Genomic DNA, 115,309 nt, shown 5'->3' on the forward strand with positions numbered 1-115,309 from the left:
TTTGATGTTTCCGACGCGTTCACACACCTTGCAAACAGTTAGTTTTTAGTCTACAGTCAACAACAACATTGAGAAGAATGAGAGCACAAAATGTGTTGACAGAGCATGATAATCACAAGTAAGGAGTTGCAGCAATAAAAGTTGCCCTGTATGAAGGCGGTCTTAATAATACGCAATAAGTGCTTCCAAATAAATGAGGTTGATGCCGACATTTTTTCCAGAGCTGCCAACATATGGTTTTTTATGGACTACTTTGGTCAAAGGCAAATATCTCCGCAAGTATTTGTCTGATTAGCCTGAAAGTTGGACACAGTATTAAGGAAGAATTATGCTTTAGATGAATATAAAAAAAAACCGAATTCGCTGTGTTGAAAATAAATCCATTTGACGATGCAAATTAATTTCATTCCTGGATAATAGGCCCTTTTTGTAACAAGCCTTAAGTTAAACTTAAAATGACAATACAAAACAGAGATATCATTTTTTTTATTATAATCTGGTAGATAATCTCATGGCATTCATTTCTTGCAAATGATATCCGGCATATGTCGGCCGCGGCAACGAGTGCCATGCAGCGTGGCTAACTATCTATTTTTCCAAAAATGTTAAGCTTTATAGCTCGGTTACTCCGCGATAAAAGTCTTACTTTTATAGGGAGGCACATGGTGTGTAAGTGCTTTCAATACAGCATTGTGCTGAGCAAACGAAACAATGGCCAATAACCAAACATCGCGACTTATTGTGGTGAGAGTAGCATACTTACAGGCGAGATCATTGATTATCACAGCTCGCTTAAATATAGGATTTAAAAATAACCAAAAAGCGCATCACTAACGCATAAAATTAACATCTTTATAACACAAAAGTCTACTTATAAATATGTATGTAGGGTAATATTTTTAATTTTAATTTTTTCCTTGTTTTTTAGCCGGATATCACCGCGTTGAACTACTGTAGGCCTGTTGTCGAACTTTTCAACTGACAAGCACTCCAATGCACATAAATAGCATACACATTTATTAAACTATTCTAATAAACATGTACTGTACGAGTATATAAATTGCTAATTGCAATTTAACAGCACTCACATCGAATCATAACACACAGTGGGACAAATGGGCGAAAAATGAAATTTATCGAGAAAAAGCAATGGATTGAATTTTATTGAGACTTTTATGATAACAGCATTTAAGCCAAAGTTATTGGCACCTGAATTCAAAAAAAAGTAAAAATAATATAATAATTATAATATTATATTTCAAAAAAGTAATACAGTAAATTTAAATATGTAGTTCACAAATCGGAAAATTGTAGGAAAATATTATTGTACAAAATATATTTCAACAATTTAAATTTTTTGCCCAAAGGTGCTAGAGTAATAAAGAATAATAATAATAAACTAAGTAACTTACACTTTTTTTGTAGTTTGGCTGAGCTCCTTCTCCTATTTGTGGTGCGCGACTCGATGTTGTTCCACAAACTGTAGAAATCGTAAAGTTTTATTCCACCTTCGAGCGGCAGATGGGTTTTTATGACGAGCTTTTTCATGGCAGAAATACACCGGGAGGCTTGTCATTGCTTGCTAGAGAGCCGACCGCAGTTAGAAACAACTTTATTTGTATCATTTGGTGTTTCGTGCCAGGAATTTCGAGCTCGTGCGCTACCGAGTGCAAGACTCGCATCAACCCACTGCGGTTGCCATTCGAATACTAAACAAAAAAATCTATTCGCTCTTTCTTCGCACTCGAGCCACTGTCGCATACAGCACACCAATATACGCACGCACAAAGTCCCCAGAACAACATAATCCATGCGGCATCGCTTTTTGCACATCATAATTATCATTTGTTTGATCTATGTATTCAAGTAAATCAATGATTTCAATTGATTGTACGCCAATCAATCAACAGATTTATGAAATTCTATTGATGAGAACTTACTATACAGCGGCCAATACCAGTTGTTGCTAGTTTATTTTCTAATATGTAAATTTCACATAGAAAAATCTTTATTTCTTATTTTTACTTTTTTTTGTTAGATTCTTTTCTATTGGTAACAAAAATCATGTAAATCCAACTTTCAAACTTCATGCAAAGATTAGCACTTTCTTTAAATAAAAACAAAAAAAGAAAATGTCTCGCATTCGTTATACGGCGAAATTAGAAGGAACAAAAAAGATAATAGAACGCAGTGCAATTTTTCAGCAACTTCAAGCTTGCAATTTATAAAGATAATAATAAACTATAAAACTGCATGCCTAAAATCTTTCTAGCAATTCTAATTAAAAATTGTGAAATTGGAATGAAAAGTTTGCAGAATTTTTCTAACTTTTGCATAGAATTTTAAAATTTGATTTATATGGTTTTTGTTAGACAATGAGCTTTAATTCTATTTACTTATTTATTTATTTAAGCCTACTTCATTTACAGACTATTGACAAGCCTCCACTTAAACAATGAGAATTAATGTAACACTAAAAAAATTCTTCCGAAGTAAATGCATTTTTACAGATTGCATTTGAGAAGACATTCAGTTCTCTTAAAGCTTTAAAAATTGCAGCATTGAAACGGTGGAGAGAATTCAGCAGATGTGGTCAACATCAGACTGTCAACCGGCTCACAGCGATTTTGAAAGGATCAGCTGATTTTCTGCCGTAAAAGACGAGGTGACAGCGAGTTGTTCACCACAAAACTGAGATTATATACAAGAATGATAGAAAGAAGATTGCGCCCATCAGAGCTTACGTGACGTCACGTTTGCTGAGTTGTGCAGTATTGCCAACCATTTGCTCTTCGCAATAAATTTAGTGCTTTTTTATACCGAAAATGCGAAAATTTTGAAGTTTCGTGTTTGTTTCTTTTTTTTAATTTAAAGCTACCGAAACTTTAGGTTAAAAAACAAACTATATTATTAAACAAAAAAAGGTTAAAAAAGGTCACTCTGAGAAGATTTTAGTGCTAATGAAAATTAGTTGGTTTTTATAAAATTTGATATTTTGAAAGTGTGAATTTAATTTTTGGCTCCATTTAAGGTTATGCAAAAATACTAAATGCCCCTCTCTCAACTCTTCTTAAGATTGAAAACCTTTTTACACATTTTAAAAAGCCTTTGAATTTATTGAATGCGAATTAAAACCATAGAGGTGTAATCGTTTCTTCCGGTCATCAATCCTTAGTGAGACAAAGGCATCAAGAGCTGCATTCATAGTAAAAATAAGCAGCGAAATACTACTGAAGAAACTATAACGCCATTTTTACAAAAAGAGTACCTTATCTAGTTACATAACTTCAAATATAGCAAAAAAGTCGTTCCCTTAACAAAAGAGTCTCGCTTAAAAAAAAACTCATAAATTAAATTGTACATAAGCATAACACATTTATTTAAGAAAACGCACATTTTAAAGACAATTTGTCACGCATACAAAGTTCTTTACGTGATTCAATAAAAATGTGTTGGGTTATTTTCTTTGAATGGGCATTTTAGTGCGTTTTTATATCCAAAGCTAGGCAACACTGCAGTAGCGAGAGAGAGATTTGACTGCCGAAAGCAGAAGAACACCAACAACACCTGCAATCGCAGGCAATGCCACCAGATGTTAAAACTAAGTAAAGCTAAATAAAACTGAGTGAATTATTTAAATAATTATTAAAAAATGTATATTTTACAAAATTATAAACATGACATTTTAATTAGAACAGCTAGAAAAATGTCATAAAGAAAGAACTAAAACTCCGAGACAAAAAATAATAAAAGTAACAAAAAAAAATGATAAATCAAGTTACGAAAATCGTAATCTGGCCATACTGGAGCTAAAATCACGTAACTAGTTGTCAAATTCGCTGAGCGCAAAGTAACGGGACCACAATAGGCGCCACCTCATTATTCTTTCAATCATGGATTATATATAATGTATAAGAAAAACTACATACAGCAATTACTCATGTTACCTCGTAGCCGTCTGAGCAACAACTGATTGCGAGAGCGTAAGAATCGAATGTCCTATGGCGTGGTAGTCGAAGTTAGTCTTACAATTTTGCTTCGGATGGCTAAACCTTGCTACCTGTCATCCCTGCCATCCTTGAGCATTAATAGCATAACTTTTATTTCCGACTTATTTCTAGAAAAAAAGGAAGAAGAAAATGCCAATCAATCATTCCCTTAGTAGTACCTAAGATAAGGACAATAAGAGGGAGAGAATAGTTTTTCTTCAATTTTAGGATTTTAAGTTGATTAGCTAATATCTGTCACTATACAATGGGATTGGGTCCACAAAATTCAGAATTCGTAAAGTGAACAGCTTTTGTATTTGAATATGGCAATCAAAATTACAAAAACAAGAAAAAAATAAATAAATAATTGGTGCTTACATCCTTTTTGGGTGTTCGGCCGAGGAGCTTTTTCATGGCAGAAATAAACTCGGAGGTTTACTATTGCCTGCCAAGGGGCGACCGCTATTAGAAAAAAATGTTTCGTTTCGCTGTTTCGTGCACTGAGATTCAAACCCTTGAACCTCCAAATGGTAGTCACGCCCCTTCGGCTTCGTATACCAAAAAAAGGTATCTAAATGAAGTTCACATATTCAAACCAGAATCGAACTAGAGACGTATGCAAGAGTTTCAGGGAGAATAGATAGATACTGTACTCGGCGCGCGTTGCTACGCCAACAACTTAAATAAATTTAAGAAAAATAACTTTAAAGAAAAATCAGTACACAAATATTCAAATCATTCTAAACCGTTTTATTGATTTTGTTTATTTCGAAAAAATCGGTTGAACAGGGCAGAAGTTCCTTCTCTGCAGCGCCACCTGGTGGCGAGTGGCAGCAATGAGCATATTCTACAAACCTTCTCCGTGGAGAAATACATATATACCATATACATACCAGGACATACAGACAAACATTCATTTTTATATATAAAAGAAGATATATTATAAAATGTAAGAATTTGAGATTTAAAGCAAATAAAATGGTAAAATAAGAAATTAAATAAAAGTTCAAGTAATAAATGCTCTGATCCACCTCAAATTCTCGTCCTTCACGTTTACCCCTCCTGGTCTGTTCTGCACGATGGTCTTCTACCGAATACCACAAGAAGATCATTAAAACCACTAAAATGGCGAATGAAAGCTATTAGAGCAGAGGGGGTATTCCAATGGAGTATTGGTGCAATTGACTTAGAAATTAAAACTTTGTGTTGAAAATAGCACCCAAGTCGGAGATTTGAATGAGATCTCCGACTTGGGTGCGACGAGAGCTGTCAATAGAATAGGAAGTGGCGATAGGGGAACGAAATGTTGAGGAAGAAACATGGAAACAGGAGGCAGTTTTTAAGTCACCACAAAGCAACGTTTGGACCTTAATCGAATCGGAAAGCCTACGAATAGTTGAAACGATTTTTTAGTCGTTCCCATAAAAAGGAAATTTGAATATGTAAAGCTTTTGCAATGCCATTAAGAAAGAGTAAGAGACCCAAAATATACAATGAAAGATCGCAGCGGTAAGCAGATATGCAGCGAAAGTGGGCTTGAAAATCAATATTAGGAAGGCAAAGATGTTGTGCGTCAGCACTGCGGAGCGCCAACCTTTTAAATAAACGGCACTAAGTTCGAAGTAGTAAACGAATTTTGCTATATCAGAAGCGTCATCAACATAAATGGCGGCTCAGCAGGCGACATTTAAAGCCGAATATTGAAGGGTCTCGCTGTGTTTGGTCTTTTGGACAAAGTGTAAAGTAATATACAGACCATCAAACACTTGGAGGCGACTAGTGGTAGCAGAAGCGCTACAAGCTGGTCGCACCTGGGGACAAATTAAATTCTTAGATTTGAATAAATCGAATTTTAACTTGTTTATTGAGACCCTTTGTTCCACCCAAAACCCAAAATACTATCGTGGAGAATACCAGGCGAACCCACAAAAGAATATGAGAAAATATTATCACCAAAGACTCGAAAGAAGATACACGATTTTATCCAAGGTTGAACAGTTGAATGAAAACCCCGACTAGCTACTTTGGACATCAAGTGTGAGTGACTAACTTTGTCAATTACCTTAGAAAAATCGGTATAGACGGTGTTAACTTGCAGATGACCCTTAAGGGCAGACGTGCAAAACTCAGAAAGAAATAGCAAGATTAGTGACAATGAACGTACCAGTCATGAAGCCATGCTGGTTGTTAGAAATTAGACGCTTGACTGAAACATACACCCTTTGCTTGGCTATGTATTAGACTTATTTGGCTTCTCGATCACAGCGGTATAGAGGGAAACTGTTGGGCTCATGGGTTGGTTAGACAAGTGATCATGGAGACAGTTGCATCGGAAAATGAGAAGATTGGGGTTCCCTTGCGAACCTGTGGTTTGCTCCTGGTAAGATGGGCCGTGCGTCAACTCGGCGAATGCTGGGCTAATGCAGTGAGACTTCGGATTGCTTCAAGTCTTTTCTGCAGAAGGTGTTTGGAGGACGAGGTGGAATCATCTCAGCACCTTCTTGTCAGCTGTCCTGCTCTCGCGGGCAAAGATTTAGACATTTGGGTTCTCATTTTCTCGCTACACTTGCGGCTATTGTAGGTTAGTTTAGGTTATACCGGCGAGGCCACGCAGAGACCGTTTTGGTCCATAGCGACACCAGATCAAAGTCCTATTTAGCGAAAATATGCATCATATGAATTTTAGGAGTCACTCGAGCTCCAGTTCAGGGATAGGTTCTAGCCTTTCAGAGCTGTAAGCACCCAGGTAGCATAGTCTAGTTTTCGAGAGAGCCGGGCAGAAGCATAGAAGATGGTCCAAGGTTTCTCTTGTCCCCGGCCTTGTGCGACTTTGTAGCTTTACGCTGTTAATACGAACGTAAATCGCCACTGTTGGTCGTCATCCTCTAATCTAAGCCCCCTTCTTCCTTTTGTTCACCTATCTAGGTCCTTTCCACTCTCCCCCTGTATGGTATCACAACGAATTTTAAGTATTTGTCCAAGTGGGCCTCTCCCAAAGGCAGCCATAACTTTGGCTACGTATTCAAATAGTTTAGAAACAGTCGAACAGTCTTTTTTGAAAACAGGTGTAATAAAGATAGCTTTCCAAGCATCGATAAACACACCCGTTTCCAAAGATCTATTAAACACGATAAGTAACATGAGTGAATAAACCAAGCCGAAACAATTTAAAAAAATGAAGGATGATGAACCATTAACATCGGTTTGCGTAGTCGCCTTACTGGGCAGAATACCATCCAGCACATCATCAAGCGCCGAAGAAAGCAATCTAAAATTAATAGTAGAAGTGGCTGCAGAGATAAAATCTTCAAGAGGTTCAGATGACGAAACGAAGTAAGAATTGAAGAAATAAGCTTAAAATCAAATTCACAGATCAATACTCGTTTATTAAATTAATTTTGAATTACCGGTTAACTTCCGGCTCAGTATTTTTATGCAATACGAGTACAATTCAAAAGTTAATAATTTTTGATGGCCAGATAGTTCTGCCGCGTAGTATACATATATACATATTTACATTCACTCACATTTGTACATACATATGTTATACAAGTACAGATACACACGTACCGAAACACGAAAGCAAACAACAGCAATGAGAGAGTACCGATATCAGACTACAGATAACACAGTTTCCACAAAGGATACTTCGAATGCTGATCGTTGATTTTATATGATTATTAATTTTGTTAATTTTTTTCATTTAGGTTTCATATTTCTTCACATTAATGTCAATCTGACGTTTACGTCGCCTTTCGCTGGTGTAATAGTAAAGGTTTTCATTGCAGTCATCCGATCCCGGGATGGGTTGATAGATGAGATTCTTACAGCCGGGATTTCCAAGCACATTGTGTTGATAGATGGCGCTAAGTGGAGGGAGAAGGAAACATGTTGGAAGTGTGTTTTAATACATAAAATAAGAAATAAATAGTAAAAAGCAATTGAGTGCGGATTTGGAAGCATCTCAATCATACGCTAAAAAGTTTTTTTATTAAAACTTAAAGAATTAAGGAGCATAAAATAGAATTAAATATATTTTTCTATGCTTTCTTCTTATTTTTTCATTTTATATGCTTCAATTGCTAAATTAATTTCATTTAAGGGGTAAGGGGTAGTCAACATTTTCAAAAAATTGGATTTTTTTTGCATTTCTTTAAAGTATAATATCTTAAAAATATTGTGTGAAAATTTGAAGTGAATCCGAGAAATACTTTTCGAGTTATTCAACAATCAAGGAGTTATTTTTCTTTGTGTTGGACTAAAAAATCGAAAATTTGTGTATGGCATATTCTAAAAGTACATCATCTTAAAAATATAAATTCAAAAAATCATGAACATCGAAGCACTAGCACGAGAGTTACAGACCGTGGAAGCGCGCAAATTATCCATAAATGAAGTGCACGCAAAACTTTAGACGCGATTATCTCGAAGTCGTGTTTTTTGAGAATTACCGTCGCGGTGAAAACTATTTGACCGATTTGCATAAACTTTTTTTAATTATTTGAAGTAACAACCTCGTGAATCTGAACGGTTCACTTTTTATAAATATTTGCATAGTTCGCTGGAATTAATTTTTTGTTTTAATTTTTCAACCCCTCAAAAATCGTTTGTTTTTTTGGTGGAAAGCGGTTTTCATATCGAGAAACGGCGTTTCGGGGAAGGGGCGATATCAACAATAAATAATAACATTTTTTAAAATAAAAACTCCAAAACGTATTCTTCGAGAGTTACCCTTCAGTATGAATAAAAGTTCTAAAACATATTTAAAAAAATTATGACAATCGTCCATTTTTTCGGGCTCACAAGGTATGTAGCCCCTTAACAAAGGGTGCTCGGATGCTCCGGAGCGTTCGAAAGTAAGTAGCTAGCAGCAGCAAAACGTTAAATGCGTTTTTCTCAAAACTATGTTTTTTGAACTCGTGATAACTGTAACTTAACAATCGCTTGATAGATTTCAATAAAATTTATACTGCTTAAAAAACTCATGCCTGATCGAGGCATTTTTTTTTGAAAAATTGCGATTTTCTTTTAACAATTTATTGTCGGTTTTTTTCTCGAAAATCAATTTTGGAAATTTTTATTAAGTTTGAAAAAAAAAACTTCGATTAGGTACAATATATTCTAATTTCTCTTGACCGATTAATTTTAGATGAATCTCCAAGGACGTGTGATGATCACCGCGAGGAACTTCTGGAGAAACGGGCTTCACACAAACAACGATCACTTTTACAATTATTATTTTTTTTTTTTAATTTTGGTAAAGTCAAGCCGAAACATGCTGTATTAGTGCTATGATTTTGTTCTTGTAAAATAAAGCAATTGACTAGCAAAAAAAATTATTAAAATTCATCATTTGCGCTGTGTTTTAAGCTTTTATTTAATGTTTTCTTTAATACTAAAGATTTGTGGCATGTACTAAAAAGTGTTCGCTTATGAGAGGTGTTCGCTTAAGAGAAGTGTCCGTAAGGAGAGCGTACACTGTATATTATAAATATATATACATTTTTGTTTACATATGTTTCTAATACTTTTATAATTATTTTTTTATGTATTTCCGTAATTTATTTAATGTGTTTTCAGCTTAATGAATTTCGCTTTTATTTTCTTCTGGTTTATTATTATTTTGTTTCCACCTTTTTACATAATTATTTTTTATTATTTTGTTTTATAAAATTTAAAATTTTTGTATTTATTTACTTCTATTCTATTTTTATTTATAATTTGTTGTATTTTAATTATCTGATTGTAATTCATTACTTTTCCAATTTTCAAAACAAAAAAAAAAAAACAAAAAAAAAAAAAATTATCTGATTAAAATTTATTTTAATTTTGCCGAGAGCCTTAATTGCCAGTGCTCCTTGTAAAATTGCCCTTTTTATAATTATTTTGTGTAATTCATTACTTTTCCAATTTTCAAATAAAAAAAAATAAAATAAAATAAATGAATATATAAATATATAAATATATAAATAAAACTATTTTAATTTAACGCTTTTTTATTATACTTAATTTAATTTTATTTTTAATTAATTAATTTTATTTTACTTTATTTTGTTGTTTTTTTTTTATTTGAATTTCTTCTATTTTATAATATATTAATTTAATTTATTCTATTTTATTTTATTTCTTATTTTACTTTACCTCATTCTTTTCGTAAATAAAAAAAGATATATTTTGCATTTTTCATTTTGTTTTATTATGGTATATTTTATTCTATTTTTTATTTATATAGATTACTAATTTCTTTTATTTTATTTTACTTTAAAATTAAAGTATTTTATTTTGATTTATTCTATTTAAATTTCTTCTATTTTTTACAGTCAGTCTATTTTAATTTACAGTCAGTTTATTTTATACAATAAAAATTTAGGAAATAAATATGTTCTACAAAAAATATTTTATTTTAATTTATTTTGTTTTAATTTCTTTTATTTCATTTTATTCTCATTTTATTTTACCTTACTTTAGTTTATATTATTAATTTATTTTCGGCCGCCGTAGCCGAATGGGCTGGTCCGTGACTACCATTCGGACTTCACAGAGAGAACGTAGGTTCGAATCTCGGTGAAACGCCAAATTAAGAAAAGCATTTTTCTAATAGCGGTCGCCTGCTACATTGCCTGCCGAATGGCAAACCTCCGAGTGTATTTCTGCCATGGAAAAGCTCCTCATAAAAATATCTGCCGTTCGGAGTCGGCTTGAAACTGTAGGTCCCTCCATTTGTGGAACAACATCAAGACGCACACCACTAAAAGGAGGAGGAGCTCGATCAGACACCCAAAAAGGTTGTACACGCCAATTATATATACATAATTTATTTAGAAATAAGAATGTTTTGTTTTAATTAATTTACTTTATTTTATAGTAATTTAGTTTAATTTGTTTTGCTTTAATTAAATTTTGTCTATTGTGTTTAAAATTATTTTATTTTGTTTTATTTTATTAATTGTTTTATTTTATTCTTTACTTTACTTTTACTTGATTTTTTTATACATAAAAAAAATCTTATACTTGAATTTCTTTTATATAAGTTTATTAGTAAAATAAAAATATGTTATTTCAATTTGTTGTATTTTATTTTAATTTCTTCAATATTATTTTAGTTTAATTCAATTTATTTTGCTTTGCTTTTTATTGTTTTTAGTAAGTAAAAGAAGAAATAAAATTTAAGATTTTGGCGTGGGAATCTGAGTATTTACTAATGAACTTTCTCATTTCATACTTTGGTCTTCTTCTTGACTTCTGTAGTCTACATTTTTCTGTCACCTACAGTTTTATACAGAAATCTGGTAAGAATTTAAGATTTCGAAACCATTCAAATGTAAAGTACACTGTGTTGGATTTGAAAGGTATATACATATATGTAAGTGAAATCTTAGATACAACTCGCTGAAGAAGTGCTGCATCATTTTCTGTGAATTTTTTTTTTAATTTCATTAAGAAAAGAGATCAAGATTCCCCGACCAACAGTTCAGCAGTTACATATATCCGGCCAAGGATCATCACTTCATAAGTATTTCTAGAAAATGTATGGGCAATGCTCTACGCTATCACAACAACGAAAACAAACATTCGAGAGTGAGATTTAGACCACGTAATCTTAGCTCTTTTAAAATATCTTTGTTATTTTTCTCTAAGATTTGTAAATCAATAGTCAAGATAGCCAAATCCCGTTTGACAAAAATGCACTGTGTGAAAAATGCAACTCTTGACCTATTTCTGTTTATGACCACATACATACATTGTTTGCTTCAGGTTAGCAATCTCTTCTTCCATCCTTCCGATCTTCTCCTCCTGCTTCACCCGCAACATCTGACTACGGTCATTACTCTCCTCCAACAACTTTATCATATGCTCCTGACGTGACAATTCCATTTGCTTGTGACTCAACGTGTTGAAGAGATTATTGAATTCCTCCGATTTCGTACGCAACTCATTGTTCAGCTTTGGGAATTAAAAAGAAAGTTTCCTACAACAACTGGTATTGCTTTGGCGTCAGTAGACTCACCCATACCTCATTGATGGTAATATTCTTTTCACCAACATCGGCAAACATTTGATCAAGATGTATGCGCTGACTATTGTCATTCGTTTGCAAGGAGTTTATCAATTCGCTGCGCACCTCTAGCAGTTGTTGATCGCGGCGGATCTGTTCCTCCAGCTGTTCGATACTAAAGTGCGCTTTGCATAATTCAACTTTGAGTTTTTCGATTTCTCGATGTTTTTCGGCCTCGGACTGAAGTAATTTTTGGAACTGTATTTGGGAAAAGAAATCCTTAATAGATTTCTTTGGGAAAAGAAAGCGTGAAAGTGTGACCAAAACTCACCTCTTCCTGATTTTCCTTGGGCAATTCTGTGCTTTCTTCGGCATGTTTCTCGCGTTCCAACAATTCTCTGAGGTAAGCAAGCATATACGATATTAGAAAATATAACTTGGGGTTAGAGTACATTTAATGGCGATTAAAGGAAATTTTAATGCCTTTCAAAGTTACCACAAGGCGAAACTACTACAAGACGAAACCACGAGACTGCTTAACAAGTGTTCACGTGCAGTCAGCGAGACATACTCAATTTTCACACTATTCACACTCAATTAGTTTTATTTATGAGCCTTGAAACTTACCGATTACTTTCTTCCAGTTCACTGATCTTATCCCGTAACTTATCCATCTCCATAATTTTCTATTGAGTTCAAGCACGTGTTTAACATTGGAACATAAATATGTTTATCTCGTTTCCCTTTCTTACCTCCTGCAGTTTCTCAACCTGCTCCACAAACTCATGCTTCTCTTTTTCCGATGCGTCTATTTTTCCTTTCAACTTATTTATCTCCTTTTTGAGTTCTTTCTCATGGTGGGAATGTTCGACTTGTGTTTTCGTTTGGATTGCTTCTTCTATTGCCTTCTTAGACTTTTCGAGTTCAACTTCCAGTTTTTGTATGGTTTCGTTTTTCTCGTGTTTATCTTTCTTTTCGTGGTTCAATTGATTTTCAGAGTGTGCCAATTTCTTATTGAGAGCTTGAATACTAAGCAGGCGTGAAATGGTAAATAATTTAGCAATAAGAAAGGAATTAGAAAGTGTGAGCAAGAAACAAAATAAGTAGCCCAGTGCTCTGGAACTCAATAATAAAGATCTCAGATTATAGTTATGAAAGTATGGATGCATCGCATAACCCTTAGTTTCGAAACTAGCAAATTTATCTGTATTAGGTAGTTAAGAATACGAGTAAAGGAGTATTTTATCGGCTCGTTTATTAAATATCACTTTATCGGGTAACTGGAAAAATAGCCTTTTTAGGTGTTTGATCGAGCTTCTCCTTATTACAATTTCAAGTCGACTCCGAACAGCAGATATTTTTTTACAAGAAGTTTTTAATGGCAAACAATCACCCAAGCCACAAAAGTGAAGAAAATTATAGCACATACAAGGGTCGTTTGGGATAAACCATTTTTTTAATTTTTCGACACAGGCTTATACTCGTACACTTCGGACAACGCTGTGCTAGGTAGTTGATCTCTTCCGAATAGGATTTGTCCAAGTCTGAAAAAAAGCCATTCGTTTCCACAATCACCTCCTCACCTCTGAATAAAATATTTTTCACGTCATCCATGTTTTCGAATTAGGGAACAAACAGTAGTCCGACGGACCCAATGTAGCCAAGGCTGAAGAATAGGCGAAATGGGGTTGGAACCCCATTTCCACTCATTTCGCGACCACAAGGCGTGAGCTGGTGCATTGTCGTGATGGAAGCGGATAATCACTAGAGTTCCTCGATTCAAACGAATGCCAAACACAAAGAAATAGGCCGATCTGGCTGAAACTTGGGGTGTGTTCTTCCAAGAGATCCTCCTAACTAAACATAACTCCGATACGTGGTGGGTGTGCCATCTCTCTGACTTTGCACGAACTTTTCAAACGACCCTCGTAAATAAATGTAGTCTAACCTTCTGAGTGTGTAAGCTCTAGTAGACTAATTGTTTTCGACTCAAGCCGCCGCAGATTATTTCGAGTGCTAATTTTGCTTCTTTAGATCTGACAATGGGCATTGCGCCATTAAGCAGGAACATTATAATATTAGATGGAGAATATGGAAGAATACCTTTTTGGGCCAAATCTGCTTAGACATAGTAGTGAAATAACAGTGCGCTGATTGCTTTTTTCGGTCATGACGGGTTGAGATGGTTATGAACGCAACACCAAGTCCGCTATTCGCTATTGCAGATGAAAAGTTCAAGTTGCCTCGACTTAAAATTGACTAACGTAATAAGCTCTATATTTATGAATATACAGTTAAAAAAATCGTTAATTGGGTCTCCTATTATTTGTTGAGCTCCATGAGAGGCTAAGCAACCTCGAAAGCATTTAGGGATTTTGCTGAAAGAACAAGCTTACTTGTGTAAATGAATTTTGCCCATTCATGTAATGGATCGGGAACAACACTGGATACTGCCCCTTTTCATAGCCACTTTAAGTGGTAATTTTTTAAAGATACTCAAACAAATATTCAAATTCATGCACACTTACTTTTCCTTACAACTTTTCAGTTCCTCCTGCAGCTTCGCCTTCTCCGTTTGTTCGTGGGTGCATTCCTCTGTATTCTGTTGCAGTGTGGTCTTCAATTTATCATGTTGTTTCTCTAAATTACGCAGTTTTCGATTCATCTATATTTCATTGAGAAGCAATAAGAATAATTCAAAAAAAGCAAAAGAAAAAAGTAGGTTAAGTAAAAAGCCCCAAAACTTTGCGAACAAACCTCAGCGATTTGAGTTTCCCGCTTTGTTGCATCGGCTTCAGTTTTTTCCTTTAACTCTTTCTGCAAAGTCTCTATTTCATCAGTGTGTACAGCTTTCAATTCCGCTAACCGCTTATCGGCCATTTGTAAGGCTTTTTTGCCCTCCTAAGCGTAAGATCAAATAAAAGTGGGGGTTTATAAATTAAATGATTAATTAAAGTTGTGTAATGCGTATAATCCATCACCTGTATTTCTTTTTGCATTCTAACGATCTGCGTATCCATCTCGGTATCCCGGGCTTTGGCTAGCGAGTTCACGCATTCGAAGAGATCTTGCAATTTTTTGGTCTGTTCGGAAAGAGCGCATAACAGTTGTAGCACCGGACTCTTATGAGCTTTCACCTTCAAAGTTTTTGAAGGCAAAGCTTTCACCGCAGCTTATCTTACCTGCTCTTCTTCAAGCTTAGTACGCATTTCATCCAAATTCAGCGTACGCTCCGCTTCACTTAGGTTATCTATCAGGCACATAAGGCAACTGTTCACTGCGAAGCGCACTTTCTCTTTAAAATCATTTACAGAGTCCGTCGCTTTAATGTTACAGGATATTGAAATTAAAAACTATATGCTGATATCTATACGTGTATATGTAAATCAATTGCACCCGCGTTCACTTACGTAATTTCTTCGGCATCTTAATCACGTGATCGTCCTTCAGTACCAACTTATATTCGTCATTCTTAACCAAGGTTATGAATTTATAGTCCGCTTTTAGTTTGTCGGGTGAGCTGAGTTTTAGGGTCTCGAACTTTTGCATGAAGTCCGTTTGCATATCCTGCAACTTGCGTTGAAGACCCTCGAACACTTTCAGTTTATTATTCTCGACGACACGTTCACGGGCGCTCAGTACTTGCCCGCCTCCGGCGTCGTGATCACCAGCAGTTGAAGTAATTTTGGTGAGTTGTGGCAAGGCTACTTCACCTTTGCGTATATCGCAATTGCTGCGAGAGGAAATGGTGCTAGCTGAAAGTTGTAATGGTGCAGAAATTTGCAAAAAAAAAACTATTTTCTGTTTTTTCATACCACTTCTCTTCGAGATCCTAGCAGCCGCATTGCCACGCAATGTCGGCGTTTTTATATGTGGCGGCTTTAAATTCGTCGAAGTGTTCGCCTTGAAACTCATTTTGGACATGTTTGGTTCGAGTTTCTTGTTACCGCCCAATTCTTTGATGGTTAAGCTGATCTTGGAGGCGGATCGCATTTGTTGGCGCTGACCGAAGCGCGGTGTAGTTCCAGTCTTCGTGGTTGCATTTGTAGCCGTCTGGAAAAATTAAATATTCTTAATTCTAAAAACGATTCATTATCCTCAAATTATCGTACGTACAGTGCGTTTCATGGGGATTTTCGTTTGGACGTTGTTTTGCGCCGACGTCAACTAAATATGTAACGATAACAACAAAGAAAAATATACCCAAAAAAAAAAATAACGAAACGCTGATCAAATCAAAATTTGTTTCTAATTTGAACGAATTCAATAGAAAAGCATTCTTGTGTTAATTTTTTTTTTTTTTGATTTCGTTCGTACTCACAGTTTTTGACCGAACGTAGTGCGGTTTCGATTCATTACTGCTTTTGGGCGTTAGTGTAGGAGTATTGCTTGTGGTGGGAGCGATGGGAGCAATGGAACCACTCTCAACAGCTGAGTCCGTTGCTGAGGACGGCCTTTTAGATGGCTCGATCTTTTGCTTGAAAGTTTGCTCACCAGTTAATTTGGGTATGGATTTGGAAAGATCCTTACGACCAGGCGTTAATGGTGTCGATACTATTAAAATGTTTCAATACACATATAGTAATTCCACATATACTTATACAAGTTTTTTGCCATTGATTATTGTACACCTCTTGCCTTCCACCGTGCGCCTGCATGCACAGCTTGACACACTTACCGAGTTTGCTGGCACTGCCGGCACTATTTCTGTTTGGCGAAACATCCATTTTGCTAAATTTTATGCTTTTGAAATTTCTGGTCTTTTAAATAAGTTTCGCTTTTAATTTGGCTTAAGAAGAAATTAATTTAAAAAATACGCTTGCAAGAAAAAATTTTTTTGTATTGTAACAAAATATAATAAAAATTTTTCACTGACATACAATTGAATTTTATGCAAACGAATACTTTTGCTTTTAAATTAACAATAAAATATATTTTTTTAAGCCTTTTACAAGTGTTTGCGACCACATAAATTGGTTCGAAGTACTACTTTGAAGGAAGAAGGGGTGCTCAAAAGAGGAATTGCAAGCAGGATGGGCTCATCCACCAGTGTAAATTTATTAAAAAATCGAAAACCGAAAAATATCATATTGAGGCTCTTGAGACAACCACACGACCTGGCAACATTATCCGCCGCCCTAGCCACAAGGAGCGCTTTATAGGTGAAGGACTCTAAGCAACTGAATGACAATTTTGGAATAGTAGAACCAGTTCAACTTCTATCGAGTAGCAGCACTGTCATTCCATAAGTTCTCGAACTATCCTGAAGTTGATTGCTGCTCATTGACAAGAGAAGACGCTCATAATTTTGATATAAAGATAATCCATTTTGTATTTTACGAGGGTCGTTGGAAAAGTCCGTCCGAAACTAAAAACTACTTAATTGTTTGGGGTAAACTTTTTTTATTTTTGACATAGTCTCCTCTTAAGCTTACATACTTCATCCAACGCTGTTCTAGTTTGTTGATCTCTTCCGAATAGGATTTGTCCAAGTCTGAAAAATAACCATTCGTTTCTGCAGTCACCCACCGTTGAATAAAATCTTTTTCCCGCCAGCCATTTCTTCACATTGGGGAACAAATAGTAGTCCGAGAGATCCGAGGGAGCCAAGTCTGGAGAATGGTGGGAATGTGAAATGATTTGGAACCCTATTTTTATTAATTTTGTGAACACAACTCAGACGAGGTGCATTGTAGTGATGGAAAAGTAAAATTACCCGAATTTCTCGATTCAAACAAATGTCAAACACTAAGAAATACCAGTATATGGTATACCCCAATCTGGCTGAAACTTGATGTGTGTTCTTCTACTCAATTCTGATCTTTGTTGTCAAGTAGTGGCTATAATTGGCAATAATAAAGCTGTTCAGAGCTTAATCGAATATTTTGAGGTTGAGTCCCAGAGGAGGCTCTTGAAATGTACGAGGTAAAAGTATTGCGAAAGATTTTGGAATCCTTACACGTTGGCGATAGTGAATATAGCAGACGATGGAGCAATGAGCTGTATGAGCTTTACGGCGACATAGACTTAGTGGCTTCAGATGTTTCAGACAGGGTGACTAGCTGATGTTGGGAAAGATCGTGCGAGGCGCAGAACTTAATCACTCCGACGTAATATAAGAGCGTACAATTGCTGCCGCGCTGTTAGTTCTCCCTTTTTCAAACTGGATAGAGAAAGAAAGCGAATAGGTCTGGTGGTGAACGAGGACAAAATGAAGTGCGCTCTTACGTCAAACAAACAGTCGGCGCACTCGCGTGTCGGCACCCAAGTCACTGTTGACAGTTATGATTTCGAATACACCGAAGATAAAATTCAATGGAGAATCGCTCTTACCAACAACTGTTACTTTAGACTTAGTAGTAGTAAAATCCTCTCTCGACAAACAAAAATAGCACTTTATAGGACTCTCATTATTCCCATCCTACTGAATGGCGCAGAAGCTTGGCCGATGACAATTTCCGATGAGGGGTACCTTTGCACGATGGACGAAATAAACATAGTGCAGCGAGTGAAGATCCAGCGGTTTTGCGGGCTGGGTCATGTCCTATGAAGTGGATATAAACGATCCAGCTCTGAAAGTATTCGATGTGGTGCCTGCTAGTGCTAGGCGAAGAAGAGGAACGCTTCCCTTGCGTTGGAAAGATCTGGTAGAGAAGGACTTGGATTCACTTGGTGTGTTCAACTAGCGCCGGTTAGCACGAGAAGAGCTTTGTTAAACTCAGCCAAGCTCGCTTTAGTGGTTATCGCGCCTATAAAGAAGAGAGATACCAGAAAAGTTAATTTTGTTATTTAATAGCCTCACCTAGTACCTTTTATATTTCTATTCTTTTCACATCAAATAGCACGTCTTCCATTTATACTTAGTTTAAGCTGGATTTAATTGTAGGTAGAAGTGAACACCCTTAAATAGAGAGCAGCACTTAGTGCCTCATAGTAAATGTAAACAAAGCGAAAGCTCACACTTACCAAACGCTCGTCTATTCTCTGCTATTACATCCAACATTGAAAAAGAGAGACTCAGTGCATTGGTCTGCAGTCTATAAAAGGTGCAGAGAGATGGCAATTGGACATTATGATGAGCAAGGGTAGATGTACAGTATTTGCAATTCTACAGCGCTTTGAGGTGAATTCATTCATTCATTGGCCTAACCGAGCGTAAATGCCTTGTTGTTGGTGCTGTTGTAGCTACTGCTACTGCTGCTAAACGGCTGCCTCACACTTTATGAAAGGGGGGAGGGATAAGTTGAGCGTGTAATTCATATGAGCAGCATGTCGAGCCACAGACACCAACAGGCGTGCATTAGCCAATTGATAGTGCAATAGCACCTTAGTTGCGGTTCAACTGGTGAGCGAACAAGTTGGAAAAGGCGCAAAAGGGCACAAGTGCTAGAGTGAAACATAAAAGTGTGACGAGGAAATTTATTTTCTTTAATTAATTTTTTTTTTTTGGAATAAAAATATCAACATTAATTAGCTTTTAGTAATATTTGGTGAAAATTAAAAGGTAAAATTGTGATCGGAAATAGTGAAAATTGTTTCTTTAGGGTTTTACGAGTTTTTGCCGCCCGGAAGCCGTACAAGTGTTAGGGTGCGTGAAAAGTGTGCTTAGATCGCGACTTTTCCGTGTTACAAAAAAAAACCAAACTATGTAGCTGCACTATAAATTAAATTGAATCACTTTTAATCAATTCTGATGTGCTAACAAACAGGCGTCAACATGTACTTGCATACATACATACTTACGCAAATATGCATGTATACGTACATAATATACATACATAGATTAGTTCCAGAACTATTTTTGAAAAAATATTATTATTACTAAATGAGAATTAGCAATCAAAAGGAAATGCAGTAGTGATGAAATTTTGAAAAAAGCAAAAACCTCCACGTGGATGAACTAAAAGTATTATTGGCGTATTTTTAAGTAATTTTATACACACCAACTAGATGCTTCTGGAAATATTAAAACTTTGAAATTTGTACAACTGCAAATGGCTTTACAATTAATTGATAGTATTAAATTAGCGTCGCAACCGTTGATGAGGAATAAAGGGCCATCCACTTTTACGCTTCATTGAACTCTCTCAACGCAGAAGGAAATTCAGTGCATACGAAATTGTTTCTATTAAATCAGCGCGAAAATTTTCTGATTCGCCAAGGAGTAGCATTGAACTAACAAAGTCCCAAAGCTGGCAAGCAGGTTGGACTACGTTTCTCCAAAACCCGCCTTCCTTGCAGGCATTCAAATTGAGATCAAAGTTCTTAGGGTGATAACGGCTAATTGGAAATATGTTCAAGCTGGCAGCTTGTACTGGGATCCGCAACAGAGTTGAGGACCTGAGGCAAGACTTGAGGTATCGTGTCCATGCATATAAGCCCCACTAGTTTTTTCACTTCCGCTAGTTGAGATGAAGGCTAGAGTAGGCTCTAGCAATAGATTGACTAATCTGTATACCTGTAGAGTATCGCGCTCACTTTGGCCAACACTTTTTGGACGAAGAACACAAAACTTGCTGAGGCAGTGCAGATTCGAACCACCAAATAACGATTTATGTAGGAGCTGTAGAAATGACTCAGCACGCAGGCGCTTTGAAGAAAGCGCTTCGGATTTCTAGAAATCACTTCTTCGAAGATCTGAATAGTTTAGAGACCATCTTGGATTCCCCAAAAGTTCGGGACATTTCGAGATATTTTGGGTTAGATAAAGGTAGTTTTGCCTGTACGCAGTAATGAGTCTTTATCGACACTGAGTGAACTCTTTTTAAGAAGAGCTCGCCTGGCCTAGGTAGGTGGGAGAAATGGTTGAAGTACCACTCTGGTTCTACTCCAGTAGCACTAAAGTGCCGTTTTAACACCATTATGAAACCTCCAACAGGCAGACATCTACAGCCAGCCAGAGCTGTTAATGTAATGGAAAGAATTGATCGAATTTAGGTTGGCGCACTGCCTCAGGCTGTCGAAGAAAGGATCACCCAGTGACCTCAATCGTTTAGCTGGCAAACCCGGACAATTACAGAGAAAGTGCTCATCAGTGTCCCCACAGTTTCTGCAATGTGGGTTAAATGCTAAACTTAGCTTTTCCGCGTGTGTGCCGATCGTCCAATGACCGGTAAACACATCTACGAATTTCGAAATTGAATAGCGTGGAGTTCTCAGAACTTTCTCAGTCCTCCGTCCATTTTACTGGGGCCAAAGGGTTTTCGAAATAGCGCATGAAGAAATGGAGCTCCATAATTTTTGCGCTTTCCTGCGAAATAAATTGTGCAAGTTGCTTGGCAACTCTTTTTTTTTTTTGCCTTCCACGTTAAAGCAGATGCTTGGTTTGAGTCTAACAAATTTGTGGGCAACACATTGTTATTATTAATTCAATGATATCTTCGTAAATTCTATCGTTGCATAAGCTAATGAATCCATCAGAGCGGATTTCTCTTGAACACTTCATGAAGTGTGGTTTCTATTCGTCGTGAAATGGCTTTAAGTTTCATTTGCCCTAGTTGAGACAATAATTATTTTCATTTTAATTTGAAGGCATTGGTTGACTGTTCGTTTTAATGGCAATTCCAGGAAAACTCGTTCTAATTAGTAATAATAAATACCCTTTCTTCTTACCCCTCTATTAGCGAATACTGTTCCCGACACTGGAGCTGTGTTGCTCAGTTTCCGAACTATTAATTTTTAGAAGTTCCGTCTTTGAAAGGAGGAGTATTTTTTGAAATTCTGAAATAGTTACTTCTAGCAAAAAGCTTGCAACGGGTTACCCTTTATATGTATGCATGCACATTCCTAATGCCACAACTCATTGTTTCAGGCTTGCAACCCAATAAATACACATTACAGAACGACTATCCAACAGCCGAGTATTAATAGAAAGTCTTTGGTAAGCAAAACGAATCCCGTTACGTCTCAGCTGCGAACAGTGTGGAGCAACAAAATGAATTGGTTGGCTTTGATCATTTCCATTTCGGCGACAATTAATATAGCGCTCGCCTGTAGTCGCATACCACCCGGCGCGACGACCGCCAAATCACGAGTGGACGATAATTACATGGTGTCGATAGCCGGAAATCCGCAAACATACATTCCGGGACAGAAATACAATGGTATGAAAAAATATGCATATGTTTGCGGAATAACAGTACTTACTTTTCCAAATTTTGTACAGTCTCACTCGTCGCCTACAATGATCTGTCTTTTATCAGTTTCATATTGGCATTGGAGAGCGCCAATGAAGCTGACGAACAAGCGGACTTTGGTACACTTGGCTATTTCGAGATCATCGATTTAACAGAGACACGTTTCAGTCCACGTTGTCCAAATCTTGTGGAGAACACAAATACGAATATGAAGACACACGTGGAAGTGATCTGGGTAGCACCGGCAACCACGGGAAATGGTTGCGTTCTTATCAAAGCCACGGTGACGCAGCATCGTGATGTCTGGTTCATGGATGATGGTTTTTTGACAAAACGCATTTGTGAGGAGGAGGTTGATGATGTGGATACACAACCGAGTATTGTGAATCCCTGCTGTGCATGTGACGAGGCAAAATATGAGGCAAGGCTGTTGCCTTAGGAGTTATTAGTTAAGACCTAATTTAGTGTTTTTATTTTTACTACGTTTTAGCTCACTTTCGAGGGAAAGTGGTCGCGACATACACATCCCAAAGACTTCCCGGCAAACAGTTGGCGCACCAGATTTAGTGACATTATTGGCGCCTCACACACCCTTGATTATCGCTTTTGGACTTATGGTGAGTTGGCGAGTCAAGGTCTGCGCGAGGTGGCCGAGCATGGATCTACGAGAACATTGGAAAGTGAGCTGAAAGATCAGGTAAGAAAGTTGGGCTAAGGGAAGAGGAGGAGCCGCAAGTTTGGTATATATTTCTCTGCCATTCGTCTTTAAGTCCTACCATCGCACAGTGGTCCGACCAGAAGGCGTTGGCGGACAAAATTCAAAAACTCATTTAATTAAGCTGAAAATATATATTTAGGGGTTTTAAGGATCAGTGATGACGAAACTGACCTTAGTTTTAGCAAATTTTAAATTCATTGAATACTATAAATACATTTTTACTTCCGTAATTAGCTGGTGAGTTCATTTTTACATTTTTCACGACCCCAGAGAGTACCACGTGGAGGTTTACGGTAAGGTTATTCTCTCCTCATTTTTGTTTTTAGATTTTTTTTATTTTTTATTTTTTTTTTAATTTTTTTTTTTAATTTTTTAATTTTTTTTATTTTTAATTTTTAATCTTTTTTTTATTTTTAATTTTTAAATTTTTTTTTGTTTTAGTTTTTAAATTTTTTTGGATATTTAGTTGTTTTTTTGTTTTTCATTTTTAATTTTTTTTATGATTCAGAATCCTCTTGTATCTTGTAATTCTAACTTCTTTGACTCAAAACTTTTTTTTTCTGAAGAACGCAAAAAAATATGGTAAATAACTCCTTTTTTTCAAAACTATACGTCATTTTGATTTTATTATTACAAGCAATTCTGAGATGTTCGTTTATATTCTAATCGGTTTATGCCCGTTCCTCCAGTGACTGATAAAAATGTTATATTATTATATAATATATAATTTTATTGTATATAGTGTTATATATACATATATCATATTAATATTGTAATAATATTAAAAAAAATTTTTGTTTTTTTAATAAAATTTTTTTTTTTTAGTTGTCTCTTAAGGGGTTACGCCACTCTAGCTACTGTAAAAAAGCAGTTTTTTAAGGATTTTTTTTACATTGAAAGAAAGGTGCCAGGAAAAAACTTTTTAAGTATATTATTAAGCATGTATTTAAGTGTAATTACAAATATTTTTATTGAAAAATATTACAAAATGGCGCCTTTGGAGTGAATCTCTGAACGCGCCCTGCGAAAAAGGCACTTCACGGCAAGCAGTACAACTGACGTAAATGTCCACCTAAACCAAATTAAAAACATTCTTCTCAATCGACGTGAGTATAGCTGTAGAAATACGTACGGGATTTTAGAAATATTGAAATTTGTGTATTTTGCAGATGTTTGAAGTCAAAAGTAGAATTTTTCGTCTAAAATGGAACCGTTAATTGTCTATAAAAATTTTTCTAATTAATTAATAAAAAAATCCGTACGTATTTCAGTGCGGAATAATGTTCTAAAGATCCTTGTACAATTACAAGTGAAAATATTAAAAATTGTTTGTGTTATGCTGCTTGCCGTTTTGAAAAATCACGTTTTGAGATAAACACGCTTTAAATTTGAATAGTCGGTTCAGAGACGTCAGAGGCGCTCGCGCAAAAGTGCGAAATATTAGAGATAAACATTTTTTTCACGCATAGGACTTTTTGTTTTATATTCTAAAGAGTTTAAAGCATCTTTTAAGCAAAAAAAAAAAAATTCGATATTTTGAAAATCCTAGAGTGGCCTAACCCCTTAATGCTGATGGGGTCTGTGATGTCTTTTTCTGTCTTTTACACAAAATTGGATAAGCCATATGTAACGTTTTGCCTGTGAGTAAATGCACAAAAGCTACATTATTTTTAATTTGCGCAACTTTGCGAAACAGGTTTCAGTTTGAGATCATAGCTGAAATATGTGGCTACATCACTCAGGTTGATTTCAAGTGGACCGGTGTGGACCACTCGAAAAAATGATCTTTAAAAAAAAAATTTTCGAAAAATTTTGAAATTTCAAAAAAAAAAAATTGGATTTTGTACCACAACTTAAGAGAATTATTACTGTTTCCGTTAATATATTCAATTAACTTCTTTTTTTTTTCAATATTTGGTTAACAATCAAATGGTAATATTTATTTGCAGACATGAAAATGAAACTCTTGTATGAAGTACGATTTGCATACAATTTCATGTTTAAAGTCAAAAAACTACAATGAACAATTTTTTAAATTAAGTAATATTTTCGGGAAATCTGCCTTGAATATTTAAGAAAACATCTGCATTATCAAATTTTTATTTCAAAAATGTTGAAAAATTGAATTTTGTCTGGCCGCCGGACCACTGTGCATCGGTTTTAAATAAATAAAATTTGGAAAATAATGCCAAAACTAATATATGCTAACCATTCATGCATTTTTCTTCACGTAATTTCAACTAGTCTTTTACTGGCTTCTAATTAACCATATTTTTATTCACAGAGTGACCAAATAAGAACAATCATTAAAGCGCGTGGCATCTCCTACCCCAACGTGACTGGTAAAACTTTCGCCGTCTTCCGGGTGGATTCTAAACATCATTTGATTTCTCTGGTATCTATGATTGATCCTTCACCTGATTGGATTGTGGGCATTTCAGCCTTAGAACTTTGTTTGCCCAATTGTACATGGATCGAGAACAAAGTACACAATCTTTATCCATGGGATGCGGGTACGGATAACGGGCCTTCCTATATGGTAATCTAAACATGAGTTTTACGTTTCGTTAAACTTCAGAATTCGGGTCACGCTTCCAATTTGTTTCGAATTCGAAATAACTGTTATTATTGGTCCCTGCAATAAACCGCTTACTTTCAGTCTGCCGATCAGCCACAAGTGCCTCCTGATGTTATCAGACGCATAAAATCAAATTTTCCAAACGATCCACGCTCGCCATTCTACGATCCCTCCGGTGCGCCTATGAAACCGCTAGCTACATTGCACATAAATCGACGCAGGTTGTATGAGAAGACTTGCGAGAATGCAGAAGGTGAGTTCAAACTTAAATTTTGCTCTATTATAATTTGGAACTAAACACATCGGTTTATCCAAATAGGTAAAGAGCCTCCTGAGTGCGCCACCTTCCCTTGGAGTCATTGGAGTGATTGTAGTCCTAAGTGCGGTTCAGGTACGCAACATCGTACACGAGAGTACAAACAGCCGGCGGTAGCGCGTCGTTCCAAATGCCATAATACTTTGCGTGAAGAGCAGCCCTGCAATGGGCAGCGTTGTGGACCCGAAAGGGAAGATAATGCAGAAGAAGATGAAAATGCAAATGAACATGAAGGTAGTACGCAAGAAGTTCCCGAGTGTGCAATATCTGAATGGAGCGGTTGGTCTACATGTTCTGCGACCTGTGGTTCGGGCGTTATAATACGCTCGCGACATTACCTAAATCCCAGAGCGAAGAAGAAATGTCAGGTAAGCGAATAGTAGTTAGAAACCAAAAATTACTAAAGTCTCGAGTCCAAATAGAAAGTAAGTAAGCGGCGGTTGCAGGAAACCCGCAAATGCGAAGGTCCCGAATGTGGTGGTGATTTGGCAAATGGTGCCGGAGGTGAGGGAGGTACTGAAGGTGACGAAACGGCAGGTGAAGAGGAGAATGCCGTGGAAAATGAGCTGAGCGATGGCACAAGCGCATTCCATCCAGACAACAATAATGGATTCCGTCTGTTCCAGAGCTACAGTCAGAAACGCGAGGACTACATACCACCAGAATGCGGCTATTCACAATGGTCCGACTTCTCACCATGCATCGGACCCTGCGGAAGTACTGGCTATCGCCAAAGACAACGCAAAATATGGAACAACGATGAAGTTTATGGTGTTAAGAATCCGAAATCGGATGGTAGTGATCCGTGTCGTCATATTAAGCGAGAAGAGATGGTAAATTGCACAAATCCCGCATGCGACACCATCGTACCACACTACTGTTTTGCCAGCCTTAAGATAAGTCCGTGCCGTGATGGCGATGTAACTAACTACTGGTATTACGACTATCCCACCGACCAGTGCGCCATATTTTGGGCCGATAAGTGCGACAAGAATCATAATAAATTTCTCTCGAAGGAGGCTTGTGAGGACACCTGTCGTCGTCCACGTCAAAAGTTAGATTTACAAAGCGAAAGTTTACGCATGGAGCACCAACCAGTCGATTGCGCCGTCTCCGAATGGGAACCGCGCCCGTGCAATGTGACCTGTGGTGAGGGCATGCAGATAAACACGCGGCGTGTGCTACGACGCGCAAAATACGGCGGCAAGCCTTGTCCCAAACATTTGGTACGATTGGAGAAATGCTATCAAAGCTGCGATGAGGTGTACACCATTAGTGGTGGATTGGGTGGCAGTACTGGTGACGGAAGCGATTTCGATATGCCATTTCGCAATCGAGGCAGCTATGTGAGCGCACGACAGATGGTGAAGAAAGACGATTGTCGCTACTCAGAGTGGTCGGCTTGGACGCCTTGCACAGCCAGCTGCGGCGACAATTCGATGCGACAGAAGACACGAACATTACTCAACACGGAATTGAGCTACAAGTGTAAGGATCGCGTACGCGTGGAGAAATGCATCGTGATGCCATGTCTGCTGGAGAGCAACGATCAGGATAGTCAATGGTGAAATGGCTAGTGAGAAGTGAGTTTTAAAAAACGGGAATGAGCTGAGACAAAAATTTAAATAATTTTACCATACATTATTTATTGTTCGCATGTAATAGTTTAGGAAAATTTATGTATTGAAAATAACCATTGTCTAAATGAAACTTGGAAACTTTCTAAATAAGGTACATATTTGTTTGTATTCAAATTATAATACTTATGTATGTATGTGTATAACGAAATACTCGGTTACATAGAGAATCACACAAATCGAATATTTATCTAACCAACTAATAAAAATTGTAGATCAAATAATTGGTATTTCATTTGACGAATGATCTTTGCTTGGAATTTAACACCTCTCAGACATTCTTCTGAGTAAATATATATATAATTGGGTGTTTGGCCGAGCTCCTCCTCCTATTTGTAGCGTGCGTCTTGATGTTGTTCCATAAATGGCGGGACCTACAGTTTTAAGCCGAATGGGCTTACTACCTTCTGAGTAAGTAAGGTAGTTATCCCGCTTGGATCAAATTACAACCGACGGTTACCATTTGATCTAGAGATACCCCCATTTTAAATCAAACTATTTGTTTCGCTTTTAAAACTTGTATAATTATAATTATAACTGGTATGGAGAACATCTTCTATGCTACCATTCCCATGTAAAGACACTCAATTAAGCAAGCTAATAGGAACGGACCATATTATTTTGACGCCCTCAGATATTTCGCCGACAAAAAGTGCCTTCAACTTGCCAATTCCTTTACATCAAACAAAAAAATCCGCACACAATCGTCGTGAGGGACAACGGAAGCTCAGGAGATTGGAAACTAGGCCTTTTCGGCTCCCAGCCAGTGATGGTAAATGATTTTTTGAAAAATCCCTACACAGCCCAAAAAAATTCCCTACTTTTCCCTACGCTTACAAAATATTTTCCCTACACAATTCCCTACGTTTTTTATCCTGCGTTTACAATATAATGAGTTTTATTTTTTCAGAATCCGGCACGGTTTCTTTCAAGAGTGGGATTAAATGGTTCACCATTTGTAGCGCGACATTATGCTCAGCGAAGAAATGCGAAGTCTTAATTCGAAATTTCTGGAACCATTTGGTTTACTCGATTTAAAAAAAAATCTGTTTATTTTGGGTGTCTTTTTTATTACCTTCATATTTTTTTGGTGCATTTCTGATTCGGCGCGCTTCTGAAAATCAGACTTGCCGCAGTTCAAAACTTTGTCGCACGCAGCGCATTTGCATTTGAATGGATCGTTCGCCGCAGCTTCCAACCAGCCACTAAAATTGTCGTCGTCGAGCCTCTTGGTATTGAATTTTTGTTTCTGATACTTGTATTGTTTTTTCTGGTATTCCTCCGAAGAGTCAATTTATATGCATTTTAAATTTAAAAAAAAGCTAAAACTAAATTAATTGCAAACTTATTTCAAAAGTGAAAAGCACCAGAAAACTAACAATTTTCGCGCGAAGAAAAAATCGCGTTAGAGTTAACGAAGAAAAAAACGGCAATGTTGCCGTATTAACGCTTTTAAAAGTATTCTGCCATTAAGAAAACAAGTCTGCATGAAACCTTACCGCGGATTTTTATTTTAAATGAACTTTTCTAATTTTGCCCGCTATTTTACATTTTTTCTGTCCTTCCTGAAAATTCCTTACATTTACAGAATTTAACAAAATCTGTCCTTCTTTTCCCTACACCCACATTTTTCGACATAAATCCCTACATGTAGAGAATTTTCCCTACATTTACCATCACTGCTCCCAGCTACGAAAAATCGAAGACTGGTAACCCATCCTTTCTGGCGAACTGCGTGCTGCGAGCTGTGTAGCAGTTAGAAGCCGAAGAAATGCTTCAATCTCCCAATATAAACCTTATTTCCTTTCTCTCGATAACTTTGCCGCTGAAGCTCAATGGGTTGTTGCGTGACTACCATTCAGAAATGCGCGTATTCGAATCGGCGTGCATGAAATATCAAATGATAGAAAAGGTTTTTGTAATAGCGGTCGCCCCTCTTTAGGTAAAGGCAAATCTCCGAGTGAATTTCTGTCACGCAAAGTCTCCTAATAAAAAAAACCATTTGCCGTTTAGTGTTGGTTTAAAACTGTAGGTGCTGTATTTGTGGGACAACATCAAGACGCACGTCACACATATGGTAGAAGAAGGTGATCGATCGAACACCCAAAAAACGGTTTAAGCCCCAATTATATATTGCTCACTCAAAAAAGTATCTTATAAACTATTCTCAAAGAAATTGTTAGAAAAATTTTGAGTACCACATTGAATTCTTTAGAATAGTTGGTCTTGGATGCCTTTAATGATACTGACACTCAAAACATAATCCCTGCTATCTCTGCAGGTCAGTCAGAGAAAGAAAACGCAGCCCTTAAACGACAACATCCCTGAAATGAAATTACGTGATTGTAAAAAATAAAAACATATTTGAAAATTGTAGTAGCGGTTGTGTATTAACACTCGTAGACTTAAGAAAATGTTGTCCAATAAAAATTTCGCCTCTATTTACTATCACCAGACTCGACTTGTGCCATTCGCAAGCAGGCATGAATCGGAACTTTGCTAGCGCAATGTCTACGCTACGTACGCCCATCACTTGAGGAAAGTAAATGTTTATACTCGTAGCCATTAATTGAATTTTTACGAGCGCTCAATTGAAAATAAGCGCCGCAAAATAATTTCCAACACAAAGCTGAGCGTCAGAATTAAGACAGGAGCGGACTAAGAGTAAACATTTCTTTCGGAGGCTTAAATAAAAAAAATGTATTAAGAAATTTCGGTAGTAGAACGAAATCTATGAATCTAAGTAGAGTAAAAGTCGAACGGGTTTTTGAAAATATTATATTCCACCTCTCTGCTTCAAAAACCCTTCTACGTGCAATAAGTGTTAGGAGTGATATTAACTTTGAGCGCCCGAGCATCCGCTGGCCAACATACGGTTTAATAGTAATATACAACCTATTCCTCCGTATTGGTTCTTGCCAGGCCTCCATTACAGGGCACAGCTTAATCAGAACGCACGCAAGCGAGTGAATTTTCGACACAAGTCTCTCTGAAGCTCGGAAGACGAGGTGGTCGAAGCTGAGCATTAGCTGAACTACGGTCTCACATTGTCTAATAGGCAACTTGACTATTTTAAGAAATATTTCTTTGAATGTCTAGCGGACTTATGCCCAAGGGACACTCGAAATTTTGAGCATTTCATTTACAAAACTCAGTTATTTCATCACATGGAAAGTGAAAAGGCGCTGGTCACTGTGGCATCACAATGTGCTGTATAACCTAAGGATGTCTCTTTGCACCTTGCGTAACCTAACCTTGATGAAAATCTCTCCATACCATCTCGACCATTTCTTTTTTAGATCCTTGGATTTTAATATCCCCTCGGTTTTTATTTTCTTCGAAAGGAAAATTAGGATAACATAAACGTGGAAGAAAATAGATAGAAAAAAGTTGTACGTAAGGAAAACTCTACATTTACGTCAACTCAACAGCTGATTGTCAAATTCGCCACATTCCGAGTGGCTCTACCTCAAAATATGCAACCTTCTGTATTCTTTCAACCAAATCTTAAGGTCATTTTTAAAGAAATTGCGCAGGGTACTCCAAGTTCTTTACATGATTATGATGTAAGTGCTCCTTGCAAGATTGTAAGAAGTATTCTGCATTCCGTCTGGAATAGTATGAGTCCGAAGCACTAACGCTATTTAACAACCGTGAGTTTGTCAAGTGAGTTCCATCATACAATTTTATAACTAACTAGTGGAGTCAATAGAGGATATACAGGAGGAATCTCCGTTAGCTGGGAACTCTTTTGCAGCATTGCAAAGTAAACGTTCCCTTCGTTATCCCTTCTTCAATTTTCGTACTCTTATAGTAAATTTTACCAAACCTAACAACTTCTAAAACTTCAACCACATAAAGAATTACCATTTTTATTTTGTCTGACATTTTGTTCTCATTCAAATTTTTGAGATCTTAGACACTAGATTAGATTAGATTAGATTTGTGGGGGTTGGTCAATGTCCAAGTACTCAGTAAGGAGGCCATTGTACTACACCCAGATAGAAAGAATAGAGAGATAGGAAAAATAAAATGTGGGTGATAAGAGGGAAAAAATATTTTCAGGTCACTCTTCCACAAATCTCTTGGATTCATCGATGAATCTTAAGTGATCCGGAAGAGTATGAACTTTATCCATACTCAGTGCATCGCAACTCAATATCCTAAGTCTGAATCTGGAAAACGCCGGACAGCTACAGAGAAAATGCTCTGCATTGTTGTCATCCTCAACACAGGGTAGGCATATCGGACTGTTGACGACCCCCATGGCAGTCATATGCTGACCACAGGCGTTGTGCCCTGTGATTACACCCACCAGTACTAGCAGGCCCTTTCTGCTGAGTTTTAGGAGAAAGGTCGCTATTTTCCTGTTTGGTTCTTTCACAAAGCACTTGACTACTATGCACGAGTTCAACCCAGACCAACGTCCCTTAGAGGCAGACCTCAAGATGTCATCAATACAAAGTTGAATCGATGCAGAATTGACACCTAGAAAGGGTTCAGGGCCTAGTGGCGTACTTGCAGAGCCTTCATTAGCCAGTTTATCAGCTTACGCGTTCCCTGTAATACTCGTACCACAATATCCAGGCACCCAAATAAGACTACCTTTGTAGTGTTTTGCAGCACTGTTTAGTTTTGTCTTACATTCACCGACTAACTTCGAAGAGCAGTGTAGGTTAGGAAGGGCCTTCAGTGCAGCTGACGGTCACTACAAATTCCAGTACTGCTACTCCGCCACTTTTTTCTCAATTAGCCCGTATGCGATGTTCAAGATAGCATAGACTTCCGTAAGGAATATCGCGGCTATCTGTCCAGTGGCATAGGAGTACTTAGTGTTTTCGTCTAGGTACCATCCAGATCCGCTACCATAACTGGTTTTGGATCCGTCGGTGTAGAAAGTGTGCTGATATCCCGTTAATAGGTTCTCTGGACTTAACCATTGATCTCTATCTGGGATCAAAACATCATATTTCCTACCAAAGCTAACGAAAGGCATCCGATTGTCCACTGACATCGAGAACAGTGTGCACCGCTCCGACAACTGGTGGTATATCTGAGAGTGGCCAGTGCTCTTAGACACTAATAGCCATAATATAACGGTGGTACTTATAGTAAATTTTCGCTAAATCCGCAGCTTCTCGGAACTAGTTCGCATAAATTAGACACACAGATTTTTCAATTTCATTTCATCGAGGATTTTGTCATTTTAAGTTTAAATATAAACTGAAACTATCAAAATGGCATGGTTGTATAATTTAATAGATGGCTGTAGAACGAGCACAAGCCCCGTAAACCAGAGGTACTTCAGAAACAGTGGAATCCATCGCAGACTTTCAGAGTCTACAACTTGAGGTATTATTTTCGTGTGGTTGTATCATCAGACTCACACAGATCCTATACTTACTATATTAAATATTTACATCAAGAACTTAATTGAATTGAATTATGCATTATTTTTCTAGAACTGAGTGAAACGATATTCGCCGTCCTTACCTATCTGCGGCACTAATGTAGAGGCAACAAGTTTTGGTAGCTTCGCTACTGGACCACTTAATTCCAAACTCATTCATGCCTGTCCATATTTTTTTCTTATACTTATTAACAAATATGTGTGTACAAGTGTGTCTGCCGAGGGATCTGCGTGTCTAAATGTAATCGCGTCAAAAATGCCACTTCCCAGCATATGTCAAGTGATAAGCTAGTGACACAATTTCAATACGCCGGACAATTAAAATACACAAAAAAAATAGCCAATTAATATTTATATTTTGTCAACATACCACTCTCGCATGGTCAGAGATGCTGCGGGGTATGCGCACAAGGCGGACACTCATTGAGCACAGCACGAAGTCACAACAATTTGGGTCTATCTCAAGACACTATTCGAAGCTGATTATCATTTATAGCGGAGCTATCACAACGAGCGGAACAAACAAAATTCGGCGAGCTAGCGGCTGTGGAGATTTTCGTAAACATTTCCGCTTCCAGATGTTTCTGTGCATACCACTTTTGCTTTTGGTTGTTTAACGGAAAATCGCACGCGAAATGTTGAAAATTTGGAAATATTTGCTTTTGGTGCTACTTGTCATACACGGATCTTGGCAAATCTGCGACCGTAGACCGTTAGGAGCCCCTAATGAGCTCTCAGCGGTGGATGAAAATTTTCAAGTGATAATCGAAGGCAATCCAACAACTTATATACCAGGACAGCGTTATAATGGTGAGTAAATAAGTTGGAAGTATGCAGGCAATACTAGGCATGTCTTTGGCTCATATTTACAATCGGCTGGTGCTTGTTGGTTAAAAAAAATTAAAAACGTGCGCTTATTTGTTTGATTTAATCTTGCTTGTTTAATTTGCACAATTTCAGTTACGCTATTATGTGACGATGCTCTCAAATTTATCGGTTTCACGCTGGTTGTGGAAAACGATCCCACAAGTCTCTCTGAGTCCGACGAGGTCGGCTTTTTCGAGCTCATCGATACCACCGACACACGTTTCAGCTCGCGCTGTGAGAACATGATCGAGAGCACTAATATGAATGCGAAAATACGTATTAGTGTTGGCTGGGTAGCGCCAGCTATCAATTGCAGTTGCCTGCTCATCAGGGCAGCTGTGTTGCAACATCGGAATGTTTGGTTCATTGATGACGGTTTTCTGACCAAACGCATTTGCCCGGAAGAAATTGATGATGTAAACAAACAGACGCCACCAGTGGATCCATGCTGCGCGTGTGATGAGGCAAAATATGAGGTGGGTGAGGAGAAAGAGAGATGGAAGAGGGAGATTAATGAAAATTCGTTGGTAGAGAGAAAAATAAGAGGGGATACAAAGAGAGTTAGAGAGCGAACGCTAATCTCAGCTTGACAGCTTCATTTGCGCTAAACAAAAGTTGTGCTGAATGTTGGTATATTTATTGTTTTCATGCTTACTTATAGCTGATTGTGGAGCGTAAATGGGGTTGTAATACACATCCGAAAGATTTTCCCGTGGAAGAATGGCGCACGCGATTAAGTGAGATTATCGGAGCATCACACACGAAAGAATACAATTTTTGGCAATATGGTGAGAGCGCAAGCCGTGGCTTACGAGAATTGGCGGAGCATGGCGCCACCAGAGAACTGGAAATGGAAATAAAGGTAATTTATTTTGCTAGAGCTAATAGGGAGAAAATGTGACCATCTTAGCAGAGTGTGTCTGTGCGTGCCTACCATTTGGATTGCCTCGGGTTCGAAACTCATAATAGGCATGAAACAACAAATGACAGAAAAGGGTTGTTTCTCATATCGTCCGGCAGAGAACGGCAAACTTCCGAGTTAACTTCTGAGAAGGCAAATCGTCTTATAAACAAAATCTGCCGTTCAGAGGCGGAGGAAAACTGTAGGTTCCCTATTTATAAAATAGCACCAAGACACTCACCACAAATCAGAGGAGGAGTTATATTTCGGAGTTAGAATTATATACTAAATATAACTAAATGACTGTGAAGAGCTGTGAAGTTTAAAGTTTCATTTTCCATTTCTTAGTACGGCGATATACGTACCATGATCAAGGCACCTGGCATCAAGTTTCGCAAGAATGTTATTAGCACCACTCTGGCTAATGTGCGTGTGGATCCGCAACATCACGTCATCTCGTTGGTTTCGAAAATTGAACCATCGCCCGATTGGGTATTGGGAGTTGCCGGTTTGGAATTGTGTCTCGCTAATTGCACTTGGATTAATGAGAAAGTATTGAATTTATATCCCTGGGATATTGGCACTGATGCCGGTCCATCCTATATGGTAAGTTAAAACACATGAACAAAGCTTGAGGATAATAGTTTCAGAATCTCGTGCTCATAGTCTCCGGATCAAGCGCAAGTACCGCCAGATGTTGTGCGCCGCATAACATCCACATCGCCGAATGATGAACGATCTCCATTCTATGAAAAATCCGGTGCACCGATGAAGCCATTGGCTACGCTCTATGTGAAGCGAAAGAAGTTGTATGAGCGTGAATGTGAATCAGGTACGTTTCGTTGAGATGATGACCGTTGGCCGGCTAAAATTGGGAAACCAATTAGCGCAACTAGTCACCGATTCTTTAAGCAGCAATGAGCTATCTTACCTACTTCCTATATGATATCAACTTTATCCCGCGCTGCAAATTTTATTAGAACGTCCTAATTTTCAGCTGAAATCGTGCCATTGGAATGCTCAACCCATCCATGGAATACTTGGAGTGAGTGTACAACACGTTGCGGACCGGGCACACAATTTCGAACGCGCGCTTACAAAGACCCTGCGTTGGCAGCAGCAGCGAGCTCTAAGTGCCAGGTAGTCCTTCGGCAAACACGAAAATGTGTGGGCGAACAGTGTGGAGCGCCGCAGGAAGAACTTGAAGCAGGCAAGGCAGGTACATGTGAACTGACGCCTTGGAGTGCATGGACACCATGCTCGAGGCGGTGTGGCCGTGGCGTTTCAATACGCAAGCGGGACTATACGAATCCCTATGAACGTGAAAAATGTTTGGTTAGTTAGAAGCGTTAAAATATAGTAGAGAATTTTTTTTGTATTATAATTGAGAATCTTGTTCCAGAACGAGAAACCTGTAAAGTTAGAGCAACGGAAGAGTTGTGAAGGCATTGATTGTGATGGCGGCAGACAAACGCAGAATCGCTATGAAGAAGAAACTGAGCGAGATAACGAGAACTTAGATGAACAAGAATTTGAAACGAATGAAGGCAACGATGATCCCAATGAAGCAGAGGAAGCTGCAGAAGAAAATGATGGCAATCAGCTGCCCAAACCCGAGCAATTTGGTCAGCGCCGACCAGATTTTTCCCCCAGTTTGCCAGATTCGCGTTATTTTGGGCGACAACCAGACATGTCGATTAATCAGAACTTCGATCAACCAGCCGTTGAAGAGGAGGAGAACGAGCAAAGAGATCCAATAGACGATATTCCGGATGAACAGAACCGCTATCGGGGCGGCATGACACGCTATAATCAGCGCAACGATGATTTTGAATACAGCAACGTTGATGAAGACAACAACTATGGCATTCGTGCGGAATATGATGAGAATGGACATAAAGCTATATACGCAGAAAGCAGTGATCCGAGCAATTACAATGTAGTGCAGCAATATTGCTTTCAGATGCCGCATATGTGGCGATCTCCTTGCTATCGAAAGATATTAGGTGTGCGGAACTACTGGTTCTACGATGCCAGTGATCGTCAATGCAAATTGTTTACCACCGATGACTGTGATGACAATAAAAATAAATTTAGGTCATTGGAGGCCTGCGAAGGTACTTGTCTTTTGCCACATAATAACCAAGAAAGTATGCAGGATGTGGAGGAGGACAATGAGTGGACGCGACAGTTCGGGGAGCCAGAGTCGTTGGTTAAAAAGCCAAGAAGAAAGGAACGACGTAGAAATCGTAAACGGAAACAAAACGAAGGAGTTGTGGGAAATATTAGGTACTATTGACAAGTGAGATGAATTGTAAAAGTCAAAAGAAATTTGAAATTGAAAGAAACTAAATAAATGAACGAAGAAGTATATGAGGTGAAACCTTTTTGTGTAATACTTGGTTTTACTTACCGGATCGCTTAAAAGGAAAGTTAAGTTCAGCAGTAAGTTTTTGGGTCTTAATATGATTTAACTGTGCGTCAGCCCATTGAGCCCGGTATTTTGTCTTTTCCATATCACGTTCGTTGTGGACGTGATATGTCGATTGTGGTTGCGAAGTGGTTACAAGGGTTCGTGTGGGCTAATTTCATCACCTACCGTCGGTATTTAAAGATCTATATATATGTTCGTGTTTTTGGCGTACAGGGGCGCTGCTGATATTGTTGTAGTATCTTGGATTGTACCTTTTCTATGACACCTTGTAAGCTTGAAGTTCGCTATATTCGATATAATATTGTGGGTTTGGTCGATCTTCTCCTCCTATTTGTTGTGTGTTTCTTGATGTTTTTCTACAAACGGAGAGACCTTCCGGAGGAAGAGATGGAGAGACCGCTTGAACTGATCCCAAACGATAGATGGTTTTTATGAGAAGCTTTTTTATAGCACAAATACACTCGGAGGTTTGCGATTGCCTGCAAATAGCATTTGATATTTCATGCCTGGAGACCCCAAATGGCAGTCATGCACCAACCCATTCAGCTACGGCTATACAAGTACTCTACTTATACGAATATCAGATGTAAGCAAAAGGTATAACGCTTACCTGTCTTCCACGATATCGGCAATTTTTCTGTAATAAATTGTTTACTCTTACCGTGAGACGTCTGCCAGAGAGGGACGACTCGAAGATGCCATGGAAATTTCGCGGTAATAATCTGTTAATTTTATGTAAAGTAATGCGGTTGTCGATATTCTGCAGAAGATTTTTGAACCTTTGCACGCTAGCAACGGCGAGTGTCGCAGACGATCAAAGAATGGGCTGCATAAGATTTACGATGACATACACATAGTGCTCCGAATAAAGATCTAGCGGCTTCGTGGGCAGGGTCATATCGTCCGAATGGATGTAAACGCTCTGGCTCTGAAAGTATTCGATGCGGTTTCAGCTGTTGATAGCAGAATAAAAGGAAGACCTCCTCTGCGTTGGAAAGATCACTTGGATAAGGACTTGGTCTCACTTGGTACGTTCAACTGTCATTAGTTAGCACGAGAAAGACTGGCGTGCTTTGTTAAACTCGACCAAAATCCCAGCTTCTCCAACACTTTCAAATTTTCCATTTTTTTTAAAAATGCATTTACATTTTAAAGAATATCTTTTCAATGTTTTAACGCATTTGGACCTCATGTGCAGAGTTATATACATACTGTTTAAAGCCTTATAATATTTTTATTTTACTTTGTTAACAACACTTGGGACCTAATGTGCATAATTGTGCACATGCCGGAAAATTTGGAAAACTTAATAAATATGTATGATTTTTCACAATTAGTAAAAAAATAATTTTATTATCCATTAACAATAATTCAGGTCTGAAGGGGTTAAGCTTAATAGAAAGTCTAAAAAGTCCTTATAAAGTCAATGAAGTGATGAGCGTCGAACGAAAGATGAATAGGAACGAAAACTTCCACCGTGTTTTTCTCGAAATACGTTTTTTCCGGCGTTGTGGAACGTAGATCAAAAAGTAATCAAGATATCAACTAAAAATTTTGCAGAGATATTCTGTAACATATTGGCCTTGTATCGCAAATTTTCTTTATGTTGTTTGTTTTAGTGGGGCGTGAACAAATTTGTTTAAGGTTTTATTATATTGAAAACCAGTCACTAGACGTCTTATAAATCGATTGCCATTTTCCTCTGCACTTTAAGCCCAACTGCCTTTATCTCTTCTTAGCTACAGCTAAATGCCATAGAAATTTGTATAGATTTGTTTTGAGAAATAAATACTCCAAGCACATCAATTCATTTCCAATTTGTTTACTTTCTGCATTTCCGCACTTCTCTATAGATAAGCATTTTTCGCGAAATATATGTAAATTTGTAGGTATACACGTATGTATGTATATACATATGTACATATATATCAGGGTGACCGGGTGGAAAGACAACTATGGGGACGTGCATACTTTCTAAAAGATAGTATTTCCAATCAGAAACATCAGCGTTGAGAATTTGCTACATATTCGAAGTGATTTCGCGATGGCTACATAAATCACATCACATTTAAATTCTGTGTGAGGGCGCAAAACTCATTGCACATAATATTTCTCGATGAAAATTGGCTTCCTTGTGGTTGAGATACAGGACGATTCGAGTGTAGGCTTTACGCATTTGGCCTTCGACAGCGAGCAGCTGGTGCACTGTCTACGCTTTCTAAAGGAACATATTCTAGCCTTTTACCAAAATTCTCTGTAAAGATCGGCGATTGATAGCCAAATACATAACACGTTGCCTCCAATGCGAGATCTTGAGCCACAACTGTTCGATGTTCTTAGCAGAATGACTGCTTCAGAACCGGCCAGATCTGGCAGGAAGTTGTTGCATACTCTTCAAAGTGAGCGGCTAAACATCTTTTTTTTTTGTCGGGATAGACAGTACAGCACTCCGACCCAATTAAGTCCATTATACTGCACTCGGGTTCCCTTTTGAATTTTCTTTAAATCGACTCGACCTCCAAAGAAATCTGAGTAGATCTTGTGGTGCCAAGGAGCCAAGGTGGTCGCTTCTTAACACATCAGTGCCAAAGACCTCAAGCCTGATTCGAGCGAAGACTGGGCAGACGCACAGAAAGTGGTCCGCCATCTCATCCTTCTCTCCACATGCTGCGTAGAGTGCACTGTCTGAGATACCCACCTTTTCCATATGCTTTGCCCATAGAAAGTGTCCCGTCATCAGTCCAACCAGCTGCCTACAGTCCCCTCTACTTAGTGATAGGAGAAACTGTGACTGACGATCGGACATGACAGATAACATTAATTTTGTCCATCTGCAGCATCTCGCTTGTGGGTTAGAGTAACCCGTTTGCTAACCGTGGCTTTGATGGCTGCAGAAGGGAGTGGCCGAACAGGCTCTGAAGCCAACCTCCGGATCTAGGCTGAAAAATCAGAGATCTCGTTACCCGCGATACCCACGTGTCCCGGGACGCATGTTAACATCAGGCTATTATGTCTACCGATATAGTTCAGCCTGGATTTACAGGACTCGACTACCCTTGAAGTGGTTGGGGGCTGTATAAGACTATGAGCGCAGCTAAACATCTTAGTATTTGGCCAGTCGAGCAAGCTGTGACGAATTATTCTTGAGCTTTAGAATTTCTACCCAATAGTATTACGATTTGAAGTGCACTCCAATGCACATAGCTTAAGGGATTTTTTCGTTCGCTTGGTCACCCTAATACGCGTATGCATATTTTCTCAAGTTTTCGAATAATTCTTCAAAATATTTGCTTCGCAACTCAATTGCCGCCATGCATTGACGCGCTAACCAAGCGTCTTATCAAAACCATTGATCCCTTTTATTTTGATAGTGCTTAGTAGAATACAGTGGGGCACATAAATAACCGAACGAGCAAATGTTGCAAATCTTAATATTTGAATCATTTTATAAATTTTATAAAAATAAAATTCCGATGGGCGAGTATTCGTATTTTTTCTCCACTTAAACATTTGAACTAATTTTAATGACACTTTTTTGTGCATGGCGGGATAGTTCTTCGCTATAGTTGCACTCAGTAGCGGGCACTGTGGTCGAGTTATTTCTAAAAGTCATATTTGCGGCTCGACCTGCTTTGTTCTAAGAACACAATGGTTAAATAGGAAGAAAGGTGCTTTAAAAAAATAAGTACGTGAGGTGGCGCTGTGGGCGAAATATTTTGAAAAGCCTTATGGGATCTGAGTTACAAGGGACGTAATATTTTTGCAAACCATAACCGCTTAAGCGATTATGGCCAAGTTTAACAAAGCGCGTCAGTCGTTACTGTCTCGTGCTAGCTGGTATCAGTTGGACGCACCAAGTGAAGCCAAGTCCTTCTCCTACCGATTTTTCCAACGCAGAGGAGGTCTTCCTCTTCTTCTGCTACCAACAGCTGAAACCGCATCGAATACTTTCAGAGCTGGGTCGTTTGTATCCATTTGGACGACATGACGAACGAAGCGGCTGGATCTTTATTCGCTGCGTTATGTCTATGCCGTCGTAAAGCTTATACAACTCAAGGTTTCATCGTCTACGATACTCGCCGTTGCCAACGTGTAAAGCCCCAATAATATTCCGCAGAATCTTTCTCTCGAACATTCCAAGTGACGCCTCATCGGATATTATCAGCGTCCAATATGTCGTCTGCTTAGTCCAAAGCAGCACTTGTTGGCAAGAGAGATTCTTGGTTGGATTTCAAGGCTGACATTATTATCGGTGTATTCTTAAAATAAATAAATAATTGGCGCGTACACTTCTGTTAGGTGTTTGGCCGAGCTCCTCCTCCTATTTGTGGTGTGCGTCGTGATGTTGTTCCACAAAAGGAGGGACCTACAGTTTCAAGCCGACTCCGAACGGCAGATATTTTTATGAGGAGCTTTTTCATGGCAGAAATACACTCGGAGGTTTGCCATTGCCTGCCGAGGGGCGACCGCTATTAGAAAAATGTTTTTTATTAATTTTGCTTTCACCGAGATTCGAACCAACGACCTCTCAGTGAATTCCGAATGGTGATCACGCACCAACCCATTCGGCTACGGCGGCCGCCGTACGACCTTGAAATCATAACTGTCGACAGTGACGAGGGTGCTGATGCGCGAATGAGCCGACTGTTTGTTTGATGACAGGAGGTACTTCGCTTTGTCCTCGTTCACCACCAGACCCATTCGCTTTGCTTCTTTATTCATTTCTTTCATTAGCATTGCAAAATTTCGCACACCAAATTGTTTACGTATGCACTTAGTTATGAATTTTCTTTTTACTAAACGGGTGCTGCCTTTTTCTCAGTTCGAAATTATTTTTATTTTTTTTTTTTCATCTTCTTCACCTTCTTGAAGTTTTTTATGGCGGTCATAGCATCGTTTATAGATGGTCTCTAGTCTGGTCCGCTCTCTAGGCTTATCTTGCTAGCACATCTACCAAGCAAGTTTCCTCTCAGAAAACAATTTTTTCCAAAATCATTAAAAAAAATTCCAATAAATTTTTTTTTACTACTAAATATTTTCTTCACACAGTACGAATTTTTTTAACAGCAACTGTATACGGGCGTACATAATAATAAACATCAACTCAAAACGGTCTTAGCAGCATCCTAGTCACTCTCAGCGATCAGTTCATTTCTAAAATAGATCGCGTTAACAACGGTTTCAGTGAAATGGTTTGGCTCAAATTCATATTCTTGGTGCTGCTTGTAGCAGCCAAGCAAGTGCAAGCGCTAATATGCAGTCGATATCCGACGAATACATTGATGCCGAAATCACCGGTAGATGAGAATTTTATGGTGACAATCAGTGGAAATCCGCAAACCTATATATTGGGGCAGGATTATAATGGTGAGTGGGACGAAGTAAATGGGAGAAAATAACTGGGAGGAAGCAAGTGCAAGGAAGTGAGTGCATGGAAGTGAGTGCATGGAAATGAGTGTAGAATATCCGGTAGAATCCGGTAGTTGCCAATTTAAAAAAGAAAAATACTGCACCGCACTAATACGCGCACACGCGTCCCACATACACTCGTATAGGTTTACAATCTCGGAGATAAAAGGAGCTTTACGTGTGTTTTGACATTCTAGGTTTCGAATTTCGTGGCATTGAACTTGAACGAAAACGCGTAACAAGCAAAACAGAAAAGTAAAAATAAAAAATAAAATAAAATAAAATAAAAATGAAAATATAGATTAAAAGCACAAAGGCAAAATAGTTTGAAAACAGCATTTAATCGAGCCTGAACTTTTGCTTATCAAGGAGCTTATAGAAAACATCATAGGCGCGTCTTATTTTATAATACTAGAAGGTTGTATAATACGAGTATATTGCATGGCTACAGTATAGGTAAATAATTTTACATACATATATATACATATGTACGAGTATATTAAATTAATTACTACATTTCTGAGTCACTTCAAAAATCAAGGGCATTTAATCAGCTCGATTGATTACATGCCTACATATTAAAGCACAATAATTGCATGTGTGTACGTGTGTATACATGGTATGTATGTTCTTGAGTGACGTAAATTTTTCTTTAAAAACAAATAACAGCTGGAGATTTCCCATAAACTAAAAAAAAATAATAGTTTAAAAATGTAAACACATGCATGAATTCGCATGGAAATTTGACTCAAAGTCAAACAGATGCTACAGCCATTTCCTAGATATACCTATATAAGTCGGAATGTGTAATGGTGGAGAGAATACAGAATCTTTCTGCAATACCTCGTCCTTGGGTATGTATGTTTGTATACTCGTATAAGTATATGTACACAGGGTCCGGCACTCGAAGTGTAGCCAATTAAAAAGGACCATACATTTAGTTTGGAATTTTTTTTATTAAATTCAAAGTAAAAAATGTGTGAAAATAATACAAAATTAAGAATCAATTTACTTTTGCTCGATATGACAATCTTTTGCCTTGACTATGGCCTTGAGATGGTCTAGAAATGAATCGCAAGCTGCCTGAATGTGACTTGCAGGTATTTGGCCCACTGGCGGGCAATGGCTTTTTTCAGCGCCTCGAGACTGGTGAATGGCCCAAATAGAATAATCCATCGGATTCGCTCCTGCTGAATTTGAGAGCCATTGTGTGGACATTATGAAGTTGGGAACGTTGTTTTTTATCCATTCTTGGTTCACTCAAGCTTTGTGAGACGGTGCCGAGTCCTGTTGAAACGTCCATGGTCTGCCCACGGCTTCAAAGGAGCCTCCAGAATACTTGCCCGATAATATTTCGCATTTACCTTGACGCCAGGCTCGATGAAAATGATTTTTTTTCTTCTCTTTGATTTTGCTCTCCACCCCGGGACTGCTTCCGCATTGCTCGAGGTAGAGGGCCAAGACGGCGGATAATATCCTCCACAAAATTTGCGACGGCATTCCATTTGTCTTCGTCCATCATAATTTTTTCGATGAATTCTTCAGGTGTAAAAACACCAATAGCTCGTTGCAGACCTGTTCTCTCTACGTTCCCTCTCTCGCATTTAAAGAAAGTGTGCTCCGCATCATCTTACCCAGTATCTCCATATATGCAGTTTGGTTCGCTCACTTTTCCCATTCGCCACAAGTTGAAGGTCATTAAATTTTATTAAATGTAGCTTAACTAGTTTTAAAAATAATTGAATTTAAATGCTCGTTGACACAAGTGTGGCATCTTAGTAAAAAGTTGTTCATTGCTGCTTTGAGAGTTGCGACAGGAATAGCCGCAATTGTTGCCCGAATGGATTGTTTTAGTTCATCCAAATTTGTTGGCTTTGCTTTATAAACTTCTTGTTTACATAAACCCCACAAGAAAAAGTCAGGTGCAGTAAGGTCAGGCGACCTGGGGGGCCAACGAAATTCGGAGTTTCTTGAAATCAGTTTATTGGGAAATTTTCGTCGCAACTCTCTCATAACAGTCTGGGCTATGTGAGACGTTGCCCCATCTTGTTGAAACCACACAGAGTTGAAAGGAATTCTCTTTCGGCGTAGTTCTGGATAGAAAAATTCTTTCAGCATTTTCAAATAACGGTATCCAGTAACCGTAACGGTGTGACCATTTTCTTCAAACAAATAAGGCCCGACAATAAGCGTGAAGAAACCGCACACCACACTGTCACGCGAAGAGGATGCAATTCCGTCTCGTGGAGTATCTGTGGGTTAGAAGTACTCCATATTCGACAATTTTGTTTGTTCACATTGCCGTTTAAATCGAAATGGGCCTCATCAGACATGAAAAGGCAGTTTAACATGTTTTGGTCTTCTTCCACCATTTGCAGGATCTTCTGGCAAAATTCCAAGCGAATCGGCAAGTCTGCTGCATTCAGTTTGTTAACCATTTGAATTTTGTAGGGAAAAAAGTCTAAATCTTTGTGCATTATTGTTTGCAAAGACTGTCGGCTGACACCAAGTTGAGCAGATAAGCTTCTTGTTGAAACCCTTGGATTGCTTTGTATAGCTGCAGCTACAGCAGTGATCGTTTCCTCCGTCCGAACTGGTGGGTTTCGATGATAAGGCCTTCTTGCGACTGTTCCTTGCTCAGCAAAATGATTCACCAGTCTCATTATGGTCCATCTGCTCGAGGGATCGCCGCCAAACATCCGCCTGTACTCTCTCTGTACCAAAACTACGGACTCCAGTGCGTGATAGCGGCGGACTATCCAAATTCTTGTTTGCGTGTCCCAGTTATCCATTTTAATAAATTTTAAAGATCAATCTGCAAATTAAAACAAAAATGGAACAGATAACTTAAAAAGAAAAAAAGTTATTCAATTTTTTTTTGGTAGCGGCTTTCATCAGCCACCCTGTACTTGCGAAAGGACCCATGTCCGGACAAAAACTGTGTGAGGTAATAGTTAACCTCATCGTGCTTTCTTTCTACCCACTTTTTTAGATCGGATATTAGTCTCGCTGTCCATCTACCATACCGGTCAGAGTTCCATCTTGCCTGCCAAAGTGTGAGCGTTTGGACTCTAATATCGGAGAAGCATGGTACTGCGATTCATGTGTTTTTTGCCTCCCATCTCCGTTTGCGCTCTTGTGCTCGAATATCTATAGGGATGGTTCCGCTGATAACTAACACCGCTGCTTCAGATACTGTTCTGTATGACGAAGCCACTCTGAGTGCGGAGGTGCGTTACACAGATTACAGAGTTTTCCGCCGGCATGGCACCCTTAGCGAATCTGCCCATATTTCGCATCCGTGTAAGAGAATCGAGTTCGTCGTGTCGATGAAAATGATTGGAGAGCGCCCATCTGCGGGTACAGCGGCCCAAACCATTGCCTGTGGCGTGTGCTGCCTCCTGGTGGCCAACCGATGACTAAAATTCTCGTGTTAACGGTCGGTCAAATAAATCCCATTGCCAAAACAACTTTAGTTTTACGAGTTGCTCAATTTGAAACATTTTCTCGTCGAAAAACACAATGTTCCGAAATTTACCGCTATCGGCCAAGCGAAGCAACTCCTTCCCTCTCTCAAGTCTGACTTGTTGCTTCTTTGGTGTGAGATCGTGCGCTTTTTGGATCTTGTAAGGCTGGATTTTGAGTTCATTGTTCAGTAATCGGCGGATGCTAGAGTCAGATATTTTCAGTTCTTTCGCCATTTGATTGGCACTTCTTCCCTTTTTGAACCATTTCGCGTGACGTTCCATCTTTTAATGAACACCTCTATGACGTTTCGCGATGCCACGAGTACTACTGTAACGAGTAATGGTGCGATAAACACAAACTTGCTTTACTTCAAGGTGCTCGAGCTCACGAGCAATCGCTGGTTGTGATTTTCCAGCCAAATATAATGCAATCACACTATAGCGTTTGAAATCCATTACTGAATTTCTTTTTACTCTCGGCAAAATGCTTCCGTGCGCTTGGAAACAATACTCTGAACTGTCATTTAGCCAACTAACAGACAGCTGATGCCCGTGCACCAGCTGCACGAGCGGTCTGAAGTTGGTTACACTTCTAGTATCGGACCCTGTATCAATATCATTTCATTTTTTCCTTCAAATCCCTCTTTTTTGGAATTAAATAATAATCTAAAAGAACTAAATCTGAACTAAAAGAAGGCGGACTAGATAAAAATTCGGTATATAAATTGATTCCTGTTTCCGGCATGCATTCATGATTAACCGTTGCGCTGTCGGTGGGTGCATTCTAGGCATTCATCTCGCGCGCGCCAAGGATATCATCGAAAATGTCTGAAGAAATCATCTCAATCGACCGGCATTAGCGCTGATCGCTTTCAGTAGACATTCTACCTTGCATCAATAGATTATTCCACTCATGAACGATTACTTTTCACGGATAAAAGTCCACATATATAGCTGACATATCTTCCATGATCATCTGTTGTTTATTTTTCTTGCTTCTCCCTTGAGTTGTATTGGCTCTCCCAAATAGTGTCAAATAATGTAAAATAAGTGAGGTAGATTACACTTCGGCTTCTGGCCTTCTTATAATGCAGGGCAGTTAGCAATTAAACCAATTTGTCATTAAAACAATTATACGTTTCTAAAACCTAAAAAGACCTGCTAAAACTCTCTAGCCTCATATCTTCAAGTTCCTTAAATAAGTGTCTGCCCAGCGCTTAAAAGTGTTGGCCAGCGAGTACCGAACAGTGATAACGGAGTGCTCTCTTCACATCTGGGCAACTTCTAAAGAAATCATGGCTAGGAACGTACAATTAGCGACGTTCCAAAATTTAATAACGCTCTGGCTACCAATAAATGTGATCTAATAGATCTCTTAACTAGCTATCAAATCACACAATACCATTTGGATTGGTCATTAGCTCAGGCGGCAAGGAAATCATAGGTATGCCTAAGTGTTCAGAATAAACACACTTTTCTACTCTTCCATGGATGGATCTGCTTTTCTTTAACTCGTCTAATCTCCAAACATTTCTCACATCAGTAATCGGTAACAAAGTCAATGAATTTGGCCATAATTGTGTTGTGACTCAACGCTCAGGTGTTTGCCTACTGGATCTTATTGTGATCCAAAGCCAATATGACTCATGTGACTTTGTCTGATCGGAGGTATTCCCTAAAAGAGTAGTAATAGACTTTTAGCCAGTCGGTGCAGAATAGCAATGTACTTCTGCAAATAAGTGGATCGGTCTATAACCAAATAGAGGTCTGTTCCAACAATTCCACTCTGAATGCAGAATAGTCGTTGTGCGAAGTTTAAGGTTGGAAATACCCGTAGTTAATATATGTACTTCATATGAGAGGCTAGGTATATAGTAATTATAGGCTATCAAAAGTTCTGGTAGAATTACTACATACCGGAGTAAGCATTTGGAAAGCATACGGAATTTTATTACGATACTTGAAAGCTCAAAACTATTTAAAAATCAAGAGCAGCAAGACTGGAACGGCAAAAGATGAAGCCAAATATTCATTCAGTTACTTAAAAAAATTCAGAAAAATAAAGGTTCCGAATTTTAAATGAAATAGCGGCTTCTAAAAATGCTTGTTCCCTGACTCGCATTGCCTCTTGATTTGCAATTAATTTTTTTCTTAAATTTTTGTGGGAAATGAAAATCTGTTTTACACAATACTACACCTTCTTCGTGCCTCTCATTGCAGTCACAATTCAAGCATTCAACGGGGTGCGCTTTATCGGCTTCAAGCTCGCGTTAGAGTATGACAATGGAGACCCGAGTCTAAATCAAGATCTTGGGCACTTCGAACTGCTGGATCCGATAGAGACACGCTACAGCCCGAATTGTATTAATATGGTGGAGAGTACAAATACCAATCCAAAGACGCGCATTGATGTCTCTTGGGTGGCGCCCGAGCAACCCGGTAGCGGTTGCGTGCTCATACGTACAACATTGCTCCAACATCGCGATGTTTGGTTCATGGATGACGGTGGACTAACGCGTCGTATTTGCGAAGAAAGCAACGATGAATTGGAAAGTGCCCCGTTGAGCGCCGACAGGAATAGCTGTTGTGCGTGTGATGAGGCACGCTATGAGGTGCGTAGAAAACGGTGAAGTAGAATACTAATAGTTCTGAGATTCTGACTATCCTCTACATACTAGCTCACTTTCGAAGGCACTTGGTCGCGCAATTTACATCCGAAGGACTTTCCCACAAAAGGTTGGATAACACGTTTCAGCGATATTATAGGCGCCTCGCATTCGGGCGACTATCGTTTCTGGGAATATGGACAAATGGCCACTGAGGGTATGAAAGAGTTTGCGGAACATGGTTCGGTGCTAACGCTTGAGAGGGAATTTAACTACTACTTTAAGGTGAGTAGTAAGTGAATGAAGCGCAGCTTACAAACATCACTCAAAATCATTATACGGCTATGATTTCGAATCTCTTTTAGAATGGGAAAATACGCACTATTATTAAGGCGCGCGGTCCTGCCTTTCCCAATTTAAATGGTCAATCTCTGGCTTCCGTACGTGTGGACCCGCATCACCACCTAATTTCATTAGCTTCCAAAATAGATCCATCCCCTGATTGGATTGTCGGCGTGTCCGGTTTGGAGCTCTGCATGGCCAATTGTACATGGCTCGAACAGAAAACTGTTGTCCTATATCCGTGGGATGTCGGTACCGATGCTGGTCCTTCATATACGGTAGGTATAATACTTATACTTGTGTACACTTGAGCGCACATTGCATTGAAAATTATTTGAAGTCGCCAGATCAACCTCAAGTTCCGGCCGATGTAATCCGTCGTATGCGGTCCGACTTTCCGAATGATCCACGTTCACCATTTTTCGACGAGAACGGCTTGCCAATGAAACCATTGGCTATACTAAAGATTAAGCGACAAAGACTCTATGAACGACTGTGTGAGGATGAAGAATGTGAGTGTGGGGATGAGTAGGTAAACTCGATTATATTGATTAAATTTTCTGACAACGCTTACAGCCAATAATGTGGACGTGCCTCGCGAGTGCATCACTCACCCTTGGACTGCTTGGAGTGAGTGCACCACCAAATGCGGTGAAGGACGTCAGTTCCGCACACGCGTCTACAAACAGCCGGATGTAGCAAAGATCTTCAATTGCGAAGTAGATACTCGACAAGATCGTTCCTGTATGGGCGAAGAATGTGGATATGACGAACGACAATTTGATAGAATGCAAAGTCGAAACAGAAACAATGAAGATGATTTTCTCGATGGAGAAGAAATAGGAGACTCAGATGAGATGTCACGCGAGGATTGTAAATACACAGGCTGGAGTGGTTGGTCGCCATGCAGTAATACTTGTGGTGAGGGTCGAATGACGCGTAGGCGCCAATATGAGAATCCGATGTCGGAAGCAAAGTGTCAGAGGACGAAATTTGTACCATTGGTGCAGTATCAAAAATGTATAGGTCGTGAATGTCTGGAAAACACGAATGATAGGCGCAGAATTCAAGAAGTAGAGGAAGACGAAAAGGGAATAGAAACGGAGGAGGAAGAAAATGAAATAAGTGACTGGCAACAAAGTCGTGGCAAATCTCGTTTTGGCTATGGAAGACCAATCAATGCAATAGAACGAAATCGTGAACGTAACGAAGAAGATGGCGAGGGCATCGAGGAGGAGGAGGAGGAGGGGGAAGAGGAAGAGGAGAAAGGGGAAGATAAAGAGGAAGAGGAGAAAGAGGAAGAGGAGGAAGAAGATAAAGAAGATGAAGAAGAGGTGGAAGAGAAGGTAGGGGTATGGGAGGACTACAAGAATACTTACGATTTCAGGAGGTCAAATACGCGTGGCAGAAATCAACGTCCTTATTCACGCACGAATACGAGAGAAGAGGAAGAGCCTGATAGTGACCACACGGAAACACCGAAATTCTGCTTTCAAAAACTTAAGATTCCCCGTTGCTTCAAATCAGGAGTAGTGAAAAATTATTGGTTCTACAACTACTGTGAAGATCAGTGTATGTTATTTACTGCCGAAAGTTGTGATAGGAATAAAAATAAATTTACATCATTGGAAATGTGCGAAGAGACGTGTCGCCCGCCTGGGAACGAAGAGCTGCTGCAAAGAAAACAACAGCGCGGTTGTGACCAGTCAATGGAGTGAAAAAACAACGAAGCAAATGTTCTAGATTTTAAACTTCTTTACTTATAGCTTAAGCGAGTATGTACATATGTCCTAGGTTAGATTAGATTGTTGTTTTTGTATAATACATTTTTAGAAGTTGTTGTTTTTAGTGCTTACATATTATATTAAAAAAATTACATAATTCTTTAGAGCTCAAATAAAAATATGAATAGGTACAATAAAATTTCATCAGAAACGGTTTACAGGCTTAGGTTAAAATGAAATATTCAATGACTTTCTCGCAACTATGCTCACCAAGCAATTTTATGCGAATCTATAGGTTATCCTATGAAGACGTTACCAAGAAGATTGGGGTTTATATCCAACCCAATTCTGCCACTTCAGCATCATTCCATCAGAAATTATAGGAAATGCTTACAACAATAGTTGCGTCATAGCTTTTATAGGTAGTTGTTTTTGTTTTGTAGAGGAGGACTGCTGAAATGACAGGACAGTTCTTGGGTGTATATAAAAAATATTCGAGCCGTTCCGGTAATCTAGACCTGAAACACGTAGCTGCCATCACAGTGATCTGCAGGAAAAGGTTTCTAGATGACAACAAGTGTTTCTTGTGTTATAAGAAAGAACTTGTCTACCGTGTATAAAAAAACTGTTTCAACTGCATTGGAAAAACTAGGAGTTATACTTTCTCTTCTCCTAACAGAGATGATCGCTGTAGCTGTATACATTTATGCTGCTTGTTGTTGTTGTAGCAGCGTAAACATTCCCCATACATGCACAGGGAATGCTGCTGGAGTGACAGTCCTTGGCCGGATATAAATCCGGGTCGTTCCGGTGACGTAGAACCGATTTATGCTGATACCGAACGGTATCGAAAGCAAAACTTTAAATGCGTTTTTCTCAAAACTATGTTTTTGAAGTGGTGATCAGTGCTTTTGAAAAACATAAAAAACTCTTGCCTGATCGAAGGATTTTTTTTTAATTTCGATTTTTTTTTAACAATTCTCGGTTTTTTTCTCGAAAATCTGAAAAATATTTGCTGAGGCCGCCATATTGTTAATTTTGATTTCGATCGGGCACAAGGTTATCTACTAATAACACTAATTTCTCTTGTCCGATTGATTTTAGATGGATCTCTTCTGGAGAAACGGGCTCCACACAAAGAGTGATATCTTTTACAATTACTAATTTTTTTGTTGAAATTTTGCTAAAGTCAAATCAATGTATTAATGCTATGTTTTGATTTTTGTAAAATAAAGCAATTGACTAGCAAAAAAAAAATTATTGAAAAAGATCATTTTTTCAGGCCTCTGACTACCCCTAACCCCTTACAGCCAATCATTTTACGCCAGTTTCTGTTGTTGTTGTTGTAGCAGCATAAACATTCCCCATACTTACATACGGTGAATGCTGCTGGAGTGACAGTCCTTGGCCGGATATAAATCCGGGTCGTTTCGGTAACGTAGAACCGACTGTCGTGTCTCTTCGACAGCAATTACATTTTGTAAACTGAAAATGAGGTGTAATATATTTTGCTTTTCATTTTCTTAAATTTAATGCAATTAACAATTTTGAAAATAAATCCATCAAGCTAATTCTGTTCCCGTTTACTTTTCTTCACTTTAAACCAATAGAAATATTTTGAAACTAAGAGTATGACCGTAAATACGCCGAACACAATAACTGGCTTTCTACTTTCTTCATTAAATGATGTACTAAGATTTCTATTATTAACTACATCTAGCGATATTGCAGTCGCCCGATGTGTAAGTAGCTGTGTTGAGTAGTGCCGTGCACCAGCTACTACATAACTCCGAAGCACGGTCATCACTTGTCATGCCTGCTTCTCCTCCTCTGTAGCTGCTTTCGGAACTGGCGAAATATTAAACTTGATATGCGAACCTTTGATGCGCTTTTGGAGAATACGTCCAATCAATTCCGGTTCCTTAACGCTTTGTTCAATAGTTTTGAGAATTTGCTCGCATTTGGCCATTTCCTCGGGACTACCTTGTATGAGTACGCAAACCTCATGATTTTTCGCCAACCATTTCGATATGTGCTTCAAGCGTGATTCCAAATCATGTTCGGTAATGCGTGAGCCAATTGTAAGTGATTTTTGTGATTTTTTTTCGTTGCTAAAAGGTGTAGATTAAAAAGCAATCTGTATCAAAGAGTTATGTATGTATATTTTATACCTTTTCTTATCAACTGCACTCTCATCCACATCCTCAGAAAGCAACTCGGCTGCGGTAACTAACCTGCAATAACAATCAGTGCAATTAATACGAGCAATTGTTCTACATACATATATTTTAGTACTTGTAGATTGGTCGTTGCGTCTTAGTATCGACATCCTGTTGTTTAACTAAATGCAGCTCACGCCGTTTAGCCAATTTTTGTGCTTCCTTCAAAGTTGTTATTGCGATCGATTGGTTGGGTTGGACGAGTGTTATTTTGGACAGGCTCTGTGGCTGCGCAGTACCCGCACTGCTCGAATCAGTCGCTGCCCCGGTCTTCTTGGTGCGCACACAAGCCGATAGCTGCATATAGCGCAAAGGTCTAATGGATCTTTGAAAAATCTGGTTCATCTTAGAGCACTTTCACTTTTACTAGGACAAATAAATAGCGCCGCATACAATTACGAAGTTCACTTTTTTATATTTTTCTTTAAATAAACAGCTGTTCAAACAGCTGTAAACGGTTTAGTCTAGAAATGGTCGTATTGGATTATCGATAATGTTATCGATAATATCGGGCTTACCCAAAATACTCCAATGTGTGCGATTTTACATGGAATATATAAAGCAAGATTTTTAAATATATAAAGAAAGTTGTTATAATTTATTTAATTGTACAAATATAAAATAAAGTAAACACTAAAACAAGGTGGGTTGAATACCTATAAACATAACAAAGATGTCAGTTTTTGTGCCAAATTTTCGTCATATGCAGGAAGTTTTGATTTTCAGCTTCCACTCGAAGGAACGCGCGACTATAGCTTATCGAATGCTTTTAAATACTTATGGTGCTGACACTCACCTACGCAAACGTACGCTCATACAGCTGACACGATGAAACTAATGAGAGCCCCAATGTAAATGAATGCTCACCACCGTTCCGTTCCGTAGTATCAGAGATCGTTGTTTCATCGTGTTAGCTGATACGGGCCAACGGGCGTACGTTTACGTTGGTTAGTGTGAGCACCATTACTGTGAATATATATTTAATGGCTGAACGTGTCGTGAGTGATATGAACGTTTCAAGAGCGACAATTTTGAATTTGAAGGTTGACATTGCGGTGGAAGACAGAAAATGATCGAGGATTCAGAATTGGGGGCAATACTTAATGAAGACTCATATGAAACGTAAAAAGAATTGGCAGAATCTTTGTGAGTGACTCAACAATCCATTTCGTGATATCTCAAATCCATGGAAACGTTAAAAGGCGTTTCCTAACTTGTGACCAGCTGCTTCAAAGACGAAATCGGATAGGGTTTCTACATCACATTGTAACAGAGGACGAAAAATGGTTGTTCAAACTGTATGTTAAGGGGTTAGGGGGTAGTCAGAGGCCCGAAACAATTATGATTTTCAATCATTCTTTTATTTTTTGGTAGACAATTGCTTTATTTTACAAACATAAAAACATAGCATTAATACATCATGTTTCCACTTCAAAAAAAAATTGTTAATTGTAAAAGTTATCGGAGTTTGTGTGGAACCCGTTTCAGAAGTCCCTTGCGGTGATTCATCTAAAATCAATCGGACAAGAGAAAGTTTTATTAATAGATCTTGTGCCTGATCGAAGCTTTTTCTTGTTTTTTTGACGTGATAACGTCTTATAATTCGATTTAGCCGGCTTCACGCACGAAAAAATGTGTCGTTACCTTGATCATTAGTGTTACCTTGCTTATTTGCCTTTACCTTGCTCATTTGTCGTTACCGTGCTTATTTGCCGTTACCTTGCTCATTGTCGTTACCTTGAATGAACTGCAAGCGAAAGCGCGGAACGAACGACAAAGCAAACATAGCAAACGAACGGCAACGTTCGACATCTTGCTCTCTCCTACTTAAGTGAGCGTATATATGTATGTATATGCGCATTTGTATATAAATTCACATACTTGTATTTGCATATGCCTTCTTCCTGTGTGCATGGTAATGAACCATTTCGCTGTTGAGAATAGGACGTTTATAGAAAAAGTAGGAAATGAAAGGGAGTGTTTCGAGTGTAAAGTGTCTTGAAAAAGGCAAATCGATGATGGTGCCTCTTAGTGTTGTTGACTTATTAACGTCTGATGCACGATCGAAATTGAAGATATCTTTCATGAATTTGATAAATGTTTCGTCATTTTTCACGTTTGTGTAAATGCAACTTGACCTATTCCATTGCAATTCCATTTACCTCCTCCTCTATATTCCTACAAAATATCTATCAAACAAATAAAATTAAAATTTTCTTTTGAAAAATGCAACCATTCCATCAATATTTTCTTATGACGTTGTCACGTTAAACTATCGTCAGTAAACCGACTTTACAGACAACCTCTTTTTTTCAAAATTAACAATATGGCGCCCTTAGAAAATATTTTCCACATTTTAGAGAAAAAAGCAGACAATTGTTTATAGCGCCCTTTGTTAATAGTTGAATAACTCGAAAAGTATTTATCGGATTCACTTCAAATTTTCACACAATATCTTTAAGATATTATACTAAAATAAATTCAATGTTTTGAAAATTCTGACTACCCCTACTCCCTTAATGGCAGTGCTTTGTATTTGGTGGAACCAACTGGATGTGATATATTATGAACTATTAGAACCTAGGCAGACCATACAACATAATTAATGTATTTGAGCCAAATACTAAAACAAACAAACAATACAAAACAGCATCAAAAGAGACACAACAAAGTTGTCCTTCGGCATTACAACGCTCAGCCTCATGCCGCAAAAGAGGTGAATAAATACTTAGAAACACTGGCATGGGGGTTTTACCTCACCCGCCGTATTCTCCAGAGGTTGCTCTCTTTTACTATAATTTATTTCGATCGATGACACATGCTCTGGCTGCTGATAAGGCTGATCACTATTATGAATGAATTTATAAGTTAGGGTTATATTGTACAGCGTGTTTTTTTTTAGAGGTTAGGTTTTCAAGTTGGCACTACTTTTTTCCTATATGGTCTTTTTGACAGCTGTCACTTGATTTATGCTCAGTTTGGTTTACCATTTCATAATGAATAGACTTACACCTGAACAACGTTTGCAAATCGTGCAAATTTATTACGAAAATAATGGTTCGGTTTGTGCGCTGCGTCCAATATTCGGTCGATATAATCGTCCATCAGAGTCACTAATTCGATTAACCATGGATTGGTTTTGCACCACGTTTGCTCTAGTGGATAATACGCATCCTCAGAGACGTCGTACAGTGCGCACCGAAGACTCTATTGCTGCTGTGGAGCAGAGTATCGAAGAAGACCCGAATGAGTCCATCCGCCATCGCGTGCAGCAATTGGAGATGTGCCCATCCACTTTATGGAAGATTTTGCGGAAGGATCTTGGTTTGCGGGCTTACAAAATCCTACTCGTGCAAGAATTGAAGCCGAACGACCATCAAGCGCGTCGCACGTTCGGTGAATGGGCCCAAAACGAGATGGCCAGCGATTCCGATTTTTACAAGAAAATTTTGTTCAGCGATGAAGCTCACTTTTGGTTGAATGGGTATGTCAATAAGCAAAATTGTCGCATTTGGAGTGAACATAATCCACAAGCCATTGCTGAGACGCCGTTACATCCTCAAAAAGTTACTGTTTGGTGTGCTCTATGAGCAGAGGGAATCATTGGTCCATATTTCTTTAAAAATGAAGCCGGCCATAATGTTACAAACAATGGAGAGCGCTATAGAGCCATGATTAATGACTTTTTCGTGCCTGAATTGGACGATGTTGATGTGGACGACCTTTGGTTCCAACAAGACGAAGCTACATGCCATACAGCCAACGCAACAATCGATTTATTGAAGGAAACTTTTGGTGAGCGCATTATCTCGCGCCTATGACCTGTGGCGTGGCCTCCAAGATCGTGCGATATAACACCGCTGGACTATTTCTTGTGGGGCTATGTGAAGTCGCTTGTCTACGCACATAAGCCTAAGACGATTGACGTGTTGGAAGAGAATATTCGGCGCGTTATTGCTGACATACGGCCCCAATTGCTGCAAAAAGTGGTCGAAAATTGGGCCTCTCGGCTGGAATTTATTGGAGCCAGCCGCGGCGGCCACTTGCCCGAAATCATTTTTAAAACATAATGGCAAACCCTTATCTTTATAAAAAGCTAAATTCTTGACCATAACATTAAATTATATACGTTTTATTTCATCTTGAAAACCTAACCTCTAAAAAAACACCCTTTATATATCCCCTATAAATAATAATAATACATTTTTTTTTATTTAGCAGAATTTTATTTTATATAAGAACTTCCGTTTGCATGTAGGTTGGTATAATTTGTATACGTGAACGCATGTTTATATAATATTTAGTAGGGTACTTCATAGTTTAGGTTACGTTTACATATTTTTAGCATAAATTCATTTTATTAATATTATATAAGTAAGATTTTCTAACATAACTTTCGTTTTCATTAATTGATACGTTTAACTGTAATTAATAACTGACGGGAACAGAAATAAATTAAAAGCACATACATATACATATCTCTAGCTGCTATTAATAATTTTTGATTATTTGTTTAACCAATACACTTACAACTTTAAAGGAATTGTCATTTTATTTTATTTACAAGCAGTAGCTACTAAACAATTAAGAGCAAAAGATAAAACTCTTGGATACTCCTAAAATTACACACTATAAAGCTTCAAAATAAGTTCATAAATTGCAAAAATCAAATGTCAAAATCTCAGGCATTGTATACTTAAAATGCTAATAAATTATAATTACTACAGTCGCCTTTGACTTCAAACCATTTTTGGAATGCAAACTTATGTATGTGATAAAAATATAAATCACAAAAATGTCTATAGTTATCCCATTTGCACCCTAGTTAGTTGTAGACACTTACTAAGATTGACCATCAGTGCCAATTTAGACTCGCTGAATTTCGAAAAGTTTCACATCCGTATCATACCATATAGAGGGACCTACATTACGTAGATATATCACACCCCAAATGTAGGTTCGAAACCAGGCGGTTGTGCCAGCATTCGCCTGATACTTTCGTATAAGTATGGGATGTGGAACTGGCAGTAAGCCCACCAGTGTGCCGTGTTGTAGAAATTTCAATATTTCCGACTCATCTGTCAAACCCTTATCAATACAGATCTTCTCCACTTGTGGCACCAGCACCTGCAATAGTCGCATAATCGTTTGCAATGGCAATTTCGAACGCCACGATACGATCCATTCTGGTGTTGGCGTCCAATGATCAACCGACGCATTCGGCACCATACGTATACTGCCACGTGTTGCAACGGAGAGGCGCGACTGATTCTCTTTCGGTATGGAATTGCCTTCGGTTGAATTGAGCGAAGTATTGCTACGACGCGATATATCGTGCCTATTTGGACTAGTTGGTGTGAGATTAATCTGCTCAAATTGTGAAATGTCCGAGGTTCCATCAATGGTGGGTGTTTGCGTGTCTTCGGTGCTAGGATGTGCGGCTTCGCGTTCCGTCATTTGGTTAATGGCAGGCGTTTCCAATAGCGATGTCTTCAATGTACCCGGCTCTGCAGGCATTGCTGGCATTGCACTTTCCTCTTGTGTTTCACTTTGTTTATCTTGCGATTCCGTTTCAGATTCACACTCTTCATCCTCAATATCAGCATCCAATTGACGACCGCTTAAAGCAGATATATGCGCTGCATTCGAGTGGGGCACGGGTGGTATATTAAATTTACCAACTTTACGCCCACTTAAACATTTCGCGATGCCAGCCATGTCCGAGGGCAGATTTGCCATTGCGTGAAATACGTGTCGTTTGCGGATGATTGTATATACCAAGTTAGAATTGCCATCGAACTGGTACTGTATAATGTTATTGAAAATTTCAAGTAAAAAGAAAACCAAGTGATGATTATTAGGCGCCGACAGCAGAAACCAAGGTGTGCTAAAGGCCTCTAGTAAATGCAAAAGCTTTACACTGGCCACCATTGACAGTGTCTTTAGATAAGGAGATACATTCACCAGTATAGTGAGTAGACAGTCAAAGAGCGGTTGTAGACGTTGGTGACCAGTAGCTATGATTTTATGGAAAACAGTTATGAGTAGATCAGCGTGGGTGCCCGTAAAAACTGGTATATCCATGGGTACCGTAGCGGTGTAAGGTTTGTTCAAACGCACACCAAAATTGCGCTCACCTGAAATAGATGATTCATCTTTGATTGATTATATAGGTTAAACAAATTTAAATACCTGACAGTAGCAGGAGTATGAACACTCCAATATGCATGAGTCCCACTCGCGATTGGTCCGCGCGCGAGTAGTTTAAATGGTATAGTATTGGTATTAGAATATCCAAAACATCAGAGCTTTTCAGCACAAAATACAGAAACTTCTTATTGAAATCGCATACTTTCCAGAATAGTATAAGCAACTCTTGATGACAATGTAGGCGTTTCGTCGAATTTGGTAAGTAATTTTGAAGAAGTGGATTGTTCAGCAATCGTGTTATACCCTTCAGAATGAAATGAAAGTCTTCATCACGGTGCACACGTGAAAGATAATTGATAAACAAATTATCTCCGAAACCATCATCGTACGAGTTGACCGTCGGTGCAGCAGATGATGCAGCACGGCCTTGCACTTGTCGTTGCAACTCTAGCTGCTGTTGTTGATGCATAATCATATCGTGATCTAATGTTACTATTAGCATCTGTAGGCACGCCTCTACAAGCGGTTCGGTGGTGTCTGCAAATAGCAGATGGTTGTAAGGTACGCCCAAGCCCACTGGATCATACGCACACACTGTATTCAACAGCGAGGTGAATAGAGGCAGCGCATGACGATTATCAGCCGAGGTAAAGTAAGCTATCCACCTATTAGGCTCATCTGTTAAACTGTAGATGGTTTCCGAAAAGCATGTAAGCAAAAGTTTTAAAATTTCTGCGCGTCGCTTTTCCATATTGGTATTCTTTGGTGGTGAATGCGCGAAACCAACACCCGCCTCCCAGATGTACTCACAGCTATCGATATTAGCCAATTCTTCCGCTTTGTCGGGCCCCGCACGGCGCGTTGCAGTCACCGTGAAATCAGGGCAAAATAATAAATCACAGAGTGCATTTATCAATGATTGTGCCAACGGTACAGGTTGTGGGCCCGGATGTCGTGGCGAATTTTCACGTAGAATATCCGCTGCATTAGCAGACGTGAGTGTATTGCGTGTAGGCAAACTACTCCAGAAAAACTCTCGCCATTTTTCATCTTCGAATATGTACGGCAATATTCGAATTAATAGGCGCACACAATTCAACACACACTGCTGTTCCACATGTGTGCGACAACTGTTATCCACGGCCAGGGCCAACTTCTCGACGGCCTTGTAACACAACGTCGCCAAATTTGCCGGATTATCATTACGTATATTACGTATTTCTGCTGATGTGACTAAAGCGAAAACATCTTCTAGTGACGTTTGATGCCCATACCAAAACTGGTCCCAAAATTGATCGTCGGTGTCATCAATTTTCTGGTTCTTCTGGGTGAGTTGTACAATGGCTTTGCGGAAGTTCAATTTTGAGTCGGAATTTCCCATATTGCGTATCCAAAAACAGCTTTATAACTTAATTACAGCACAGAACTATTAAGGTATGGCCAGGAAAATACTGGTCTGTATGTGCAATGGACCAATTCTGTTATGAACAACTATATTTTAGCAATATTTTAACTTTTCACACGATTATTTTTTCAGATCATCGAAAAACACCAACGTAGGAAAAAGAGATTCTACTTTCATCTATCATTTTTTAGGATACTGCCAGATTGTACGGTAGTTTGCTAAAGTTTAGGTTGCAAGGAAATGTGGTGAAAAATACAAAGGCTGATGGCAATTTTGTTATTGTTTGAATGAGTCTTTTTACTTTTGAGATTGGAAAAAATCAGAATTTTTTTTTTGCTTTTACCGACTCTAGATTATATTAGGATTTTATTCTGAACAGAGTTTGCCGGAATAAGCAGGACTAATTTGTTTTTCATTCATCAGTAACTTCCCTTAAATTAATAATTAAAACTTGTGGAAGTAACGGATCGATACGAAAAGAATATTCGCGAAGTTGAAGCAACAAAAGTTTATCTATATGAACACGGTGTTAAAAAGACGTTTCGGAATTGGTAATCATTTTATTCGTATGTTCCTTGACAGAACAACAAAATCACCTCTTACTTCTCCTCCCAAAATCGATAGTTATTAAAGAATAATTCAATACCTTTTGGCTTACAGCAAAAACTTTTAACGTAAAGGTCGATCTTTTGAAATAGAATAAACCGGTCAATATTGGACAGTGAAGCTTGTTTTTTTATTTTATATGCTACGGGCATATAACTATAAGAAGTTGCAATTCTGTGAAGTTCATGTGAAACCACACAGCAAGGTACACATTTTGACCTATGCTAAATAGAGATTGTTAGTATGGCGTATCCACTTTCATCTGATCATCTTTTGTGATCTCGTCTCTTCAAAATACTTCTTCCAGAGCAAATTCTCTTATAAATTCTACTTGAATATCTGGTTGCATTAAACGGATGTGAAAACAACGGTCTAAAATAGAGATAATTCGAAGATAAGAATTTTGCTAAGTTAGGTGCATTAATATGTATTGTAATAAAAAGAAGCTTCGTTTGGGCATGCATACTTTATGAATATTCAACATAATGAACACCACTTTTTGGAAATTCACGTTTGTAAAACACCAAAAGCGGCCCAGAACAAATAAAGCGTAAAAGTTTTTAGTGTTGCGCCGATTACTACAGTTAAGTGTTTTCATAACTATTCGGACACTGTATACGCTGCCAACGTTCTGTATTTTGGTGTTATGTAATATTCGACTTTGGGCGTAAGCAATTGGAGATTTGGAAGTCAGTTAATGTCAGTTAATGTCTTGCCAACAATTTCCATTCGTAGCTCAATGGCAGTGTCGGCATTGCTGCTCGAGGTGAGTAAGTTTTTTTCTAAACGGCATTACCATTCCAACTAGAATACATCAATAAACAGCTGTCAACTCAATCCTATTAACGAAACGTCATCACTTATTGTCTATCGAGTAAAAATTGTCTTGGTTGCGTGGAAAAATTGTGCATTTTCAAAATAAATTTGTCTAGGCATTCATAATGATGTGGAATAAATAAAGTATCAATTGCAGTGAAGTGTTAGGCAACGGAAATAATTTGCAATAAAGAGATTCATTTGTTCACTGGTTGCAGTGCTAGAAGAGGTGTGTGTGTGTGTGTGTTTGTGCTTCTGCTGCGGTTACTTCCGTAGCTAAGAAGGAAAATTTAATACCGACGCAGAGGAATAAAATCTATAAAAATGACATTACCTGGTAATGGAATCTTTGTTGTACGCGAGCAAATGTCCACGCTGATGACAGCGATGCGGCGTGGCTCGCGGTGGAACTCATCCGCTTACGTGGTAAGTTTGATGAAATATATATGTACAAACCATTTATCTGGAACATATGTTGTGGTTAATGTGTTGGAATTTTATTTATTTTTCTTTATGCAGGACGAGGAGAAGGATAGTTTGATGAAAATGTTCGTTAATCTTAAAGAGATTTTAAGGAGCGTAGAGGATTTAAGATTAATAGAGCCTAATATATTTTTGGCGCCCTTCTTGGAGGTAATACGTACCGATGAAACGACGGGTGCGGTCACTAGTCTAGCGCTGGAGGCGATTAATGAATTTCTATCTTCAGGATTAATAGGTAAATTTGGAAAATAATGGTTTATCAAGTGTAAAATTTAACAGAACTGGCAGTAAACTAGGAAAAAAATGAAAAAATTAGTAAACAAAAACTACATTACTCGTTACCGAGGCGGTCACTTCTGCGGTAAATATGCGACCGGGTTTTATATCCGATCAGGGAATATGGTTTCAGCTAAATTTCTCCAAAATTTTTCTGAAATGTTTTATGCCGTTTTTTAGAATCCCTTTTTAAATTTAATTTCGAGTGCCATCGAATAATAAATAACGAAATAAATTACCTAATTAAAAAATCACGATCAATTCCTTCAAATTTTGTATTATGCTCAATCATAGACAAATTATTTTTTAATTCCTATAGATCCTACCTCACCCAACCTCGCCGTCACTGTTGAAAATGTTGTCGATGCTGTCACGCATGCTCGTTTCATGGGCACCGATCAGTCATCAGACGGCGTCACCCTCTTTTGCGTGGTCGAAGTTTTGCACACACTTATGCGTTCGCCCGAGGGTTCAGTACTAAGTAACGAAGCGGTTTGTGAAGTAATGCTCAGTTGCTTTAAAATTTGCTTTGAACCGCGCCTCAATGAGCTGTTGCGTCGTTATGCCAAAAAAGCGCTCAAGGATATGGTATGGCTCCTCTTCATGCGCCTGCCTCAATTCTCCGAAGATCGTAATGCAGCAAATGTTTTACGTAAATTCCAAATGATAGCTACCGCTATGGATCAGAGCAAAACCAAACAGCGAAAAAAGCCACCGAAAGGTGGGCAAGCATCGGTGGCAAAATCAGAAATTCAGCATAAGTTGTCAGCAACAGCTGCAGTGGATCCGCAGAGCCCACATTTGCAGGTGCCACACGCAAAAGTGGCACCCTTGGCCACTACACCTGCAACACCGGCAGGCAATATACTCGATATGCAGGGAAAAATTACGCATACGCCCACCACAGGACAGGGCACTGTAGATGTTGAAGGTCCAGCAGAGCCTGCAATATATGTAGAACATTGTGGGGAGAATGCCGACGGCACGGAAGGTGGCGCGCAAACGCAACCGTTAATTGTTACAGAGCAGCAATCAATCGATGGCGGCGCCAACTTAGCAACAACTGGGGTAGATAGCGAGGAAAACGTGTTACAGATCAATAGTGGCGGAAGTAGTGAGTACATCAATTCGGTGGGTGTGCGTTTCACACAACAAAACTCGTTAGATGGCTCGGAAGGCGCCGGATCTTTGCTGCCCTATGGCCTACCATGCATACAGGAGTTGTTCCGATTTCTGATACTACTGTGCAATCCATTAGACAAACAGAATACGGACACCATGATTCATATGGGTTTGAGTTTGCTCACAGTGGCCTTCAAGGTGGGCGCAGATAACATTGGCAAATACGATACGCTGCTGGAGTTGGTTAAAGATGATTTGTGCAGAAATTTGTTTGCAGTAAGTGAATAATCGGCGGCAAATATGAAAACATTACTAATTTTCTTTTTCCTTTTAGTTGATGAACTCAGAGCGTTTAACAATTTTTGCCGCTGATTTACAACTTTGCTTTCTGTTGTTCGAATCATTGCGCGGTCATTTGAAGTTCCAATTGGAAGCCTACCTCAAGAAACTGTCGGAGATTATTGCAAGCGATAGTCCTAAAACACCTTATGAAATGCGTGAGCTCGCCTTGGATAATTTACTGCAGTTGTGGCGAATACCAGGTTTCGTCTCAGAACTGTACATCAATTATGACTGCGATTTATACTGCACAGACCTTCTCGAGGGACTTGTCAATTTACTCTCCAAATATACACTCTCCGCTACGAATGCGGTTTATAGCACACACATTATCTCACTGGAGACGCTGACTTCAATCATCGAGAATATTGAACAAAATTGTGTTGCATCAAAGAATATTAGTAAGGATGATACTAATTCATATGCAGGCGTGACCTCATCTAGTCGTCATTCACGTCACAACTCCGAATTGGAGGGCATCATAATTGATGGCAACAACGATGACAACAAATCTGTTGTGGAGAACATTTCCAAATTTATTAATAGCTCATCGCGTATGCGCCTAGGCGCTGGTGGTATACCTAACACAGGGCTAACGCGCGAGTTCCTAGCTAGTGTGAAGGAGAAGAAGCGTGTACTGACGCAGGGCACGGAGCTGTTCAATCAACGGCCGGATAAGGGCATACAATACTTGCAAGAACATGGCATATTGAGCGCGCAGCTCGATCCCATGCAAGTGGCCTTGTTTTTGCGCGAAAATCCCGGACTGGATAAAAAAATGATTGGCGAGTACATATCGAAGAAGAAGAATGTCGATTCGAAGATTCTAATAAACTTCGTTGACTCATTTGATTTCTCTGGCCTGAGAGTGGATCAAGCCTTGCGTTTGTATTTGGAAACGTTTCGTTTGCCGGGCGAAGCGCCGCTAATTTTCCTTGTGCTTGAACATTTCGCCGATCACTGGCACGTGAGTATCCTCTCTGGCTGGCCGTTGTGTTGCGCCAACACATTATGTTGGTTGATTTTCATTGAAATTTTTTTGTTGCAGAAACAAAATAACGAACCATTTGCCAATAGCGATGCAGCTTTCAGTTTGGCCTATGCCATTATTATGTTGAATATGGATCAGCATAATTTGAATGCAAAGCGTCTAAATGTGCCTATGACACAGGAGGACTTCCTGAAGAACCTCCGAGGTTTGAATGGTGGCGTCAATTTCGATGAGGAGATGCTTTCGAGCGTTTTCAATGCGGTCAAGTGAGTATTGCAGCAGTTTACTTTATTTATTAAACCCTAACTGATGCATATGAATCACACAGAAATGAAGAAATTATTATGCCAGCTGAGCAAACAGGTTTGGTGCGAGAGAATTACTTGTGGAAGGTGCTTTTGCGGCGCGGTTGTGGCTCAGACGGCTTATTTAAATACGTGCAAGACTCTGCGTACGATTTGGAGGTCTTCAATTTACTGTGGGGCGCTTCGCTAAGTGCACTAAGCTTTATGTTTGACAAGAGTAGTGAGAATGGCTATCAGCGTATAATGTGTGGTGAGTGCGTTCATATAAAGCTTGTTTGTTAAAAGAGTGTCACAGTAAAAACAGAATTCACCAAACATTGATAAGTTTTGACTATAAATTTATTTATTTCGTAATTTCAATTTTTTTTAATATAGTTCATACTACAAAAAGAACCAAAGCAAAGTTTTGAACTTTGTATAAAATGTGTAAAAATTCCGCAAAATTTCATCAAAATTTCAAACTTTTTACTCAAAATTTTTCGACAAATTTCAGGTATGCATTTTGGTTTAACAAAGTGTAAGTGATTTTTGACATTTTTTTGCTAACGGTGTTGGGTGTTTTCTTCCATATAAAAAAATGGGGTAGGCGTTAAATGGAGAAAATGCATGAGACCGCGGCTGGAAAAAATTCTCAAAAGCAGTGCAATTTTTGACTTGCTTGAAATTTGCCCTCACCATACCAAAATTTAAAATGAGAGTCCATTCTCATGGCAGCCGGTTCTACGTTATCGGAATGACTCGGGTTTTTCCCGACCAAGGGCTGTCGCGCTAGTAATCTAACCCTGTCTAGTGTACCGTACCCCAGCTATAAAGTTGCACTCCCGAAATGTTTTCAGAAATTCTGAGCAAAAATTTTGAAATTTTGATGAAATTTTGCCGAATTCTACCAAATTTTGTACAAAGTTTGAAACGTTGCTTTATGTATAGGGTTTTTGTTGTAGTATGAACTGTGTTTTTCTAAAAAAAGAATACTTGAAATTAAAAAGTAAATAAGTAAATAGTTAAAACTTATCAATACATGGTCCACACTTTCTCTAGGCGTTGACTGCACCTTTAGAAATTCATTACTAATCTCGTTCGTGTCGTTTGCAGGCTTCGCCAAATGCGCTGGTATAGCTGCTCACTACAATTTGCATGCCAATTTCGATGCTCTCATTCTAACACTCTGTAAATTCACCACCCTTTCCAATCTGTCCCAGCCGGAGGCACCTACCGTGTCCAACAACGAACTCACACAATCTGTTAATTTCGGTTTCAATGCAAAGGCACAGGCCGCAATGCGCACTGTCTTCGCTCTGGTGCACGATTATGGCGATTGCTTGCGTGAAGGCTGGAAGCATATCCTAGAATTATTCCTGCAATTGTTCCGCTTGAAATTGCTACCAAAATCATTGATTGAGGTTGAGGATTTCTGTGAGGAAAGCGGAAAAACGCAATTAAAACTGGAGAAACCCAGTCAGAAGCAAGAGGCAGGTCTGTTCTCTAGTCTTTATTCGTATCTCTCTTCGGAGGGCCAACGTGAGCCCACCTACGAAGAGCAAGAGTTCATAAAGATGGGGAAAAAATGCATAAAAGAGTGCCAATTGGATCAGATGATACAAGAATCGAAGTTTGTGCAACTGGAGTCACTGCAAGAGTTGCTTCGCAATATTTTAACGCTAATTAAACCGCCAACAGCGCATAAATTTGAAGAAGGTGTGCTCTATACCGAAGACGTGGTGGTTTTCTGGATGGAGTTACTGGTGAAAATTGTCATACAAAATCGCGATCGCATGGTGCATTTGTGGCCGGATGTGCGTGATCGCATCTATCTGCTGCTGATTGGTGCCACCACCTACGACTATGAATACCTGCTCAATCGCAGCACTGTGGCCATACTGAAGTTGGCCATATATTTGATGCGCAACGAGGAACTGTGTCCCATTGTGCTCCAATCACTCAAGATGCTTCTAACGCTAAAATCGCCTGTTATCTTGCGTATTTCGCGCCAAATTTCTACCGGTGTTTATGAGTTGCTGAAGACTTCAGCACAAAATATACACTCCGAACAGGATTGGCAAATAATTTTCACCATATTGGAATGCGTGGGTGCTGGCGCAGTGCCACCAGAAATTGTCGATACCTTTTTGCCACAGCTGCCGTTGGAGTTAACTGGAGGCGCGAATTCGGAGGGCACGCTGAGCAGCGAGGAGGACTCAGGTTTGCCTGATCGTGGCTACATATCGGATACAGAGACTAGTGTGAAGTCGCAACAGCAAGCACAGCAGCAAAAGCAGCAACAGCAAACGCATTCGAACATGAACAGTCCATATCCGTCGAGTCCAACCGCCGAGAATTGGATTTTAGTGAACAAAGATAGCGATTTGTCAACGCAATCACGGTAACTTAATTTTAATGCCACTTTACTTTTTCCGATGTACTAATGTAGACACCATTTTAAAGGCCACAATCGCCACCGGCCGCTGCCACTATGCCCGCATCCATGTCCGCAGCGAAGCCTTCGCCTCTCATCTACAACTGCAAGCTGGGCGAACACTCGCCCATTGCGCTCTTGAAGTGCTGGGACTCGCTGGCGTTTATTGTGCGTAACGTCGCTCACATCACACCCTACAATTTCGAGTCGTGTGTGCGTTGTATACGCACTTTCGTGGAGTGTTGCCGCGACGGAGGCATCGCACAGCGTCGCAAGTTCGAAGCTGAGTTAGCGTCAAAGTCCACAACAGTCGCTGCTAATGTTGCTGCGCAACGCCGTAGAGCAGCTGGTAAGCGCACCGAACGCGATGGCCAACGCAAAGCGAGTGCTGGTGGTGATTATTATGGGCAAGATCAACGTGGGGGCGATGCTAAGGAAGAGGATTTGCGTCAGCGCTACGAAACGCTCTCTATACAATTGATTGACCTCATGTATACGCTGTATACGCGTACGGCACAGATCTTTCGTTGGTGGGCGGAAGAGGAGTGCGCCGTGCCCCAGTGCTCAGCATTGTGGGCGCAAGGTTGGTGTCCGCTGCTGCAGGGCATCGCACGCTTGGCCATGGATCGACGGCGTGAAGTGCGCACCTATGCCATATCTTGTTTGCAGCAGCGCGCTTTGCTGGTGCACGATTTGCAGACATTGTCCGGTGCTGAGTGGGCGTCGTGTTTCCAGCAAGTACTGTTTCCATTACTCAACGAATTGTTGCCTGAGTGTGCATCAGTTGCGCATTTGGACATTGTGTTGTTAGAGGAGTCACGCATACGCACGGCCACCATTATGTCGAAGGTGTTTTTGCACCACCTGACACCGCTGATAGAATTGGGAACGGCATTCAATGAGCTTTGGGTTGATATACTGGACTATATCGAACGATTTATGAAAGTAGGTTCGGACATGCTATCGGAGCAGATGCAGGAAATACTGAAAAACATGTTGCTAGTGATGCATTCGGTGCGTGTGTTCCACAACGATGATGGCACGCTCCAACTACCGTTGTGGGAGTTAACCTGGAGGCGCATTGGCGAATTTTTGCCGAATATCAAAGAAGAGTTATTTCATGACGAAGGTAAGGTGTACTTGAGGGTATGAGTACTATTGAGTATTGAGTATTGAAGAAAACTTAGTGATAAAAATGAGTTGATTTTAATTCTATGTATTTTTTAACTACCAAATAGAATTTCACCTCAAAAAAGGAATCATTGAGAGATGTTTTGCCAAATAATTGGCATGATTCTTATAGCCAAGTGAAGGAAGTCGTTCGAAAAGCAAATGAGCTTACATTTTAAAATTGCCACCAAACGAGGGTAACGAAAATTTAGAAAAATGGTGGTTTCGAATAGTTCAGAAATCACGGCTCATCAGGAAGATAACAAATATATTGATAAAAGAATAAGATTAATTTTTAAAAAGTTACCAAGCAGCGATAAGTACAGTAATTTAGTCACTTTACCCTTGAAAGAGATAAAACTAGCAAAAATTTGAGGTTATGTAAAATTGTGATTTGTTACTCGGCAAAATTATTTATGAGATTATTTTATGGTTAGAAGCTAGATAACGACGGTGATGTCGAAAATGATGAAAAGGCGAAAATGATGAAACACGTAGCAAGAATTAGTAAAAAATATAAACAAGTTATACTCTCCGAATTTTTTCAAAATTAAAAAAAACCGTAATTCATTAATAGAAGCGTATTTTTATATTCTTGAAATTGAAATTCGAAAAGACGAGCTAAGAAGCATCAATAGATTTGGTAAAAAAATCTAAAACGCTCAGACTAAAGGGCCTGACAACTATGTAATTGCGGATTTTTTTTTAGAATATCAAAGACAATTTTTTAATGCAACTAAATAACTGTATTCTGTAATGTATTGCCCATTTTGATCAATTATCTTTTGCCATCTTTCAGGCAGCATCATAATCCCCCGTTCGTAAAACTTATAGTTTTTATTAGCAAAAAACAGAATCAAGTGCGATTTGACATCATCATCATTATTGAAATGTTTACCATTCAAGGAGTTTTGTAAAGATCGAAACAAAAAGTAATTGGATGGTGCAAGGTCACGCCTATATGGTGGATGTGGCAAAACATCCCAACCAAGCTCCAATAATTTTTCCCGAGTGGCCAAAGATGTGTGTGGCCAAATATTCTCTAGTTTGAGAGAACGAATTTTACACGCTCTTATGACAGCGGATCCCATAATTCGCAGCCTTCCTCTAGCAAGTGCAGGATACTCACAAAGAAAATGTTCAGTGCTCTACTAAGCAAGACAGGCCAATCGGACCCTCAATGATTCCAATGGTGATCATATGTTTACCCCATCCGACCATCAACCAAACGTCTTTTTTTCGAAGTTTTAGAAGACAGTCCCACAGTTTTCTGTTCGGGCTTGTCACAAAATACTTTGCAGTTGTGCAGCGTTCCAGACCGGACCATCGCTCTCTATGTAAACTGCATACATAATCGCTGATCTACTTCATGATTCCTGCAGAACTGATTCCGATTATTGGCTCCGATCCCTGTGGGAGAACCGCTGTTCCACAGTTGGCCAATTCATCGGCAATTTCCTTCCCTTGAATACCGCAGTATCCTGGAACCCATATAAGTACAAGCTTATTCCATCTTGCAACAGAATTAAACTTCTTTTATTCTTGTACAAACTTTAAGGTGAGCTTTGCCTTCTCCAGATCTTTTAGTGCAGCCTGACTGCTACTAAAGACTCAAATCTGTTTCCCGCTCCATCTCCTCTCAATTATCCATTCTGCTACTTTCAGAAAGGCAAAAATTTCTGTTGGGAAAACAGTTGCCATTCCTCTCATAGTGTAATGATACTTTTATATTCTTACTTTAAGGTGTAGTGATTAGAGTTTTAGGGGTAGTAGAGTACATAAATTTTTTCGTTTTAAGATTTCATCCGTTTTCTTTATTCCTTCCTTTTCGGGCCAGTGACCAGTTCATAAAAATCAAAACACTCAAAAAACGGGAACACGCCTTGAAGATTTCATGTTTAGGGTATGGCCTTATGGTAAAATTTTTTGGGTTTATCATTTCCTTCGAAGTTTTTGCTCCAGAATTTTTGCTAATAGATGTATTTTTTATGTATTAAAGGCGGAACAAATTTTTTTTGGATTGGAATTTGTATTGGACTGAAATTTTGTGTACTGATTTGTTGAAAAAACTATTTTGAGTTTATATTCAAATTGGGTTTAAAATCTGTATTGTTTTGATATTTTGTTTGCTCAAAAAATATTTTGAGGTTATGTTAAATTTTTATCTATTTATGCCTATTTATTACCAGACTCTGCTATATATTCAACTTTCATTTTGATGACATTCAAATTTTGCCAATTTATTAAACACAAAATATTGTTTGTTTTAGCGTTTTTTGAAAAATTACTCAAAAATCAAATTGTTCAACACCCGTGATTTGCAATATTACGTTCAGATATGTTCGGATAGATATCGGTTGCCTGTTTTTTTCAACTCATTTTCTCTTAGCTTTTTGAATTTCGAATATGTCTACATTTTTTTATTCATATTTAATTAAAAAAAATGTTTTTTTTTATTTAACTTAATTTTTTTATTTTATTTTATTTTCATTTTGTTTTAATTTTTTTTTAATTCTTCTTTTAATTTTTTAAAATTAATTTTTTTAATTTTTTTTTTACTTTTAAATTTTTTTTTTTTTTGTTTTTAATTCTTTTTTATTTTTTTTTTTGATTTTCCTACATTAGCTACTCTTTATTTGTTAAATTATTATAGCTGTTTTTAAGACTTCTCAAGCACTCATATACTCTCCTCTACCAATTTAATATTTTCCAGATAATCGCGCTCAAGTAATGTCTGTGACCAATGCCACATCGCCTCCACCACCACCATCAGCAGTGCCAGCTGAAAGTCCAACCTCACCAACAGAAGCGCAAACATACATGCAGCCATTGCTGTTGCCACCCGCGCCGCTGGTACTGCCAGCCGATGCACAGTCGTCGAATACGTTGAATGGTGCCGTGGAAGCGACTTACGCGCAACGCCCCAACTCTGCTGAGCTGGTGAGTATGGAAAAAAATATGTAGTGTTTTTATTAATTGCTTAAACTTAACCAAAAATATCTATCAACTTACAGTTATCAAGTGCGCAGCGTTACAATTTAGGGGCATCATCTCCGCGACACTCATTGGCCGCTTCACCCATCACCACCAATCCGCTGCTGCTCTTGGGTGATGCACCAATGTTAGTGCGTCCTGTGCCTACTATTGTAGCGAAACCCATACCGGACGTTTCCACAGCCGCTGGTGTGATACCTATAGTGTCGGTTGCTACAACATCTGCTCCTCCGCCAGTTTTGGCTGCTATCAATTCGCCAGCCAGTTTACCCGATTTAGTTCATGACACACCTCAATTGGCCGATCATACGTTAGTAGCCGGTCAAATAACTGATAATCAGACAAAGAGCGCGTTGCCAACACAAACACAGTTGAATCCACAACCCATGGCCGTCAAAAATAGTGTGCAAAATAACATTTACAACAGTAACTCATTCTCTATTGAGCTGCCGGAAACGCCACCTACCGTAGCTGGCGCCAATGCCGAGTTAACACAAGGGCAACATCATGAGCACCAACAATATGCAGATTACACCATTGCTCAGGAAGCTGCTGCACAAAAGCAGTACTCGCAACTATTACTTCAGCAACAACAACAACACCAACAACAGCAGCAACAACACACTTTATACAATCAACATTTGCTTGAAGGACACAACTCCGCCACCACGCAAACAGTCGATGTGCAGGAGAAAACACAACAACAACAACAGCAACAGGCTGTAGACCCAAAGGCGGCCAATAATGTGCCAATAACCACCCCACACCATCTCTACGCCAGTGGTCAGTACCTTGCTATGCAAACTGCGAAACAACAACAACAACAACCGAATCCTGCCGTTATACAGAACTTTTCGTCGTCACCCTCAATGCAATATCCGACACTACAACAACAAAGTGGTGAAACGGATATATATCAGGAATACATTACTAATCCTTACAATTTGGCGACACCCGCTGGACATACAGAAATGGCGCATCCACCAACGGTGACTAATGTTTTCGCCTCTCCAGCGAGTTACTTCAATGCTAGCGTAGATCCCAGCTCAATACCGCCCGGCTCGGAAATGCTATATGGCCAGCCATAGGACATGTAGCAAAGGCAATTTTGCGAGCCGAGGCTGTAGTTAATTAAAATTAAATAACGAATTACATATACAAATATATCTAAGTATAAAAACGTACACAAAAATGTGGTGTGCAAAATGAGCGCCAGATGTATGGGAATGTGCGCGTGTGAGTTGAATTTTGTTTCAATCCATATTCAACACATTTTACTTTAAAAAATTTATAAGTTTCGAAACGGTTGCAAGTTTTATTATTTCTTCCTATCGTTCAAGAGTATTTTCAAAAAACTTCCTTAAGAAAAGAAGAAACAATGGGTATGGTAGTAGATGAGACAAGCATAACGAATAAAGGAGAAATAAGAAGTAAACATTTTAAAAGCACGGGAAACGCAAGGGAGGCACTTGCGCATGCAACAATATGTTTTATCAAATTTTTACACACCTATAAATATATATTACACCTAAACTGCAATGAATTTTTTGTTTTTACATTCCGTAATCGTTGGTTTTAAAACAACATTTTTTCTACAAAATATTGCAAGTTTTTATTTTAGTTAAATATTTAGTGAAAATGGAAACAGCAAGCTTTCTTTGTCCATTATAAACAAAAATAATAGTTAAAGAGAGGAAAACATATGTGCGTATGTCTGCAGGATACTACCGATAATTTATTATTATTATTGTGTCTGTGTGTAAACTTACTGTAAATACATACATTATATAAATAAATACAAGTATAAAAACAAAAAACGATTACAGTTTACGGTGCGCTGATTTAATAGTTTTGCAACTTTGTTGCTCTAAATTCGCAGCTGTGTCGAATGAGGCCTAAAATAGCATAAACAAGAACAAAATGGATGAGAATTCGAGTGCTTAATGAACACAAGGATTTGGTTGAATGAAACTAACCTCAATATAGCAAAACAGATGATTGGAATGCGCCCTATATAGGCGGCAGTTCACCGAATACTTATAACTAATACCGCAGCTCAACATGCTTTGGGAACGTGGCAAAGAAAGTGTCAAAGCGTCAAAAGAGTTTGTTTATTTTCTCTTTAATTATTTTTTTATTTTTTATATTATTTACACCTTATTTTTTACAGGCTGCGATACGGTATTTGAGAAAATGCATATATGTATGTATATGGCCATAACTGCCCGAAATCATTATTTTTCTCTTTTTCAAATAAGACATGCAGGACTACAACTTAACTCAAGAAATGAACGGGCATGCAGTTTCGTCGCTATATATGCAAATCACACCGATTTAGAAACCTCTAATTTTCTTAAGTGCGCCTATTCATTCATTAATCCGTGAATTTGAAGTATCAGGCGGCGACGCAAAATCTGTTGCAAAACGCAAAAAACACGAGGAACATTCTGACGCTGTCAAATCTGCAGAATTTATTCAACAAGTGCAAGCGATCGTTCATGAGGACACTTCAAAATGAATGAGAGCTCTGGTGAGGGAGCTTAATGTTTCTGAGGGTCTTATCCGTCGGGTTGTCCATGAAGATCTCCGGTATAAATCCTACGTTATGCAGAGAAGGCAGCTTATGTCGGAGCAAACACGAGAACAACGAGTTATCCGATCAAAACGCCTTATTAAAAAAAAAAATTAAACATCATTAAATTCTTAGAAAAATTCTGATAATATTTTTTTCGACATTTTTATGTAAATTGATCAAAATTTTATTAATTTAGTATTAAATTTGAAACTTTGTGCTACAATTATGAAAATATTAATATACTAAAGTAGGGACGGGCAGCAGAGTGGCACGCTCGCAGCAGAGCGTGCTAGCAAAGTGCTAGATGGGGGGGGCGACAAACTTACATCAGAAGGGTAAGCAATAGGCGTGTACGTATATTAATCACTTCTGAGCAACGCATATGTGTTTGTAAAAAAGAGAGTGAAGCTTTGCCAATAGCAAAGTTACCATATAAGGGTACTTCATTCCATGTTAGGGGATTTCGAAGTGTTGATCGTTCATATTAAATAATAAAATGCTTTTGGTTTTTTTTATCGGAAACGCTTCTTTGAATATTAACATCATCTTTCTATTTTATTTACTTTAATAATTTTTGTAATCAAGAAGTTTGAACATTCGCATGTCAAAGTTTCATAGTTGCTAAACTATGTGGAGAAAAATTTGTACTGACAATCGGTGTATATTTTTCTGAATGAAAAAATTGTCTTCGTTTACATATAAGTATGTATGTATATCGTATATTTTTATGTTAGTGCATTTTTTTAAAGAATGCTGGTCACAACAGCGAACAGTAATCTCAACCAGCCATATTTTATTTAAACAATGCATGTTATACATTTTATTTTGTTAAAAAGGACAATTCATACATGTTTCCATTAAAAAAATTGAGGATTTTTTCAAAAAACATTGAGGAAATTATCATAACAGAGTGGGTATTCTTGGTGAGTACTTAGTTGCTCTCAAATTCAAATCACACGCATATGGCAATGCGCACAGTATGACAAAATACACAAAAATTATTAGCGAAATTTTTTTGCATCCGCTCATGGATTTCGCACCATCGGTGGCAACGCAAACCACTTTTCGCCATGATACACCCATGCGTTCAGTACATTCATTAACACATTGAAATAAATCTTCACCTTTAGTCGTCCCTTTCATTGGAATAATGTCCAAAGGTTCTCTAAAGAAAGGTTTAACGCGATTTCATAAGTTGCACGCTTTGCATCTACAACGTAATCTTCGCTTTCCTAAGAAATTAAAAAAAATTTTAAATTTAATAATAATTTTTCCGACCTTCTGTAATTTGGCACACTGAATCGGGCTCTTCGTTTAGACTTAAGGATTTGTATACACTTTTCCTTTCTTCTCCTACATATTCATCATATTCACTCCTGTGCAGCTCATAATGTCTCTTTATGTTAAAAACCTTACACACCACACGTTTTTCACATACAAGGCATTGTGATTCTCCGTCTACATATTTGCATAAAAAAGTTACACTCCACTTCGGATTCAAATTAAACAATGTTCTTTTATTTTAGCTCATGCTGAACCAAATGTTTAATATTTAATATTTTATTTAACTTTGCTTATCTAAATGAAAAGTTAAAACAGAATAATATATTACACATTAGAAATAAATTTATGTTTTTGTCGGCAGTTGAACACTGTGCACTTTGTTTTGACGTTCGCCGTTTCAAATTTTTAAATAGAATTTTCAGCACTTTCACTGCATCCACACCATACAAATACACTTAATATTAGTGGTTTTTTATGCGACAATAATATGTAACTTACGGTCTCAAAAAATATCGTCGAAAAATGAAGAAATCACGAAAAAACTGATTTTATTTATGAAATGTCAAAAATTATGAGTAAGAGTTGCCGCAGTTGTTAAATGTGGGAATCAATTTTGGAAATTGTTGATTTTATTATTCATGATTTATATACATATGTAAGTATGTTGTTGTTTATTTTTATTTACAGTTGTGCATTTCAGAGTGTATTGGATTTAGATAGGCGAAATTAGTTTTCAATCACGTCCACTTTTTATGAAAAATAAAAGAAAAAATGGTATCATTTGACAAACTTCGGTGGCTGAAGAGAGTTTGCAATTTTATAAAGTAATTTGCTAAAAAAATTGATTTTCTGGATTTCTTAGCTCAATTTAAAAAACATCAATTTAAAAAAATATATCCGATCTCAAAAAACATTTAAGTAATCATAAGATAAGTGTAAATAATTTACAGATTCGTCAGTATATGCAGTGATCAATATTATTGAAGATTTAACTGTCATTGCTTTCCAATATGTAAGATTGTAATTTAATCTCAAATTGAATATTTTCAGAGGTCTTAATCTTCTTTACATATAGCAATTAAAAAACAGTATTACGCGAACTTTTGAAATGTTTAATTGCTTGTTTATTGTTCTTCATTATCTTAATTCATTATTATAATAGAAAGTTTAATATGTAATATATTAAATTTAGTTATTGAAGAAAAATCTACCAAAAAAACCTATTTTTTTAGAAATTTGTTGATATGAAGTTAAAAGTTGGCATCCCTGGTAAGAATTCATGAATAATTGCTCTCTCATTCAGGATACAAACACAGACACAACTCGCTCAATTTTTCCGTTTCTTCCCTGTGCTTTGTTATCCCCCTTCACCTAGCACTTTTAAGCACGCAGAAGCACACGCTGCCGCACAGTGCAAATGTGCTGAGTTTGCCCATCACTATACTAAAGCGATAAAATATAGAAAATAGCTGTTTTCTGTGAGTAAAAACTACGTACATTTACAAATTGATTAATAAGTAATAAAAACATTTATTATTATTATTATTTTTTTTTTTGATACAAATAAAGTAAATAAAAAGGATTAATAAATGTTACTCAGCACTTACAACATTTTCAAAAAACTAACATAAATGACAATTGGTACATCATTTCTTAAAGCTATAAATTCTTCAGCCTTATATGTGTAAGAATATCTGACGATAGTTACTTGAAGTCTACTATGAACAAAACAACGAAAGCTTTTTGTGTATTTTTCATTAAAACGGATCTTCTAGAAGAGCGTTGGACAATCTTTCTCTCAGGTGCACTTTTAAAATTAACAACATAAATTCAATACTAAGTTTAGAAGAAAATGTTTAATTTAGGAAATAGGAATAGAAATCATGACAACGTTTCATTTCTCATTGCATGGCCACCCGTATAAAAGTTTATTAATTTTTGTGGGATTTGGGCTCCTCAATTTTGTTTCTGATAATGTATTCATTTTTTCTCGGTAAATGTACTGTGACTCTGTATTTAATTTTGAATTTACTTTAATGCAAGTTTATTTTAATTAATTTATTTCACTTGGTTATACTTAACTTCCTTTGATAGCATTTTTTTATTTTAATTTATTTTATTTTACTTCAACTTATTTTAGTTTAAATTATTTTCTTTATTTTATTTAATGTGTTTGAATTTAATTTTTTTTCATTCATTTTATTTAGTTAATTATTTAAATTCATCGTATTCCAGTTTTAATTAATTTACTTTCGTTCATTTTAATTTAATTTATTTTATTTTAAGTTAATTTTTTTACTTTCCTTAATTTAATTTAATTTACTTAACTTTAAGGTATTTATTATTTTTTATTTTATTTTATGCTAATTTTTAATAATTACTTTGTTTTTATTTCATTTTACTTAACTTTATTTTTATTTAACTTATTATATTATTGACTTAATTTTTTCTTTTTAATTTAATTTATTTTATTTCACTTCATTTAAATTTTTATGAATTTAATTTTAATTTTAATTTTTACTACAATATAATTTTTTGGTTTTACTTTATTTTAAGTTAATTTTTATTTAATTTTAATTTAATTTACTGTAATTCATTCTATTTTATTTTAAACTGATTTTTTTTTACTTTATTTAATTTTATTTCAATTCAATTTGATTTGGTTGGTTGGTTTAAGGGTGACCCCGCATCGGAGTGCCACATAGACCACAAGTTGGGTCCGTTGTGTTGCCCTAGAGCTCATTATTTTAAATGATTTCCCCACCTAACCGAGATTTTTATTGTAGATCTTTGTCAAAGATATTAATTCGTTTCGAGAATTTGATGAGAGATTCGATTCTCAGGTCCGAGAGTACTGAAAGATTGTCAATTGTTGGAGAGCCTAGAAGAGCGAGTCGACTTCTGGCTAGATCGGGACAACTGCACAGCAAATGTCTGCTCGATACTTCCTCATCTTCGTCCTCGCAGTATCTGCACAGGTCGTTTTGAGGAACCCCGAGCCGACGTGCGTGAGTGCCCAAAAGGCAGTGGCCGGTGATAAGAGATATTATATGCCTTAGTTCGTGTTTCGAAAGACTTATAAGGGTTTTTGTCTGTTTCAGATTGTAGGATGGCCAGATTTGTCTGGTCGTAACGCAAGTAGTTTCCACTCGCCACCTCGGATCAGCAATGCTGTGAAATCAATTTGATTTACTTTATTTTATTTATTACTCTTTTTTTATTTTACTTCCTTTTATTTATTTTAATTTAATTTATTTTATTTTAAAATGTTTTTTATTCTAATTTGTCTTATTTCATTTTATTTAAATTGAATTTATTTTATTTGAAATTATTTTTTTTATTTTAATTTATCTTATTTCATTTTATTTTACTTCCTCTTAATATATTTTATTTTATTTTAATTTAGTAACATTTTTTTATTTTAATTTCATTTTTTTTACTTGATTTTAATTTAATTTATTGTATTTTAAATTATTTGTTATTTTAATGTATCTTATTTCATTTTATTTTACTTCGATTTAATTTATTTTATTTTACTTTATTTTAATTTAATTTTATTTTATTGAACGCAGGTAGTTCATAAAAAGTCATCACAGTTTTAGCCTCTAAAATCTGTCCTCCGTATTTAAATAAACATTTTTCCTTAAATAAATTTGTTTGCCCGACCTCTATCTTTGATAAAAATATATTTTTTGTCGCATGCGATTTCCTATCAAATACCAATGCATACCATGCACGTATGTAATATATATGCTGATTGGTGGGTGATTGCAAGTATGACATATTTGTACCCATATGTATGTAAGTCTGTGTGTGTATAAAATAAAATTCTCCCTTGCGGTGACATCTTGATTTAACAGCTTGAAAGACAGTTCGTTTTTAATTTCAGCCTCAATTTGACAAGGCAATTCTGAGAGAGTGACACTCCTGTGAAAGAGAGCGAACAGTTATTAAGTTTTCGCAAAATAAATGTGGCATTAAATATAAACATATGTAAGTATATTTAGTAGTATTGATTTTAGTAAATAGTTGTAGAGCAAATGAGCTTTAATTAATAATTGAAGTGGATAAATTTGATTGGTGATGGCGTATGAAGCCAATGAATCGCGAGTCATTTATCTGCAGCGCTCATACTTGATGGTGCATTTTAGCACACCAAATTCAGTATTCAGAAAGTTGGGATCAATAAACCGCTGCTTCAAGAAGGCTCTTTAGCAGCAATGATTTTTTCGGTATTTTAATTTGTCTCAAGACTATCTCTTTTGCTCGCTCTAAATACGAAAATGTCGCTTAATCATACGGCTTAAACTTTGGCTAATCACAAATGAGCTTCATTGCTAAGCACGATTTCACAGGTACTAAACTCTGAAAGTTTCACGCGCAGAATTTCACGATTTCCAAATGTTGTACAACTCCATTTCTCTGCATACAAGTAATTTTTATTTATATGTGAGAGTAATAATTATAAATAACCAATACGCTAAAATTTAACAAGAGCGCTGGCTTCCAAGGCCTTTGGCTCATACAAGTAATTAATTGCCAGCATTTACTGAGCAGTCATGTGCCTACTTGGATAGCTGATATGATGGATGACGCCTTGCAAAAAACAAAAACGAAACTTTAAAGTAAAGCCAATTCTCAAAAAAATTATACGAGTATGCTGTCATTAAATACCAGTCATCGTTCACCAAGTTACAAGCGCTCTTGCTCTTCTTCAACTTTGCTGGGTCATCGAATACATGAAAAATGCGACAAGTCCCAAAAGTGCATAGTTCGTTAATTATTCGAAACTATCGACAACCCCTTTGTGCGTGTATTCCCTTTGGGTTGGTAGCGTAGTGTCTTAAAATGTCAAAAGTAGCTTCTGCTTTTCCTCGGAGAAGCACAAGCAAGCATTTCAAAACCATTTTCAACGTTCAAGCGAAGAGTGCTGGACTTCGGTACAAATTTTTACCTAATAAAATGAATTTGCATTTCAATTTTCAACTACGGCTCCTCTTGCTCAATTGGATCTGCTCACATTCACCGGTGTTTGTGCGTTCATGGGAAGTGGAGTTTAATCGAAATTTCCTCTGCACATTGGGCAAGATCATACGTGTGCAAGAGATGATTTGGTTCGTAAGCGACCAAATGAATGCAACGAATAGCGCAGGATGCCAGGAGCTGATTATATCGATGTACAAGTGCCTTGGCCTCACACAGTCAATTTTGAGCAATCGCACCGATATCCGTTTCATACAATCCGAAAATAAGAAACACGCACTGAGTGTTGTCTTCACTACCACACCGGAAGATCCCATCTTGCATGTGCACGACCTTGCTTTGCGTGGACGCCATTTTTACATCAGTTTGTTAATCGCGGTGAATATAGTGCACGATTTCAAAGTGGTAGAGCAATTCTTATTGGGCTTGAACAAACGTCATTTCCATTCGTCTTTGTTATATTTCTATACTTCAAACCGAACAAATGAACTTTTCGGGAATAATATGTATCCGGAGGTGAAACCTGAAAATCGCTCGAACTACTTGGAAGAAATACGCCAATTATTGAACAAGACTTTAGCTGGTGGTGCTGATATGCTGGGTTACAAAATGTATACGCCGCTACGACAAGATTTGCCACATGTCTTCGGGTATGTGAATGCAAGCGGCCAAATCAACTGGCGCGGTGCAGCCTATAATTTATTGGAGGTATTCACGAATTACTGCAATAGTTCCTTGATTGAGTACGAAATGCCCAAGGACCGGTTGGGTGGCGACGTTATCGATATGAAGGCGGCGCTTGAATTGATACGTAGGAGCAAGGTGGCTGTAATGGCACACGCTTACGCGTTATTCCAGGAGGACGATGAGCTTAGTAAGAGTTATCCGCTCAAGGTGGTGCGCTGGTGTCTCATGGTTCCCGTTTGGAATAGCGCTACAACAATGCTTTATCCCGTGGAACCATTCGACAATTGGACTTGGTTTGGTATTGTTGGTGTTTTTGGCGCACTCGTGGTCACGAAGTGTCTGTGGTGCTGTTGGCAGGGTACACATCAGTTGGCGACACGCTTAGGTGAAAGCGTTTTGAATAGCTTCTGCTTGAGTATTGGCATTGGCACGCCCAACGTTTTTGGTGCGCCCTCTGTAGTGGATTTCTTGATTTTCGCTTGCATTTTCTTCTATGGCTTCTTTCTCACATCCAACTACACCTCTCTACTGGGCAGCATTTTTACAGTCACTTTATTTCGCGCACAAATCAACACAATGGATGATCTCATCAGCGCGAACATATCGGTGATGATTATCGATTATGAGTTGGAGTTTTTGCATTCAAGTGGCGAGGAATTAGCGGAGAACTTCTCGCGTTTAATTCTACCAGTAGATTCGGCCACTTTTAATTTGCATCAAGTGCAGCTAAATTCAAGCTTTGCTTACTTTGTGACCGAGGAAAAGTGGCACTTTCTGGAATTGCAGCAAAAGTACCTCAAGCAAGGCATTTTCAAATTCAGCGATATTTGTTTCGGTTCCTATCACTTAACCTACCCACTGCAGACGGATTCTTTGCTCTATCGAAATCTCGAGTATTTCATATACCGCACGCATTCTTCGGGCATGTTGGACCACTACGAGAGCACAGCTTTCGATTATGCGGTCAAAGCCGGGCTCGTGAAACGCTTGGCGGCCAATTCGGAGTTCACATCGGCTGGCATGCAACACTTGGCTGTTGTCTTTTTCATGCTGTTGATTATGCTTGGCGTAAGTTTCATTGTTTTTGTAATAGAGCTACAATGCGCTCGTTTCAAAAATGAATGAATGAATTCAATAGCATTAATTACGCAGAGCTGCGCTGCAAGATGAGGCAAAATACGCGTCAAATAGTGTGAGAGTCTAATGTGTTAGGTGTGCTGAAAGGAAAAAAAGGTGTTTGGCCCAAATTTTTGAAGATTGTAACTACTAATAGCACTTTAATATTAGTGAATAAATGTAGCATTTTAATAAAAATCTCACACCCGAAAACATGACTTTTGTTTTAATACTTAATCCTAACCTTAGCTTCTTCCTTTTAACTCAGATATAGAGTGCGCAAACTCGATCTGCGGTGCTTAACATACAATAACTCTTTTCAAAGAATTATTCAATTGTGAAAATTTTGTGTGCTTATCGCAGAAAATTTGAGAGAAATGCGGCACCTCCAGACAAGACAATCTGTAATTTGGTGAATAATTCCTTTGAATGCGGGTCTGCAGATATTCGCCAGTGTTCCATTCGATCGACTCCAATAAAGATCGTCCCCGAACACAAGAGTTAAATGTGAGTGGCATGCCCCAAAGGACGATTATGAAGCAATTTCTTATTCGCGTTTCCAACAAAGCGCAACTTGTTTAAAGTTGCTTAAAAACGTACAAGGCACGCCGCAATATGGATACACCGTCGCAGGAATGATTGATGCCGAGGCTGGTTTTCGGAAGAAAATTTTGATGATGCACGAAGCTCACTGGTGATGTCCATAAACAAAACTGTCGAGTTTTGACAACAGAGAACCCACACGTCATTTACAAAAACATCACTAAACGACGAGAAAGTTACTGTTTGGGCTGGAGTTTGTTCAAAACCCAGCAACAAACTCTTTTTAATTAAAGCTGGAGAAACTGACGTTGGTGCTTGCTATCATTGTATGTTGACGCTTTAATGTGTTTGCAAATGAGTGAAAAAGGTCTGACGCGCTTATATTTTCAACAACAAGAGTCCCTCGCATTCATTTGTTCTCGGGCCATGAGGTCGAAGTGTATCTCACAATCACAAATACTGCAGCGCCAGAGACAGTGCGGTAGGCTACACCAACTCTGAGTGCCGTTGTTCGTTGCACAACCTCCAGAGCTTTGCGCTTGGCTTTGCAGTTTAGCGCATCTCCCTATACTTCACTGCCGTACAGGAGAACTGAGTTTCTGGCCGCCATGATTAACCTTTTTTTGTTCTGTGCTGGCCCACCGATGCTTGCCATTAATTTCCCGTGACGTTTGCTGCTTTGGTAGTCGCATGCCGTATCTGGGTCCACAAAGTAAGCTTGCAGTCAAGTTGAATACCCAGGTATTTCACTACTTTTTGGGTCACTAGGGACGTATCGTCTACTTTCGTGCTGACCTCGAGTGGCATGTGACCTCAAGTCATCAGGATGACTTCAGTCTTATATTTGGCGAGTGGAAGTTATATTCGTTTGCCTGCCCGGCATTCATTAATAGTCTCGTTTATTATTAAACCCAACGATTAGCCAGCCCCTTAAAACAATATTCTCTAAGTAACCTTTTTAGTACAACTGATATTTTGTTATTAATGTAATAATAATAATTGCTTTATTTCCTTTATAATTATTACTTAGTCATAATAATTGTATTTGTTGATAAATAAAAAATAAAAAAATACCTGGAAGCTTAAGCTACGAAACTCGTGTAATTCGTGCATACGCAAGCGCTTAATTGTCTAACAGCATTTTGTTGTACGTGTGTGAGAGCGTAACGTTAGGCGGCCAAAGCCCTGTCTCTTACTTTCCTAAAGCTCAAGCACTCCACCAAGAGAACTATACAGCTTACAACAAACATTGCTATCAGCATTAAAAATACAACAACCAAATGCTGCATGCCAGCCGAAGTATGGTTCGTGTTATTCGCCAAACGTTTCACGAGTCCCGCACGCGCTGCATAATCGAAAGTGTTGCGCTCGTAGTGGTCCAACATACCCGAAGAATGCATGCGAAAAATATAGTACTCCATACTGCGATGGAGGAAAGATTCTCGGTGCATAGGAAATGCAAGAAAAAAGGAACCGAAGCAAATGTTGCTGAATTTGAAGAAACGCGGTTTATGGTACTGCTGCTGCAAATCGAGAAAGTGCCACTTTTCCTCGGTCACAAAGTAGGCATAGCTCGTATTGAAATTGTATTGATGCTCTATGAAAGTTGCAATATCCACCGGCTTGATTAAACGTGAGAAGTTTTGCGGTATTTCATCACCGGAAAGTAAAAATTCCAACTCATAATCGATAATCATCACAGAAATATTCGCCTTTATGAGATCATCCATTGTGTTGAATTGTGCGCGAAATAAATTCACTGTTAAGATGCTGCCCAGCAGTGACGTATAGTTGGCTGTAAGAAAGAAGCCATAGAAAAAGAAGGTAGTGAATATCAAAAAATCCAACACCGACGGTGCACCGAGCGTCGTGGTGGGCGCCGTTATGCCCGTACTCAAGCAGAAGCTGCGCAAAATGCTATCACTCAAACGTGCCGATAGTTGCTGGGTACCCTGCAAGCAGCACCACAAACACTGTACGACCAGCAATGCGCCAAAAACACAAACAATACCACACCAAGTCAAATCGTCGAATGGCTCCAACGGATAAAACATTGTTGAAACACTATTCCAAATCGGTACCATGAGACACCAACGCACCACCGTTATGGGATAGCTCAAGCTGATATAATCATCCTCATAGAATAAGCCAGAAGCATGCGCCAGTAAAGTGATTTCATCGCGTCTTATCAGGTTCAGTGCGGCCTTCATGTCAATGAGATCACCACCCGCACTATCTTTGGGCATTTCGTAATTGATCAAAGTGGCATTGATGAAGTCCGTAAATACTTTGAGCAGACTAAAAGTGCTACCATGCCAGCTGGAGAGCCCGATTCCACCTGGTGTGTGAAATACACCAGGCAAATCTTGACGTAATGGTGTACGCAATTTGTAACCCAAAGTGTTCATGCCACCAAACTTGGAATCTTCAAACTCTGCCGACAATTCACTTAAATAATTCGAACGATTTTTAATGCCAAACTCTGGAAATAAAGTGTAACCGAATACTTCATTGGTGCCATTTGTGCTCCTATAGTAGAGTATTGCCTTTTGAAAGTGGCGCCGCTTCAAATCGCACAAGAAATGCGCTACAACAGCAAAGTCCGAAATCTCATTTACCATAATAACTAAGTTGAATGTGTAATGACGGCTGAACAGCGCGCGGTCGTGCACACGCATGATGGGATCTGTGGGACTCGTGGTGAAAACTACAACTAAAATTGATTTCTTCATTTCCGTGTCAATCAAATATTTGTCTGTGCGTTGCGTTAGCACCATTTGTGCGAGTCCAAGGTGGGCGTTGATTTCTAGCATAAATTCCTGTATGCCCTCATAATTCGTGGCTGTTATTTGTTCGCTGATGAACCAACTGATATCTTGTGGTTCTAAGAACTGCGTAAATGGCAGCAGGTAGTCTTTAATGTACGCACGATCCCAGCTTTGAACTGTTGGCGTCAGGCAAATAAGCGCGGTTATAATAGTGGTCCGTACATGGTGCGAAAACATTGCCGCACGACGCAGAAGTGCTCACCGGCGAGGTTGTGCAAAAAGTAGCAGCCGACCAAAGTGGCTGCTAGAGTCCAAGAACGCAAGAGTTTGCTAACTACACGCCAATAATTATGGCATACTGCACGTGCACTTTACGTGACCACGCGCAATTACGTTGGCAAAATATTTACACTTCCCGCATATGGGATTTGTAAAGTTTTAAGTGTTAATAAATATGTTTATTTTTGTTAATCGTGCAAAACATTTTACACTTTTACATTGTATGCTCGTATAATTATCTACGCTACTCGTACGTAAAGCGATTATAGCCGACCTCCTGGTTGCCGAAGGGCTTGTCGACATAATATTCGAGTAGAAATACGCAAAAGCTCAGCAGCAGCCCCGAAGCCAAAACTATCCAAGCAATCGTAAAGAATCTTAGATTCAATGGCTCCACAGGATACGTATCGGTTAGTATTTGTGCATATTTTGAGCGCACAGCTTCGTTGAATGCTCGCTCCTCCCATTGACCCCAGAGCCCCGATTCGCGCGTGATTAATATGAACAGATTGAAAGTGTCAATCCAAATGGCATCACGTTGAATTGGTATAGCTTTGAAGACCGTGCCGAAACAGATCTTAGACAGATGAAATAACGGTTGTATGAGTATGCGTTGTTGGCGATTCAAAAAATTCCACTGATCCTCGGTGACGACATAGGCATAGTTGCGATTCATTTTGTCCAAGATATCTTGAAACTCCTGTCATGGCACCTCGCGCAATAGGCGCGATAAAGCGAGTATATGCTCCACACCGTTCTGTTTGATTTCCGCAAAGTCGCTTAAAGTGATCAACACCTGTATGTCGGCGTCCAATAGATCCTGCACTGTATTTATCGGCGGCACGAATACCGGTTTCATATTGTACGCCGTCAGATAGGGCGCATGATAGGCGGCGAGTATGAAGCCGAGCACGAAGAGCAAGCTGTAGAAGAATAGCACGCGCACGTGTGCATTCTTCAGTTGTACATTCATGTTGGAGCAGTACATTAGAATGGCGCTACTGTGCAGTACGTTGCGACTTATCGAACGTGTCGGCTTGTGCTCATTGGTAGGATATTCAATATACTTCATAAGTATGGCGATGTAGAAGATGCCGAAGAGTATGCACATGTAGATGTACCGGCCAAAGGGCCAAACAATGTACCAGTATTTGGGCAACTCGTCTTCCAGCGGCACCATTACACAATTTTTCACCCAATATAGTGGATAGCTGAATTGAACGTTGAGCGTCACATGTTTCACCAATGTGGCGCCATTCATTGATAAATTATACTCGCCAGAATGTATGCGTTCATAGGTTTCGGTGTAGTTTTCACTTAGGTCACGATTCCATTTCAAGTGCATCTGATGTTTGTCGGCGAAATTCCATATGGTTTGGGCATATGGACCAAAGAGTGCTGTAGAATCGCTAACGTTGTTGTCGCCCAGAATGAAGGCGCGTGGCACGTCGTCATAGAAAGGTGTTTTTAGTACCGCCGTAGTGTCTGCAGGCATTTTTTGGCCAGACGTTTGCATCGTAAATGACTTTAGCAGCGTGACAATCGCGGTTGGCACTGTTTGAAGGTCCACCTGCATAGGCAGTTTATATAGGCAAACTCCTGCCTTGCGGTGGCACACTCAAATGAAGGACAATTTCGCAAAACAGCAAATTATCATAATGGGTGTATGTATGTATGTATAAGTATGTATGTATTTGCGAGAGTGTATATATATTTAGTGGGTGGTCATATGTAAATAAACTTTTGCATGTGCCAACTCGATGAGATTGACCGATTGAAATCGAAGCGGTAATTAAGATCGGCAATCGATTTGGCGTGACAAAACAAAGGCACTCAGCAAAAGGTCATTAGAAACGTGCGCTTTTTGCGAAAGTACGCTATAGCAGGCCTCTTCAACACACAATAAACAGAATACAGAGGTATGGCCAACATCAGTCCATTAACCGGCTCTCAGTGGGTTTGAAGAAATCAGAAGATTTGCCGACATAACCGGGGTCATGACAGCGGTTTGTTTAGGAAAAAACTGCACTTGTGTTGGTGATTTACGAAAAAAAGTCAACACAATTTTCGCCCATACCACTTCGCTGCCGTCTGAATAACGACTGATTGGACGAGTATGTGAATACGTGTGGAATGAGTGGACAGAATTCTGCTGCCGAGTCCCCGATGGTGTGACAGCCGAAGTTACTTATACAATTTTGCTTCCAATGCCCAAATTTGCTAATCTATCATACTTGGAACTCTACTGTCGAGTCTTTGGAGACATGTGACCCAAATTTACTCTCACAACTTTGCTTAGGTTGGAGAAACCCAAAAATGATAAGAACAAGATTGCGCCCATCAGAGAGTGCATGACGTCACATTGGCCAAGTTGTGCAGTGTTGCCAACCATTTGCTCTTCGCAATAAATTTTGTGCTTTTTTATACCCAAATTGCGAAAATTTTAAGTTTGCTGTTTGCTGTTTGTTTCTTGTTTTTTAATTTAAAGCCACTGTAAGTTAAAAAAAAACTTTATTATTAAACAAAAGAATGTTAAAAATGGTCACTCTAAGAAGATTTTAGTGCTAATGAAAATTTGTTAGTTTTTATAAAATTTGATATTTTAAAAGGGAAAAGTTAATTTTTTGCTCCTTTTAAGGTTATGTTAAAATATTAAATCTTTTCTCAACTCTTCTTAACATTGAAAACTGTTTTACACATTTTAAAAAGCGTTTGAATTTACCATAATTTAAAACCATAGGTTGTAATCGTTTCCTCCAGACCTCAATCCTTAGTGGGACAAAGGCATCAAGAGCTGTATTTATAGTAAAAATAAGCAGCGAAATACTACTGAAGAAACTATAACGGCATTTTTACAAAAAGGGTACCTTATCTTGTTACATAACCTCAAATATAGCAAAAAAGTCGTTCCGTTAACAAAAGAGTTTCTCTTAACAAAAAACTCATAAATTAAGTTGTACATTACCATAACACATTTATTTAAAAAAAAGCACATTTTAAAGATATTTTGTCACGCATACAAAGTTCTTTAAGTAATTCAATAAAAATTTGCTGTTTTATTTTCTTTAAATGGGCATTTTAGTTTTTTATATCCAAAGCTTGGCAATACTGCAGTAGCGAGAGAGAGATTTGACTGCTGAAAGCAGAAGAACACCAACAACAACTGCAATCGCGGGCAATGCCACCAGATGTAGAAAAAGTAAAGCTAAATAAAATCACTCAGTTGTATTGAACTAATTTAAAAAAAAATATATATCTTACAAAAGTATAAACATTACTTTTAATTAGAACAGGCTAGAAAACCGTCATGAGAAAAGAACTAAAACTCCGAGACTAAATAACAAAAAAAACAGATAATACTAAATCAAGTTACGAAAAAGGTAATCTGGCCATACTGGTTCTAATACGACGTAACTCATTGTCAAATTCGCTGAGAGCAAAGTAACGGTACCACGATAGGCGCCATCTCATTATTCTTTCCATCATGGGCCAAACCTGGAAGTATTTTCAGATACACAATTAAACATGAAATTTGATTGATGCTTGAGAATCGCATTACACGATAGAGAGAATGAGAGAGAGAGAGGTAGAGAGAGAAATAAGGAGAGAGTGAGAGAATTACGAATATTAATTTCTGTGAGAAAGCCTAAATTAAAATTAAAAAAAAATTTGTTTAGATGTTATGCATTCATTTTAATAATATACTTGTAATTTAAAGTCTATTGGAACAAAATTGACGAATTTATGAGTATTCGAGCATCCGTTGCTCCAGACCGGGTTTCTATACCTGCTTGACTTAAAGCGTCTTTCTGAAATTTATTATTTTTTAAGTCTGCATACGCCAAAACTCAAAGTCTACTCGACTAATCGTTTTCAAACTTTGCACCAGGTATTCCTGTGAACCTTTTTGTGCTTTTTTAATAATTCCAAATCTTACAATTACAAGTTAACCACATTTTTTTGCGAATATCGGTTACTTTGTGCTACGAAAACAAGCAAGATCGAAAAAAAATTCTCCAGGTACTGCCAGAAATATTTCCATTAACAAATGTATTTTAGTTTTTTGTTTCAAATGATTCTGCTACGCTTTATGATGTACGCCGAAAAATAACGTTTTTCGAGGCGCGTCCAGATATTCACTGTCACTTGCTCAATTTTCAATATTTTGCAATGAAAGCTTAGAAAAACGTTGTTCAACTGTTGAATTATTATATCGAAATTGATTAGGTAACCTAACATCACCTGTACCGTCAAAGAAATTCTTAAAACATGCCTTCTTTCACCGATTTAACCATCAAAACTGTCCTTTACACTTTTAGCTGTACGCATTATATGGGCTCATAATCAGTTTTTAGGTTCCCAGCCAAAAAACAAAGTTTAAAAAATTTACAAAAATTAAAAAAAAATGTACAAACATTTTCCATAAAATTCTTTGAGACCAAAGTAAAATATTGGTTGAGCATTTAGAGCAAAATACCTGAAGTGCACCTGACTAAAAATTTCATCGCCTCAATTTACATGAAACTTGCTAAAGATACTCTACTATTTCGTATTATAAATAGTGCAAAAAGTACGAAATACAAGTGGCGCAAAATTAATTACCCCAGCGGAAGACGTTATACCTAATTTTTGCAAATAGCATCGTACGTCAATCATATTTGACACTTGTGGACTAGCAGCTGTAGCATACAAACAGACAAGCAATTGAGCGCGTTAAAAATCATGTTTTTTATGTAGTAAAAAAGTTATTCAAAAATAAAATTGAATGATGAAAAGTACAAAAAAAAAAATAGTAATTGTACAAAAATTTAATATGAAAAAAATTATAAATTTTATTTGAAACATAATTTTAAAAAATCCAATTCAAAAAATTTAAAAAATTAATTTATAATTGTTTTTTATATTACAATTTTTTTTTATTAAAGTAAATTTAAAATTTTCGTATTTTTTTTTAATTTTGTCAAATTTAATCAAAATAGAAGCGATTAAATTTTTTTTTTTATTAAAGTAATATTTTTTTTAGGGCTGGTGTCGAAATTCTGTATGTACAAAATTCTAAAAACAAAATTCTGCCTTTTAAAATTCTGCTTTTTAAAATTCTGCTTTTTTTAAATTCTGCTTTTTTAAAATTCTGCTTTCTAAAATTCTGCTTTCAAAATTCTGTATTACAAAATTCTGCACTAAAATATAATGTTAACAATGTTAAAGAGGGGATGTAATTATTTAATTTATTATTATTATTATTTTTTATTATTATTCGAGGTATTAAATAAAAAAAAAATAATTATAATAATAATTTTTTCTTCAGTTTCGATAGAATCCACAGTATTTTTGCGTAGAACTTCTTTCCGCGTGGGCGGCCTTCGGCCGCGCTTCAAAAAAATAACCCTCATCAGTATAACTCCGGCTACGCAATCCACCGTATTTTTGCGTAGAACTCCTTTACGCGTGGGCGGCCTTCGGCCACGCTTCAAAAAAATAACCCTCATCAGTCCAACTCCGGCTACGCAATCCACCGTATTTTTGCGTAGAACTCTTTTACGCGTGGGCGGCCTTCGGCCACGCTTCAAAAAAATAACCCTCATCAGTCCAACTCCGGCTACGCAATCCACAGTATTTTTGCGTAGAACTCTTCTAAAAAAAACGAACAGCTGCGAAGAATTATTAAGAAAAGAAATGAATTAAGTCACACTACATATTTAAAAAGAATTCCAAAAAATATTGTAATTGGCTAAACTAAAATATTGTTATCGCTTAAACATATACATATGTATGTATATTTATGGAATAAATATTTATTTTGTTACTTCTTGTATGACGAAAATCACAAAACTTGAATAAAGCAGAATTTTTCGCATTAAACATGCAGAATTTTAAAAAAGCAGAATTTTAGAAAGCAGAATTTTAAAAAAGCAGAATTTTAAAAAGCAGAATTTTTTTGCAATGTACAGAATTCTGTCACCCAGAATTTTGTAATGCAGAATAATGACACGCTCCCTTTTTTTTATTGAAGTAAATTAAATTTTTTTTGATTTTTTTTTTCAAATTTTGTCAAATTTAATCAAAATTGGGCGGGTACATTTGAAGTATTTTGCTATAGGTGTATTTAAAACATTTTTTTCCATATACATACATATGGCATGTACATATGCACATAGGCATGTACATATGCACATATGTAATATATGTATGTATGTAAATAAATAATCCATCTAAATTTAATTATTAATTAAATAACACTAAAAAAATTTAGAGGAAAAAAAACGCCTTCATCCGTGACAATACTCCTGCGCAAGGAGTATTGCCGTGACCAGGATTCGAAACTGGGTTACTACGGCCACAACGTAGGGTCCTAACCACTAGACGATCACGGCTATTGAAAGCTTGTCGTCACGCCACCATATTTTGTAACACAAACACTACAAACACCACATAAACACATAAACAAATCAACAAATGAACAAAGTTGATTCAACGCAAATAACAAAAAACAACTACTATAACAACAAAAAGCACCATGTGCGTTTAAATGAGCACACAGCAGCGATAAGCATTTGATTGGGGATAGAGAAGAACTGGGAGCGCATTTCATGAGTGCCGTTAAGCAGTGAATGGTAAGAGAAAAAAGAAAAGAAATAATTTTTTTTGGAATTTGTTCACTTACCACCGGCTATGTGGTTGCTATATACATATGTTTGTATGCAGGTATGAGTCGACCGCTGCTGTAAATAGCGTACACCAACAATGAGTAAGCAAATGAAGAGCCAAGAGGAGGGAAAATTTAAAAAAAAAAGATAAAAGTATATTTTTACGATAGCAAATCAAGGAATCGCACGCAAAACACTTGCTTGTATGTTACGGAAATAATGCACTCACCCGTAAATACTTGTATGTACACATAAAGACATACATAAATATGCAGATATGCATTTGCGAATAAACATACATACGTACATACATATGTACATGCACTATGTAAATAAATATTATTCACCGCAATGTAGGCACTTCAAATTTCAGTGTTTAAAATGCAGGTAACTTAAATTTTAAACGAAAACACATACACAAGCCCATGAACAAGTAGTAGTAATAGTAATTCTTTACTTATTTATAAATATTACATCTTACATTTCAATAATTTATACAATAATTCATTTAAATATTATATATAAATACATAAAGTAAGAAATAATAAATTTGTGGCAATAACAATGTTGTCTGTCACAGCTCAAAAATTAAACTCTGCAATAAGAAATTCTCTATAGCGTAAGGCTGAGTATATAAAACAAGTTTTTTTCAAATTGTGGCCATTAAGTAAGAGGTGTGTTCAAAAAGTATCGCGAATTTTGAATTTTCGCAGGTTACGTATATTCGAATTTCGATTTTTTTGTGGCGATATGTTGGTACTCATGTCTCTCACTCATGCCGACGAGTTCGGCCATTTTGAATGTTCAGTTAATGTTTCGGCTTGTCTTCGGTTTTTACCTATTCAAAAAGATGGATCAAAGAACCTGTATCAAATTTTGTGTGAAAAATGAAATAAAGTGCTCTCCGAGCACTTCAACAACAGACGAAAAAATTGACGAAGTGAAGAAAATGGTATTGGCCAATCGTCGAATCACCGTTAGAGAAGTTGCTGAGGACCTAGAGATATCGATTGGCTCCTGGCCTTCGATTTTTTTCAATGATTTGGGCATGAGACGGGTCGCCGCGAAATTCGTACTAAAGCTGCTCAATTTCGACCAAAAGCACTATCGCATGAACATTGCTAATGAGATGTTGGACTCTGTCAAATTTGCTCCAGAGGGTCTTAACTGGTGACGAATCGTGGGTTTATGGTTATGACGTGGAAACCAAAGCTCAATCATCTCAATGGAAGCTGCCGCATGCACCAAGACCGAAAAAAGCGCGCCAAGTTCGGTCGAATGTAAAAGTTTTGCTTACCGTTTTCTTCGATTGCAGGGGCGTTGTGCATCATGAGTTCTTGCCACAGGGTAAAACGGTCAATAAGGAATATTACCTGCAAGTTATGCGCAATTTGCGCTAAGCAATCCGCCAGAAACGTCCGGATTTGTGGAAGAACAAAAATTGGCTCTTGCATCACGATAACGGCCCTGCTCACACCAAAAACAACTTACTAATGATGCCACAGCCACCGCATTTCCCAGATCTAGCCCCCTGTGACTTTTTCTTATTCCCTAAACTGAGGAGACCCATGAAAAGACGACGCTACGCTGCGATTGGCGAGATAAAGACGGCATCGAAGGAGGAGCTGAACAAGAAAAAAAAAGATTTTTTGAAGTGCTTCGAGGTGTGGATTACTTTGAAGGGGACAAAATAGATTGTAATGAATAAATAAATAGTTTTTGAAAAAAACACAAAATTCGCGGTACTTTTTGAACACACCTCGTATATGTATTACTTCTGCTTCATTTAGTTTCGCTGCGTTTAGGTATTTTGTTCTGATCTCCTTCAGTACCGGGCACCTTCAAAAGAAGTACTGCATATCTTCTTCCTCGTTTAAATTGCAGAGGATGCAAATTTTCTGGGTATTTACATACTTTTGGTTGCAGTTAGCTTTAGTAAACTGCATCTTGCTCTGAAAATTGCTGTAATGTCAGCTAGTCGCATATCTTCTTTAATATGATATATGATTCCCCTTTTGAGTAGTCTAAATGTTTATAAATTCGCGTCGCGCTTGACCCATGTACAAGTATATATTACTTACATATTCGCAAATTTGTTTTTGAATAACTTAAAATCATAAAAAAAGTGCGTGTAGCGTAGTACACATACTAGAAGTGAAACTTTCAAAGAAAGAGGGAGATACCCGAGTGAGAATGAGAGAGAAAGACAGAATATATATCTGAATAAATTCACAACATTTGCAGAGAACACAAATAGACAAAATTTACAAAAAACGGAGTAGGGTCGGCCGGTGTAGGTAAACGCCGGACACAAACCGTGGCAACAACGCACACTACTCCGAGCGCTTATAACCCGCACAACCGTAGCGACTCCAGGACCGCAGCAATGGCAATACCAATAAATCCGACGCCGTAATGGATAGCACCTTATAGTACGCACAAGCACTAGCCAGGGAACAGAAATAAGCGCCAAAAAGTTGGCACAAAAAACGCCCCAAACAGTAGGCACCAAGGAAATTGAACGCCAAAAAGTAGGCACTAAAAATATATTTCTTATAAGTTTGCACCAACAAACAAGCGCCAAAAAGTAGTCAGTGTTATTTCTCATTAGAAATTAGCAACCACAAGGAAAAACTCAGGAAAAATAGCCTAAAGTGTATCTAGAATATATATAAGGTATAGCTCTCTCTCTCCTTTTTCTCTATGTTATATATTTTCTCTCTCTCGCGGAACGAAAATGCCCAAAACGTTGCATGACCTTGAAAGTTTCCTCTCCATTCTCGCTTGTCCATCGATGCCTAAGAAGTTTCACTACAAAAAATTATTTTGAATGATGTAAATCTTTACTAGGACCTTTACGCGCTTCATTACCTACTTGTTTGCATCCATCAGTTGTCTTGTTCACAAGTGTCAATTATGATTTCCGTATGACGCCATTTGCAAAAATTATAAATCTTCAACTGCTTGACAGCAACTGATGATAGCGACAGGCGGGAAAAAATTCACACATGTGCAGGTAGGTTACAGGTCTGCTTATGCAAGCGCGCGTAATTCAAATTTGTCAGGTGTTAGAAATAAAAAACAAAGTCGGATACTTTTCTAACAGACCTCGTATGTTTATTAACACACAAGAAAACCTGAAAATGTATTTTTTCCTTAACCTTCTGTTGGGCACCCACAAACTTTTCTATCTAAAATTTAATTTTCTTTTTAAAAGGATCCTCGAACAGGACGAAAAAAGGACAGACCCGGGAGCCTAACCAAAGGTTTTAAAAAAGCTGTCCAAAGGAGGCATAATTTCAAAATCTACCCGACACACTGATGGCACCACAGGCAGTACAGCTTGTACGAGGGGTGCCTTTTATATGTCGGGATTAAAGAACAAAAACAAATTTTAATCATCATTGTTTTTCAAAATATTCTCCATGAAGAAGAAGAACACTTTTGCATGCGTTTGAACCAATTGTCGAAGCACTTTTGCCACTCTGAATGAGGTACCTCCAAAACATGCATTCTGAATGCCGCAACCGCCTCTTCAGGTGTCGAAAAACGTTGATCTCTCAGTTTGTTTTTTACGTACGGGAATAAAAAGAAGTCATTCGGTGCCAAGTCAGGACTATACGGCGGATGACCCATTAATTCGACGTTTCGGGTGCTCAAAAATGCAGTTGTTTGGGTCGATGTGTGAGAGCTCGCATTGTCCTGGTGAAGAGTGATCCGTCTTTGGCGATTGGTTTTCCTAATTTCTTGGAAGACAATTGGCAAACAAATGGTTGTGTACCACTCAGAATTTACTGTTCTGCGTTGTTCTAGTGGTACGGTTGCGACATGTCCAGTTTTTCCGAAAAAACAGGCTTGGAAGTCCTTCGTGCGCGAACAACTTTTGTTGGATTTGGCTCATCTTGAAACACCCATACAGTCGACTGCTGTTTACTTTCGGGCTCATACGCGTAAATCCATGATTCATCACCTGTCACGATTTCATAGACGTGTTTCGAAGCTCCCGCGATCGTATTTTTTGAGCATTTCCTTCGACCAATCGACACGAGCCTTTTTTTGAGCGATTGACAAATTGTGTGGGATCCAACGCGAACAAATTTTTTTGAAAGTCAAATGTTTATGCAATATTGAATGTATGCTGGTCCCACTAATGCCTAAGATTGTCTCAATCTCACGATAGGTCACATGACGATCTTGCAATATCAGTTCGCGCACAGCATCAATGGTTTTCGGAACAACAACTGATTTTGGACGACCTTCACGAAATTCGTCTTGGAGTGAACTACGACCACGATTGAATTCACCATACCATCGATAAACACTGGTCCTTGATGGAGTTTCATCGGCAAAAAATGAATTAAGTTCATCCATGCAATGTTGCTGAGTTAATCCACGTCGAAGGTTGTAAAAAATAATCGCACGAAAATGTTCACGATTTAATTCCATTTTTGGACCGAGATGAATCTTTTAAGTTATTGTAAACAACACAAATAGCGCTGGTATTTCAAAACGTTCTGAGTACGTAAAAGCCAAAAAATGTCAAACTTTGCGATACAGCTGTCAGTTGCCAGATTGCAACACCAGGGTTGCCAAATCCCGAAATATAAAAGGCACCCCTCGTAAAAAGACATTTTGCAGGAGCACTAGTTAGCCTTGAATTTCTTTTCTATGTTAGCCTTTGTTTTCTTAGAGTAAATGATTTAATGTTGACAAATATTTATATGCAGGTAAATAAGACAGTTTACTTAGGTTTCAAACTTTATTTTATCGAAATGAATGCGTCTCTACTACAAAGTTAGAAAATATTCCTAAGACAGTCAGAATAAAAATTACAAATTTTCATTGGCAGTTAGAGAATAGCATTTGGATTATACGCCAGTGGAAATGCAATTTTATTAGCATCAACAATATGAAAATTACCGAATGAGTTGAGCGTTGATTGATTAAACTTAATTGCGACAAATCAGCTTAATTTATTTAATAAGCTCATTACATTGAGCACATACTCGTTTATAGATATGTATGTACATATGTATGTGGATAGGCTTGTGAATGAAGGTACAGCCTAGCAATTCGGTATATAACTCCAGTTGCCTGTTGAGCAGCCATTAGTCGTCCTGCAGGATGTTGACATTGCATTTGATACTTGGGCTTGTCTACACTTTGCTGTTGCGCGCCAGCACTGCCTTCAACACAACCGAGCACGCCATGATTTTCGACGAGGTTTTATTGCGCACACTACGCCATCATCGCATTTCAAACGTACCGATTTTCATAGGCGCTGAAGATAAACACCACACTGCGTTCATGACTATAGTTGACAGCTTGGATAGACGCCTCTTGGCCGCGCGTTATATCTTCACTGCCGCTGACAACTCAACACCACCCAGCAATACGTTACGTCATCACATAGCAAACGATGCGTTGAGCGTGGTTTTATGTGATACGCCTAGCGACCGCATTTGGCGCGTTGTCGATCAGCGTTTGCGCAAATTACGCGCAACTAAAGTGGTTGTAGTTGCTACGACGGTAAAGCTTGAACCCATGGAGATGTTCGCCAAACTCTGGCAACTACAGTTCCTGCACGCCATACTACTCCACAACCACACAATTTACCGCTATTCGCCATTCCCGCATTTGCAGGTTTTTCGTGTGTCGAATCGGAGCGCCGATCTCTTTCCGCCCGCACCCACCGATCTGCAGGGCTATACGATCTCAACGCCGGCCGAAAATGATTTGCCGCGCATCTTCTTTGTAGGCAATCAGCATATACGCGGCTTTGCCTATCAGATATTCATAAGTTTTATGCGTCGCATGAATATTACGCTGCGCATCAGCAATCTTAATGAGGTTCACGACATTATGAACAGCGTTAATATGAGCACAATAGTGCAACAACTAGCAAAGCAGGAGCTCGAGATTTCCCTGCATCCGTATACGAGCATTGGTGAACATCAGGGCATTATGAGTTATCCGATATTCAAGTTGGAATGCTGCCTCATAGTGCCAGTGCAAAATGAGATTCCACGCTGTTTTTATCCGCTACGTCCGCTCAAATGGGACAGCTGGATTGTTATATGCATCGCAGTGGCCTATATCTCGGTGGCGCTTGTGTGGACCAGTCCTTGTGTACCTGGCGATGCTCCATTTCTTACAAAGCTATCGCGCACATTTCTCGAGAGCATAGCACAAGTGATGTTTTTGCCTTCGACCTATCAAAGCCAGCAGACGCCATCACTGCGATACTTGGTGGTCTATTTACAGCTGGCGCTTTTCGGGTTCCTACTCACCAGCTGGTACAATAACTTGTTGAGCAGCTTCTACACCACCATACTGGTGGGTGAACAATTGGATACATTCGAGTCGTTGATCGAGGCGCAGTTGCCCATCTTAACCAAGTTTCATGAGATCGACATGGTTTTAGAACAGGTGCCACCCGAGCTCGTACCCAAAGTGACGAAGCTTATAAAAGGTGCGAATTCGAGCGTACAAATGGCGCATCTACTGAAGTCCAACAATTCCTATGCATATCCGGTTACTGAGGAGCGTTGGCGTTTCCTCTCCTTACAAGAACAATATTCTAATAAACCCATCAATCGTTTTTCGAAAATATGTTTGGGCAGTCCATGCATAAGCTATCCAATGCGTTTGGATTCACATTTGGAACAACCTCTAGCGCACTTAATACTGGATGTCCAAATGGCTGGATTGGATATTTACTGGCTGACCTCGGACTTCAACGATGCATTGAAGGAAGGCTATGTGAAGTTGGTGAATAATGTGTTGCCTTTCAAAGCTTTGAACTTGTATACGCTTTACGCAGCTTGGATTTTATTGATTGGCGGTCTGAGCTTAGCATTCTGTGTGTTTCTTATAGAGATACGAGGTACGTCTGGAAGTGAAACATTGATAAAGCACAGAGGAGAGGAGAAAGTAGAACAGCGTTCAATGCAAAGCAATCAAGATGGTTTTAAGCAGCCTTAAAGCTACAAAGTGCTAACTGTAACTACCAAACATCAACTGCATATATTAACGCAACTTGCTGTTATATCGTCGGGCCGTACATTAGCTTGGTGAAATTTTTCTGAGAAATTAATTGTAACAATAAAATAATAATACAATAATATTTATGGAGAAGTTTTCATTTGCTTGGAAAGATCTTATACGAGTAGAGATATAGATAAAAGTCTCTTATAACTTAGCTAGTGAAAAGCTTGAGAAAGAACATTTTTTACAGATGGGTAGATCTCGGGGTTCTTTGTATGCAGTTGACTAAACAAAGTAGTTGAGATATGTTTTTAGACTCGAGAAGAGTGATATTAATATTTCTAAAAAAGTAGGGTTAGTTCAGGTGCCTCGAGATCACAAAACTTTATTTGAAAAGTTCTTTGAGTTAATATTTGAGTTGATCCTCTAACAGCGAAAACTGCGAAGCGTATGCCCAATCCACTTTCCCCTTTCGCAGTTTTATCATGAGAGCTACCGGTTGGACTTTGCATCTCTCGTATAGATCGTTGTTACTTATGGTGTTGGGCCACCAGATCTTCAATATCCTGCGTAAACATACTACTTTGGTTCGTAATTTGAAAAGAGTCAAAAGTCTACCTGAAGGAGCTGAAGCTATTTATTAAAATATGGAATGGTGAAGATTTTGAATGACCGAAGTCTAAGTTATAATTTAACTTCAGTTGAATTGGAAGTAACATTTCTCTGATCTGGGTTCCAGGAAATGAGTATATAGAGGGAAAAGAAATTGCTGATGAGCTTGCCAGAATTAGTCTCAAAGAATGAAGAAGAATAAATTAGTCTCTCCTACCCGGCCATCGGCATGTCTCTGACTGTTTTTAAAGGGGAATTGCACAACTTATTTCTTAGGATAGCATAGAAAAAAATAGAGTTACATTTCTTCATGTGCTATTGCGAAAAACATTTGGCCCCAATACAATAGACGGAGAACTCAGAAGGTCCTGGGGCTTCTCGCCTTTCAATTTCCAAACTCATAGCTGGGACGATCGGCACAAACGCGGAAAAGCTAGGCTTACCTTTTAATCCACCTTGCAGAAGCTGTGTGAACCTTTAAAGAAGAAAGGAGACTTTTGAGCATTTTCTCTGTAAATGTCCGGGTTTGGCAGCTGGACGAGTAAGGTCACTGCGCGCTCCTTTCTTCGATAGCCTGCGTCAACCTAAACCCCATCAATCTTCTCCATTATATCAACAGCTCTCGCTAGCTATAGATATCTTCTTGTTGGAGGTCTTGTAATGTGTTCAAAACGGTACTTTAGTGCTACTTAGGGAGTGCCAGAGTCAACAGTTTCACCTACCTACCTGAGTTGGAAGTAAGTGGAATAAACAATCGAAAAGAGCAGATGTGCTGCAAACTGGAAAACAGTGTGTATCTTTGTATTTCCCCGAAATACACTTTCAGAACGTCTTGCAAATGGCAAATTGTATTCATGAGAGTCTTTTTCATGACAACACCTCCCTCAGAAGCTTACATTTGTCTGTACAGAGTGAGTCGCTATCTGAAAATACTATGGAGATCGAGTTCGGGATAAGCCGAATGGCGTGCACGGCTTCGGTGGCTACCATACATCTAACGTGGCTGCACAGCGAATAAAAAAAAATATTCTAAAAAGAAAATTTATTTGTTTAGAGTTGTGAGTATATTCGTATTAACTGAACTTCTTCTTCTTAATTGGCGCTATAACCGCTTACGCGATTTTGGCCGAGTTTAACAAAGCGCGCCAGTCGTTTCTTTCTCGTGCTAACCGGCGCCAGTTGGACACACCAAGTGAAGCCAAGTCTTTCTCCACCTGATCTTTCCAACGCAGAGGAGGCCGCCCTCTTCCTCTGCTACCACCAGCTGGTACCGCATCGAATACTTTCAAAGCCGGAGCGTTTGTATCCATTCGGACGATATGACCCAGCCAACTTAGCCGCTGGATCTTTATTCGCTGCGCTATGTCTATGTCGTCGTAAAGCTCATACAGCTCATCGTTCCATCGTCTGCGATATTCGCCGTTGCCAACGTGCAAAGGTCCAAAAATCTTACGCAGAATCTTTTTCTCGAACACTCCAAGCGTCGCTTCATCGGATGTTGTCATCGTCCAAGCTTCTGCGCCTTACATTAGGACGGGCATGATGAGAGTCTTGTAGAGTGTTAGTTTTGTTCGTCGAGAGAGGACTTTACTGCTCAGTTGCCTACTTAGTCCAAAGTAGCACTTGTTGGCAAGAGAGATTCTACGTTGGATTTCAAGGCTGACATTGTTATCGGTGTTAATGCTGGTTCCTAAATAGACGAAGTCTTTTACAACCTCGAAATTATAACTGTCTACAGTGACGTGGGTTCCGATACGCGAGTGCGCCGACTGTTTGTTTGAAGACAGGAGATACTTCGTTTTGTCCTCGTTCACCACCAGACCATTCGCATTAACTGAACTACTAAGCAGATAAGTGCTCATCTGAGATGCTCCGCGTGAGTTTAAATGTCAGAGAAGGCAATAAATATTGGGTCATATATATTATCTCGTCGTTCCTAGGTGGAACATAGGGCCTCAAAAGTAGATTATAATTTGATTTATTTGTCTCCACGAATAGCCTGCTATCTGCGCTTCTGCATCCAACTGTCGCCTCCAGTTATTGGCTCGTCTTCCGCGTCTGCGACTCCTTTGGGGATTCCAATCCAACGAAGCTCTTGTGATGAGTGCTAAAAAATAGAAATCAAAGAACGCCTAACCGGTGTATAGTAAGAGAAGTTTACTTTCTTTGTGCAGCTCAATGTTTATTTGAAAGCTAATATAAATATAAATATTAGGAAAAGTCTATAGCTTAGCGTGTATTTCGAGCCTCTAATAAAATAACTTTTAATATCCGCCGTAAAGTTCCAAGCTCTCATGCCTTATATAAGCCCACCTTCACTTTTAAGTCTCGATAGAGATATACCCTTCAGTTCACAGATGAAAAATATGAACGCGATTGTGAGTCCCAAGCCCCACACATACCAAATCGGTAGGAGAAAACTTAAGGACAACGGCCTTGGCTCCTCATGTATCAAAATGATTTTCACCAATTTCAAACGTATGGCATCAGTAAAAGCCTTTTTTCGCCAATAGATCAGGAAACCGGACTGCGAAGCATACATGATGAAGTATGTAAGAGGCAGATTAAGATGTGAATCGGTATACAAGGGGAACACATGATGGAATGGACCCACACAGATGTCCGAACGCCGAAAGAGTGGTTGTCGCAAGAACTGTTGCTGCATATCGAGAAACTCCCAGCGATCAGATTGTATGCTATAACCAAAACTAGTGTTCAGCGTATCGCGATGCTGGTCCATGAATTGTTTATCGACAATGTCCAGTTGTTGTAGAAAACGTTGCGGATATTGCGCAGGCATGGACTTCAAACGTTCATATTCATAGTCAAATACTTTGATACGCAAATTAGCACGTATTACATCGTCTACGGTAACGATTTGTGGTGAAGGTAATGAAGTCATTAGATAGCTAGCGATCTTTGTGATATACCAGTTGGAGGTTATAGAGCCAATCACAGAGAGACAGAAGAAAATAAAACGCATGCGAAGATTCAGATTCGGTGTATTGAAGAACGTTGAGTGCGCGATGTTAAGCATTGAGCAAATTGCCTGCAGCAAAGCGCTGCTGTATTCCCTGGGACGCTTGGGGGTGCATAGCCACAGCGCGAAGGATATGTAGATAACAGCGAACAGGACAAGCAGCCAAGTGTAATATTGAAAACTGTGTTGTAAATAAAGATGTTCGGCAGACCTGTTGTATAATGGTACCATAATGCACCAATCATTGATGCCGATCGGATAGCTTCTGCCCACATAATCGACATCAAAGAGTGCCGTTAGTGAGTGTGGACTGAACTCGATGGTTCTATTCGCGATAAGATCGATTACCTCACCCATTTCGATTGGCTCGTAAGGTGAGCTCATCACCGTGTAATCAACTAGCGTGACATTAATGGACTTCGTAAATGTTGTAAAAAGTTTACCAGAGGTGCCGCTAATTAGAAGATTATTTTGTTCATAGCGACGATCAAATATACGCGGCAGATCATAATGGATTACGGTTTTCAGCACATAACCTTTGAAGTCGTGGTAGTAATCAATGAAAAAGTCTGCCACATGCCAGTTACCAGTTTTGTTCACGATTTTCAGATTTGGATATGGATCGAGTGTATAGATATTATCGCCGATAGTTAACAAAATAGTGTAGAGAAATTGTTCACGCCAGATCCATGCACACATCTTATTTACAGACTCCCAGAAAAGGCTATAATTTTCGGTAGTGTCGTAGATCGCATCCGTCTGCAGCATAGGAAAAAGTATAAAAATAGTTTTAAAAATATGTACACGTTTCATGCTTTCCGTTGCCAGTGCCATAACTGTGTCGTTCGGTCCCGTCGAGAATACCAGACTAAGCGAAGGTCTGCTGATAAGAACATCTATGTGATAAAGCGTTGGATCCGTTTTATTGCCGCTGGTTATAATTATCAATGGTGCAAAGGGGAGACCACCGAAAAGATTTGCGAAAAACTCAACTGCGTACACCGAGTTGACCTCAAGTTCTTCACTTATGTAGAGAATAAAGTTTTTAAAACGGTACACGTCGTAAAGCGCACGTATCACTTTAATTAGGAATATGACGCTCACTAGCTGTGGCACTGTGCCACTGGCAGGTTGGTTTTCTTCAGCTCTGATGGCTGGACGCAACAGCGAAACGGATGTGTTGGATATGTAAAACATTCTTTTGGTATCGATGTTGTTTAACCGAATTGACGATGCCTTGAAATGACGCTAATTGTGAAGGAAGCAAAGCCTTTTAAATAAACTGCGCGCCGAAGGAGACGCAATTGAAGTGAGTGAGTAATTTTAAAGTTTTATGGCGATACTAAAGCGCGCCACCACAAATGGAGGCTATTCATTCAAATCATTTATTGCATACCATAAAGAAAATTTCAAGCACTTAATTCTCCCATCCTTCCGGCAGCATATGCATATCCATGTTAAGTTAGGTTAGGTTGTAGCGGTTTTTCACTATGGGACACACTCAGGCTCATAGCTGATTGGCATGCCGCTCTGGGATCTTGTCCTTATCTCTCCAAATACCACAAAATTTTCAAAAAGTGTAGAAAATGATGACATTTTGAGCCATGTTGATGTTTAGTTAGACCGTGTGGTATGGAGTAAGGATCGGTGAATGTATCGAGTTGTTGTTGGAGAACCTTATCAAAGCATTGCTGTTTCGTCTAAGTCATAAAAAAGGGAAAATGTGTTAGATTAGTCGGTTTAAAGGACCAAGTAATGATATGGCTGGTGACACATGCTGGGTATGTGGGCATCAATTCTGATTAGGTTAGGAGTTCAGCCTGCTACAATATTCAGCACGTAATATTGTGGCAGTAAATAGTTCTCATGCGAGGCTTTCTTTTTCATTGGGGCGGAGGATTTTTACGTGGCGGGTCCCAAACTCAGCGCAAAACCAGATATACTGGGCTGCTTCGCTTTCTTACAATAACTCGCTCTTGAACGGATGTTCGGAAGCTACACTTGGGCGAAGCTCCGAAGTTGTGGGCTGCTTGGGCCATATGCGCGAAAAATCGTCCTGGCCACTCCCAAGTGAATGGCGATCAGGGACTTTCCCTCATTCCGTGAATTTCTACACATGGAACTATCCTCCAAATCCGCCAAAACGCGTCAGCGGTTATGTCGCCAATCAAGAAGAAGTCTCTAGTCTAACTGTGGCAGCTGAAGCTCTTTGTCTGCAACTGGTGGTGGTAATAGGTCTCTGATTACGATGTTGATGAAGGAAAATTGGTGAAAGTGACGATGAACTCACGAAGAATGCCATTGAAAGCCTGTCGGTTTCACCGATTTTCAAATGTATTTTTGGTTTGCGCCAGTGAGTAGGCATCGTGTTTCAGTGCTAAGTGCAGTAACTTCATAAACTATGGCGATACGGCGAAGAGCTTTGTACTTGTAGGCCGAGCATTGTTCGCATATCTCTCCGATGCTTAGACTTAGACAGCCCCAGCGACCGTTTGCGATATATTTGAATGGTTTCAGAAGTGACCAGCACTCAACTAATTACCACAAATACAGAGCAGGAGTTACATATATGTCATTGGTTTTATTCGGTTTTATATACAGTAGGTTCTGTTTTTATGCGGCTTTTTTTTATGCGGTTTTGAAATAGTACGGTTTTTTTTTTAAATTACAAAATGCATGTCGATCTATCGGGAATTGTACATATAAACAAGATTCTAAGCCAGCTAAGCAAAAACTCATCACAGATTACATCAGAAATGCTAACCCTACAAGTATGGAACCGCCTGCATCACCATCCAGATCAGACGTGTACATTTCCTCAAGTGACGGAAGTGATTTTACGCCAAATCCTAAACTAACGCGCAACATGTGGGTATTGTCTGATTCTATTTCTGACTTAAATTTATTTTTCGATTCTGACGTTTCTTAAATAAAGATATCATTTTCAAAAATACAATATTTTGTTTATGCGATTTTATTTAATTATTTCAGATTCATGCAGTCTATGGAACGTATCTATAGTTATAATATGGGGCTAGTGCCCTTTTTTATGCGATTTTATTACATTATTTCAGATTTATGCGGTTTTAGCACTTTTGAAACGTATCTATAGTTTTACTATAGAACTAGTAACTTTTTTTATGCTGTTTTTTTATGCTGTTTCTTGCTGAACGTATCTACCGCATAAAAGCAGAACCTACTGTATCTATATTGTTTCATGCCCGGTATTTTATGCTTTGCGTTATCGCGGTCCCCATTTCTTAAATTCTCAAATCGCATCAAGATAAGTAGAAAAAAATTCTTACCCTTTTACTTCATAGACGTAACAAAAAAAATTCGATGCCTTTCGGTTTCAGCTCGTATGGTCTCCAAATTTTCCTATTATTGTGTGATCGGCTCCGAATAACTACCCAAAAACATTTTCTGTCGGTAATGGGTCTTCCTTATTTAATACTTTCCGTTCGTATCTTCAAATTTTTCTTGGCGTGCAAGATCTACCTGGTATTTATAGCCAGGAACTTCTTAACAAAGTTGGCTGTACTGCTAGGCACAAACAAATTCGGTTAAGGTCAACACTAGCCAAGGTGCATTTTGTCACTCCCCAAGAGGAGGAGCCCTGCCACCATAATAAAATACTTACTAGTGAAGTGTCACTGATGGACTCTGCTTTGGATGTGGTAAAAATACCGCCAGCTGAAATATTTAAAATTGGTGCTGAGAAGGTGGTGAAGTGGCTTTACTAAGCCTCATACATGAATTAGTGTATGGTTAGAGCTTACCCCATAAGTAGTGGGAGTGACCATGAAATTTCGGACTACCACTACTGTGAAATAGTCAAGTCCAACTCCAATAAACTTATGCCATCTTGTTGTTGTTGTTGTTGTTGCGGTGGTTGAACATTTCTGAACTGAAATGCTCTTAGTGACCAGCACCGTTTTACTACCACTATCTCGTGTGTTGATCCATTCAGTGAGGTCCAAGTATAGCAGCAAATCCTTTATCTCGATGTCTGAGATCTCCTTAATTTGAAACGGAAAAGATTTTCCTTCGCCCCTTCCGCTTGACAGCTTCTACAGATAGGGTTGAAGGGTAGATTGAGTCTAGCTGCATGATCCTTTACTTTCCAATGTCCTGTAAGGGTTGCAGTGATGCGTGAAATGTTTGGCCGAGAACATCCTGGCAGGTCATTTGTCCTTTGGATTTTGCATGACGGCCATGTGTTTTTTGTTGTAATACATGTAGGTATTTGCTTCCATCTTCTTTCGGCTAAAGCATGATAGTATTGAACAATGGATGCTTTTAGTGGGTTCAGTGGGGTGGAGACTGCCACCGCCTCTGCTATGTCTAGTGGCGAGCCCTTTCTTGCTAGCTCATCCGCTATCTCATTGCCCCGTATGTTCCTATGACCGGGAACGCATATCAGAGTAATTTCAAGCAAATGGTTGAGCAGTTTCAGCTCCTCTCTACACTGTAGGACCAGTTTGGATGAAATGTAGTTGGAGTCTAAGGCCTTAATAGCTGCTTGACTGTCTGAGAAGACCAACCAATTTCCTTGTAGAGTTCTAGGGATTTGCATGTTTCTCTGATCGCTAAAAGTTCTGCTTGGAACACGGTGGCATAATCAGGAAGACGAATTGATTGAAATAGGTTGAGTGGGTCCGAATGGAAGCCAGCTCCCACACCACAGTTCATCTTAGAACCATCGGTGTAAATTTCGATATCGTGTCTTCCAATCACCTCTCCTTTGCTCCACTCGGCTCTCGGTGGAAAACGTACCGTAAAGCCTTTTTTGAAGTTGAGGTCGGGGACTGTGTAGTCTGATCCGTTTTTGAGCAGCGGGGGTCCCTGTAGGAGGATCTTACTGTGACCGTACGACCTTGTTGTCCAGCTTCCTAAGTCTCTGAGTCTCACCGCGCTGCAAGTAGCTATTGTTTTAATGTGTAAATTTAATGGCAATAGATGTGTTAGTACATTGAGCGCTTCAGTAGGACTGATGCTAAGCGCTCCTGTAGTTAAGATACACGCTGTTCTTTGTATCTTGTTCAGCTTAGTTTTGTTGTATTTCCTTTCTATTGCAGGCCACCAAACTAGTGCCGCATATGTTAGTATTGGCCTTACAATGGCTGTGTAGGACCAGTTGGATAATTTTGGTTGGATACCCCATTTTTTTCTCAACATTCTCTTACGCGTGTAAAGTGCTATATTCGCTTTCTTTACCCTGTACTCTACGTTGGACTTCCAGCTGAGTTTGGGGTCCAGGATAACCCCTAGGTATTTTGGCTGTTTGGTTAGCGTGAGGCTGACGCCGTTTAGTTTTGGGAGATTAAAGTTTGGCACCTTGGTTTTCTTGGTGAATAGCATCAGTTGAGTTTTTCTCGGGTTTACACTTAAACCACAGTCCGTGGCCCAATTGCTGAGTAATACCAGAGCTCCTTCCATAATCTCACTGATTGTGGTTGGAAACATTCCTGAAACCATAAGCACTATGTCGTCCGCGTACGCCACCACTTTAATTCCCTTTCGGTTAAATTTGGTGAGGATGTTGTTGGCGACTAGTAACCACAGCAGAGGGGATAAGACTCCTCCCTGAGGGGTTCCCCTGTTGACAGAGCGTTTTATCGTGCTGCTGCCTACCTCACCGATGCCATCTTATTTATAATAGACGAGGTGTACACGCGTTGAAATGTTAAATCCGCATTTTTCAGCACGATGTTGATGTTTGACAATAAAGTTTGGGAACTTTTTCTTTACGGGCACGTACCATATACATACCTTCATATAACCTGGGTTATTGAAAATAGCTCAAAAAACTTCCGAATGAATCCTAAAATGTCCTCGGTAGTTGAGTTCGTAACACTTAGAGTTTCAATTATACAGGAGTTAAGTTGAGTTTCAATCACTGTCTAGTCAATACCGGACCTTTATAAAAAATATACTCGGACGTCTCATCATTCAAGGTAAAGTGAACAATCCATCTCAGTAGGCAGACTTAACCGGTGTATGTGAAAAATCAGTCTATTGTTATTGGCTCGGCAACTTGTGAGCGAAATAATGCCAGTCTTGCCTAATGGCTTAATGTCGTCTCTACCGAACGTACAACTGTGGGCAAAAAGTAAGGTGAATTTATTTGTCAAACTTCGCGGGATTAAAATTTCGCTCTAGTTAATTTTTTCATGAGTTGGCAGCACTGTTAATAACATCTGGGCCAACTTTTATGTGAATGCCATTATCAGTAATATATAATATTTACGCTAATATTACCAAACGACCAAGAGTGCATTTTTCGATTTTTACAATGTCTGATTTGATTGAGCAGAGAAGTGCCATCAAATTTTGTTTGCGGAATGAAATTTCGGCTGCGGAAACGCTTAGCATGTTGCAGAAGGCATTTGGTGATTCGACCATGTCGGAGAAAAATGTTTATAAGTGGTACAAAGACTTCAAAGAGGGTCGAGAACGTGTTGATGACTTGGAGCGCTCCGGACGACCATCGACGTCAACAGATGACCAACACGTCAATAAAGTGAAGGAGTTAGTGCTCAAAAATCGTCGGTTGACTGTTAAAGACCTTACTGATATGATCGGAATATCAGAAGGATCTGTGAAAACCATTTTGAAAGACCATTTGGGCCTACGAAAAGTCAAATCTCGTTTGGTACCGAAAATTCTCAATTTCTTGGAAAAAAGTCGTCGCGTTGATGTGTGTGAAACAATGCTTTCAAACTATCAGGACAAGCTCAAATGCATCATTACGGGAGATGAGACTTGGATTTATGCTTACGACCCTGAAAAAAACCGACCAATCAAGCGAATATCGTGCTAAAGGCAAGGCCAGACCGAAAAGAGCACGTCAAAGTCGTTCAAAAATAAAGGTCATGATTACAGTTTTTTTCGATTTTCGTGATGTGGTGCACTATGAATTCCTTCCACCTGGCCAAAATGTTAATAAGGAATATTATTTGAGCGTTATGCGTCGTTTACGTGAAGCAGTTCGTCTAAAAAGACCACAATTATGGGCCATCAACTCTTGGTTTTTGCATCACGATAATGCAGCGTCTCACACTGCACTCATTCTTCGTGACTATTTCGCCAAAAATTCCACGCATATCGTTCCGCAACCACCGTATTCCCCTGATTTGGCTCCGTGTGACTTCTGGCTATTCCCAAAACTGAAGAGACCACTCCGGGGAACGCGTTTCGAGTCGATTGAGGAGATAAAAGCTGAATCGAAGAAGGTGCTGATGACTATACCGGAAATGGACTATTTGGCAAGTTTCGGGGATTGGAAAAATCGTTGGCATAAGTGTATTTCATCGAGAGGGGATTATTTTGAAGGGGATGAAATTGATTTACAAGAATAAATAAAGATTTTTCATCTTACAACCAAATTCACCTTGCTTTTTTGCTCACAGAGTATAATCAAATATTTCGACTGATTAAGTACTACCTCTGTTGCGCCAGTTCTTACTCTGTACTCACTGCACTCACTCTGGAATCCATGGAGACATTTGCCGATTCTCCTCTTGTTTTCGATCTCGCGTTGATCAGATGCTCAACATATCGTAACGCTACATATTTCAGTGCTGCTAGAAGCTGAACGTGCCGTAAGCGATTCACGCTAAGTTGTTGCCGAGACTCTCCAAACATGCGGCAGCCAGTTTAATGGACGATATAAGCGAGATTTTTTAGATCAACTTTTATTGTTCAAAAATTCATAAAAAATATTTTTGAAATGTCATCTAAACCAATTTTATGCATACAACGCTCGTAAAGTGACAGCTGTTTTGATGACTTTTAGCAGCTGTAGGCGAAATAGCTCAAATTCACTATACATACATATATTTATGTACATTCATATATACATATGTAAATGCTATATTCTTGTTTGCAAGCTAAGTAATTTTGAGTCATATAAAAATGAAAAATGATTTTGGTCTGTGGCTAATTTAATACTAACGTAGCGGATAATAAAATGCTTCATTGCTTTCAATCAGCTGCGACTGCAGTAACAAAACCAATAATAGAATCAATGATAAGTGTTTTCATTATTATCGAACAGTAACAATATGTAAAGATTGTATATGCCTGAATAAATTTGTATGTGTATGTAGGAGTTTTTAGCACGCGTGCCTGCAGGGAAGTACCTTACTAACTGGTGCCCATGTGGTGAGCTCAGAGCGATGGCTAGTTCGCGTTCCTTCTTTGTTTATATGAGTAACTGATGAATTTTTCCAGTATTGTTCAAGCAAATATTAATTGTACCCCTTTTCAGATAGTTTGGAACTATATAGTTCTATATTCTAAAGATGTCGACTAGTATTCTCTGCATTCCGTTTTCGTTAGTTCTGAACCAGTGTTAAATTTGACAAATAACAGCTGTGCAGCAAATTTGTGATCTATGTAGTTTACATTAAGTACTAAATGTAAATGTTAACGCAATAGAGCATTGGTCTATTAGTCAGAAAATTCTATTATACTATTCTTAGTTAGGCTAGGTTAAGTAGGCTGCTCTCAAAAAGTGTTCACTTAAAAAGTGGCTGTGAGGGCCTTTGTCTATTGTGTTAGTCAGACCTTTGAAGAAGTGACTTTTTAGTTTCTCAAATTCTGTACTCAATCACTCTTTTTCATCTGTTTCTACTTTTCTCAAAATATGACTACGGATTAGTATAGAATAACTCTCTGGTATCGAAGAGACAGTAGTGATCTTTTGACGTTCTCGCACACATAATGAGTTTGTTGTTGCCGTCCGAAAGGCTTTGGCCACAGCTCAACTATCTATGTGAGTTTTGAAGTTTGTTCGTCATTCCATGTCTAATTATAAGCGTTAAGCCTGAGGAAGTCTTGAAATATTCCAGTTTTAACAGTATCATATTTAGAGTCAGATACCTTTACTGGAGCATGAATCGCAAACTGTATGAGACACCGCAACATTACCTGTGGCTTATCCCACTGAGCCCGTTCTGCTTACTAAAAGTGTCCTACTAAGCACATTGTATGCATTATAACCTCAACCATCATATCACGAAAGGTGAGGTTCTTAACCATTTAAAGTTCGATAATAAGTTAAGAAAGGTTCGTCTTTAAGGCCTCATTTGCTTTACCTAAAAGATTATTTTATATTGTATAATTTTTGAATGCACCGGCTATGCTGAGTGAAACTTCGGATGAAACCAGCTATGATGCTTCGATTGCTCTTTCACATATGTTTCGTTCGTTCGCGTTTTCCTGCAGGGATTTGCATGATTGTAGCCATATTCGAGCCTCATAATAAGTGCTTGCGAATCAGTGAATTTTCGTAGGAATTTATTGCTGAAAATGGTGTATACTTTCGAAGGTTAATGGTTGGGGTACGAGTATAAAGCTGTTGTGCGACACAATTTAGCTTTTCATAGCTATACGCCATGGGAAAGTCACAGATGTTTGGCACACTCTTTGTCAATAATAAATAGCGGAGTGATTGAAGTGAAGTGGAAGATGTGCATTAGTAGTGGTATGGCGAAAGCACACAACTACATATTTGAAGTAGCGACAAAAACACTTTTAAAGAGAGGTGGATCGAAAATTGTGCTGTTTAGTTTCGGTTTTTATATGAGCGTTATGGGATGTCATTGACTTTAATAGTTCAGGGGATTGCAGTTCAGTTGATTAGTTGAGGGTATCACAACTTTATAAGCACGTAACTCCTTTTTTAGTTCATTTTCTACTATCTATGAATATAAATATAATAAAAACCATTCCGAACTTTAGGGAAGTTGGCGAAGATCTCGTTTTGTCGGCTTCCAAATATTTATTGTTAAATACCAGTCATTTTGATATTTTTTCTTAATTTGGATATTTAAGCATTTCCATCTCGGCAGCTGCGTAAGTTAATACGCACAATAAAGAATAATTCGCAGCCAGTGACCTAACAACTACGGGCCTAACAAAATGGGATAGCCACTTTATTAGAGTCAGCAGATTTGCACTTGATCATGAAATAATATTCTGACAATTTTTGTTTATTTAGTAGGCCATATTTTGTGACACTTCTAAAAGGAAATTGCTAATTGACTTTTCAAATGTGTTCCCATTGTAACAATAATTGTTAATAATGACATTTTTGAAAAGAAATTGTTATTTGACTCTTGAAATAAGTGTTCACATATGCGACCAAACTGTTCCCACTAGAAGAAGAACTGTTAATAATGACATTTTTAAAAGGAAATTGCTAATTGGTTCTTAAAAACAGTGTTCCATATGCCTCCAAAAAACAAAATTTATAAAAAAGTGTTCACATTTGCCGCTAAACTGTTCCCACTAGAATATTGATATTTTTGAAAAAAAGTTCCTTGTGGATTCTTGAAAAACGTGTTCCCATATGCCAGAAAACTGTTCCCATTGGTACAATAACCGTTAATAATGACATTTGCAGAAGGAAATTGCTGATTATTTCCTGAAAAAAGTGTTCCCATATGTCAGCAAACTTTTCCCACTAGAACAATAACTGTTAGTAATGACATTTTTAAAGGGAAATTGCTAATTGACTCTTTAAAAAAGTGTGCACATAAGCGACCAAACTGTTCCCACTAGAAAAATAACTGTTCCCTATCTCATTTTGTTTTGTCATTGTCATTTTGTTTTGTCATTGTCATTTTGTTTGCGGCCACCGTGGCCGAATGGGTTGGTACGTGATTACCATTCGGAATTCACAGAGAGAACGTCGGGTCGAATCTCGGTGAAGCATTAAAATTAAGAAAAACATTTTTCCAATAGCGGTCGCCCCTCGGCAGGCAATGGCAAACCTCCGAGTGTATTTCTGCCATGAAAAAGCTCCTCATAAAAATATCTGTCGTTCGGAGTCGGCGTGAAACTGTAGGTCCCTCCATTTTGTGGAGCAACATCAAGACGCTCACCACAAATAGGAGGAGGAGCTCGGCCAAACACCCAAAAAGGGTGTACGCGCCAATTATATATATATCTCATTTTGTTTGAAGCAATTTGTAATTAAAAATAATTGTTTCTCAAAACCGTTTTGCTATTTCAAATGTATCTGAATGTTTTCTCGCCATTTGCAACTCCACATAACTTTTCGCACCACCCCATAAATAAGATTGCTTTAACACACAATTATATTAAATCTAATTGCATGCAATTTATTGTTGTAAATTTGCTCGTATTTATGTGAGAACAGTTGTAATCACAGCAATTACAATGGTGATTAAAATGAATATTTATTTGAAAATACTCTTAGAATTGCCAATTACTTGCACGTTAAATGAGACTTATAGAGACTACATACTTCTTATTTGGAATTGGATTGGTGATTGGAGTATTTGTGGTGGAAATTTTGCAAGTGAAGAAGTGATTGGAGTATTTGTGGTGGAAATTTTGCAAGTGGATCTCATATTTTTTTTCTTATTCACTCCTTTCGGGAGCATACGGCCTCGACGAGGCTCAGTCTTGCGTTGGTTTCGTTAATCTATTTTGCTTTCTGACAGGGTAGATGATTCGCCTGCCGCTATTAGTCCTAAGTGGTGTGAATGCCCACCTGTCGTTGCTTAGAAATAACGCCTTCCTAGTGTTTGGAGCGCCATCTGTGTTTCACATTTTTCTGACAGAAGGATCGCACAGATGGCCGAAGACTTCGCTAAATTTCGTGTGTCTGCGCTATTACCGCTTGCTGGCGCCACTGATGCAATGTATAACTGTGTGTTGTTTTCTTTGTTGTTGTTGTGGTAGCACGAATGCTGCTGAAGTGACAGTCCTTGGGCGGATATATGTAAATCCTTGTCGTTCCGGTTACGTAGAACCGACTGTCGTGGGAACGTGTTGTTTTCTTTCTTTTTTTTACTTGTTTTTTAGCAGCCACAATGCAAGTAATGCGCTGACTATTTTGCGGCAGTAAGGATGGAAAGGATAAGTTTTTGCAGTTGAGGAATGAATTACTTTTTGTTTTTTTTTTTAGCAACAGGAAAAGTAGGTAAATTTGGAAAAGTGCGAGGACCGAGCTTTACGTGGGATTCGAACTCACAACCTCTGGAATGGCAGGT

General features: G+C 38.5%; 12 protein-coding genes across 16 annotated transcripts; 6 read left to right on the forward strand and 6 right to left on the reverse strand.

The window, feature by feature from the left end:
• Positions 1-7,354: 7,354 nt before the first annotated feature.
• On the reverse strand, positions 7,355-16,846 carry LOC129246031 (uncharacterized). Of its 3 annotated transcripts, none has more exons than XM_054884536.1 (15): positions 16,664-16,845; positions 16,307-16,539; positions 16,102-16,152; positions 15,801-16,038; positions 15,396-15,740; positions 15,168-15,307; positions 14,967-15,068; positions 14,743-14,886; positions 14,514-14,650; positions 12,738-13,014; positions 12,613-12,671; positions 12,317-12,383; positions 12,004-12,243; positions 11,731-11,933; positions 7,355-7,855 (listed from the first exon to the last, which is right to left on the reverse strand). In XM_054884536.1, the coding sequence occupies exons 1-15, from the start codon at positions 16,710-16,712 to the stop codon at positions 7,693-7,695; spliced, it is 2,448 nt and encodes an 815-aa protein (XP_054740511.1). In that variant the 5' UTR covers positions 16,713-16,845; the 3' UTR covers positions 7,355-7,692. The 3 variants fall into 3 exon arrangements, with proteins under 3 accessions (XP_054740511.1, XP_054740510.1, XP_054740512.1); XM_054884535.1 differs by having other exon boundaries at positions 11,998-12,243; XM_054884537.1 differs by lacking the exon at positions 16,102-16,152 and having other exon boundaries at positions 11,998-12,243; positions 16,664-16,846.
• Positions 16,847-19,261: 2,415 nt separating this feature from the next.
• Positions 19,262-27,594, forward strand: LOC129246032 (spondin-1). Of its 3 annotated transcripts, none has more exons than XM_054884539.1 (8): positions 19,262-19,330; positions 21,797-22,088; positions 22,151-22,542; positions 22,612-22,818; positions 25,124-25,378; positions 25,499-25,670; positions 25,737-26,101; positions 26,156-27,594. In XM_054884539.1, the coding sequence occupies exons 2-8, from the start codon at positions 21,920-21,922 to the stop codon at positions 27,299-27,301; spliced, it is 2,706 nt and encodes a 901-aa protein (XP_054740514.1). In that variant the 5' UTR covers positions 19,262-19,330; positions 21,797-21,919; the 3' UTR covers positions 27,302-27,594. The 3 variants fall into 3 exon arrangements, with proteins under 3 accessions (XP_054740514.1, XP_054740513.1, XP_054740515.1); XM_054884538.1 differs by having other exon boundaries at positions 19,314-19,489; XM_054884540.1 differs by having other exon boundaries at positions 19,314-19,489; positions 26,180-27,594.
• A 5,670-nt stretch (positions 27,595-33,264) lies between these two features.
• On the forward strand, positions 33,265-36,909 carry LOC129244983 (spondin-1). Its single transcript, XM_054882918.1, has 7 exons — positions 33,265-33,590; positions 33,741-34,123; positions 34,309-34,509; positions 34,897-35,154; positions 35,215-35,380; positions 35,546-35,883; positions 35,951-36,909. The coding sequence occupies exons 1-7, from the start codon at positions 33,416-33,418 to the stop codon at positions 36,845-36,847; spliced, it is 2,418 nt and encodes an 805-aa protein (XP_054738893.1). The 5' UTR covers positions 33,265-33,415; the 3' UTR covers positions 36,848-36,909.
• A 5,235-nt stretch (positions 36,910-42,144) lies between these two features.
• LOC129243663 (spondin-1) lies at positions 42,145-51,913 on the forward strand. The gene is made up of 6 exons (XM_054880854.1): positions 42,145-42,349; positions 48,079-48,470; positions 48,537-48,749; positions 48,830-49,084; positions 49,147-49,318; positions 49,383-51,913. The coding sequence occupies exons 1-6, from the start codon at positions 42,172-42,174 to the stop codon at positions 50,522-50,524; spliced, it is 2,352 nt and encodes a 783-aa protein (XP_054736829.1). The 5' UTR covers positions 42,145-42,171; the 3' UTR covers positions 50,525-51,913.
• Positions 51,914-52,092: 179 nt separating this feature from the next.
• LOC129243664 (translation initiation factor IF-3) lies at positions 52,093-53,182 on the reverse strand. The gene is made up of 3 exons (XM_054880855.1): positions 52,826-53,182; positions 52,702-52,764; positions 52,093-52,641 (listed from the first exon to the last, which is right to left on the reverse strand). The coding sequence occupies exons 1-3, from the start codon at positions 53,092-53,094 to the stop codon at positions 52,341-52,343; spliced, it is 633 nt and encodes a 210-aa protein (XP_054736830.1). The 5' UTR covers positions 53,095-53,182; the 3' UTR covers positions 52,093-52,340.
• Positions 53,183-56,960: 3,778 nt separating this feature from the next.
• Positions 56,961-60,469, reverse strand: LOC129243662 (protein HID1). Its single transcript, XM_054880853.1, has 2 exons — positions 58,942-60,469; positions 56,961-58,886 (listed from the first exon to the last, which is right to left on the reverse strand). Exons 1-2 carry the CDS (start codon positions 60,278-60,280, stop codon positions 57,616-57,618), a joined length of 2,610 nt encoding a protein of 869 aa, XP_054736828.1. The 5' UTR covers positions 60,281-60,469; the 3' UTR covers positions 56,961-57,615.
• Positions 60,470-61,755: 1,286 nt separating this feature from the next.
• LOC129243612 (Golgi-specific brefeldin A-resistance guanine nucleotide exchange factor 1) lies at positions 61,756-73,639 on the forward strand. Its single transcript, XM_054880762.1, has 10 exons — positions 61,756-62,152; positions 62,246-62,444; positions 62,805-63,883; positions 63,942-64,913; positions 64,995-65,203; positions 65,266-65,492; positions 66,335-67,622; positions 67,685-68,784; positions 71,539-71,765; positions 71,840-73,639. The coding sequence occupies exons 1-10, from the start codon at positions 62,051-62,053 to the stop codon at positions 72,905-72,907; spliced, it is 6,471 nt and encodes a 2,156-aa protein (XP_054736737.1). The 5' UTR covers positions 61,756-62,050; the 3' UTR covers positions 72,908-73,639.
• Positions 73,640-80,640: 7,001 nt separating this feature from the next.
• On the forward strand, positions 80,641-82,535 carry LOC129245378 (uncharacterized). Its single transcript, XM_054883495.1, has one exon. It carries the CDS (start codon positions 80,641-80,643, stop codon positions 82,471-82,473), a length of 1,833 nt encoding a protein of 610 aa, XP_054739470.1. The 3' UTR covers positions 82,474-82,535.
• Positions 82,536-84,176: 1,641 nt separating this feature from the next.
• On the reverse strand, positions 84,177-86,012 carry LOC129244311 (uncharacterized). Its single transcript, XM_054881929.1, has one exon. It carries the CDS (start codon positions 86,010-86,012, stop codon positions 84,177-84,179), a length of 1,836 nt encoding a protein of 611 aa, XP_054737904.1.
• A 745-nt stretch (positions 86,013-86,757) lies between these two features.
• LOC129245379 (uncharacterized) lies at positions 86,758-87,549 on the reverse strand. Its single transcript, XM_054883496.1, has one exon. The coding sequence runs from the start codon at positions 87,547-87,549 to the stop codon at positions 86,758-86,760; it is 792 nt and encodes a 263-aa protein (XP_054739471.1).
• Positions 87,550-97,825: 10,276 nt separating this feature from the next.
• On the forward strand, positions 97,826-99,685 carry LOC129244312 (uncharacterized). The gene has a single exon (XM_054881930.1). It carries the CDS (start codon positions 97,826-97,828, stop codon positions 99,683-99,685), a length of 1,860 nt encoding a protein of 619 aa, XP_054737905.1.
• A 2,914-nt stretch (positions 99,686-102,599) lies between these two features.
• LOC129244314 (uncharacterized) lies at positions 102,600-104,477 on the reverse strand. Its single transcript, XM_054881931.1, has one exon. It carries the CDS (start codon positions 104,475-104,477, stop codon positions 102,600-102,602), a length of 1,878 nt encoding a protein of 625 aa, XP_054737906.1.
• Positions 104,478-115,309: the final 10,832 nt, after the last annotated feature.

The sequence above is a fragment of the Anastrepha obliqua genome, chromosome 4 (genome assembly GCF_027943255.1).
Source record: "Anastrepha obliqua isolate idAnaObli1 chromosome 4, idAnaObli1_1.0, whole genome shotgun sequence".
Lineage (NCBI taxonomy): Eukaryota > Metazoa > Arthropoda > Insecta > Diptera > Tephritidae > Anastrepha > Anastrepha obliqua.

What these genes read in the sequence shown, in the direction of transcription:
- LOC129246031 (XM_054884535.1), bottom strand. Translation starts at nt 16,712, where the DNA reads ATGGATGTTTCGCCAAACAGAAATAGTGCCGGCAGTGCCAGCAAACTC. An exon ending in ACTACGTTCGGTCAAAAACT is followed by an intron (nt 16,153 to 16,306) that starts GTGAGTACGAAC and finishes TTACATATTTAG; the next exon opens with TTGACGTCGGCGCAAAACAA. An exon ending in GGGAAACTCAAATCGCTGAG is followed by an intron (nt 14,651 to 14,742) that starts GTTTGTTCGCAA and finishes AATGAAATATAG; the next exon opens with ATGAATCGAAAACTGCGTAA.
- LOC129246032 (XM_054884539.1), top strand. Translation starts at nt 21,920, where the DNA reads ATGAATTGGTTGGCTTTGATCATTTCCATTTCGGCGACAATTAATATA. An exon ending in GTGACGAGGCAAAATATGAG is followed by an intron (nt 22,543 to 22,611) that starts GCAAGGCTGTTG and finishes ACTACGTTTTAG; the next exon opens with CTCACTTTCGAGGGAAAGTG. An exon ending in GACTTGCGAGAATGCAGAAG is followed by an intron (nt 25,671 to 25,736) that starts GTGAGTTCAAAC and finishes TTATCCAAATAG; the next exon opens with GTAAAGAGCCTCCTGAGTGC.
- LOC129244983 (XM_054882918.1), top strand. Translation starts at nt 33,416, where the DNA reads ATGTTGAAAATTTGGAAATATTTGCTTTTGGTGCTACTTGTCATACAC. An exon ending in ACCAGGACAGCGTTATAATG is followed by an intron (nt 33,591 to 33,740) that starts GTGAGTAAATAA and finishes GCACAATTTCAG; the next exon opens with TTACGCTATTATGTGACGAT. An exon ending in ATGAACGTGAAAAATGTTTG is followed by an intron (nt 35,884 to 35,950) that starts GTTAGTTAGAAG and finishes ATCTTGTTCCAG; the next exon opens with AACGAGAAACCTGTAAAGTT.
- LOC129243663 (XM_054880854.1), top strand. Translation starts at nt 42,172, where the DNA reads ATGGTTTGGCTCAAATTCATATTCTTGGTGCTGCTTGTAGCAGCCAAG. An exon ending in ATTGGGGCAGGATTATAATG is followed by an intron (nt 42,350 to 48,078) that starts GTGAGTGGGACG and finishes CTCTCATTGCAG; the next exon opens with TCACAATTCAAGCATTCAAC. An exon ending in ATGCTGGTCCTTCATATACG is followed by an intron (nt 49,085 to 49,146) that starts GTAGGTATAATA and finishes AATTATTTGAAG; the next exon opens with TCGCCAGATCAACCTCAAGT.
- LOC129243664 (XM_054880855.1), bottom strand. Translation starts at nt 53,094, where the DNA reads ATGAACCAGATTTTTCAAAGATCCATTAGACCTTTGCGCTATATGCAG. An exon ending in ACGCAACGACCAATCTACAA is followed by an intron (nt 52,765 to 52,825) that starts GTACTAAAATAT and finishes TTGTTATTGCAG; the next exon opens with GTTAGTTACCGCAGCCGAGT. An exon ending in AGTGCAGTTGATAAGAAAAG is followed by an intron (nt 52,642 to 52,701) that starts GTATAAAATATA and finishes TACACCTTTTAG; the next exon opens with CAACGAAAAAAAATCACAAA.
- LOC129243662 (XM_054880853.1), bottom strand. Translation starts at nt 60,280, where the DNA reads ATGGGAAATTCCGACTCAAAATTGAACTTCCGCAAAGCCATTGTACAA. An exon ending in CATACTCCTGCTACTGTCAG is followed by an intron (nt 58,887 to 58,941) that starts GTATTTAAATTT and finishes CATCTATTTCAG; the next exon opens with GTGAGCGCAATTTTGGTGTG.
- LOC129243612 (XM_054880762.1), top strand. Translation starts at nt 62,051, where the DNA reads ATGACATTACCTGGTAATGGAATCTTTGTTGTACGCGAGCAAATGTCC. An exon ending in ATTTCGCCGATCACTGGCAC is followed by an intron (nt 64,914 to 64,994) that starts GTGAGTATCCTC and finishes TTTTTGTTGCAG; the next exon opens with AAACAAAATAACGAACCATT. An exon ending in GCCCCAACTCTGCTGAGCTG is followed by an intron (nt 71,766 to 71,839) that starts GTGAGTATGGAA and finishes ATCAACTTACAG; the next exon opens with TTATCAAGTGCGCAGCGTTA.
- LOC129245378 (XM_054883495.1), top strand. Translation starts at nt 80,641, where the DNA reads ATGAATTTGCATTTCAATTTTCAACTACGGCTCCTCTTGCTCAATTGG.
- LOC129244311 (XM_054881929.1), bottom strand. Translation starts at nt 86,012, where the DNA reads ATGTTTTCGCACCATGTACGGACCACTATTATAACCGCGCTTATTTGC.
- LOC129245379 (XM_054883496.1), bottom strand. Translation starts at nt 87,549, where the DNA reads ATGCCTGCAGACACTACGGCGGTACTAAAAACACCTTTCTATGACGAC.
- LOC129244312 (XM_054881930.1), top strand. Translation starts at nt 97,826, where the DNA reads ATGTTGACATTGCATTTGATACTTGGGCTTGTCTACACTTTGCTGTTG.
- LOC129244314 (XM_054881931.1), bottom strand. Translation starts at nt 104,477, where the DNA reads ATGTTTTACATATCCAACACATCCGTTTCGCTGTTGCGTCCAGCCATC.